Source organism: Mesoplodon mirus (genome assembly GCF_964341445.2).
Source record: "Mesoplodon mirus genome assembly, chromosome: 3".
In the NCBI taxonomy this organism is placed as follows: Eukaryota; Metazoa; Chordata; class Mammalia; order Artiodactyla; family Ziphiidae; genus Mesoplodon; species Mesoplodon mirus.
This window is the reverse complement of record NC_138978.1, coordinates 16,104,940-16,210,795: the sequence shown is the minus strand read 5'-3', so window position 1 is coordinate 16,210,795 and position 105,856 is coordinate 16,104,940. Positions and strand designations below refer to the sequence as shown.

The 105,856-nt window shown below is 51.5% G+C and overlaps 3 protein-coding genes across 4 annotated transcripts; 1 reads left to right on the top strand and 2 right to left on the bottom strand.

Moving 5' to 3' along the window:
• Positions 1–1,007: 1,007 nt before the first annotated feature.
• On the top strand, positions 1,008–27,123 carry RCC2 (regulator of chromosome condensation 2). 2 transcript variants are annotated; one of them, XM_082612321.1, is made up of 13 exons: positions 1,008–1,174; positions 2,200–2,485; positions 8,062–8,155; positions 11,173–11,316; positions 13,888–14,019; positions 14,388–14,476; positions 15,810–15,924; positions 18,015–18,181; positions 20,034–20,214; positions 20,511–20,616; positions 21,705–21,777; positions 23,810–23,887; positions 24,665–27,123. In XM_082612321.1, exons 2-13 carry the CDS (start codon positions 2,207–2,209, stop codon positions 24,767–24,769), a joined length of 1,563 nt encoding a protein of 520 aa, XP_082468447.1. In that variant the 5' UTR covers positions 1,008–1,174; positions 2,200–2,206; the 3' UTR covers positions 24,770–27,123. The 2 variants fall into 2 exon arrangements, with proteins under 2 accessions (XP_082468447.1, XP_082468448.1); XM_082612322.1 differs by lacking the exon at positions 1,008–1,174 and having other exon boundaries at positions 2,084–2,485.
• A 1,418-nt stretch (positions 27,124–28,541) lies between these two features.
• PADI6 (peptidyl arginine deiminase 6) lies at positions 28,542–50,756 on the bottom strand (the record flags this gene model as incomplete). The annotated part of the gene is made up of 16 exons (XM_082616288.1): positions 28,542–28,885; positions 30,037–30,198; positions 31,319–31,389; positions 32,485–32,608; positions 32,703–32,859; positions 33,563–33,717; positions 33,920–34,027; positions 35,466–35,577; positions 39,564–39,667; positions 39,922–40,100; positions 43,683–43,808; positions 44,623–44,734; positions 45,237–45,301; positions 47,971–48,043; positions 49,762–49,945; positions 50,665–50,756. The coding sequence occupies 16 exons, from the start codon at positions 50,754–50,756 to the stop codon at positions 28,652–28,654; spliced, it is 2,058 nt and encodes a 685-aa protein (XP_082472414.1). The 3' UTR covers positions 28,542–28,651.
• Positions 50,757–56,109: 5,353 nt separating this feature from the next.
• PADI4 (peptidyl arginine deiminase 4) lies at positions 56,110–104,910 on the bottom strand (the record flags this gene model as incomplete). Its single annotated transcript, XM_082612106.1, is given in 18 exon segments — positions 56,110–56,307; positions 58,393–58,533; positions 59,055–59,219; positions 59,334–59,376; positions 60,118–60,182; positions 60,184–60,273; positions 66,195–66,302; positions 67,974–68,085; positions 69,004–69,107; positions 69,242–69,420; positions 70,942–71,067; positions 72,521–72,635; positions 74,306–74,334; positions 74,337–74,372; positions 75,904–75,970; positions 77,489–77,560; positions 77,566–77,668; positions 104,903–104,910. Coding segments are annotated over 18 exon segments (1,761 nt in total).
• Between the last annotated feature and the right edge of the window lie 946 nt (positions 104,911–105,856).

Genomic DNA, 105,856 nt, shown 5'->3' with positions numbered 1-105,856 from the left:
GAACTAGGAGAGGTTAAGGAGCTCGAGACTAAATGTAGTAGACTGGGGGCAATTCAACAAGGCTTGTTTATCAGGATTCTTCTCGGTTTCCCTTTGTTTTCAGAGATAAGGATGTCCCTGTCCTCCTGGAACAGGGAGGGGACCTCACCTGAGAGTTTTATGACTGTTTTTTGGGAAGAAGGTCAGAATGACCTTCCTGCTTCTGCCGTTTTCTCAAAACTTCTTCAGTTTATTCAATATGCCAAGGTGGCATAATTTGGGGTAGCATGTCTTGAACCCCATCACTTACACTTGCAGTTACTTGTTGAATTATCTGTCTTACCGTTAGACTGTGCATTCCACTAGGGCACAAATCTTGTTCCCTAGCTTTGTTTCCCCAGCATCTAGCACTGTGTGTCTTGCATGTACTGGGGCCTCAGTAAATATTTGTAAAAAAATGAAAAATTTCCATCAGAACTAGCCTCCAGTGCCTCCTTGGCTTCCACATTAATTACTAATTAATTCGCTAATACAGCAAACCTTTATGTATGTAACTCTACCGTGTAACAGCACCTTGCTACATACTGGGGAACATCCATAAGCAAATAAAATAACAGCTTCTCTCTGCACAGGAGAAAATTATTCAAATTGTATTCATCTTTCATTCCACTCAATTAGGACACGTCCCTTGTTGGCGGATTCGTGAGCGAAGTAACTATTTTCCAGCGAGTGTCCTCAGGTGACCTGTCTAGACATGCCCAGGAAAAACAATCTAACACTCTCCTAACCCCCAAAGTAATCTCTGACGCGCTGGACGTGCTGCGCCGCCTGCGAAACGCGCAGGACCGGGGAGGGAAGGCTGGCGGCGTGGCGCCCAGCGCAGCCTTCGGTGGGCCGGGCTGCCCCGAGGGCGAGGGCGGGGGCCGGGCCGCCGCCGGGTCCGCCGGCCGGCAGGGGGCGCGGGCGCCCCGGGACCCGCGCCGCCGGCCCCGCCGCGCGTTCGCTTGCCGCCCGGCAGCACATGTGTTTCTGTTTTGTGTTGTAGCATTTGTTCTGGAAGCTTGTATTTACATTTTAAGTGTATCTGGTGAGTGGGCTGAAGCCCTCGTCTAGGCTGGGGGAAAAAAAGCCCTTCGGTTCGTCTTTTAGTCTCTCCTCTTCCTTTTTCTCTCCGGTTTCTCATCACTCCACGCAGGTAGGGGCTGAAAATGAAATCGACAATGATCAGTTTGCGGGGTCTGGGAAAGTTTTTTTTAAAAGAGGAGAAAAGGTAAAAAAAAAAAAAAAAACCTGGGGGAGGTTGGGGGAATTGAATGAATAAAAAGGGGAAGGAAGGCGGATCCACGTGGTTTAATCGGAGACAGACAGAGATCCCATTGTTCAAAATCAATTAAAAAAAAAAAAAAGGCAGACAGGGCGAAGGGGCAGGGACGCTGGGGGAAAGTAGCGGCGGAGCCGGGCACTTTGCAGCCGGGATCGGAAGGATCGGCTGAGCCGCACGCTCGGGGAGGGGCCGGGAGAGTGTCGGGCACCATTAAAGTTTTTATTTTTCGTGTCTGTGCGAGCAGGTGTTTGGGGCCGGGGGTCGGCTTTATTTGCGCCACCACCCTCCCACCCTTCCGTGGGGAGCAGCCAACCCTAAGGGATTCGGCTAATTAGAGCCCGAGGTCGGAACCCCCGGGCTGGAGCGGAATTGGGGACTCAGGCGGGGGGTGGAGAGAACTGCATTTGAGTGGGCTTGGGGAGGGGGGTGCGGAGACAAAAGCAGCAGGTGGGGCCGCCACGGAGGGGGGAGCTCCTTCACCGAGGTGCCAAAAGGGGGTCTTTGAAGTGTCCCAAAGCCTTCTCTAATTAAAACCTCGGGGATCAGAGACTTCCTTTTTCTTTCCCTTTACTTTTTGGGGACCTGGCTGCAATTATGATGCGATGTAGGCAAACCTAACTTGAGGATGGGCCCGGGGGGGGGTCTCCATTTTTTTCTTTCCCTGAGCGGATTGCAGTCGGGGACCTGGGCTCCCGTGCGGGATTCCCCGGAGGAGGCGCGCCGGGGCCCGGGAGGGGCGCGATTTCCTCCCGGCTCGCCCCCTCTCCGCCCACCCCGCGGCCGCCACTTTGGGGAGGGCAGGGGAGGAAGTGGAGGCCGGTGGCTCGGCTGGCTCCCCTCCCCCCGCGCAGTTTATAACCCGTCCATTGTGCGCCGCTGCCCCGTGTCTCCTCCAGCGCGACCATGCCCAGGAAGAAGGCGGCGGCGGCCTGGGAGGAGCCGAGCTCGGGCAACGGCACGGCCCGTGCCGGGCCCAGGAAGCGCGGTGGCCCGGCCGGCAGGAAGCGCGAGCGGCCCGAGCGCTGCAGCAGCAGCAGCGGCGCCGGTAGCAGCGGCGACGAGGACGGCCTGGAGCTCGACGGGGCCCCCGGCGGGGGCAAGCGCGCGGCGCGGCCGGCGGCAGCCAAGGCGGGCGGCGCGGCCGTGGTCATCACCGAGCCTGAGCACACCAAGGAGCGCGTCGTGAGTGCGGGGCCGGGGCAGGGGGCCGGGGGGCAAGGGCCGCGGCACGTCACCGCGCGCGTCCTGACCGGGGGCGGCGGGGCCGGCGCAGGCCGCGGGCTGAATCATCGCCGCCGCCACCGCATAACAAAAGGGCGCGGGGCGGGCGCGGGCCGGGGCCTACCCGACCCCGCCGCCGCCCACCCGCGCGGCCGTTGGGGCGCGCGCCCCGGGCCCCCCGCCGGGGGAGGGGCGCCCGGAGCCCGCGCCCGCCCGCGCGAGGGGGTCATGGCCCCGCCCCCGGCGCCGCTCGAGCCGACTCCCTCCGCCTCCCCTCCCCCTCCCGCCCCGGGAAGGGAGACTTTTCCAAGTTGTCTCCGGCCGGAGGAGGGGAGGCGCGCACCGGGCCCGGGGCGCGGCGCAGCGTGTCCTCGGTCGCCCCTGGTCCCCTGTGGTCGCCGGTCGGCCCCAGCACCGCGGGGGAGGGGGCCGCCGGCGCGCTGCGGGAGCGGCGGTTCACGCCGGGGCTTTGAGGTTCCCGCCGCCTCGGCTCCGGCGCTCCGGGGGGGCGGGGCTTGGCGGCAGCTGCGCATGCCCTGTGCGGCCCTGCGCCGTCTCGCGCCGCCGGGGAGGCGGGGGTGGCGGGCGCCAGGGCAGGGTGCGAGGGCGCATGCTCCGGAGAGCCCTCCCCCTGGAGGTCGGGAAGGGCCCCCACACCCCCAGAGGTGTTTGGGCTTTGTTCATCGCCTGTGGTCTGAGGGAACGGGCGCTTGGTGTGGGCTCTGTGCAGCACCCCCTCCACACCCCCGCAGTCTGAGTGGGCTTCAATTTGTTCATTAGAGTTGGGCCTTCAATCTTAATTAAGACTGTGACCAGTTCATATGCCTGCAAAACCCTGCGGAGCAAGAGATCTTACGTGGGTTCAGTGATGCTCAAACCCCACGGGTTTAGTGTGGGACGTGTGTTTAGGGAGAGGGTCAGAGCTTTCACCAGATGCTCAGGTAACTCCAAAAGAGTAAGAACTTGCACTTAGGGTCTAGAGTCTCACGGTCTGGAGGGATCCTTTTCTCAGTCCGTACCAGCGTGATTTCCCCCAGGGGAGTTCAGAGAGTATTTAAATGGTTAGAAATAATTGCACTTCTAGGTCCACTTTATAGGTGAGAAAACTGGGGCACAGAGTCTAAGGGACGAGCCCAAGATGACATGGAGCTAGATTTCCCCTGGGCTCAGGGGTTTTTTCTGATGTCATCCTTAACGCCTCTGCAAATTGTTCATGTGGAGATGGCTTTGCAACTGCCATCTCAGTGGAAAGGGTCAACGTGTTAGATGGTGGAGGAGGGTGATGTTTAGGAGAGCCTGGATCACTGAAACGTGTCACCTGGGGTTGGGGACCAGGCCAGGGCCATGGCCATGGCCACAGTATTGAGAAAAGGGAGCACAGGGACTGTTTTCTTTTAACAAATGTGATCTTCTGTGCGGGACGCCAGACATTTTCCCTCCAGTCCTGGTGTTAGGAGGGAACTGAAAAGAAAGGTCAGCTGGGCTCTGCCTCTGTTGCATTGTCTCTCGAGTGTTTCCAGGCAACCTTTTAGAGTAGTGAGTTTTGTTATCAGGAAGTAAAAGATTCTTACCGTGATGCTGAGATTCACCCAAGGAGGTAGTCACGGAGAGAGAGCATGTGCAGTGGACTGGCCAGCACACCATCAGGAGACTGAGGGTCCAACGACTGATGCTGTTCTGTGCTTCATGGAAAGTGCACACCTCAAGCTTTAAGTCACTTTCACTTTTAGCATCCGTTGGTCCAAGGTCAAGGCCAGGCCCAGGCTGTCCCATTGCGTTCCCAATGCCTTGCCCTAGGTGGGCATTGCCCCCAGTCCTGGGTGTATCCCTGGTGCCGGGTTCCTAGACTCCAGGGGAAGCACCTGGGAAGCAGTCCTGAGAATCCTGTCTGCTGCCACAGGCCAGCGGTCGTCCCCAGCTCTTTTCAGAAAGAGACTTTTTACTGAGAATTTCGCAAGCCTCGCTGCCGTTCAGGGCTGTTGGAAGGAGGTTTGTATGAGAGCAGCTGCCAGGAGTTGTCTGAAGCCGTGTTGCCTTCAGTTACCTCAAGCGGCAGATGTTGGGCTTGTGAAAGATGAACCCCAAGTACTTGTATGGTTGAGGGACAGAGTTGCCTTGAGGAAAAGCTGTGTATTTTTAGAAAACATTCTTAGGATTTCAGCCTCGGAAAATGCTCTCTCCAAGGACCTCAGGTTTCGGTGTAGTTGTATCAGATGAGCATTTTACGACCCTCTAGGTTTGATGCAGCCTGAATGCCCTGTGAACTTCATAACCCTGTAGGTAAAGCGAGCAGCCTTGGATGACTCCTAGAAGACAGGTGAGTGTCACAAGCTGTCCAGGTCTTTGTAGTTCTTCTAGTTGTGGGTTGCTCAGGTTTTGTGGGCCCTGAGACAACTCTGTTCTGTCTGAAAGGACCAAATAAATACAATTGAAAACTGAGCTTGAAGCCTGTCTTAGTCGATATTGGTAGCCCACCAGGGAATAGTCGTTGCAGCCCTTTCTCTGAGTGGTCTTCCCTCTGCCGAGAGCGGCAGCCTTCTAAATGGATGTATGTTAAAGATTGACTCTCAGCCTCGGAAACATGCTCCTTGCACTTGGGCAGTAATTCAGAAATCTCTTAGGACCAGAAACCCCATTTTGTTGATTGAAGAAGCTCGGTGCGTGTGTCCCGGCCAGCGAAGTTCACCCATCCTGTTGGGAGACTGTTCTCCCAGCTTTTCTGCCACATGATATTTAGACATGGGCAGTATGTCTGCTGATTTCATCCAGAAAACAATCTCTTGGCCCATCGGTGAAGCCCAGGTTACACCTGGGAGGGTCCTGTAACCTCTGGTGCTCACAGCCCTGGCAGCTGTCCCTGGGGTTCCTCTGGATGGAGCCCCCACATCCGGGGTCTTTCCTCTGTGGGCGGGTTCAGCTCTGTGACAAAGAGGGACATGGGCTGTGATTTTTTTTTTTTAATTTTTATTTACTTATTCATTTTTGGCCGCGTTGGGTCTTCGTTGCTGCGTGTGGGCTTTCTCTGGTTGCGTCTAGCTGGGGCTACTCTTTGTTGTGGTGCGCGGGCTTCTCATGGCGGCAGCTTCTCTTGTTGCGGAGCACGGGCTCTAGGCGCACGGGCTTCAGTAGTTGTGGCTCGCGGGCTCAGTAGTTGTGGCTTGCAGGCTCAGTAGTTGTGGCATGCGGGCTCTAGAGTGCAGACTCAGTAGTTGTGATGCACAGGCTTAGTTGCTCCGCGGCACGTGGGATCTTCCCGGACCAGGGCTCGAACCCATATCCCCTGCATTGGCAGGTGGATTCTTAACCACTGCACCACCAGGGAAGCCCATAGCTGTCATTTTTAAGTGCGTGTTAGAAGTTCTGGTCCTTACTTGAATTTTTTATTTCATATAAGGTGGAGGGAAGAATTCAATTATAAGCAGCCTACAGCAAAGAGTTATATAGATGATAACATCTAACGTGTGAGGAAATGAGGCCCATGACAAAAACACAGTTAAGGTACGGCTTACCACCCGCCATGGACCACTGTCACTGGAGGAAACACAGTTGACCAGTGTTGATCAAGGTTTCCCACAAACACCTTGTGTCAGAAGGCTTGGGGTTTTGTATAAATACTCAGCTGGCTCGATGGGCCAGTACACATAAACCCGTGTCCACTTGTGCAGGTGTTGGCATCTCCAGGTCACAGAGGAGACCCTGCTCGTGCCCAGGGTGATGGCAGCTAGTTCTGGCAGAGCTGCAGGTCCCGCAGCAGCCAGCAGCACTGCTGACCTGTTGCTGTGCTGAGCGCCCCTTGGTGTGGAGTGGTTTCGCCGTCTCTGCCCACCTAGGGGCCAGTGGGGGCAGCCTGGCCTGAGGTCACGGCTCTTCCGGAGTCCTCTCCCCACCGTCTGGCCTGGTAGCTCATCCCACGGTGCTTTGGTCCATTCTGAGTCTCTGCTGCCTCTCCACGCAGACGTGAGGAATAGTGGAGAGCAAGTCAGTATTGTGGGCAGAGCCCCAAGGCTGCGCCTTCCACTGGGAACTTGACAATCCCCTGATGCTATTTGTCTCCCGCAGTAGACCTGTAGAATGTTCCAGCCAGGCCCGCCAGTTAAACAAAGAAGGGGAGATAACCAGGGGAAACTCGGCTCCCATTCAAGTAATTGGAGTCTGGGTGCTGTGGAGTTGGACTACCCCGATTAAGGTCATTCTCTGAATAATTGAAATGTGACGAAGTCATCCTCCGGCCCTGGCTGCTTTGTCGCCCCTTTGCATGCCGACCGTGGGCGCGCCCCGTAGATGGACCGTCTGCCTCCAGCCCTGTACTCGTGGCCGAGCGGGCGAGCATGACAGGACCGGCGGGGGTGGGCGGGGGGTGCCCGTGACATCGGGTTTGGGTTGCCCAGAGTTCCCTAAGAAACGGAACCCCCCCCCCCCATGAGGATGTGTTCCTCTTCCACATGCATGTACTGGGCTGCCAGAACGTACCGCCAGGGCAGTCACTGTGTAGGGGTTAGAACGACTGGATTTGCGGCTGTGTGGCCTTTTTTTTCCTCAAAGCCTTCCAAGAATGCTTCTGTAAACCGAAGGAAAACTCCTTCTTTGCTTTTAACGGCCTGGGATGCTGATGATGTAAAGGATGAAAGCAGAACGGGAAGTTACTGCTTCCCTTGCCTGTGTGGAACTAAGTGCAGCCTTCAGAAGTGGATCTTTGACTAACAGTCGACTTTAAAGGGTGTACTGGGCATCTCAGAATCGAAGGGAGGGGCTGAGCACAGAGCGAGTGCCACCCGGACTCAGACAGTGGCCTTTTTAAGTGGCACATGCTCCCCCTGTGATGGTGAGAGTGTGTAGCCCTAGTGATGGAGGATGGGGACTGAGGTATACTGGCGGGGCCACTGGCCATCGGTCCCCTGGCTCTCGGCCAGCAGTGAGAATGAGCCCATTGGAGGCTGCCCCGTCAGATCCGCCAGCCCCACGTGGGTCTTCCTCCCTCCAGTGGAGGAATGAACACGGGGCTCTGCTGTTCTCCCCGCGGAAGGCTCCTGGCAGCGAGGGCAGTGCACAGGGAGGACAGGACAGTCGGCCGATGGGATCACTGTGCAGAGATGCCCTGGGGCCCCAAAGCCTTCAGGTCCATGTGTGGTATGCTGTGCTTGCAGCAGGAAGATGCAGCCTTGGCCCTGAGGACAGCGGTTTTAACACTCACTCCCTGTGTGACACAGCAGGCCTATTGCAAATACCTGTACAAGGCAGTCTGCAGAGCGGAGGGGAGGAATTGAATTTGGCTTCTTGTGTAGGGTTTTGCCAAAGATGTTTTAAAGAGCAATCAAAGGATAAAAACGACCCTGGGCTTAACCGATGAGCTGCCGGGGCAGGTTCGGGATTCCACATATGGAAGGGGCTGGCGAGGTGTCCCTCTGTCCGCTGTGTGAACCGCTGAGGGACAGCGTTAACAATGAATTATTTTGTTTCCTGCTGTCGTTGGACAGATTTGGGAAGCTAGAAGCAGCGTTACAAGCTAATTCTTTCTCCCTCTCTCTTTGTCTCTGTAGAAACTTGAAGGGTCTAAGTGCAAAGGGCAGCTTTTGATTTTTGGGGCAACCAACTGGGACTTGATTGGTCGAAAAGAAGTGCCTAAGCAACAAGGTATGAGAAACAATTTCTAAAGAATAGAAGACGCTACTATTGATTGAGTGCTTCCTGTGTGCTAGGTGTCCAGTGTGATTCTGGTGACTGTCGCCAGGTAGGTATTCTCTTTACAGAAGTGCTCAGAGAGGCCAAGCGATTTGCCCAGGGCCACACAGCCACTCTAGTGATGGGGCTGGATTTGAACCCAGGTCTTGGGCAAGTCTCTCACTTGGGTACAACTCTGCTTTTGAAAATTCCATTGAGATTAAACAGAAAAATATAAGTAGTAGCCTCAAATAAACCTCGACACTTTTTTCCCATCTTCTCATGTCACTTATTTTCATTAAAATGAAGAGGCTGGTGCTGTGGAATGTCAGAATGTCCTCGATATTTGTCACGTGTCAGATGGCAAACTTGTTAGACATTTCAAAAGAGTCCACGTTTCCTTGCAAACTGCCAAATGGTTGCGGGAACTGGTTTGACAGAGCAAGTAGCAGTCTGGAGTGGGGCAAGCAGGGAAGTCCTAAGAAGTATCTTAGTCCCCAAACGTTTTTAGAAAATTGGTGTCTTTTCTCAGAATACTGGCCCATCCAAGAGAAGTAAGGCTGGTACTTTGCCATATTTTATGGCTTCTTGATTTCATTTGGAAAGATTCCCGAAGTACTTTCCAGCATTGCCCGGTGAACAAATATTTGCACACTGACACTCCCTGGGGCCTCAGGATGGGCAGTGGAGATGATCTTATTCCATGAAAACAGCAGGCGGGGTTTCAGCGGCACTCAGGGTCCAGATGAGTTAGAAATGGGGTTGAGCCATTTTCTTCCTGTTGGGGAAAGTGCCCAGCCTTCAGGACCAAGCTCTCAGCCTGAGCCTGCCTGATGGCTGGTGTCACCTGGAACCTCTCCTGGGACGTGATAACATCAGTCTCCCTGCCAGCCCTGGCGCAGGTGTCGCATTGTTTCTCCAAGCTGTTCTTTAAATGAGTGGCCCACTTGCAATTAGAGACACTCAGGCCCCAAGCGGGAAGTAGATTCCAGAGGGGAACCCATGGAAGAGCAGGGCCGCCTCTAGTTGAAGGAATTTTGCCCCACTTGGGCTCATTTTAAGAGTGCCTTTTTGTCTTCTCCGAGGCCCACCTTTGCTTCCCAGATGTTTCTCCCTCTGAATGAAGTTTTATGTAATTAAACAAAAATTTTAAAGTCTTGCAGTGTCTTTCGGCTCTCCGTGAACTAGCCAGTAGACATAATGGGAAGGGGGGGAGAATTTGTTTTCCCACGGGTGCCAAACATGAAGGGAGGAAGGATTTCCCCTCCCGCCCTCACCTTTCCCAGTCCCTCCCATTCTCGAAGCTGCCTTCCTTCCAAGAGCCCATCGGCTCTTGGGTACGTACACGTCACTGGATCTCATAAAGTCAGCAGCCTCCTTCGTTTTCAAGATAACACAGTGATTTTGTGCTCCACCTCTGACTAGGACCAGGCCCTGGGCATTAACGACCTCCAGCCAGGCCGAGTGGCCCGGGACTGCTGCTCTGCATTTCGTATGACTAGGATCTCTCTGAAGAAGGTTCCTTGGGAGGCCCCGAGAATCCCTGCCTCTCATGAGCTGATGACATCTTGGGCACTGACATTCGTGGAGCTCATGCAGGGAAGATGCCTTGGCAGATCAGACCATCTACTCAGCTGTGAGGGGGTCCACTTAGCCACTCTGGGTCAGCCGTGGTGTCCCCTGGCGTCTCCTGGCACTGCGTGCTGTCCACAGGCATGGCACATGGCAGTCATACCACCATGATGAGCAGACGTTAGCATAGGTGTGAAGGCTGTCGTTTCTGGTTTGCTCTTTCCTAGGAAATTGCTGGGTCTTCTTTCACCTTTCAGTCGTAGAGGAGCGTCTTCAGGTGGAGAAGCTCAGGGGTGCCCTGAATCATGGTGGGGAACTTCCCTCTTTTGCCTGACCTGCCCCAGGTAGTTAAATGAGAGGCTGCGCCCGGCACCCTCTGCTGGTGGGGCGCAGGCAGGGTGGGGACAGACGGGAACAGTTCTGCAGACTTTCGCGTGGAGCCAGGTACTTGGTGGAGAAGTTGACCTCTCAATCCGTTCCTGCATCCAGGTCAGTCTGACACAGTTGATTTCGGCAGCAGCTCGCATTCCATAATAGTCACCACGGACCTAAAAATGGGCTCGCTTTTCTGTCCTTGAGAGCCCCAAGTTGAGGAAATTAAGCCCCAAATCGGCCACGCCCTGTCCACTAACAAGGTGAAGTGGGGGATGTGATGGAGGCGGCTGTCTCTCCCCGCCCCCCATGCCCTTGAACGGCTCCCAGTGCCCTGCCCCAGGCACGGGGAGGCCCTGGCCCTCGGGGCGGGAGGCACGTGAACTCAGTAGGATAAGTGCTGTGATTCACAGGGCGCTGGGGTCCAGAAAGCAACGAGTTGAAAGGGGGATGCGGGCAAGGAAGGCTTCCCAGAGCAGGGGGTGTTTGACCTGAGGTGCGAAGAACAGAGGCAGGGGGCAGGGAAGGGCCTTCTGGGGGAGCAAATGCACGGGCGGGGCTAGGGGTAATGACTCGGCCAGCATGATGGGACCCCTGAGAAAGATGGCACGAAGCGGTGCAGGCTCGGGCTTGGCCCCCAAGAGAGCCTCGTGGCTGCAGGCCCCCAGCCCCTCCCCACCCCCAGGTGGAGGGCCAGGAGGGAGCTGTTGGGAGGATGAGGGGTACTGGGGGTCTGCTACCTGCTCTTCGGGGTCGGCTCCCAGCCCGGCAGGGCTGCAGGGCAGAGGCGGTGGCACCTCCTTTTCGGCCACTGGCTTTTGGGCACATTCAGCAGGTGGGTTCAGGCCAGAGATGGAGGTGGGGCGGTGTCTGTGCAGATGGCCACTGACGGGTCCACACCGCTGGTGCGCTGCCCCGGGAGCCCCCGAGGGTGTGCTTTATGTGGAGAGTGGGGGGTCGGCCCTCTGGCTGGTGACACTGGGGCAGCTGTCAGCACCCACCAGGGCTCTGCGGCCGTTTGACGTGTGTTCCCTTTGCCTTCGCAGCCGCCTACCGCAACCTCGGTCAGAACTTATGGGGGCCCCACAGGTACGGGTGCCTTTCGGGGGTCCGGGTACGGACGGTGGTGTCAGGGTCATGCGCCGCCCACAGCCTCCTCATCACCACGGAAGGCAAGCTGTGGAGCTGGGGTAAGTACCACGGGGATGCGGCGAGACCTGTGGCGCGGCCCGCGGGTGGGCTCCCTTCCTCCATCCCCTGGACGGGAGACCCTCGTCCGCCCTCCGGGGCTGTGTTGCTTGCTGTGCGTTTCCTCTCTTCCTGATGCCCAACTAGTCTGTGCCCCGTGAAAACATCACTTCCTCCCCTCTTCTGCCTGGTTTTGGTCTGTACGTAACCCCCGATTTCTCTAAATCCTCTTCTTTAGGCAGCCTTTTCCCGAACGTTCTGACTGACTCTGGATCTGATATCGAGGTGTGCCTAGCATTGAATTCCTATTTTAGGTGTGCTGTCCCCCCAGCACACAGCACAGTGTGACGTAGACCTCTGTTCTTGCCACTTTAAATGCCACCAGCTTTTACGCCTGCCACGTGGTGACACCAGCCCGAGTCTATGCAGTCTTGCTCCTCTGTTTCCTGTTCCATTGCCCCAGAGAGTTGAGTTTGCTCTTTCCAAGGTGATGTGCTTGCCCTGCCGCTGGACTCCCTCGCCTGGGTGCTGGGGGGCGCTGTCCTTGTCTTGTAGCCTCCCTTCCCTTTCAGGGTCCCCTGCAGAGTGCTTCCACGCCGCCTGCCCTGTTTCCTTATCCAGAGCCTTCACACAGGTCCCGGCTGGGGCTCAGTTTCCCCCACGCCCTCTGCTGGCTCCTGGACTCTTCTTCCCGCAGGCAGTGTTGGCGTTTGTCCTCACCCTTTGTTTCTGGCCCTTTAGCTAGCTTTGGGTCCATAAGACTGCATTTTTATTTCGGGCTGTTTGAACTTTTTTTTTGCAATTTCATGAGCGGCTGTACCAAAGTCCAAATACATTAACATCTGTTGTCTTCCCTGCACTCTGCTAATTTTGTAATTCTGTTGAAAAAAAGCTAACAAGTGTGTCTGGCCCAAATTTAAACTTCATAGTTTCTTGGTGACACGCTGACATTGCCATGATTTTCGTTTGCTCCCAGTTGGCACAGGGTTGTGTCCCTCCCCCAAAACCCCCTCCTGCCCACTGCGCCAACCCTGAACGCAGCCTCCTCCGTCGGGGTTCCCAACTTCAGGCGTCCTCTTTCTGATCTCTCTACTGAATGTCACTTCCGTGTCGCTTCTAAAAACGTCCCCTCTGCTGACCCCCTGGGCAGGGAATGATTCTAAAAGCTGTGCGTCTGACCTGCCCCAGAACAAAGACGTGTTCCATGAGCAGACTCACCGCTGTAGGGGGGATGAGCCAGTGGGAGTGTCATGAGTCCACAGTGAGTCCCTGGAAGGCTCAGCACCCAGTCCAGCGCCCGAGAGCCTCAGTGCTGCGGCCCGGAATTCAGGGGGTCTGCACCTGCTGACCACCTGGGCCTCTCGAGCCGAGAAACCGCATCCAGTGCTCGTTCGTGCCTTTCACAGTGAACTTGGGCAGTTTCCACTGGAAGCTGGTGTCCGCCTCTCCTGCTGGCGCGCCATAATCAAAGCCTGAGAATGGTTTTTCTGTAGTAACGGCGGCTGGTCACCCCTTCTCGAGTCCAGGACAGTTGAGGCTCATCTTTGTGGCTCTGCGCCCCCTCTTTCATGACTGCAAGGTCAAAGTTCATTGTTGGGGAAGGATGTGGAAACCTCCCCCGCTTCCGAATTGCCTGGCTTTCTGGCCCCATAAAACCTCCCGAAATGTTCGGTTACAAGTGTGGTTCTCCTCTTAGAGGTACCTGGGAGAGGCCCACTGAGGTGCTGAGTTTGGAACCCTTGTAGCCTGTGTTGAAAACTAGGTACGGTTTAGCGGGGCCAGCCTGCCGGCCCCCCAGCTCTCCACACCTGCTTTGAGCTGCAGGGCTGTGTCAGGGCAGCACTGTGGTGCAGAGGGCCTGGCAGGTCTCGGCCTCTGGCACCCCCCGATTCCACACCAGCGCAGCCCCAGAGGTGGAGGTCAGCCCGTGGCCAGGGAGGGCCTGTGTTCAGAGCAGGCCTGGCCTTTGGCCGTCGCTGGGGTTCACATGGCTAAGGGTCCTGCGAAGGCTGGTCCGTGGGAGGTGGGCTTAGAGAGAAGGAGAGAAATACAGGGTCCACGGTAGACGCCTGGGGCGCTGAGGGAATCAGACTCCCGTGGGGCAGGTGTTACCGTCTTAAAATACCTCGGAGTGAAGCGAATGAAGGAATTGGCGTCTGGCAGGTGTGGTGAGAAGTGAGAGCTGTGAGCTTCCCTGAGCTCGTCCGTTCGTGTGTGCCATCCAGGCTGAACCTGGTTTTCTTCCATTTCCCTCGGGGGCAGAGAGCTGGCGAAGGTGCTCCGATCTGTCCCAGCCACTGCCCCAGAAAAGAGGGTCAGAGCAGGTGAGGTGGTGGCTGGCAGCTGCACGCCGAGGCGACTCTGGGGACAGCCCTGCGTATCTCATCTAGTCACCCGACCCCACCGGCAGCCTTGAAAGGCTGGCATTGCCTGCGGAGCTGGGCTTGCTGTCCCCCGGCGCTGGGCTTGTGGGTTTGGAGGGCACCTTCTGGGAGACCCAGCCTCGCCCGGCAGCTGCTCCGGCCTCCCTCTCCCCTCCTCCCCGCTTTATCTATCCTGCTCCTGACCCGCAGGGCGAAATGAGAAGGGCCAGCTGGGCCATGGCGACACCAAGAGAGTTGAAGCCCCCAGACTCATCGAGGGGCTCAGCCACGAGGTGATCGTGTCCGCGGCGTGTGGGCGGAACCACACCTTGGCCTTGACGGGTAAGGAAGGGCCGCTTCCCTCAAAATGGGGTCAGAGGCCAAATGGTCCACCTGGGGCGGGGGGTGGGGCTGCCCCTGTGACCCATGGTCATGATCAGAAAGATGCCCAGGGAGCCCGGTGGGCAGCTGCGTGAGGCATCGGGAGCCTTGCCCACGGGCACCAGTGGCCGGGGCAGCGGGAGGGTCTCTGCTGGGGAGTGGGTCTGCTCTGAGGTATCCGCCCCACCCCGTTTTGGAGAATTGTCTCACTAGCATTCTTCCTGGCAAGGGAGCTGTTTTTGTTATTTTAGAGCCTTTGATTCCAAGTCTAGTTCCAAATACTCAGCATTATTTTCCCTTTGGTGATGAATGTTGTTCTTTCCTTCCAGAAACGGGCTCCGTGTTTGCGTTTGGGGAGAACAAGATGGGGCAGCTAGGCCTCGGCAACCAGACAGACGCCGTGCCCAGCCCCGCACAGGTGCCCGCCCTCCTCCGCCTTTAGGGCCTTTGTTTCTCGTTGCTTTGGGGTTGGATTTTCTGGGGTGAGATCAGACATTCCTCTCCGTTGTTTGAGTTACTGGGTCCCTTGTAAAAGCAGGATCTCGATGCTTTGAGTGGGTCAGGTTTAGTAGATGGTCACAGGTGAAGAACATCCTAGAAGCAGTTTTTCATTCCGACTGAAATAATCTGTTCCAGAGGCCTGTTTGAAGCCTGTTCTATTCCAAAGTGAGAATTGTTACATGGATGTGATTGGTCTTTATCTGAGAATACTCTGAGTTTTGACTTTGTAACAAGTCACCGGCCAGGTACTTAGAACACAAATAGGAGGTCGGTCATCTCTTATTCCTGAGAAACTTTGGAGTCATTTGGAGGAGTGGGATTTATACCTAAAAAGTGAACTACTATCATAAGGCAGCAGGATGTTACAGTGAGTGTCTGACGAGGGAAGGGAGTTGGCTTTCTTGGTCTGAAAAGAGACCTTGACCTTGGCCAAACGTATCTGTAGTTTGGAGGATTTTCGAGGTGTTGCTGTTTTGTTAGCCATTTGCTCTGAAGTGGAATGTGACGGTTTCCAGAGTGAGCCGGGGCCAGGCCAGAGCCCGGGACTCAGCATCCCCTCCCCAGTCTCATCGCCTTTCCCCGCGATTTCCCGGGCTGTCGGTACTTCACGCCCTCCAGTTCCTCCAGTCTGGCTTTCCCAGGCTGATGAGTTTGCAATAGCGAGTCTTCTAAGCACTTTCTCAGATTTGTTTCCAAATCCCATGTTAAATTACTCAGGGCCTTTGCTGTCTTCCAAGTTCCTAATTTCGAGCCATTATATTTCTTCTTCACACCTTCAATTAAGGCTAATTAGCAAGCAGCTCTTACACTAGTAAAAGAGAGTGTAAAACAGTTCATTTTACTGGTTGGCAATAACGCTTATAAAAGCTTTTTAAAGTTGCGTGACATCAAAACTAGCGACTAGAGTGGGATTTGGGAACTACATGTGATTAGTTCTGTTTTCTGACACCTTCGTGCCCACGCCAGTCAGTTGAATTCAGCATTCACTGGGCACCAGGATGTGTGAGGCACAGCGTTGTGCATTTTGAGGGTTACAAAGACCCGGGGACATGATTTGCTTGTCTGAACTGACTCTGTACTGGGAGGTGTTTCTTTGCATACATTCTAAGCCTTTGCCTTCAGCGTTATTGGGTCCATTAGAAGTCCTTTGTAGCCTAGTAATTGTTTCACACCAACCTGTGGGGAGGTAGAGACTTTATCAATCTTTAAAAAAAAAAAAAGTCTAAAAGTCTGCTGTCTTTTCTTTTCAGATAATGTACAACGGGCAGCCAATTACCAAAATGGCCTGTGGGGCTGAATTCAGTATGATAATGGACTGCAAAGGAAACCTCTATTCCTTTGGGTGCCCTGAATATGGTCAGCTGGGTATGCAAAGTACATTTTTTAAAAGCTCTGTAATCTAACTGTATGTTTAGAACCAGAAGTCAGTGTGGGGCTTGCACACACATGGTAGAAATGTGGGTAATTGATCGCAGATAATAGCCTTGATCCATTAAGTGGATGTCCTGTTTAGTGGACCAGCATGTCGTAATTCATGGGGTTGTGGAGTCTGACAGTGACTTGCCTTAATGAAAGTCAGGGCTTGAGTCTGACGAACGTTTTTTTTCTGATTTGGGAATTCATTTTTGTATAAAAGGATTTCAAAGCTTTTTTTTTTTTTTCTTAATCAAACCACCTTCATTCATTTTCATATTTAAAGATTTGCCTTCATTGAAAGTGAGGAAATTATACAAGAATAAGTTTGTCTTGAAAACCTCGGCCTGGGCCATTGTTTCAGGTATACACAGGAAGAGCCCAGTATCATGAAAAAGTGGGATTGTCTTCCCGATTTTCATCCCTAAACAGGAGGGGTGAAATTTACTTATTATTCATTGAGTAGAAAAGTAAAACTCAGAAGGTAGTTCTCATCAGTTCTCAGTGAGTGGAAAATGACTCTCTCCATCCTGACTTTACAAGGTCTCCATTTTCTTTTCCCATCTGACACCGAAGTGTTTTTTTTTTTTCCCTTTCTGGCTTCTGGCGTCTTCCCACCTTCCAGCTCCTTCCAAGTGGGAGGTGAGGAGTGGGCGCCCTCTGCTGGCTCCTGAGTTTCACGCTGCTCCGGATCCTCTGCAGCCCCTGGATCTGGGTTGCCTGGGTCTCCACGTCATTAAAAGCAGGCAGATGGAAGATAGTATAAATAGAACGAGGAGCATCTCGCTGGCCTTTAGACTTTAGGGAACAGTGACTTTGTGAAACTAAATATACCTAAGTCAGAAGTGAATAAGAGAGAACAGCCCCAGGCCCCTTCAGCTTTGGTTGCCAGGGAGTTGCCAGAGACTGTTGGAGAGGCCGTTTCCATGCAAGTTTCTGGTCTACTTCCGGAAACGTGTGCAGCCCCCCTGCTGTCTGTGGCTGCCCCAGATCTGCAGACAGGCAGCTTGTCGCAGCAGGTAGATTTTCCTTCAGGGAGATGAAATGCCTTTGGCAACGATGACGACAGCTAACATTTAGTGAGCAGTTACCATGAACCAGTCCCCATTGCAGCACTTTATACCGAATCTCATTTGCTTGGTTTACACTTGTTTAAAGGTATTTTGAGAAGTTGGCTTGATTTATATCTACAGAGTCAGTTAATCTTCCCAGTTTATTTTAAAACCGGTTTTCAGTGTGATTGTCCAAACCCAGAGAGATCCCTTTTCAGAACTAGAACTTGACCTCGGAAGGTGCATCCCCAGCGTGCACTCACCCCCGTGCTCGCTCCCACGACGTGTTTACTGGGTCAGGCAAGGCAGAGGCGAGAACGTATGTTTAACTCTGCTTTAACGACCATGATGATGTATTAGTTTACTGGTAATTCATAAAAAAGCAAGCCTGGGGGGCTTCCCTGGTGGCGCAGTGGTTGAGAGTCCGCCTGCCGATGCAGGGGACACGGGTTCGTGCCCCGGTCTGGGAAGATCCCACATGCCGCGGAGCGGCTGGGCCCATGAGCCATGGCCACTGAGCCTGCGCATCCGGAGGCCACAGCAGTGAGAGGCCCGCGTACCGCCAAAAAAAAAAAAAAAAAAAAGCAAGCCTGGGAAAGTGGCTTGAACTTTTTTGTCCGTTCTCGGCCCATGCAGGGCTCCTTGAGGCCCCCAGGTGGGGCACAGAGAAGACCATTCCTTTGGATCTGGAGCTTCCCACTTTTTTGGCCACAGCCCAGCCCAAACGTAGACTTGCAAAGAATTTTCACAAAAGTCCTCGTTACAGATGGTGTCCTTGGGTGTTTCTTACTCTGTTCTATTCATTTTTCAAAAAAAGAAAAAACTTTTCAACCCACAGCACCGATTCTGTGCCCCACAAGTTGGGTCGTGCCTCAGGTTGGAGGACACTACCTTGGTTGACACGAGTCCCCACGAGGACCTGCCCAGTCTGGCTGGGCAGGTGCTCTGTTCTGTGGCCACTGCTGACGGCCGGCCCTGTGGTCGCTGCAGGACACAACTCGGACGGCAAGTTCATCGCCCGGGCGCAGCGGATAGAGTATGACTGCGAGCTGGTGCCCCGGCGAGTGGCGATCTTCATCGAGAAGACGAAAGACGGCCAGATCCTGCCGGTCCCGAACGTGGTGGTACGGGATGTGGCCTGCGGCGCTAACCACACGGTAAGGCTTGAGCGTTTCTGGCCTTTCTTCTGGCTTCCAGAGTGTCACGTCAGTGGAGACCCTTGGCTTTGCAAAGCCAGGAACTGACCCTGGCCCCCTCGACATCCTGCCCTCCTCAAGGGCTTCACACCCTCAGTTGTCCCAGGGCGTCATTCTCACCTGACAGCTTCTCCGTGGCATCCACAGATGTAGCTGAACGTGCAGACACTTTGGGTTGGGATCATACAATAAGAGTTTTTCTGCTTTTGTCTTTTGTCTAATAGAACATCACGGACGTTTTTCCAGGTTGATAGACAATATCTCAGATGGGGTGTTGAACAGATTCAGTCATTAAGGGTGTTTCCTTAAAGGTCAGTCTAGATAAAGGGCAATAAAATTTTGTATGTGCATCTTTTTTTTTTTTTCTTGGCCGCTCGGCATGTGGGATCTTAGTTCCCCGACCAGGGATTGAACCCGTGCCCGCTGCGTTGGAAGTCTTAACCACTGGACTGCCAGCGAAGTCCCTATATGTTCGTCTTTTTATCTTAGTTGCCTTCCTGTGGTTATTTTGCCTGAAAATGCCTGAGAGTCAGACTTGGTTCTCCTCTCGCTTGAAGGAGCAGGGCCGGGGCTGAGAGTTCAGAGGCAGGTCGGTCTCCTGTGTGCAGGCGACTGGCTGAGTGACCTCAGGACCGGGAGCTTTCAGTCCCTTCAGGTCCAACAACTGACTCTGCCTTGTCCAGCGTAGTCAGGAGAAATAGATCTTACTTAGGCCCCTGGTGTCAAATCATGTTAATAAGTTGTACATTCACATGATTCAAACATGAGACATCAGGGATGCTGTGAAGAAAAGAAGATGAATTTTTAAAATTTTTTATTTTTTTAATTGAAGTATAGTTGATTTACAATGTTGTGTTAGTTTCTGGTGTACAGCAAAAGTGATTCAGTTATACATACTCTCTTTCATATTCTTTTCCGTTATGATTTGTTACAGGATATTGAATATAGTTCCCTATGCTATACGCTAGGTCCTTGTTGGTTATCTATTTTCGGTATAGTAGTGTGTATCTGCTAATCTCAAACTCCTAATTTATCCCCTCCCTGCTTCCCCTTTGGTAACCATAAGTTTGTTCTCTATGTCTGTGAGTCTGTTTCTGTTCTGTAAGTAAGTTCATTTGTGTCACATTTTACATTCCACATATAAGCAATATCATATGGTCTTTCTCTTTCTGACTTATTTCACTGGGTCCATCCATGTTGCTGCAAATGGCATTATTTTGGTTTTTTTCATGGCTGAGTAGTATTCCATTGTGTATATGTGCCACATTTTCTTTATCCATTCATCTTTCCATGGACATTTAGGTTGTTTCCATGTCTTGCCTATTGTAAATAGTGCTGCAGTGAACATAGGGGTGCATGTAAGAAGATGGACTTTAAATTGTTGACATGTCACTGTGCATACTGCACCTGTGACCAGGTGGAGGTCACCTGTGTGAACCTGCCTGAAGGAGAATCCAAGGTGGGCGGGGCTTTTCCTCTGGGCTCTGTCTGCAGTTTAGTCAGGATTGAAATAGGAAGTGGAGTGCAGTGGCCTGCTCTGGAGACATCACCCTGTGCTTCTGATGAGGGAAAGGGGAAGACTTGTGGCTTTAATAATAATAATTTGTTAGGAACGGAAAATGGTGTCCCTGGCCAGGAAAACAGCAAACATCCTCACCATGTGGACCCGCTGCTGGCGCCTCCCCTGTCAGAGGCCGGTGTGGGTCATCTTGGGTGTTTCTGCCCTTTGCCCTTAGCCCTGGCCTCAGGCTCTCAGAACAGCAGCCACCCCGCTTGTCCCCTGTCCCAGCGCTGCATTTTCTCTCTCCTGCAGCTGGTCCTGGACTCCCAGAAGCGCGTCTTCTCCTGGGGCTTCGGTGGCTACGGCCGGCTGGGCCATGCCGAGCAGAAGGACGAGATGGTTCCCCGCCTGGTGAAGCTGTTCGACTTCCCTGGACGCGGGGCGTCCCAGATCTACGCTGGCTACACCTGCTCCTTTGCCGTCAGCGAAGTGGGTCAGTGCTTCCCCGTCTGGGCCTCGGGAGGAAGGCATCCAGGGCCAAGTCACGGGTTTCCCTCCCTGGCTGTGTGCTCTGGTGGGGAGTGCCGTGACCTTTGCCCTGTTCAAGACCAGGGACCTTGACTTCATCGACCTCCAGGATTCTTTGGACAGAGCGCCTTGTGGTCACCGGTGCCAAGCGCCGTACCTGGCAGGTCCCGATCCTCTTCCCTTTCTCCTTTGATGTTGCTGAGATGAGGATCCAGCTCTTGAGATGATGATGACAATGGAGACGTGTTTGTCTTTTCCCAGGTGGTCTGTTTTTCTGGGGGGCCACAAACACGTCCCGGGAGTCCACCATGTACCCGAAGGCCGTGCAGGACCTCTGCGGCTGGAGAATCCGGAGCCTGGCTTGTGGGTATGTGGCTGTGTCTCCTGGTGAGTGGGGACGTCTGTCCCCGTCCCGGGCATGTTGGACACACCCGGGAGGTGCCTTGTCCCTTGAGGGCTCCACTCTTCTCATGGGGCATTGGGCGCACCAAATTCTAGAGTCAGGAGGGGGAGGGACTGTGCTCGGGGCAAGAGGGGTTGGGAGGTCTTAGAACAGGTGACTCGCTTTGCTGCTTCTGAGGGTTTCGTTCTTCGAAGGCTTGATGTGCTCTGTTCGTATTGCAGGTTCAAATCATATTTAGTTAGGAAATTTTAGTTACTGTGACACAGTGGGAACAAGAAAGTATCCTCAAGTCAGTGATTTTCCGTTTATTTTGAGGACGCCTGTTGAGCTCTGTAGCACTTTTTTTTTTTTTTTTTTTTTTTGCGGTATGCGGGCCTCTCACTGATGTGGGCTCTTACGTTGCGGAGCACAGGCTCCGGACGCAGCCATGGCTCACGGGCCCAACCGCTCCGCGGCATGTGGGATCTTCCCAGTTCGTGCCCTGCATTGGCAGGCGGACTCTCAACCACTGCGCCACCAGGGAAGCCCTGTAGCACTTCTTGATGAGGAGTTTGATAATGTTCATCACCGGCCAGGTTTTGGGAAGATGACAGTGTAGTTGTTGAGGGTTTGGTGTGGTTTTAATCTGAAACCTCTAACCCCGCCCAAGTCGTCTGGCAAGTTCCACCCGCTTTGGAATAGACTCTCACTTCACCCTGATTTGTTCTCTTCTCCTTTTCCCAGTGTGTTTATTCATCTAAAAGTGACCCCCCACCCCAAGAGCCCTAGAGCCCGAGTGGGGTGGGGTGGGGAGATCTGGGGCCCCAAGGCTCCTGGCTCTAAGGGCTTCTGCAGTTTGGGCCTGCGCGGGACAGCATTTGGGCTTCAGAAGCAGCCCATTGGCACTGTGCTGTGCTGTTTGGAGTGGAGTTTTGAGTGGGACCAGCTGGATTTTAATGCTAGTAGGGTCACACCTTGCAGGGAGCCCACGGGAAGTGCCCTGGGCTGCCGGGTGGGTGAGGTGCAGCGCTGGGCTGCCGCCCTCGGCGGTGACAGCCTCTGCCCATTTGCAGGAAGAGCAGCATCATCGTGGCTGCGGACGAGAGCACGATCAGCTGGGGCCCATCGCCGACCTTTGGGGAACTGGTAAGCTGGTCCGCATGGCAGAGGCAGGGCCCTCTCTGGGTTCCGTGAACCGCCCCTGAAAACTCACAGGAGGAAAGTGTGTGCGTGTGTGCGTGCGTGTGCTCGCTTGCGTGTGTATGTGTTGCCTTGTTGCGTGAAGGTCTGCGGTATTCCCTAATGTTTAGGTCACTTGAGGTTTCATGAGTGTTACTTTGCTCGTCAAATAATTGTGAAAGTTCTTTCTGTCCACATTGTTGAGTTGAAATTGGGAAGCTTCAGATCCCATTTCCCCTCACGTTTTGTAAACTGTAATTGTGGGCTGATGTCAGTAGGAAAGAGGATGGTTTCTCTTCCCTCTGCCCAGGAGTTTCAATCGACAGGAACAGCTTGTTGTTTTAAATGGGTGGGGTCAGTTATGACCATGCATTGAATCTTTCTGGTTTCCAGCCCTTAGGTCTTTTGGGGACATTCTTCTCTTATTTTTCCCAAATAAGTTTGTCTGATTTCCTGCTTTTAATCTCAGTTACTTGAGTGACTAGAACCCATGGCCCTCGGATTCCCCCACACCTTTGGCCTCCTCAACCAAACGTCTGATTCTTAGCTTCTGGGGCGTGGTGAGTCCTTAACTTTTAACGTCTTCGTCAAGAACAGCCGGGCTATGGAGCTCATCCTGACGGTCTACCTGTTCTACCTGCAATTTGATCGTCAGCCTGGCTCTTTTATTTCCTGCTGGGAACTCGGCCTATTTTCCCTTCCCTCTGCTCTCATGGGTAGGAGCTGATGGGGTGATGGAAGGAGGCGGGTGCTTCTTCACTCCCTGCGCCATCTCCAGGGCTGGTGGCCTGAACATGCCTTTTCCTCGGAGCTGTGCACCTGCTTTCAGTCTGGTGGCTTCAGAGGGGGCCCCACGTGCCGCAGACACTGGGGGGCCCTTCAGAGGTGGCCCCATATGTGGAAGCTTGAAAGAGACTGAGAACCTGGCCCATTTTTTTTTTTTTAATTTGTTTATCTTATTTTTGGCTGCATTGGGTCTTTTGTTGCTGCACGCGGGCTTTCTTTAGTCGCGGCGAGCAGGGGCTACTCTTTGTTGTGGTGCAGGGGCTTCTCATTGCGGTGGCTTCTCTTATTGGCGGAGCACAGGCTCTAGGCGCGAGGTCTTCAGTAGTTGTGGCGCGTGAGCTCAGTAGTTGTCGCTCATAGGCTCTAGAGCACAGGCTCAGTAGTTGTGGCACACGGGCTTAGCTGCTCTGTGGCATGTGGGATCTTCCTGGACCAGGGCTCGAACCCGTGTCCCCTGCCTTGGCAGGCGGATTCTTAACCACTGCGCCACCGGGGAAGCCCCCTTGCCCAGTTTTTATGGGCTGCTCTTAGAGAAGGACAGGTGTTCCTAGGGCCTATATCACAAATAGGCTCTGAGTATCGATTTGGAGACTAGAGGGGAACGAGGGGGACTTTGGGGGCAGCCTCTCGGCTGAGGAGTTGGCGTGGCACTTGGCCAGTGGCAGATGCAGCTCATCTGCCATGTGGGCCCCTCTTTGAGCTGAGCTGAGGGACCTGTCCACCTTGAAATCGCCCATCTTCACACCACAGCATGTGACAGGACCCCCCCGACCACCACCACCACGACCAAGCAGTCCTTGACCGTTCCTTCCATCTCCGGTGTCCTGGAGTCATTGCTGATCATGGACACAGGTGGGGACGGGGACAGCCAGCACTCCTTGTGACCTGGTGGCCCTGAAGGGCCGCAGTTGCCATTTCTTCCTGCCCTCGCCATGGTGTCATCTGACCAGTGATTCTCCCTAAAAGGTGTCCTTATCACATAAACCCCTATAGCTTACGTCTTGGCGTCTCGGGCCTGGGGTTAGGAACCGGTCACCTGCTGGCACCTGTGGATTCTTTTGCTGCCCAGGCCTGGCTTGGGGTCTGAGACGGCGGGCCTCGGCCACAGAGGCTTCCAGGTCCGTGGGAGGTCCAGCCACATGATGAGATTCCCTCTTTCTGACTGGCCTTAGTGACCCGGGTTCTGTGAGCATCCCTCTGTTTGCCTCACCAGGGCTATGGGGATCACAAGCCCAAGTCTTCCACTGCAGCTCAGGAGGTGAAGACGCTGGACGGCATCTTCACGGAGCAGGTGAGTGAGGAGCCCTGGGCCCGGGAGGAGCGGGGGGCGCGGGAGCAGAGAGAAAAGAGGGGAGCCGAATCGCGCCTCTTCCTGCTTCTGCTCTTTGCAGCCCGCTTGAGCCTCATCTGACATCTCCTTGTGTAGCTTTCCTGTGCCCCGTGCCAGAGTTTTCTGCTGGGTGACGGGGAAGGCACAGAGGTGTGCTGGCTAGGCCCCGTGGCTGCTGTCGGCCTGAGGGACCCCGGCCAGAGTCCAGCCACAGCAGATTTGCTCCAGGCCGAGTGCATCACTCACGCCAGCTTGGTACCTTCACCCAAGACTCTATACACCATTAGGCTGTGGGCAGCTGGTGGGGCGAGGCCTCTGCTGTTGCCTCACCACGCTGCCAGCTCTTGTCACCGATACACACGTGGGGCTTGTGCCCTTGCACAAGGCAGGGCTGTGGTCCAGAGAGGCGGAGGGAACAGGGAGCGCAGTCCCGAGTCCGTGCAGCCTCTGCAGGCAGTCGGCATCCAAACACTGCTTGGGGGGCCTCCTTCCACCTTGTCTCCCGGGGCAGCCCAGAAGGCAGGCTAGCAGGGCACTGGTGGCAGGTCACGTTGGCACGGGTGGTCCTCAGCAAAGGGCTTTTTTGAGCTTTTCAGGATGCCTCTGTTTTGACCTCTATACTGACCCCCGTTGGCAAGCCCAGCTTCCCGGTGTCCCATCGTCTGCTTTGGGCTTGTCGGCCCCAAACTCTGCCTAGCCGAAGCACCCTTGCCCACCCAGCGCTGGTTTGTCCCCCAGGTTGCCATGGGTTACTCACACTCCTTGGTGATAGCGAGAGACGAAAGTGAGACGGAGAAGGAGAAGATCAAGAAACTGCCAGAGTACAACCCCCGGACCCTCTGATGCTCCCGGAGCCTCTCCAGCTCCACACCTCTCGCGGCAGCTGTCATTTCCACGTGCACTGGGACGGGAAGTCAAACAAGGAATTTTCAAAAGCAAAAGTTGACCGAAGGTGCATTTTTTGTTAAGACTCCCTGAGGTTCCGTTTTTATAAGTGATTCAACGTCAACTACCTTTTCTGTATGCTTTCCAAAGTGTTTTTTTTTTCCCCTCTTAATGATTAATTAAAATATTTGCTCATAGTTGACTTACCATTCCTACAAAAGAGGCAGAAACTTTGAGCAATCTAGGTTTGTTTTTTGTTTTTTTTAAGTTTTCCCTTTTTACCCCCCTCTCCTACATAACACTTGTCAAAAACACCCCTTCCCGGCTGTGAGTAGCATTGTGAGCCCAGTGGGTGCTACCTGGGAGAGGGGTCACCACACGCTCAGAAAAAAATGTCCCTTGTGGGAGCCGGCAGCATCTAGGCAAAGACCGTCCCTGGTGGTCAGTCTCTATCCAAAATGGCGCCCGTGTGCTCGGAAGTATCTGGGTCACTTCTCTCCTGCTTTTCCTTCTAGCCTGGCTCAGGCCGTGTGTGTTCTGCTTCTCCCCTTGGCTGCTTCTAAGCCCCCCGCCGCCTTTTGGCCGCGACATTAATAGAATCTGCCGTTTTCCCCCCTGGTGGGGGATCTGTGTTTAGCCATTTATATCTGCTTTAGCTGTAAAAGAAGTCCAAATGAAAATCAGGTGATTGTGGAACCAGTGGGGACTTGGGGGGGTGGGCAGATGTGGGGACAGTGTATCTGGTTCCACATCCGGCTTGAAGGCTCCTCTGAGCCGGGGCCGCCTCGCCAGCACTCGCCATTAGAGATTGACCAGCCAGCAGTAAAAAGTGCATTCCGGAGTCCTTGCAAAGAAGGATCAGCCCTTTGTGTACCAGCCTTTATCGCCTTTGTGCTTCTGTCTTTATTCCGACCCCCTTCCCCGCACTGGATCCTGCTGGAAGGGGCCCGGTGTGTTTCTGAGGCCCCCGGGTTCCTGTTCCGCTAACCCAGCTCTCTAGTCACGTTTGCTTGGCTGTGTAACCAAATAGTTGGGATCACGGAAGAAGTCCCCTTCCCCGCGTGTCAGCACAGAGGCTGTGACTGCCACCCCGGCTCCCCGCCAAGTGCCCTGTGCCCGAACCCGTCCCCGGCGTCGCGCTGCGCGAGTTATGAGGTGCCTTTCCCGGAACCCTCCTCTCGCTTGGACCCAAGAGAGGCGACAGCTCTGGCTGGGGCTCTTGGTTTCGAGAGGGTCTGGACTGGTTTGGGTGCTTTAAAATAGATTTTTTAGTTCAGTGGTGCTTATGGGGGAAACGGGGATAGAACTTCAGTGTGAGACTTGGGTGATGGGAAAGTTAAATATTGGTCTTTTTTATTATTATTTTTTGCTTTGCTATTGTTACCACTTTTGTCTCCATGTTAAAATGCCAAAAATGATCTAGTCGTTGTTGCTTTTTTCCCTACTCGTCCCCCCTGCCCTGTCGCTCGGGGCAGTGGCTTCTGCCTTCGCAGGGCGTATAACGGTATCTGTCCTGGCCAGTCCCAAGGCCTCGCGGGAGGAGGCCAGCCTGCCCCTTTCTAAGGTTTAGTCTGACTTCGTGCTCGTCTCAACTGTCCTGTGTTAATAGTCCAGGGGAGAAGCTTCTGCAACTTCAGAGCTTCTGCTAAACTAACCTGATTTGTCCAAGTCACCCCCGAGCTACCACTGCTGACTCAAGCTTCCCTGCATAGAACCCCTCGGTTTCCTGACAGACCTCTTTCCTGGAATGCGCTTCGGCGCACGTGCTCCTTGTACCCGTGCAGCCTCCCTTGGGTTGTGCAGTCACCGAGAGGGTCAAGGGAGCAGTAGCCTGGCTCCTGGCCTTTGCAGGAGCTGCCCTTGGCCAAGTGGGGCTTCAATCTTCAAGCGGACTCATCTGAAGCCCCCCGCCAGCCCGCTCTCGGGCCCCCTGCCGGGGACTGGAGCAGGAAAGGGATGTCCCTTCCACGTGGAGACTGCCCTGTTCTCTCCCATGATCCCTCCTTTGGGCTTAGAATTTTCAAATGAACTTCCTAAGGGGGAAAATCCTTTAGAACAGGGAGTGGGGGGAGACGGTCCTGCGCTCCTAGAGGAAGGGACACAGCAGCGGGGCCGGGGTTGCGCTGATCCTTCGGGCTCCAGACGTGTCTTCCAGCTCAGGAAGGAGACTGGACGGCTTAGCGTGAAGGGGGGAGTCCAAGGAGAGGTTGTGATTTGGTCGAAGGTGCCTGGTTTAATGCTGTAATTGTCTTTTTTATATATATATTTCTTGGAGTAAACATTTTAAATAAACGACATCATTGTTTACTCTGTTTTGGCTTCTGCACTTCTTTTTCAGCGGAACGAACGTAAGAAGACGGAACGGCTTTTTGCGTGACCCCTTCCTGCCCCGGCCCGGGTTCCCACTCTGGGCCCCAGGGAAGCGGGTCGTTTTAGCTTCTAGGCTTGACCCCTGCTGGGGTTGGGAGGTGAGTGGAGCTCCCAGCTCTGTTCCTGGAAATGTGTGACCCTCAGGGAGGCTTCAGCACCTTATTGGCCCAACTCAAAACATGGAGTTTTTCATATTCATCGCATTTCATATTCATGGGGCTTTGAGAGGAGGAGGCGCGGAAAGCACCTGAAGAGGGCTGTATAACGTGCCTTCCCCACCCTCCTGCACCCAATCCTCATAAGGGAGCCCTGTTGTCACTTCAACGCTGGTCACACATGTGCCCCTTTCAGGCCGTGCTGGCCCCTTACTGGCAGTGTGGCGAGCTGTCCACCGGGGGGCACCAAGCAGCCAGTCATGGGTGCAGAGGCCCCAGGCCTTCTCTGTTCTACCCAAGTGGACAGCCTTTGCTCCAGGCCACCAGCCACCAGCATGCCGACACCGGTCCAGTTTGTGGAGCCTCTGGGATGTCGGCTGCTTTATGTCATCAGATCAGCCCCTCCCATAGGCATTGCCCCATGCCACGTACCTGGACTGCTTGGAGCTTCCCATCGGCAGGAGGAGGGGCAGGGTGGGAGCAGCTGTGGTTAAACCTCAGGATCATTTGACTTAATAGCATTTTTGTGCCATAAACATAGGGGTGGGCAGAGACATGGCAACAGGCAGCTTTGGGTCCTAGAGTGGGTGTTCGTTTCCTCTGCCCTGGACACTTTGGGCTTAACAAGGGTCCATGCAGGCCTGCCTGTCGCAGCTTGCCCTTCAGAGTCTTATACCTGCTGACCAAGAAGACTAGAGCCTCTCCCTGCTGATGCCCGCTCTCCACAAGGCACGGGGGTCACTCTTCTTCGGGCCTGGCCTCCTGCAGCTCCTACCAGGCCGAGGGGGAGTCCTCTCCCTTCCCCAAGCCTAGAGTCTGTCACATTCAGCTCAAGCATCTACGTCCAGCTTATCAGATGCTTGAACTGGAGAAGAACTTGCTTGATCCAAGCCCAACCACTTCCCACTACACGCAAAGACCTTAAAGACGAGGGACAGCAACTCCATGGTAGCCTGGTCCCCTGCCCCTCCCAGTGGGACAGCCTGACCACAGGTGTCCCAGCTGCTCCGCTTTCCATCCTTAGCCATTACCCCTTGCCCTGAAATGAGGAGGCCACGGCCAAAATGCAGTGAGAAAGATTAGAGCTTTAATGGACATTGAGTAACTTCTCAGTGACCATTTTCCATCTTTTTCCAAGGGGCTCAAGCTGCCAGTATTTCCACCCCACTGAATGCTGAGGGATGGGGGTGAACAGAGTGAGTAAGGGGTGTAGTACCCTGAGTCCAGGCCCCTGAGCAGGGCAAGGGTCAGACACTGTTGAGTGGTGATAGAGGGCCATTCATGCTGGGGCAGGGCTGGCAGCGCTAAGATGGGTCTAGGGCACCATCCTCCACCATTTGAAGGCAAAGGGCACCCGGCGGATGTTGGCACAGGAGCAGAAGTCTCCGATTTCAGTCAGGTAGCAGTCAAAGTCGTTAATGAAGGTGCACTGGAATCCCAGGGGCTCTAGCAACTGGCGGATCTTTTCCTCCAGACAGCAGGTACCATTGATCTGGGGCCCAAAAGGCTTGGGGATGCCCAGGTTCTGGCCCATCACGATCATCTGCAGCTGTCAGAGAGGCAGTTAGGATGAACAGGGGTCAGAGCCCTGGAAGAAAGGCCCCTGTCCCTCTTCTAAGGGAGGAAGGCCACTGGGCTCATTGCAAGGGAAAACCCAGCTGCCTCTGTGGTTGGGCTAGACCAGGAAAGACAAGCACAGGGTACCCCTTCTCCAAGCCTGTGCTCAGACAGACATTGCCAATCCATCTGAGCAAACTCCACCCTGCTCTGCTTAACCCTCCAATGACTCCTGATATATTTCTCAATAGCAAAACCAAAGTCTTGCCCAGCTGAGGTCTGCCAACTTCCCTGTTCCGTCCTCTACTGCATTTCTCTTGTCCTGGCCTAGTCTTGTTTGTGCCATAATCTTGCCTACCTCTACTGGAATGCTCTCTACCCCCAGCTTTGCCAATGGACTTCTGTCCATTTTTCACGTCTTAATTCTAGCATCTCTTCCTCAAAAGCAGCTTCTCCCACCGTTACCCATACCTCCCTACTCCCAGGGCCTATGAAGCCTCCTACTGCATGCCCAGAGGGCCTCACTGGTCTTGTAAAAAGAACCCTGTGCGATTGAATGCAGGGCCTGTGTCCCTGGGGCTCAGAGAAGAGGCCTGCAAGTGTTTAAGGAATTGATGAGCCCAAGTGTCTCAATTCATTCTAAGCACCTACCTGATGGGTCACAGTGGTGAGAGAATGTCAGATGTAGGCCACAGTTGGGAGGCTTGGCCTAGTAGGGGTCTCTGATATACCCACACCCCCACATTCCCAATTCCTGTTCTAAATAGGAGGGTGCTGCCCGGATACATGGACAGGAAGACCTCATCAGGGAGCTTGCCCATGGTCTCACGGCCAGCAGACGGCTTTACCCCCTCAACTCTGGTGGAGCCCAGCGTCCCCGTCTGTGAGGTGGGCCCTTGAAGTTGGTCCCTGTTTGGCAAGTCGTCCAGCCTGAGCCCCCGCTCACCTGCTCCCTGGAGGGGTCTCCTCTAACTGGGGGAGAGAAGGGCTTTCGCCTCCCTTCCTCTCAGGCGCCACTGTCTGCTGGGCCCCGTCTCCGCAGTCTAGCACCGTGTCCATCAAGAGACTGGCCAGAGTCGGCCAGACTGCCCCCAGCCCCAGCCCCAGCCCGGGGACACGCAGCCCGCACCCTGCGCCCCTCACCAGGTCAGGGAAGTAGGGCCTCGCGTAGAGTTTCTCGGTCTGCTCGCTGGAGGGGATGTTGGCGATACGCTCCAGGCAGAAGAGCTGCGGGATGTCGATGATGTCCTGCTCCTCCAGGCCCAGCTCCCTTTTCAGGATGCTGCGGTTCAGGTCGATGCACTTCTGCGGGGCGGGAAAGGGCCGGGAGGGCAGCGAGTTTGTCGGGTACCGGCTACCAGCCCGAAGCAGCTGCATCTCCTCGGCACTGACTGCAGGCGGGGAGCCATGCGGGGCGGGGGGCCGGCGCTCTGAAGTTGGGGCTCAGAGCAAAGGCCTGGTCCTGAGAGGCCAGGATCCCTCAGCTCATCAGCGCCAGGGCAGCTCCTAGTCCTAATTCTGCAGTAGCATGGGGCCCCTTAGCCCTCAGTCCTGGCCAGAGTGGGGGACCTGGGCAAGGGCAAGAATAGGTCCTCAAACCCAGGCACTTGCTCCCATCCTTAGGAAGGGACACCAGCAGTGGAAGGAAAGTGGAAGTGGGCACTTCCCTGCCCAGACCAGCTAATACCCAATGCCTGAGCATCTCCTAGGTCTTGACATAGGGCTCATGACCTCACACCCACGGTGCGTGTCACCGGGGCTCAGAGATGCTGTTTGGTCCCCCACCTGGCTGCTGCCCACCCTGCCGTGCCCGAGGCCTCCCCTGTTTCAGCAAAGGTCAGGGCGCAGAGCTTGCCTTGGCCGGGAGCCATAAGGACTCAGAGGACCAAGCGATTTTGTGCTGACGGGTGACCTTGGGCCTGTCACCGTCCTTTCTCCAGGCCGTGGCTTCCCCGCTAGAAGTTGTTTAATTTCTGGAAAATCTGCTTCTCACAGCCTGTGATTCACATTTTAAGGGACCTGAGGTGCTGGGTGATTCTAACTCTGAGCTGAAGGGCCGCTTCATCCAGAAGTGTTGAGAAGGCCCTGGTGTGTTCTCTGGTGCCCAGAGCTTCCTAGAGAAGCCAGGGTCGGGGTGGTCTTCTGTCGGGAGGTTGAGCTACAGCACTGTCTTTGGGTCCAACACTAGATGACTTGGGGTTCAAACCTGGTTCCCCAGTTCATCGGCTCAGACTGGCGGCTTTCTTCTGAGCCTTGCTAGCCTCATAGACAAGGTGGGTTTACTTCATAGGGTTATTTTGAGGATTAGAGTAAGGTATCGTGTGTGATGCTCGGTCATAGTTATTGCTCAGTTAGGGACCCGTTGCCAAGGCGGTCACTGCCTCCCCCTGCCTTTTGGAGAAGGTCCCCAGTCCTTGGCCCCTACCTCCACATAGGCGTTCTCCTTCCTCATATTTTCATCAGCCAGAAGTTGATTGATGGTATTGGCCTCCCTCCCTGTAGGAAGGAGGAGAGGGCGGGCAGGCCTGTGGGCCAGGGGGAGGGCCATGTGGTCCAGGGCTGGGCAGACTCCAGTCCTGGGCACAGCTGACTGGGTATATTCTCTGGCCAGTGACGGCGGTGGGTGGCCTGACTGGCCTCCAGGGACCCATTCTAGGTCAAACGTCACATGTGGGGACTCAGCAGGGTCCATGAAAGCCCAGCAGGACTTCCACTGCCACAACCGGCCACTCGGTCCCGGGTCGGAGGGGAGGAGCCTGGGATCGGGTCTGAGGCAGGCAGCCTGGACCAGGTGAGCAAGTGCCATCGGCCCCCACTCACCTGGGCACCTCCATGCCTTCTGTGTACAGCCTGGCTACCTGCCACTTATGATCTTGCCTGGGTTATTTAACTTTGTTCTTCAGTTGCTCCACTTGGCCATCAGCTGAGATAACACAAGGTCTTTGGTGTGTGACAGGTAGCTCATACTCAAGGTCGCCTTCCATAAGCCCTCCTAGAACCATGAGATCCTGGGTCCCACCTCAAAATTTGATCTGAAATTCTGCATTTCTCACAAGCTCCCAGGTGATACTGAAGCTGCTGGTCCTCAGGCCACACGTCGAGAACTTCACCAACCCCCACTCCCTTTCTAGGTTTCTAGAAGGTTTAGAACAGAACTGCTGTGGCACCAGCCCCCACAATCTCTGCTTGTCCACTTATGTCTTCCTGCAGGGTGACCAGGAGACCCTGAAGTCCCAACACCCAGGTACTTAACCCAACCTTCCCCGAAGAGATCCAGACACCAGCGTTGGTAGCATCTGGTTTGTCCCCAACTACATGGAGCCATCCGTGTGTTAAGTTCCCCTTTGCACATATTTCAGCAGCCTCTCAGCCGTCCCAGAATTTCTGGCTGATCTGCCTGTCCTGTCCTAGTACCACCAGAATTACCCTGAAAGAGAACAAGATGTTCTAATATGGTACATTTCATGCTTTTATGCTTCCCTAGGATCCTTTTCTATCAGGAGGAACCAAGTAGAAATGGTTCTCTAGAAAGGACATCTGGGACTGAGGAGCTGCCCTCTATTGCGGGAGGGTGGGGGGTGGTCCCCTTACCATTAGAAAGGAGCTGATCTTTTCTAATCCCTTCAAACAGATGTGCGTCTCCATAGCCCTCCTTCTGTTTCTCCTTGAACAGTTTGTAGCAGGAGCTGGGGCTGGCCAGGAGCAGCCAGAAGTCCTGGGAATCAAAGAACTAGGGTCAGATTCTAGCTTCCCTTCCAGAAGTCTCTGAAAGAGAGTGGGAGACATCCTCTCCAGCCCCCAACACAGACCTTTTTGTCCTCCACCTTGTACTGTGCAGGGATGAAGCACATGAACTCATAGGCATGGCCGATCATCAGCCAGTCGGAGAAGAGTTCCACTGGGGCCTGGACTTGCTGGGCGTAGAGGAAGTCCCGGAGGGTCTTACTCAGGTTCCGACAGTCCTTGCTAAAGGGAAGATTGTTAGAACAGCCCGTGAGCTGGCACGGCCCGGGTTGGCTGCCAACTACTCGGTGAGTGCCAGGCTACCTTCGGGTAACTGGCTGCTCTACCCGTTGGCTGGTCCATAGGGGGGTGGGGTGGTTATTAAGAATCCCTTACCCACTGTAGAGCACGGGGAACTATATTCAATACCTTGTGAGAAATCATAATGGAAAAGACTATGATAAAGAATAGGTATACAAGTATAACTGAGTCACTTTGTACAGCAGAAATTAACACGACATTGTAAGTCAACTATACTTCCATAAAAATTTTAAAAAGAATCCTTTACTCTGGCTCAACTCAGGACTGAGCCAATGGATTCTAGATAAAGACTGAACCCTGGGACACAAGTTTTTCCTGGATTTAGGTGAGCGACCACCAAGAAATCTAGCCACACATCTTGTGGCAGTAACATCATGTTGGGCCAACCAAATTTAGCATGCTTCAATTTAAACCCTGGAATCACCACTCAATGAGTGGTTTTTCTGCTTTTTCTACCTCTAGTCTCCTACATGAATCAAAGATTCAGAGGTCCTGACTTGATGGTTTAAGGTCCAGAGCAGATGACCTGCTGAGTCCTCTGGGAATCAGGTGGGTCCAGGTGAACTACAAGAGTCCCTCCCTTTGGTTTTAAGGCATCTGGCCACTACCTGGCCTCTTGCCTCACCTGGGGTAAAAGCTGCTGCCAATGAGGATCCTGCCTAGAGGGTATTCTTTCCCTTGGGCCTTGACAGGTGGGGACACCATCAGGTTCCCAATGGAATCTATGCTGGCCACCGTATGGTCCTGGGTGCGTTGGGTCATGTAGCCAACCCCAGGGCTCTGGAAGGAGACCCAGCAGGGGCAGGGTGTTAGGAGGCACAGACGTTAAGCCTCAGTCTTACCCCATTCCAGACTCAGTAGATTCCCACACCCCCTTCCCCCAGAGGCCACCTGGGCCCCCTCCCCTGGCACCCATCACTTCCAGCAGGCACCAGGCCTGAGAGGTTGGACCAAGTTCAGATCAGTCAAACCGAGCCCCCACCAGTGAGTATTTCATTGGGAAATCGTCGAGCTTGGGGAGCCGAGGGGTGTCGAGGACCAAGGAAATAGTCTTCTGGGGAGCCTGGGTATAGCAGAAGGCCATCTCATCCTGGAGGACACAGGGAAACAAGCTGTGAGTTTCTCTCGCTCCATCAGCTGCTTTCCTGCATCCAGTTTTCCAGCCACAAGTGCTCCCTGTACACGGGCCACCTCCAGAGAGCAGGTACAGGGAGAACCCCCTTCTTCCCGCCACCTCCTGCTCAGCCCTCAAAACCCTGCGCAGGCATCCCGCCCTTCTTGGAGATTTTCCCTGGCCTGTCCTTCTGTTCATCAGGTTTAAAACCTGATGAGTCACCTAAGATTCTTCCTCCACTCGTCTCCTGCACCGAATCCATGAACAAGCCTTGTTGGCTTTATTTCCAAAATATGTTCCAAGGGGACTCCTCTCTGGTACTATTCACGGGAAGCCACCCGGGGAAGACCACCCCTTCCCCATGTGACTGTCAGGCCCTCCAATCAGCATCTCTTCTATTCCTGCCCCTTCCAAAGGCTGGCTCTCTATTTCTCAGCCAGAGGCTCTTTTTAAAACCTAAGTCAGAACGTTCAACTCCCCTGATTCATACCATTCAATGTCATCTTGTTTGGTTTCGTTTTTGCTGCACCGGCAGGGCTTGCGGGCTTTTAGTTCCGCAATCAGGGATCGAACCCGGGCCCTTGGTGGTGAGAGCACAGAGTCTTAACCACTGGACCGCCAGGGAATCCCCCTCATCTTGCTTGGGATTGGTTTCTTCTCTTCCTTACCTTTGTGTAAAAGGTCCCCGATAGATAATTTAGCTCTTACCTACCTCTGACGGTAGTTCACTCTGATCTGGCCACACCAGCTTTTCTGTTCCTCACATGGTGGATCTTCAGTCAGCTGTTTCTGTGCCTGAAGGGCTCCTACTTCTAACCCACCCCCAACCCCAATCTTTGCACGGCCAGTTCCTTGCTTCCCGCATTTGAAGACGTTCCTGACCACCCAAAGCGCCAAGGTTAATCTAGTAACTCACTAGATCATATCGTTTGCTTGCTTTCATGGTACTTAGAGTTCTATCATGGCAAGGTCAGGGGCAGAACTTGGCCCCTTTCTCCTTCATTGCTACTACTTAGACAGGTCCTCCATTTGTGACTACAGACCAGACCTCAAAAGACCGGGCTCAACACTTCCTGCTCAGCCAGGGTCGAGCTGGACCCTGGGGCAGTGCCCCAGTCCTGCCAGCCTGTAGCTGGAGGCATTAGCCCCTCAGACACCTGGGCCTTAGGCTTAGGTGTTCTATGGTCTCGAACACGTACGTTTTGGAATGGGAGGAGGTTGGACTCTAAGCGTTACCCCTTAGTGGCTAGGACTTGGGCAATCATTTCATCTCAGCCACCACTGACCTCCTAAGAACAAAGCCGCCCCTGGTTAGTCTTAGCTCTGCTGGAAGGCTGAACAGAAGCTGGTAAAGTTTGTTGTATGTGCCGCACATGGTGTCTCCCCCACCCCTCCCCCACAGGTGGGGGGTTACCTGGAGCCACCTGCCCAGGCGGTGGGGGTCCTCGTAGACAGATGCCACCTGGATGTTACTTCTCTCGCTTAGCTCCATCACTGTGTTCACGAAGCCCTGGACCTGCAGCTCTCTGCCACGGGAGATAAGCCGGCTCTAGGAAGGCCTCCAAGGCTCCCCGACTGGTCATGACCTCTCTGTCCCAGGGGAAGGGGGAACTTCCTTCTGGGCAGGAGAGATGATGCTGCTGCCCGTGAGGTAAGCAGAGCTGCTGTCCCCCCACTTCATGGAGCACCAGCTGGTAAGCTCAGGGCGTGCCTTGCCCGGAATCACTTGGTTTAGCTCATGGCAAAGTCAAGTCAAGAATTGCCAGTGTCTCATTAAAAAACTAAAAATGGAGCTACCATGTGACCCATGCTTATGGGTCATAATTATGATCATAATTCAAAAAGATACATACACCCCAATGTTCATTGCAGCACTATTTACAATAGCCAGGACATGGAAGAAACAACCTCTGTTGTTCCATCAACAGAGGAATGGATAAAGAAGATGTGATACGTATATGCAATGGAATATTACTCAGCCATAAAAAGAATGAAATAATGCCATTTGCAGCAACATGGATAGACCTAGAGATTGTCATACTGAGTGAAGTAAGTCAGACACAGAAAGACAAATATCATGTGGTATCGCTTATATGTAGACTCTAAAAAAAAAAAGGGTACAAATGAGCTTATTTACAAGACAGAAGTAGAGTCAACGGTTGTAGAAAACAAACTTATGGTTACCGGGGGGAAAGGGGAGGAGGGATAAGTTGGGATGGACATATACATGCTACTATAAATAAAATAGATAACCAATGAAGACCTACTGTATAGCACAGAGAACTCTACTCAACATTCTGTAATAACCTATATGGGAAAAGAATCTAGAAAAGAATCTAGAAAAGAATGGATATATGTATAACTGAATCACTTTGCTGTACACCTAAAACTAACAAAATTGTAGATCAACTATACTCCAATAAAAATTTTTAGAAAAATTGCTAGTGTCAGTCTCCGCTCTCGTGTCCTAAGACCCTGCTTGTCCCTACTCTGCAGTCACATTCCACCCCCTGCCCCAGTGATCTAGGAAATGCCCCAGGCTCTCCTGCCTTGATCTACCCAGAGGGCTGACTCTTCTCACCGCAAAGGGTCTGTACTTTTCTCCCGAGAAGCCAAGAAGCCTAGTGCCCCCTTGAGATGGCCCGCAAGGTTGTCATATTCATACGGTTGGCAGGGGTGGGTCTTGAGCCCTGAGGTCTTAGTGCTGTCATGTATAGCACCAGGCTTACAGGTCCACAGTGTACATCCATTCCTTGTTGGAGAGAAACAGTGATGTTTGGGGCTGACGTTGAGACCACCCCTTTTACCAACAGGTCCTCATGAGTTGAATGCCAGCAAGGTCACCATTGGGAAGTGTAAAAAATTTGGATTCTATTCCAGGTCCAAAGCTTGAATTGCTATTCCATGCTACTGTTCCAAAGAACCTATTTTTCGATTCTACACAGACAAGACAGCAGGGAACTGGCCAGCCTGACAAGGTCTGAAACCGTCTGAGATGTGTGCTGGGGGAGGAAGTATAGCCCCAGTCTTGTACACCATCTGTGGCAAAGCTGGATCAAGCCATGCCTGAATACCACCCTTATGGGAGAGTGTTAGAAGATCAGAGTCTCAGTAGATGCCTCCTGTGAGTGAACTTCTGTCTTCAGATACAAAAGACAAGGAAGATCTTATACCTGGATATCAGTTGTCAGCAAAATCCCTCGAGCTCTTCCCTTTTACCTTCTCATTCTGAAGCCTGGCATTCCTCTGTGGACCTTACTCCCTAGCAGCCCTCCCGTGGAAGAGCTATTTTTCTTCTTTCCTTCCACTGAGTCTGGAGGAGGGATGGACGTACTCCTTGCCATGAGGTGCTACGGCCAGGCCACCGTGACCTCTTCAGATCCTTGACTTGACAAGGTCTTATTTCTACCCTCCCATCCTAATGGTCTCACCACCTCCAAGATCAACTGTCCAGTTCCATCACCTCCATCTTCCCTGCTCACTTTGGTCCCTGGGCCAGCAGCTTGATATCACTGTGATGCCTGGCCCTCAACTGCTTTTATTCCCATCACCCCATGTCTTTGCTTTTCTCCTTATCCAGCTTTGAGTCTGTGATGCATCATAATAATATACCCTTATCCTTCCCCTTGGGCTTATCTGCCTGGCAAAACTACAACCCTGGTTAGATTCAGTTCTACATTTCTTCTTCCCTAGAGCTCGTTACCAAAAATAGTTGGAGAAAAACCACAGTGACGGTTCTCTAAGCTGGCAAATTCAGCAGGTCCTTAGCACCAGACAGCATCCTACCACTAACAGTTCCTCTGGTCAATTTGCTCCTAGAAAGTGGGTGAGCTGTCCTACCTATTAAGGCCAGTGTGACCTGTTTGCTTTTTCCCCACCAAGCTTTCCCCTTCTCTGCTGGATCACATCCATTAGCATTATTCTTTGCTTCCCTTAAAAAACAGCCTTCCCTTTCCCAAATCCCTTTCAGACCATTTCTCTGGCGTTTTGCAGAGTACTCTCCTCCCATTCTTCCTTGGAAGCAATTGTGACCCCAGCACACTTTCAAACCCACCACCCAGGATCACGCTCTGCACAGTGGCCTCCATCTTGCCAAACCCAATGGGCACTTTATTCTCCTCTTGAAATTTCCCATCGTTGGCCCCTTACCAGGTATCACCCTCCCCTAGCCTCTGGGTCTCCGCTCTCCTGGTTTTTATCTGAACTTCTTCTTCCTTCTCAGGCTCCTTTGCTAGGTTCTTGTCTGGAGCCAAGGGTTCGATGGCTCTAGAGCTCACTTCTCAGCCATCTTTCCCAATATATTCCCTCCTCCTCTGAGCTCAGCTAGGCCTGTGGCTCTGAATACCCACAACGTGCCAGGGCCCCCCCATCTCCAGCTGCCAGACTTTCCCTTGAGCTCCAGACACTTAGAAACTTAATGGGTGTCTCTAGCTTTATGTCTCCAGAGCCAAAGCACCAATTTACCCCACCCCAGGCAGGGGCACCACCATTCATCTCATTGTATACCCCAAACCCAGGGGACACTCCTGTTTCTTTGCATCCCATCCCTCAGCTAACTTGGGGGCGGGGGAGCCTACCTTCCAAGCAATCCTGAATCTAACCACTGCGCTCCCACCGCCCCGGCCCAAACCACGGCTGTGTCTTGCCCACGTGATCACAATGGCTGAACTGGTTCCTTTTATTTGTACCTCTGGTTTTCCACGTGGCTGGAGTGGTTGTGCAGAACCCTGGATGGTTTCCCACGGGTTTTACCTGCCAGAGTCTTTTCTCCCCTCCTCCAGGCGCATAGCTAGAGATCATTCCTGGCCTCCCTGCCGTTAGGTGTGGCCTGCGCCTCTTCAGGCCATTGGCATGTGAGCAGAGCAATTCAGGAGCCTCCCAGACTCCAGCAGCGACAAATGGGTGGCTTTGCCCGGACTTTGGCTCTTCCCCTTTCCTAGGGGCTGGGCCTCAGAAGTGCCTGTGCTCAGCCTCCATCATAAAGATGAAGCTGCCTCCCCAGGGGAAAGCATTATCACAGCCTGAAAGGAACCAGGGCCCCTGACTACCACTGTGGGCATCTAGGTGGGAGAAAGTTGACTTTAAACCACTGTCTGGGGGTCCGTTACAGTCCTGGAGGCTACGCCCTAATACGCTGAGGCCCTGCTCACCTTGCCCTGTCGTCCCTCCCTCTCCCCTTGCCTGCTCTCTCCTGGTTCTGCAGGCTTCCCTGCTGTCCCTATAACAATCTCATCCTTACCCCTCCATCCTTTTACCTGGCTTTATAGTCCTGGATCCTACCTGAAACCATGCTGTTTGTCTGTCTCCCCTTAAGACCAGAGGGGGACCGCCGTGGTCATGGCTCCAGCCCTAGCCTTGTAAGTATCCAAACAAGCATTGGATGACTACCTCAGGTGGAAGGATTTCACATTCCTGGTGAGAAGTCTAATCATCTTTACCCACCCCGCCGACAGACAGGAGAGCATGCCAGTTATAGAAACAACCCGGCCCAGGCAGCCTGAGGGTTTCTTACCTGCACAGGTATACCTCTAGAGGCATCTGGGTGCTGGGCACAAAGACGCAAGGAGCTACCCGGAACACCACCGTGTCTTTGTACACCAAGGTCTCTGGAATCGACTGCGATGTAAGACGAGGTGCTGCTGGTGACCTGGTTCCCCGTCCACCTTCTCCCCCTCCCCCCCCACCGGGCCTCCAGCTGCTCAGCCCAGCCCACCTCCGGGCCCTTACCTGTCCTCTACAGGGCTCTTGCCCGAAGGTGGCATGACACCCTAGCTCCACCCACCATGCTCCCATTTTCTGCCCAGCTGTGACAGGTCTCCCTTCCCCCACAGTCCCTGCTCTGAGGGCCACTTTTCTACCCGGGGATGTACCGGGTCTTGAGACTCTTCCACCAGGGAGGCTGAGTAGGAAATCAAGCCCGAGAAGCTGGCGGATGGGAACTCTAAGGCTTCAACGTAGAAGGTTTCCTCCAAGTCATCCTCGACGGGGGCCAAGTTGTAGGTGTGCTGGTCAGGCCCCAGCACCAACTCGAAGGTGCTAGAGCTGTCTTCTAGGAAGGAGAGAAGGATAGACTGGCTGCTGAAGGAGCCCGGTGCCCATCACCACACCCAATGGCACGTTCCTCAGGTCAGAAGTCAGGCTGGGAGTCCCAGGAGAGCGGGGGTCAAGAGGGCTTTTAGGCCCCTAGGTTCCTGGTGTTTAGGGCTTAGTGGACAGCCAGGTGTCTGTTCACAAACGGGGGCCAGTTACTCACTCTTCAAAGGGGTGTCGGGAGCCGGGACTCAGATGAAAACATCTGCCTTCAAGGGGTGAAGGCTCATGGTGGCTCTACGCTTTGGCCAACTTTGGGGAGAATATCATAAGTCTTCAAGATGAGGAACTGTACAGAGATAGGCTTGGAAGCCTCACCCAAAAAGCCCGACCCAAGCTGGGGCCATGGCCTGCTTCACCGGCCTCTTGCTCTGGGTTGCAACACAGTGACCACCCGAGTGGGGCTGTGGCTCGCCTCACAGACTGGCTCCAGGCGGTTCTGCAGAAGAACCTCGTCACAAGGGCTAGGGGTGCTGGCTGCAGGCTTGGCCTTAGTGTGTGGCAGGGCCAGCTGGACAGCCCCAGCGCTGGGGATGTACCTATGTGGCCTCCTGCTTCTAGTCTGCCTGGAGGCTTCCTCGCTTGCCCTGAGCCAGACCTTGAGGGGGCGAGACCAGATGACCACCCCTTGCATCCCCGCAGGGCCCCCGCCCAGGGCTCTCAGCAGGCATGCTTGGCGTGCTGCAGGGCTGGATAGTGACTGCCCACCATCTGGTCTCTCTCCAGCTGCTGGGGGCCTTGTCTCGTATCTAGTCGCTTGTTCTTAAGCACAGTTAACGTTTCTTGTGGACTTACTACATGCCGGCAACTGGGGTCGGGGCTCGGACTCATTTGCGTCCTCACCATCCTTTGGGGCAGGTGCTGTAACGATCACCTCCACTATACAGAAAAGGAGGCCAGAGGACCAGCCACAACACAGTTACCTTTACCTAGAAGGCCCTTTCTGCCTTCGCTCAGCTTGGCTTAACCTGAGCTCTCACCACCTCCACGCCCCAAGCCCCTGCTTGGTACTTAGCTGTCTGTCCATCTGCCCTAGGCTTTGAGGGCAGGTAATATCCTTATCCTTCTAGAGCAGGAGCCCCAGGGCACAGAGTAAACACTCCCTTGAACTGTGCTCCTTTTTTCTACCTTCTATGTACCCCCTGGGCTTAGAGGTAGGGCAGGTGCCCTTTGATCTTCGATGGCACTTCTAGACCATCTCTTCATTCCTCAAGAATCCTATCCCTTTGAAGGACATGCTATCAGATAATGCCACCTGCCCCCTTCCTCGCTGTACCTGACTACCACCCTTACCATCCTCCGTGGATTGTTCTAGAACTGGCTTGTCTCCACCACTAGGGTGCTGGGTACCATTTACACCATAGACCAGACCATCCAGTCCACTTCTGCGACCTTATTTCAATGAACTTGAGTTCTGCATCATCTTAGATGCCAATGTCAAGGCTCATGGCTCAGATACCACCTCCAAGACAGATCTGGCGTCTCTTCTTTCAGTCTTTCCAGCTCATCTACAGTCTCATCCCAGCCCCAAACCTTTCTACACGGCCACCCTCACTCTCCTTTGTGTCCTCCTCATGTTCCAAGACCCATTACCTGACCCACTACCCTGCACACGCCGTCAGCTCCCACACCAAGACCTCAACCCTGGCATTCAAGCAGCTGGAGAAAGCCACACTTTCTAGATCTTTTTAGATCTTTCCTAAAAGAAAGATCTTTTAGGATACGATCAAACCTCAGAGGGGGCCTCAGCTGTACTTGGAAACACTATTTTGTGGCCATTAACTCTCCCTCTTCCCATATTATGAGTACTGTGTATTCATTCCTATAATTTTCTCCTGAATCTATTTCACCACCTCTGTTGGATGGGTCCCATCTGCACATGGATATGCCGTGTTCTACCATTTTCAGATACTGTTCCCCACCCCCACCCCATGCCAGGCCTCACCCAGTTATTACCACCACATACTTCCCTTTATGGCAGACTCCTTCCATGGTCTATGTTCGCTGTGCCTGCCCATTTTACTCTTTTTTTTTTTTGGCTGTACTGCACAACTTGTGGGATCTTAGTTCCCCAGTCAGGGATTGAAGCTGGGCCACCGCAGTGAAAGTGCTGAGTCCTAGCCACTGGACCTCCAGGGGACTCTCTACTCTTTTTTATCCCCACTGTTCTTTTTATCTCCACTGTTCTTATCAAGGTCACTAATGACCAGCTTTGAAAATCAACTTTCCCACTGATCTGGGCATCTTAGTCACTCAGCAGCACTGGTCATAGTTGATCACTGCTTTCATGCAAGTGTTTTCCTTTTTGTCTCGAACCTTATGCTCTGGCTTTCAATTTCTCCGGAACTTTCTTAAATTCCTTTGCTCTGTCTTTTAGACTATGGCTCTCCAACTTCAGCTCAACTCAGCTTCACCTGGAGGGTATGTTAACACAGTGTGCTGTGTTGCCCTGCCCTAAATTTTTGAATACTTTAAAAGGCAGGTAGGTAGCTTGAAGTATGGCATCTTGGGCAGGTACACACACCCCTGGCCTCCTGAGCAGGCTCCAAGGCCCATCCAGCCCAGTCCACCTCAGAGTTGCCTGGACATAGTGGGCTTCATAGGACCAGAACAGCCCTCATGGCCTGAACCAGGCCTAGAGCCACAGTTTCTAAGGCTCATTTCTAGCCCACACGTCAAAGGACCACATACAACCTGGGCTGCCTTCTCTGCTAGTCCCAGGTCACTTCCAGTCCAGCTGTGACCTAGGTCTGCAGAAGAGATGGAACAGCCGCCTCGGAGCTGAGGCCCCCGAGCATGGGTAAGGAGGGAGCTGTGGCACGCTCTCCCACGCTGGACACAGAGATGGCCCACTGTAAACCACATGCTCCCCAGTTGCCCAGCTGAAGCTAGACTTGGCTTTTAAAGAAAGTAGCAAAGAGTTAAATCTTAATTGAGAGGCTCTGAATACTGAACCCGTTTAGGGAAATCCAAAGACTTGTTTGTTGAAGGGTATTTTGCTGGAGCTGGGCACATCCACTAAGCCAGCGGCCCTCCACGCTTTCATCTGTAGAATAGGGACATGCCACCCGCCTGCCACACGGTACCTGGGCTGTGTGGTACCTGGGCTGGATGTGCTAGCATAGCTGCCACTCCGGCTTCCCAGCCTCTGAATTCTCCAAACCTAAGACAGCCAAGTCTCGGTTAAGAAACAGATGGATTCGCCTGGCAGGAATACTCGGGAGAAGACATTAATCTATACAAGGCTATAGCCCCCATTTCATCTAATGCCCACCTCTCTTCATCCAGCTATGAAAGTCCTGTAGGGGAGGCACGATCACCGCCCCCCCCCCACCCGGGGAAAGTGGCTTGGAGGTACATGACTCACCCACGTGTATAGACTTACTCCATGGTGAAGGCGGCAGCCAGAGGATCCCAGGGACACAAGTCCGGCTGTAATAGACCCTGAGCTGCTGCTCTCGGTCCCCAACTGGCTTCTGACGGGGACCTGCCGGGAGCAGGTGTGGCCGCACCTGGCCCTGGCAGGTTGAGAAACCCTCACCTTGTGGCCGGTAGACTCTCGCCTTCTCCGACTCTTCCTTGGAGGTGTGGAGAACCACCCGGCATTTCCTTAAAATGCAGCTGGGTCCCTGAACTCTCAGTATCATCTGGGACAGACTCTTTGTTTCTGAGCAAAAGACAAGGCAAAGATTCAGGGGCTTCTGGAGGCCAGCGCTCTAGGGGTGGAGGGAGCAGTAGGGTCGGGGTGGAGGGGCTTGTATCCTGGAGCACCGAGGACCCTGTGCCTCCCGCTCTGGCCGAGGCCTGCATCATTGTCTCTGCTACTTGCTGCACGTATGGCTACAGGCAACTTGCCACAGCTGGGGCCCACCCTGAGTGAGGGTGGCATCTACCCCATCCGTTGTAAGGGGTAGATGGTCCCCACAAACACCTGGAACAGGGCCTGGCACGGTCAGTTCAGCGTGCGTTCCCCTCCAGCCTTGGTGTGAACCAGGAAATCCCATTCTACTGTTGGGACCTGGAATCTACGTCCAGACCACCAGTCAGGACCAGATCCAAGAGGGCTTTTGCTAGGACACTCAGGGTCCTGCCCCAGGCTACAAGAGGGTTTTTAGGAAGGGTCTCGCCTACCCCTTGTGTGTCTTCATTTAGTCTTCTCAACCACCTGTGATGTCCATTTTATCATCCCCATTTTACAGATGGCAAAACAAGACCAGAGAAGTTAACAGACTCAAGTTCATGGCCAGGAAGTCACTGTTTGTTACTTGACATCAGAGCCTGTGTTCTATGCCAAGGGGCCCCTTTCTGCCCAGTTACATGCTTCGAGCCATTAAGCCATTGAAAAGAGACGTGATGGGCCCAGAGCAGGGACATCAGCCTGGAATCTGGGTTTGCTGAAGGGTGGAGCAGTGAAGCCCCAGGGGAGGCAGACCCCAGGGAGGAAAGTGGGTGATGGTCCTTGGTCAGCGGCCAGTTCTCACCCTCTGTAGAGAACACCTTGCTCTTCCTGTCCACGGGCTGGTGTGCGTCCGCAGGGCTGCAGTTCACAAGAAGGATGGCACCCCAGCCCTTGGGGCCCCAGACCCAGTTTTTCTGTAAAGAAGACAAGAATGTTGGTTCAGGCAGAAGCCAGGTTAAATCCTTGGCTTTGCAGATGCTACTCCACCTCAGGGGCAGAGTCAAGCCTTTCTCCAGGGTGACAGGGACCTCTAGATCAGAGTTTGCCCACTCAAGTACCTACAGGGACAGGACAGTAACATCAGGTAAGCGGGCTGAGAGGAAGGCGGAGATCTAGATGTGGGTTACCAGTTTTTACCTTTGCTCAGTGTCAGGGGAGGAGGGGTCTGGGGCAAACTGGAGGAGACATGTCCCATCTGAAGCGGGCAGCTGACCCTCGGGCTTGTTGGTTACACGACCAGGCTAAGATGGGAGACTAGTGCCACCAGACATTCTAATATTTTGAAAGAGCTAGAAATTGACGTCATCAGTGCTGATTTGTATTGTAGCAATTTGACACTATGAAGGCCAAATTGAGTCTGTGGGCCAGATCTGGCTCCTGGGCCCCTGGGCTGCTTCCTGCCCCTGGCAGCCTCACCTTAGCCTGTTTGTCATTTGTCTCGAAGTGCCCACTGCGGTAGACATCCACATCCAGGGAGAGCTCTGCAACAGGAGGGAGAGGTCTCAACCATCTAGACCAGCTGGATGCAGCCTTGGAGCTGTAGGTAAGTCCCCAGGGCTGCCTAAGGGTGGTGTCAGGGTCTTCCAGCCTTTGGGGCATGCTGCCGGCTTGGAAGAAATTTCCTCAGAGGCAGACAGTGTCTCGTGAGCAAGCCTGGAGAGGCCCAGGTATTCATGTATCTCCCCCAACCTCCTGGGAGGCCACAAAACAAGTCCACTGTGGTCATGAGGCCATTTGTGCCTCTTGGTTTCTTCCAAGGTGATTCCTACTTGGAAGGCTCTCCTCCCCAGCCTTTGGGAAAGCTCTTGGCCCTCTAGGACACAGCCAGGGCTCAATACACGGCAATTCCAAGCCCCTTTAGAGCTTAAGGATCTAGGCTTCTGCCCAAGTATCACCACAGAGGCTCCTTCTGGGTCTTTCCATCCCACCTTCCACCACTCCCCACCCTGCTGACCACTGCGTGGCTTTACCCTGCTTGTATTTTTGTTCATAACTCTTGACATTCTTAACTGGAATGTCAGGGCCAAGGGCACAGACCTCGTTTACTGCTGTCCACTCAGCACCTGGCACGGATGCTCAAGGATGCCCGTCACCAACCAGGTACTGTTCTAGGTCCTAGGGATACAGCAGCGCACAGGACAGGCCCTATCTTCTTTGCTCTTAGGATGTATGTGTGCATACTCATGCACACATGCGGCAGTGGCAAGGGGTGAAGAAATAAGTAAAATATGTATTATGTCCAATGGTAAAATGCCGCAGGGAACAAGGGGATGGAGGGGGTGTCTCAGTTTTGGATCAGAAAAGTCTTCTAAGTGTGAACAGAGACCTGCAGGAGGCAAGAAAGTGACCCGTATTAGTACCTGGGGTAAAAGCAATTGGAATAGGAAGTGCCTGGTGGGAAGTTCAAGGGTCAGAGAGGCCAGTGTGCCCAGAACAGGATGAACAAAAGAAGAGAAAGAGGCCGTGGGTTAGAGGTAGCTTAGGGGCCAGCTGGTAGGGGCCAGCTCGGGTAGGTTGTGTAGGTAACGGTGATGCCAGCTTTAATCTGAGGGTGGGCAAGCGGTAGGAGGCTTTGATTGGAAGAGACGTTATCTGATAGCCTTTTAGAGAGTTGCCTCTCTGGGGGCCGAATTGAGACTGGACCTGTAGAAGATCAAGGATGGAGGAGGGAACCGCACTAGGGACCTGTCGGTGACCCAGGCAGAGGTGACCATGCCTCAGACCAGGCTGAGTTCTTTGGTAGTGGCTGGTGGCTGGATTCGAGCTAGACTTAAGGGAACACTGACAAGATTCATGATCAACACGGACTAACAGAAAAGTAAGGGCGACACCAAGGGCTTGGGCCTGACCAGCTGGAAGGATGGAGCGTCTAGCACGATGTGGGAGACTACTAGGAAAGAGGCACTTGGGGGTGGAGGGAATCAGTTCCATTTGGGGTGTATTAACTTTGGTTCAGACTCCAGACTCCACGCTTCCCATGCAGGGGCGCCGGTTTGATCCCTGGTCAGGGAACTAAGATCCCACATGCCAGCGGGGTAGGGCCAAAAAAATAGATAAATAAAATAAAAAGGAGAAATGTTGATCTGAAAATTGCATATCGCTTTCTCTGAAACACTCTCCTAGGGTAATTTGATCTGGTTTAACATATAGGAAAAATGCCTATCACTCTCAGTATTCAACAAATGTTACCTGCTATTATAAAAAAAGGTTTGAGACATTGGTCAGACACTCAGAAAGCTATGCTGGTGAGTAGACCCCCAAGTTTATGGGCGATGCTGGGCTAGAGAGTTTTGCGAGTCACCTGTGGGCTGTGCGTAGAGCCACGTGACCGGCTGCCTGAGCCCTGCATCACTGCACTGACAGGCGGCGCCGAGGGGTGTGGCCAAAGGATCCAGCACAGGGATCTGAGAAGGAAAGGCCAGATGCAGAGGGGCAAAGCCGAGTGCAGGGTCCCTAAATGGCTCAAGAAAGGACCACCAGTGTCGTGAACACTGAGGACAGGTCCAGGAAGAGGAAGAGAATAGACCACTGAACTGAGTGCAGTAGAAGGTGTTCAGGGGCTCAGTGAGGGCAGCATTGGTGGCAGGGGTCTGGTCTGAGCAGGTTCAAGGGAAAGGGAGGAAAAACTAAGGATGCAGAGCGGTGGGGGAGTGGAGTTTGAAGACAACATAGAATCAGGTCTAAGAACGGACATTATAGCTGGTTCCTTAAGAGGATAGGCATAATAACTTGTTCCTATTAAGGGAATAGATATAGTTTGTTCTGGAACAATCTAAAGAGGAGGGCAGGAGGGGTAGTGGCTTCCTACATCAGTAAGAACTGCTGAAGGAATGTTATTGAATGAGAGGGGAAAGAGTCTGGTATGGTTAAGATTAACTTGGGACCAGACACGTCATCCATTGCAACAGAGGAAGCGGAACGTAGGGCCCTGACACAGGTAGGTGGATGACGTGAACACATGGGGTCCCGATGGCCTCTGTTCTGGTCAGAGAATGAGGTCAGCAGTGAGCTTTGAGGGACCATGGGAACGGGTACTGTGTGAATCTATCTGTGACCCACGGGAGGCATCTCGTTGCAGGGAGAGCCGCCTTCAGCTCCTCTCGCCTCTGCAAAGCCCACCCCTCCTCTCCAGGACTGGGAGGACACTCACCAATGCTCATCAGGTAGAGCACAGCTGTGGCCGTGGGGACATCCTCATCGTGCTGGTAGTAGGAGACCGAAACCTGTGGAGACAGCACCCAGCACCCCTGGGAGCATTAGAGGGCAGGGGGGCCAGAGCAGGACCCTGAGCCATGTACCTGAGTCTGGCCTTTCGACCTTGGTCTTGAGTTACAGTTTCTGAGCTTCCGGTGCCTTGCCGTGAGCCAGTACAGAGTCACCGTACTGTAATAACCCCCGTGTATAACATGCTGTGACCCTCCAGGCCCTTCCACACCGAGGCCTCCCAACAACCCATCCAGGTGGGCTCTACCCACAAGGGCAGAGAGATCGAGGGACTAAATCATTCAGCCAGAAAAAGGGGTGGCATAGAATTTACGATCTTGGCTGTCCAGCTCTAGAGGTCAAGCTTTAAGTTACACTATACATCCTCCCCACTCTACCTGCCCCTCCTGGGACCCCACCTGTTGCCCCATGAGATGGGTCATGAGGATGTGGGGCCTCCAATGGGTTAAGCGGCCCAAAAGGAAGCAGGACACTGGAATGGGATAGTCTTTCCTGTGTCCCACACCGACCTCTGCTTCCAGAGGAGTCTTTAGACAAAGACCTGCCTTTCAGCCACTGGCCTTGACCACAGGCCTTCATCACGAACCACGGAACTAGCCATTAGCTGGGGCCAGGAGTAAGCATCTCACTGTGGATGGTGCTGAAGGCTGAGCCCTGGGCGGAGAACATGTCTCAGGTGCTCTAGGCTCAGCTGGGCCACATCACAGCCTCATCCCTTATCTGTGAGATGCCCAGTCTTACCTAAGTGTATGACCTGCCTGTTAGGGAGTTGCCTGCCCTGCACCCAGAGTGTAGAGGGGGGTGTACCGCCCTCAGTCAGCCCCGCTTAGTCCTCTGCTAAGTACCCTCCAGAAAGTTCTGCCAACACGAGTCCCCTGGTCCTGAATGTGCTTCCTCAGCTGTTCTCACCCTCGGCTTCACATTGGAGTCATCTGGGAGCTGTGAAGCCCCAGAGGTTGATTTCATTGGCAGGGGGTGTGGCCTGGGCATCAAGTAGTTCTAATCACTCAGAACCACTACTAATCATTCAGACTCTGATGAGCCTGTTCTATGAGGTGGAAGGGCACCTCTCCCTCACAGGGGCTCTGTTAGGGTGACAGCCTGCCCAGGGGAAAGGGCACGGACTTGGGCTCAGATCCTGGATCTGTCCCACGGTAGTTATGCTATTTAGGTTTACAGGGGTCCCTCTAGCTCTGTTTCCTTGTTATGTAAAAGGAGGTAATGCCAGCCTCTGGAAATTCAACTCATGATACCTAGTGCTCAGTGCTGAGCTCAGCGTAGCTCTTGAGGTTCATTAAGAGGTTCCACATCTGGGAGATCAGTCTTAGCCAAAAAGCCCATTTGAGTTCTGCTGCTGAAACCTTTTAAGCCAGACTTCAAAAGCAGCTAATTTGGAAGCTGGTGTCCTGGCCAGAAGCACATATGGAGGAGACAGACATGCCTGAGCTTGAATCCCTGTTCAGCTGATTACTGGCTTGGGCAGAGCACTTCCCTCACTCAGTGCCTCAGTTTCTTCATCTGTAAAATGGGGTCACGGAGTGCCCACCCCACAGGTTTGTTGCAAGCACTGAGTAAGGTCAGATGTGCAAAACATTTGGCACTGAATTTCTCATAGACTCAGAGCTCAGGAAACGTCAGCTGTTAGAAGGGAGACCCCAGGGGTTGTGTTAGCTCCATCTCCTGGGAAAGTCCCCCTCATCTTCCCCCCAAGACCTACCTTGCCCTTGTCGTTGGCAGAGCTGGGGGATGTCATCCCCACCAGCACGTTCGTGAGATGTGACAGGGGCCACCAGTTCATGGCAGCCTCCTCCCCAATCTTTACTGGGTCTGTGCCGTAGATTTGGACCACGACTCCCGGAGAGCTATCGACGGTGAAGGACTCGCACTGCTGCGGGGCACACCTAGGTAGCCCAGCAAGGAGATAGAAGTTGGGGCACAAAAGCCTCACCTTCTCGGCCTAGAGTGCAGCTGGCATGGAGGGGGATGGACCCCCAGCCTCTCAGGTGCTGAGACACCCTAACTTATGGTCAGGGCAGTTTGGGGGGTCCTAACACAACTTCAGCCTTACTCTTACCATGCCCTGCTCCAAGGACCCCCATGTCCCCCCTCTGACAAGATCCAGCCCAGACCCCATCCTCCCACCGACAGTCTAGAAGTTACCAAGCTATTGATACATCTTATTTATAAACTCCTGACTTCCAAGGTGGGGAGAACCACTTGTCTCAGCCACAAGGGATCCCTACAGGGGAAAAACACTGGGAGGTCTGTGCCGTGACCTGGGGAAGACATGGCCTTGTGAGTCACCTCCCCACCGAGGCTCCAGCTCACAGGAGCCTCCCTCACTCAATCCTCACGGGTGCCTTGAGAGCCAACCTCACCCCCATTTCACACGTAAGGGGACCAAGAAGGGGCAAGGCTCTTGCTTCTAAGGCCCCACAGCCCATGAGGGGGAGAAGCAGGACTGGGAGGCCCTTAAAGACCCAGACTAGGCTCCCTGAGACAAGGCAGGACAACAGGGTTATATAGGGAGAATGGAGGTAACCCCCAACTCCCGCATAACCCAAGGGCAGCCTCAGGAGGGGAACGAGGCACCAGCCCGGCCCCGCCCCCAACTCCTCACCCATTGACATCTAAGTAGATTTCCATGCCCTGCACACAAATGGCATGGGCAGGGCTGTCCAAGGACAGATGGACAATGCTCTGGAAGGACATAGCACGGCCCTCCAAGCTGACCGCCCCCAGACGTGCTCAGCAGCCCTCACAGAGCGGCCTCGGATGACCCCGGGGCTCCCCCATTGCCCTGCCCTCTTATGGGCTCAGGGCCCCTCCAGCCCGCCCCCTTGTTAAGCAGCTACCCAAGTGTAACTGATTTTCTCCATGGAGGTTTGCTGGGAAGAAGGGAGGCGCCGAGGAGCAGCTGGGGTCAGAGCCCGTGCATCACGAATTTATGAAGCACCTAGTGCCTGCAGACCCTCGGAGGCTGAGGCTGGCTCCCTAGGTTTCCAGCCTCCAGCTGGGAGCAAGAGGGGCTCTGGGAAGCTGGTGCCTGGGACTGGTCAACCTGGCCATGGCTCTGGGGGCTTAACTCAGCTGGAAGCTGTTAGGAGCACATATCTGTAGGGGGTGCATGGGGCAGTGGTCAGGAGAGGGGCACGTGGCAGCACCTTTAGGCTCTGGGGCCTGGATTCTAAGGTGTGTGTTTCTTGGAAATTGATGAGGTAAGGCACAAAGTGCTGGACCAGTTGTCCTCAGCACTCTGGTGGTTGCAAAAATGATCGGGGGATGGGGGCTTCTTAAAGTTGCAAATTCCTGGGGTGTGGTCCAGGAAGCTTCCCCCCCTCCCCAGGTGATTAGGGGGATCCTTGACCATAGCTGTGTCACCAGCTCCCAGCAGGGGCCCGGCAGGTATTGGTGGAATGAATGGATGAAAGAGCCCCGCTGAGCGCGGTCACCAGCTGCTCCCCATCTCTGCTGAGTCCACTGAGCAAAGAAATGAGAACACCTGTTCCAGCCCACGAGGTTTCCCAGCTAACTTTAAAACTGTTCATTTTATGTTTTAAGTGTGGGTTATAGTTATTCGTGAATAGCTATGACATTCACGGGTCCAAGTTCAAAAGGGGCTTAGCAACAGTTTCCCTCCTCCTGTCTCACCCACTCAGTTCCCTTACATGCAGGCAGCCAGAGGCATCAGGTTCTTCTAAGTCTTTCCAAATAAATGTTATGCGTCACCAAGCCAACGTGAACCTATATCCTCCCCTCTTTCTTACATTTACATAAATGGTAATATATATGCTGCATAGTATTCCATACCTTGCTTTGTTCACTTCATCGTATTTATAACAGAGAGAAGTTCTTCGGATCAGTAGGTACAAAAGCATCCTGAGCCTTTCTTATGGCTGTGTAGTATTCTGAGGAAGGCTGTACAATCATATATAAGCGTTTGTGTTCAGTCTTTTGCCCTGGCACACGATGCTGTGATGAGTAACCTGTGTGTAACTGCCTGGGGGACGTAAGTTGGGTACCGTGTGAAGGCTGCCGGTGAGTCAGGCTTGGTGAATTCGAGATTAAAAAGAAAACTAGCCCTCCTTGGAGGCTTTAAGCATGCAGCATAACTGCAGGAGTGGCTTTTTTGGGGGCTCTTGGAGGCAGGGGGTGGCCAGGAAGACCCTAAATGCCCCTCTGGTAGGAGGAGCCCATCATGTGTATGCTCTCACCCCAAATGGCTCACCCACACCCGTCCACCCATCTGCTCACACACAAGCCAGCCAGAGCCCGGCTGGAGGAAAGGGATGGTCTGACTTGGGAGGGGTCGAGAGGGCTGGGCTCAGGGTTCTGGAACAGAACAGCATGGGAGTTCTGTCTCTCCCACCTTTGGGCAGCCCTGCTTTGTGTGGGGCTCTGAGTATAGTGGGGCGGGGCCCCCTCGGCCTGGTGTGTGGAGAACCCTCAGGGCATGAGAGGGGCTTGGAGGGGTCTACAGCAGGTCCTGCACCCCCTCTAGGGGGATTCCTGTTCACCACTGACTCCCCAGCATCCACAAGAGTCCTGGACATAGTAGGTACTCAATAAGTTTTTGTGGCCCAAATGACTAAATGACCCCCAATCCCCGCAAAAGATAACCCAGTGGGCTTCCCCAGGTGTCTCCAATGAAGCGAGGGGTTTGTAACCATAAGGCAACTCTTACATGATTCTCAGGCTTCCTCACACGCTGATTCAGTGTACGAAGCCCTCCCTCAGCTCCTCAGGGACGTTTCCTGAGATAATCAACTCCCACGGTCACTTTGGGTCACTGGCGGACATTATGGTATGCCACCTGACCCCCTCTTCAGGGCGGAGGCATTAACTCCCCAGCTGCTATGAGTGTTCGCTTCCGGCTGCTCGCAGCAAGTCCCTTTCCTGGAATCATCTACTGCCAATTCCCGAGGTTACCGTCCCTCCTTGGGGGCAGCTACATCCAATGTGGGGAGACAAAGGGCAGGCTGCTTGTCTTAATTCAGGACAACTCTGAGGGCCCAGCCCCAGAGCATCCCAGGGGATTTCCCAAAACCTCTGTGGTCACTACCTCCCAGTTCATCGTCTCCCACTGCCCCCCAGACTCCCTCCCAGCTATGGTTCCTAAGAGCACCCTCCCACCATTCCCCCCACTCCGCCCCTGTGGGCAGAATCTGTTTCCGGGAACCAGACATAAAACAGTCACCAAACAATCTCAATTCAGAGGTTTGAAAGTTGAATCCCACACAAAAGAAAACCCCTTAATTTGCTTTTATGAAATTAAATCTATCCCCCCCACAAAAAGGTGATAATTATGTGATGGGATAGAGGTATCAGCTAACACTGCAGTGGTCATCGTATTGCAATATATAAATGTATCAAATCAACACGTTTGTACACCTTAAACTTACACAACGTATATGTCAATTATATCTCAATTTAAAAAAAGTTAAGTCTTTCCCGTTAGGATTTAATGCAGCTGCAAAACTTAGAACTCTGGAAAGGGGATGCTTGGCTTCTTTCTTCCCCTTCTATCGGTCCAGCTGGCAAATGGTGGTTCCTAACCTGTAGTAGATTGAATAATAGCCCCCGAAAGATATCAAGGCCCTAACCCCTGGAACCTGTGTTATCTCATAGAAAGAGTCCTGGCAGCTGTGACTAAGTTTGCAGATGTGACTAAGAGTTTTTGAGCTAAGATTATCCTGGATTATCTGGGTGGGCCCTAAAGGCCATCACAAGTGTCTTTATAAGAGAAGCAGAGGGAGTGGCATACACAGAAGGAGAAGGCAACGTGACCACACAGGCAGAGACTGGAGTGATGCAGCCGCCAGCCGAGGCATGCCAACAGCCACCAGAAGCTGGAAGAGGCAAAGAGCGGATTCTCCCCTAGGGCTCCGGAAGGGATCTGGCCTTGCAGACATCTTGATTTCAGTCCAGTGAAACTGGTTCTGGACTTCTGGCTTCTAGAACTGTGAGAGGATAAATTTCTGTTGTTTTAAGCCACCAAGTTTGTGGTAATTTGTTAGAGCAGCTGCAGAACACTAACATGTGAATGCAGGAGAAGGGAGGGGAGATGGGGGTTGGGGAGAAAGGCAGCAGGAAAGTTCTTGCTCCTGGGCGCCATCACAAGATGCTCTACGGGGCTGGTGGGACTTAAACTGGTGCTTTCTCTCACTCGGGCTCCCCTGGCTCCTTTACTGATGCCCCACATTCCCCATGAACGGTTGGAGGAGGCTCACTTGCATTTAGCTGATGCAAGGGCTGTTTTAGCCGTCAGCTCATCTCTCCAGCCTTCTGCAGCCCCAGGAATCTGACAAGGGCTTCAGCTTTTGTCTACTGAGCTCATTCAGTGCTCCAGCCTGCCCTATTGGTCAGGTTTGGGGACAACCTCACACCAGCTTCCCCTTGTGCACGGCCCCCTTCTGTCCACAAGAAACACTTGTGCATCTTCTGCCTCAGCAAATTCCAAGCGGGGTGGGGAGTGGGGGAGCTGATTCTCTTCAGAGAAAGAAGCACATGGTGACCGGGTTTATGGATCCCTTTCTCCTTAGTCTGTGTGAGGGCAGACACTCCGGATGACCATCTTTTTCCACCATCATGTTCTCCACGACCCACCTGAAAACAGCATCTCTGGGTGGTTTCTGAGCATCTCAGGCTCTATGGAGCCAAAATCTGGCCTCAATCATCAAGACCTCAAGTCATCAAGTTTTATTTTCTTCAGGGGAATCTTAAGTCCTGATGTCAGGGCCATAAAAGAAAACATATGAAAAGGACACAGGGGGGACTAACAACCTCCTTCCACGAAACCCATGGCTCCTATTCTGTGCCACGTCCAGCTAGGCAGAGTGTGGCACAGCAGAAAGCACGAGGGACAAGACACTGCTTTATGGGGCTTTCTAGCTGGTGGAACGGAAATGACAAGTGGGAGAGACAATGAGAATTTGCTGATGTCTGAAACGTTTGCGTGTTTGAAACGACAGTCAGTTCTCATGTCCCCCTTGGGTTCTTGCATTCCATGTCTGTTGGCTTTTTTTCAAAGGACAATGTGACCAGGAATCAGGCTGCACCTTTGCCCTCGAACTTGATAAATATCGCTCTGTGGTATCCGGAGAAGCCTGAGGCTGACATGACTTCATCTCCGCTGCTCTTTCCTGCTGAGTGTCCCTGTGATCCAGTCAACTTTTTATAACTTTATTTTTATTTTTTTTGCGGTACGCGGGCCTCTCACTGTTGTGACCTCTCCCGTTGCGAGCACAGGCTCCGGACGCGCAGGCTCAGCGGCCATGGCTCACGGGCCCAGCCGCTCTGAGGCATGTGGGATCTTCCCGGACCAGGGCATGAACCCGTGTCCCCCACATCGGCAGGCGGACTCTCAACCACTGCGCCACCAGGGAAGCCTATAACTTTATTTTTTTAATCATGAAATACAGAGGAGTGCATTTAACATACACACACATTAAAGCAAATAATCAAATGAGCAACAATACACCTCAGGCGGTTCACCTGGCTGGCTGGCTGTTTGGAAACTGACTTCAGTGCAGCTCTGGGGATGTGCTGCACCCCTGGGGGGCTCAGCCCTCCCCCTCCCCCCTCAGTCTCCCTCAGAGGCTCCTTGGGAAGATTAGAATCAACTAGGCTCAGATCATAGAAAATTTTATAGACCAAATGTATGCCCGGGAAAGAAAGACATAAGCAGGAATGTTGGCCTTCAATGTATCCCGGTAGAACCTTCAAGTTTGTAATATTCAATTCGACCATGACAGTAAGTGAATGAGTGAATGAATAAATGAATGAATGCCAGGAGCATTAGCTTGACCTCACATACAAAGTGACTGTAAAACGTCATTGCAGCTTCTTACAGCAGAAGTGAGTTTTCAATGCCACAACCATGTTGGGGTCCTCGGTGAGGATTTCAGGGGCTGGGGCACAGGGGAAGGAATCAAGCCACTGCCCAGAGGGTGATCCCCCACCCCTCCCTGGGAGCCAAAATGTCCCCAAGAGCTCTTGCTGTGCCTCACTGCAGGGGACCAGAGCCTCTGGCCAGGAGCTTCCAGGGGCGGGGGGGGTGGCGGGCTCAGGGCACCACGCACCACCACTTGAAGGAGAAGGGCTGCTGGCGCACGTTGGTGTAGAAGTCATCGATGAAGGTGCAGTGGAGGCCCAGCGGCTCCAGCAGGGACCACACCTTCTCCTCCAGGCAACAGCGGCCGTTGATGATGGGCCCGAAGGGCTTGGGGATGCCCAGGTGCTTCCCCAGCACCAGCATGTTCACCTGCAAAGAAGCGGGAGCCCAGGTCAGGGGCAGCAGCGTGCAGCCTGTGGCACCATCTGAGTGCCCCCTTCCTCTTCTGACCTTTGGAAATAACAGCCCCACTTCACAGATGAGCAAACTGAGGCCCAGGCCGGTAACGTGAGCTACTTAAGGCCACCCAGCGAGTCTAGGACTTATACTCAATTCTGTCGGACTCCGGGGTCCACATTCTTAACACTGTTCTCTCCTTCCCCACTGCCACCCTCTGGCAAACTCGATTACTCAAGGCCCAGCTCAAGTACCACCGCCTCCGTGAAGCTGCCTGTGAGTTAGTCATCCTCCTCTGTGTTTCCATAGCTCCCAGCACAGTGCCTGGCACAGAGTAGGCACTTAATAAATATCTGTTGATATGATCTGGTGAATAAGTGACTACCTATTTTGGGGCACTTTCCATATGTTATAACTTATGTAAATGACTATGTTTCCTCCATTATACTGGGAGGTGCCCTGGTCAGGTGAAAGGATGAGGATTTTGGCTCCAGACCAACATGGATTTGAATCCCAGCACTACTATTATATAGCTATGTGGCCTTAGGCAAGTCACTTCGCCTCTCTGAGCCCCATCAGCAAAAAGAGCCCAAACACATTTCCATTGCTATGACAATTGGATAAGAACCTGTATGCAGAGTCTGTGCCAGCTCATAGTAAGCACGGAGTCAGTCTCCAGGGCTTATGAGTCACTGAAGGGGCATCTCACCGCTCAGATGCAGCCCATGCTGAGTGCCTGGCACTCCTCATTTCTCCACCTGTTCCACGCCCAGGCCCACGCCCCCACCACCCATCACGGGGCTCCTGGGAGAGTCATGGCTCAGGCTCCAGCTCCCTCTGGGGCCTCGCACAGTGGAGGTACCAAGTCGGCCCTCAGCATAGCTGATTACTTCATCTGAGATGCCTCATCTCCCATCTGTCAGCATCAGCTTTCTTGCCTGGCTGGGCTAAACTGGAGAAAAAATGAAATGCTTGGGGCCAATTTTATTCCAGGGGTTAAGAGGAAGGTGCCCCCTCCTGTCTCGTTTTAGCCAAGGAAGCTTTATTCTAAACAAAATCTTCTGCAGCACTTCAATGCATGAAACAGAAAAAATCTGCATTTGAGGTACTACCTTGGAACCCCAGGGCCCTGGAGAATCCAGTTTTTTTCTTTTTTTGCGGTACGCGGGCCTCTCACTGTTGTGGCCTCTCCCGTTGCGGAGCACAGGCTCCGGACGCGCAGGCTCAGTGGCCATGGCTCACGGGCCCAGCCGCTCCACGGCATGTGGGATCTTCCCAGACCGGGGCACGAACCCGTATCCCCTGCATCGGCAGGCGGACTCTCAACCACTGCGCCACCAGGGAAGCCCAGAACCCAGTTTGAAGACCACTGTGCCAGGGACTACAGGCTCTTCCCTGAACTGTAATCCGCAGCTGCAGCAGGAGAGGGGTCTGAAGGACCCCAGTAGAACTGGGTGAGGTTTCTGCCTGGCCTTTGGGTGTTCTTGGAAGAGACACAGCAAGAGGGCGGAGGGATGGGAAATATATACTAGATGACTTCAAGATGGTGCTGGGGTCAGTTAAAAGTTCTCGACAAAAGTGGATCTCCCTCAAGTTCACCCTTCAGACAGGTGAATCCCACTTAGCCCAGGCAGTGCCAGCCTAACCTCCTCAGAGGGGCCTTCCTGGACCAGTCTGAAAAGGTGCCCCACCTTTATTCCCTTCATGGTACTTAATTCGACCTGAGAGCATCTTGCTTGTTGCTTGTCTCCCCCGCCAAAACCTGCCCCATTCCTACCTCACCCGCCACCGGAAGTCCACAGAGGGCAGTTCAGCCAGACCCCCAGGCTCTGAATCCCAGCTTTGAATCCCACCTCTTGCCAGGGACCTGGTCTCCCTGGGCATCGTCTGTAAAGTGGGGGCGATGATAGTCTTTGACCCCCAGGTGGTTGCCTAAAGCCTCTGTAAAGCGGATAGGGCCGTGCAAACCCCAGCGGGTGAGGGGACAATCAAGCCTCCTGGCCCCAGTACCCAGCTGGCCTCTCTGACTTAAGGCTACTCGGAAGGTCACTTCCTCACCATGTTTGGGAAAAAGGCTTCCGCCTTGAGGGTCCCTTTGAAGCCTTCCTGGAGCTTGAAGAGCTGGGGGATGTCCACGATGTCCCGCTCCTTCAGGCCCAGGTCCGGCTTCACCACCTCCCGGTTCCAGTCGATGCATTTCTTGGGGGGGCGGGAGGAGGGGGCGGCGGTGGGCGGGGCTGGGCTAGCACGGGGCGGGGCGAGGGCTGTCATGGGGGAGGGGCAGGTGGGGCCGAGGCCCGGGCAGGGGAAGGACCAGGGACAGGGGCAGGAAGGCGGTCAGGAAGGCCTCTGCTCAGTCCCTCTGCCACTCTTTTCTGCTTCTGTGTCCCTGCCGTTCCAGTCACTCCAACGCTTGGCCTCTCTCCTGCCTCTGTCCCTCTGTTTCTGAGAGTTTCCCCCATCTTTCTCCATCTCCAGCTTTGCCAATTCTCTCTCTTCCGTGCATCACCTTGTGTGTGTTCCTGTAGTGATGACCGAGGTGTCCTCTCTCTCTTTCTCTCTCTCACACACACATTGACCCAAATCCCAGGGCTGTTCATCACGGAGCCTGTGGAAGGCTCTGCCTTGGGCCTCTAACCTCAGGGAAGGGGGCTGGAGGTGGGGGTAGGAGTGTCAGGTCTGCCCGGGATATGGCATCTCCTGGGCAGCCAGGCTAGTACCTCCACATATGAGTTATGTTCTCTCAGTTTCTCGTTTGACAGAATGTCCTTTATTTTCTGCTGGGTTTTGTCTGTCATGGAGAAAAAGAAAATAAAAAAAGCAGATGAATTCAGAGGTCCATTTTGCTCTTCCCAGCAGGTCCAGTCGGGGCTCAGTTTTCCCATCTATAAAATGGGGGCAGCAATGATTCCTAACATATAGGTTTCTTAGAAGCATCTGGGAGGCAGATGACTTTAATAAAATAATCTATCAGGGTAAGTTCTCATTAAGAGTGTTACCTTCGCTCCCTTAAATTCTCTTATCTCCGAAAGGATCCCGTTTCTGGAGGGGCAAACAGGGGTCTGACCATGGCCTGATGCTACAGGACATATACAGATATATAGAGATGAAGCTTCGCTCGCTCGCCCGCCACTCACCTCCTGCTGTGCGGCCCAGTTCCTAATAGGCCTCGCACTGGTACCAGTCCGTGGCCCGAGCGTTGGGGACCCCTGCACTAAGCTATTCCTGCCACAGGGTCTTTGCCCATGCTCTTTCATCTGTCAGGAACCCTCCACCCCAGATCTCCATGCAGCCATGTTCTCCTTGTCATCAGACCTCGGCTCAAAAGCCCCCTCCCCAGAGAGGCGCTCCCCGGTCACCTTAACATAGTTCCCACTCTTTCTCTGCCCCTCTCTTTTGTGCTCTCTTTACTGTTTGAAATTATCTTATTTGTTTGCTTTTCTATTATGTGCCTCCCCCACTAGAATAGTGGCAGGGACTTATCTGTCATGTTCATGGCTGCATTCCTTCCTAGCTCCTAGCACAGTGCTGGGCACATAGTAGGTGCTCAGTAAATATTTACCTACCAAAAGTGTGTAAATGGTAGAGCTGGAATTTGAGCTTGGAACTGTTGGGCTCCTCAGCAGGTACTCCTTGCTGTGTAATTTGATTGCTCTCATACCACCTCAAGTTTGTTGAGCCTTCTTGGTCTGGGAGCAAGGAGGGAAGGCTTCTGCTCTGGCCTCTATTTTTCCCCAGCATCCCTGGGTCCTGGCCACCCCTCTCCCCCCATCTCCTCCTTACCTGGGGTAACCGCTGTCCCCAATGAGAATCCTGCCCAGCGGATATTCCTTCTCCCTGACTGTCACCAGGGGGGCTCACTTCCAGGTTCCCAAAGGAGTCGAGGTCAGTAACTCTCCCTGTTTGGGGCACTCGAGTCACATAGCCAAAATCTGGACCCTGAGATGGGAGAAGCAGTGCCAAGAGTTAAGAGAACTTAGTCCCTGGGTGAAGAGAGGGTGGGGTCCAGGTTTAAAGATTAGCCTGGTCTCAGGCAGTAACCTTTCAGCAGCTGGTTCAGAGCAGGTCTCATTATTATGTGTGGAATATTGAAGGAAAGCTGAGTCAGGGGGGCAAGAAAAGGGACCAGGATTTGTAAGAGTCCCTAATGGGCACCTGCTGCTTCATTAACCTTAACTCGGGTGTAATAATGAATCTGCAAGATCTTGGTTTTTTTTTTGTTTTGGTTTGTTTTTTTTGCGGTACACGGGCCTCTCACTGTTGTGGCCTCTCCCGTTGCAGAGCACAGGCTCCGGACGCGCAGGCTCAGCGGCCAGGGCTCACGGGCCCAGCCGCTCCGCGGCATGTGGGATCTTCCCGGACCAGGGCACAAACCCATGTCCCCTGCATCGGCAGGCGGATTCTCAACCACTGCGCCACCAGGGAAACCCAAGATCTCGTTTTTATCCTCATTTTCAGAGCAGAAACTAAGGTCAGAGTGGTGTGTGGCTCTTCAGGTTCCAGAGCCAGTTTGCAGAAGGACTGGGATTTGAACTGTCTCTACAACAGGCCCTCTTGGTCCACACATGGCTGCATCCTGACCTCGGGCTGGAATGAACCTCCCCAAATGGCTGTGACATCTCCATCTTCATGAGAAGACCGGGCAGGTGACACACCTCTCATCCCCGTATTTGTTTCCAGCTGCTGCTGTAACCCAATTCGTGGCTTCAAACAACACACATTTATCTCTTACGGTTCTGAGGTCAGAAGTCTGAAATCAGTTTCACTGGGCTAAAATCAAGGGGTGGCATGTTGGTTGCTTTTGGAGGCTCTGGCAGAGAATCCATTTTCTTTCCTTTTTCAGCTTCTAGTGGCCACGTTGGCTGGTCGCCTCTTCTTCCATCTCTTCAGTGCCCATCACTCCAACCTCTGTTGCTGTCATCACATGCCTTTTCCCACCACAACCCACCTTCCTCCCTCTCACAAGGAGCGTTTTGATTACATAGAGCCCACCCAGGTCCTGAGAATCCCCATCTCAAGATCCCTAACTTAATCACATCTGCAAAGCCCCTGTTGCCATGTAAGACAGCATCTGGTTCTGGGGATTAGGCCACATTTGAGGTGCCATGATTTGGTCTACTTACTGCACCTGTAACTCTGCTTCCTACCAGTTGATGGTCTGGACCCTGGGGCTTCATGGGGGCCACAGACTCCCTGAAAACAGATTCCAAATAGTGAGCTTGGGTGCGTTTTTCTGGGAAGATGACTAGTCTCAAGGAGGTCTGTGATACCATAACTCTAAAACCCATCACTTCCAAATCCTCCCTTTCTCTCTAAAGCCCACGCCAACCTGACTTCCTCCCCGGCTGGGCCATCAACACTGCTCCCTCGAGGTCGTAGTGGTCACACAGCTAAACCCAATGGGCAGTGCCCAGGCTTCCTTGTCCATTAGCAGCATCCGAGTCAGCTGGTCACTGCCATGTCCCTCCCACACTTTCTGCACTTGGCTTCGGCTATTGCTCCCTCTCAGCCTCCTGTGCACTGGGGGCCCCAGACCTGGTCCTTGATTCACTCCCTCCTTTGAGGATCTCACCCAGTCTCATGAAATACCATCCACGTGCTGACCATGCCCACGTTTATATCTCAGTCTGCATTTCCCTCCCAACTGCTGTACATGTGGTACAACGTCTGACGTGGATGTTGACTAAATATCTCACATTTGCCCCAAACAGAACTGCTGATCCCCGCTTCCCAGCCCCTTGTTCCCTGTTCCTCCCTCAGTCCTCCCATCTCAAGGGATGACACCTGCCACTCACAAGGGTCAAAACCTGAAGTCACCTAGGCTTGTCACTCCCTCACAGCATCAGGAAATCCTATTGGCTCTGTCCTCAAAACATATCCCAAATCTGGCCGTTTCTCACCCCCTCCCCTGCTCCCCTTGTCTGCAAGCCCATCACCTTTCCAGTTACAGCCCCAGCCTCATCCCCACTCTCCCTGCTCCCACCCTTGCCCCACTGCCGTCCATTCTCAGTGGGCAGCCAGAGGTTCTCTTTTAGTAACATCAATCAGATCATAATCATCCTCTGTTTAAGATTCTGCAATGATTCCCCAGTTTCTCAGACTCTAAACAAATGGCCTTACGATGGCCAAGAAGCTCACAGGATCCGTCTCCCCACTACACGTCATCCCCATCACCTCTCTGCCTCTCCTACCACTTTGCCTCTTGCTCACTCAGCTCCACCCCTTCAGGCCTCCTCGCTATTCTGTGAACATGCCAGGCATGCCCTGCCTCAGGGCCTTTGCACTGGCTGTTCCACCGCCCAGAACACTCTTCACCGAGATGTCTATAGAGTCAACTTCTTCACCTCTTTCCAGTTTTTGCTCCAGTGTCAACTTCTCAAAGAGCCCTCCCCTGACCATTTTATTTAAAATTGCAATCCAATCCCCCCACCACTCTGGCACCTGTGAGCCCCTTGATTCTGCTCTTTCTTTTTCTGTAGTACTTGATTTCACCTCGCAGCATATAATATAATGTATTTATTCATTAAACATACTGTTCCTTGTCTATCTCTCTGGGCTAGAATGTCAACTCCATGGGGACAGGGGCCTTGGCATTGCTCACCAATAGATTCCAAGTGCCTAGAACAGGGCTGGGCACAGAGTATGTGCTCAAAGAACGTTTGATAAATGAATAGCAAATTCATCCAAGTCACTGCCCTGGCTGTCGCCATGAGAAGAAAGCTACCTAGGCTGCAGGCTTGGATTTCTGCAGGCGAATGAAGGGGTATCCATGGTCTGGAGAAGGGCCCCCCCCACCCAGAGCAAGATGTGCAGGAGATGCTCACGTGTGCTACTTGCTACAGATTCCAGCACAGGCTTAGAATGTGTCCAAGTTCTCCTCCAGTCTTTCTGGTTCATCAAAGATGAAAGTCCCAGAGTGGGTGATGCAAATCCATCCTTAATACCCGCTAACCTCCCATCTTAACAAGCGGAGGGCAAAACCTGGTTTGGAGTTTTTGCAGTCATTTGTGTGCCGCTGGATTTAATAGCACTCTTTTGTTTTCATTCTGTTTAACTTCAAGGTTCAATGCTTCTACTTATGGCAAGTGCTACTGGTGTTCCACTGACTGGTTTAAAATGTACTGATGTTGTCTTGTGGGAGAACACCCACAACGTGTAAGCTGCGTGCTAAGTGCCTGGTGTACAGTGATGGGCACTACGGCCCAGGCCCTGCCCTTGTGGTGCTTCCAGTCTAGCAGGGAGACAGAGGATGGAAAGTAAACAGTCCGGCGATTTATAACAGAGACTCCAGAAGGAACCAGCACTGCTACAGTGGAGAATGCCAGGGGCGTGGATGTGTCCTTCAGTACCAGGATGGCCTCACTAAGGAGGGCATTGAAGCTGAGACCTAAAGGTGCAGAAGGAGCCAGACATGTGAACTGGGAAGCTAACCGGGAAGCAGGAACAGCATATGAAAAGGCCCTGGGGCAAGCACAAGTTGGGTACATTTGAAGAACAGGAAGGAGGCCAGTGAGGCTGGAGCCAGGTGAGGGACAGGGAAAGTGGCCCATGACGGGATTGGAGAAGCAGGGGCTGTTGCCTGGTGAGGAGTTTGACTTTTTTTTTTTAACACCTTTATTGGAGTGTAATTGCTTTACAATGGTGTGTTAGTTTCTGCTTTATAACAAAGTGAATCAGCTATACATATATATATATATCCCCATATCTCCTCCCTCTTGTGTCTCCCTCCCACTCTCCCTATCTCAACCCTCTAGGTGGTCACAAAGCACCGAGTTGATCTCCCCGTGCTATGCGGCTGCTTCCCACTAGCTATCTGTTTTACATTTGGTACTGTATGTATGTCCATGCCACTCTCTCACTTCGTCCCAGCTTACCCTTTTCCCTCCCCGTGTCCTCAAGTCCATTCTCTACGTCTGCGTCTTTATTCCTGTCCTGCCCCTAGGTTCTTCAGAACCTTTTTTTGTTTGTTTGTTTTTTAGATTCCATATATATGTGTTAGCATACGGTATTTGTTTTTTTCTTTCTGACTTACTTCACTCTGTGTGACAGACTGTAGGCCCATCCACCTCATTACAGATAACTCAATTTCGTTTCTCTTTATGGCTGAGTAATATTCCATTGTATATATGTGCCACATCTGCTTTATCCATTCATCTGTCGATGGACACTTAAGTTGCTTCCATGTCCTGGCTATTGTAAATAGAGCTGCAAGGAACATTGTGGTACATGACTCTTTTTGAATTATGGTTTTCTCAGGGTATAGGCCCAGTAGTGGGATTGCTGGGTCCTATGGTAGTTCTATTTTTAGTTTTTTAAGGAACCTCCATACTGTTCTCCATAGTGGCTGTACCAATTTACATTCCCACCAACAGTGCAAGAGGGTTCCCTTTTCGAGGAGGTTGACTTTGATCCCAATTCTTTTCCTGAGTGATTTGAATACCCCAGACGAGCGTGGCTAAGAGACCGTCGCAGCCCCCCTCTTCCGAGGCTGTCTGTGGGTTGGGTGAGGACACCTGTGCTGCTGTGTCTGTCTGTCTGCCTGGCAGCTGGCTTGTGACGTCAGAGAACCTAGCCTTCCTCACTCTTGGAGACATGGCCACTGAACACAATAGGACTGAAATCAGCAAGAAGGGCCAAAGTCTCAGCGCAGCTGGCAAATTCATCCTGTTGCTCCTGAAACAGGATTAACCTGATTCTGTGGCAGAGAGACACCAGTGACCCCAACTAAATCCGCTCATTGGCACCACTCAGCACAGGAGAACAAGCGAGTTAAACTCAAGTTTCTTTTCAAAGCCTTCTGCATGGGCAGGGCCGCTTCCTTTCCCCTTGGGGCACAGGGTGCTCCTTGGAAAGCCATTCCCACAGCAAACCTTGCACCCTGCACTCTTTCCTTTGTTTTCTCTGGTGCCTGAGGTTAGGGGGCTGTCCAGGCTCAGATCGCAGGCCTGGGGTCTTACTGGGAAAGCAGGGAGCAGGGTGCTCATGGCCCAGTTTGAATTCTAGCTTCACTCTGTTTTTGTGTGACCTCGGGAAAGCTGCTTCACCAGTCTGAGCCTCAGTTTCTTCATCTATAAAATGGGTCTAGTGATAGCATCTACCTTAGAGGTTGTTAGATTAAATGAGTCAGCTCATGTACGAATTTAGCCCTGTGACCGCCACAGAACGTGTGCTCAATAAATGTAACATTATTGCTATTATTATTATTATTCTTTGCTGAGTTTGCCCGAAACCGCCAGGTTAGTCAAGCATGACTCACTAATATGTCACCCTCGCCCCACCCCCCCAAACACATGTAGAGACCTTGGCTGATAAAGTCGCACTGAGGAAATGACCACTCTGATCCTGAACACCCCCATGTCCCAGAGGGAGCCTCCCAAAGACCAGACTCCCACCCAAAAGACAGAGCCTCCAGCTGGACATTGGGGAAGGTTCTGGTCCTGGCCCTACCCTCACCTTCCAGCAAGAGTATCTTTTTTTTGTGGGGGGGCCCGCATTGCACAGTATGTGGGATCTTAGCTCTCCGACCAGGGATCGAATCCATGCCCCCTGTGGTGGAAGCGTGGAGTCTTATCCACTGGACTGCCAGGGAAGTCCCAAGAGCATCTATGGAGAGGACTTATGTCCTCGGCAGTGTTTTCCTGAGGACAAAGTGAGCTCATGGCCAGAAGGGGCTTTGGGAAAGGAAGAGCCAGATCTCATCACATAACAAAAATGCCCCGGCCACCTGTGTGATGGCTGCTTGGGCAGGATGCACACCTGCAGGATGCTCAGCAGCAGGCAGGGGTGGGAGACAGAAAATGAGGAAGGAGGCCTCAAGGCAAAGGTTTCAGCACTGGCGCCCATCCCCGCCTAGTCTGTACCAGCATGCATTTGATGGGGAAATCCTTCAGGCCTCTGTTCCTTGGGGAGTCAAAGACCACGGGCAGCGTTTTGTGTGGGGCTTGGATGTAGCCGATCTCCATCTCATCCTGTGAAGAGCGAGTGGAGGGGAGGCTGTTACGTGCGCTGCCTGGGTCTCAACCCCCAGCGCAGGGATGGGGGTGTGGAACCATCCACACTCTCCCCCTTGCAGTCAAGGGCAAACTCATGTGGGACATTCAACTCCAGAGGAGGGGCTCCGGGAAAGCAGAGCTTACTGTCCTGTATTTGAACCAACGTGTAGTGGAATCAGTGGCGTGCCCTTCACTCTCGCTCCTGGTGAGTGCCGGGCCAGATGCCAGGGACCCATGGTGTATGAGCCTGTCCTCAAGGGGAGATCCAGGAGCTGGGCACTCACCACCCGGTGCTAGGAGGTGATGGGAGGGAGGTGAGGGGTCTTCGGGAACACGGAGGAGGGACTCCTGATTCAGTTGGGACGGGTCAGAGGAGAGTTCTTAAAAAGAACCTACTTTATAGCACAGGGAACTCTACTCAATGCTCTGTGGTGACCTAAAAGGGAAGGGAATCTAAGAAAGAGAAGATATATGTATATGTGTAACTGATTCACTTTGCTGTACAGCAGAAACTAACACAACATTGTAAAGCAACTATACTGCAATAAAAATTAATTTAAGAAAAAGAGAAAGAGCATTGCTGAGCTGAGGCTGGAGGGCAGAGGTAGCTCTGCCCCGAAGGAGGGCGGGTGAGGCCCCAGCCGAGCCCATGGGGCAGAGATGGGGAGGGTGCAGAAATGAATCGGGTACACATCCTGCCTGTATTTTAGCAGGCAGGCGTGATGTTGGACACATCACTATTAGCTGAACCATCCTAAATTGCCATTCTTGGAGGTAAAAAATGGTGGCATATCAGCCATTTCTTCTGGTTCAACCTGATTTAACACAGGTGGAAGGATGAGAAAGGAAGAGAGGGTATTATTTGGAGGTTTAGAAGAAAGAGGAATGAATTCCCGCTGGAGGGATTGAGGACATTTATGGAGGGGATTCGAGCTGGGATTGGACGGGACCGATTTGGACGTGGGGTTGGGAATGGGGAGGGCGGCTGGAGAGAAGGAGCAGGGCTATGGGATGGGGTGGGAGCCGGGCGGGCAGCGTGGAAGGAGAGGCACGGAGGCTCGGTCAGCCCGCCAGCTGCCCACTGGCACCACCCAATGCCAGGTTCTGGGTGCTGAGCTGAAGGAGACTCCCTCTCTGCCCTCAGGGGGCTCATGGCACGACGGGGTGGAGGGGGAGCCTGGCACAGAGACAGAATGGTGATCCAGTGTGGCCGGTGTGGGACAGCCAGATTGAGAGGCAAGCTGAGAAGGAGGAGATGGGAGCCATGGAAAGTGCTGGAGCAGGGGTGTGGCCTGGCCTGGTGGCCGAGCCTGGGAAGGCTGGCTTGGAGGGAGGCTGCTAGGGGGAATGTTTGAGCTCCAGCCCCCTGAGCTTTGCAGCATTTCCTCAATTTCCTGAAGTTGTCTGAGAGTTTTCAAGCAGGAAGGTAGTCATCTTGGTGACCATGGCGGGCATGACGTGGCCACAGCAGATGTCAGTGGAGTCACTTGCCTGAGCCCTCCATCTGCGAGGACCCTCAGAGGCTCCTAACTCCCTGCCTGTCTGAGGAAGGGTGGCCAGCCAGGTGCTCGGCTGAGCCCTAGGAGCCCAGGTCCCCGTGTCCCTTGACCCTCAGGGATGCGCCTCCTGTGTGCCCGGGCCACGCACCTGCATCCACCGGTCATTCATGCTCTCCTCCTTGGCACAGACCATCAGCCTGCACCTGGCTTTCTTGGCCAGAGCAGCCACTGACTTCAGGAAATCCTCATTTTCAAATAACCTAGAAAGAACAGAAAAAACAATCTCCTTAGTGCCCTTGATTCAGCAGCCAGTGGCCTTGGCTGGCCTCCGAGGGGGCAAGCTGGACCCCCTGGGGTGTCTCTAGGGATGGAGCAGGACCTCAGGGCTGGATGGAGTAGGGGAGGGGCACAGTGGGTGCTCCAAGGCACCTGGAGCCTGGACAGAGACCGCAGCTCACCCTGTCTCTCTGCTCTTAGCAAGCTTAGCTCACTGAACTCTGGTAACAACCCAGCCTTCCACAGAGGAGGAGACAGAATGAGGGGGTCAGAGCGCAAGGTCACGCCGTCTGGATTCGAACCCAGGCCTTGCTGGCTTCCAGCCTGCGTCCTGATCACGGGGTTACACTCTCACCCCTTCTGCCCCAAAGCAATGGGAAGAGGAGAGGGGAAGGTCCCCCTGTGAGCCCACATGGTTAGTGGGGGCTCTCAGACTGCGGGAGGGATGCCAAACCTCCCCCGGCAACGTGAAAACACAGCTGGGCCCCATCCGTCCCCAGAGTCGAGACCCAGCAGTTCAGAGGTTGGCCCGGAACGTGCATTTTAAATGAGTGCCCAGGGGTTTCTGGTGCAGAAGGCTCACAGGCTGCCCTCCGAGGAGCCCTGAAGGCCTCACCCAGGGACTCAGGGTTCTCATCTTCCAGGTCTGGCAAACTCTAGAGGCCCCCAGGAGCCAAAGCAGCCCTTGGCCTGCCTCAAGGCAGGATAGTGACATGAAAACACCACCAATAATGATTTTCCTGACCTTTTCATGGTTCTTAACAAGCCTCAGCCCTCAGCAAGTCATAGCACAGATATCACCTTTTCCTCATTTACACAGCAGGTGCACGATGGGCTCCTGGTCCAGGGCTCTCCCTGGGGGTGTGTCTGTGCCCCGCCCTCAGCCCTCCAGGGCCCCTCACCTGCACACATACACCTCCATCGGGGACTGAGTGTTGGGGGTCATGATCCAGGGGGCCACATGGAAGACCACGCTGTCTTGGAAAACCAGGGCCTTGGGGAGCTCCTGCAGGGGGAGGGGCAGGGGAGGAACTGTCACAGCAGCCAGGGCCCAACACCTACTGCTTCCCAGGGGCTGTTTGGAGCCCCCTCCACAGCTGGGCCAGTGCCTGGAAGCCCAGATCCCCCCTCTTGGCCTACCGGGTTGGACGTGTCCAGCAGGGAGACATGGAGGGAAATGAGCCCTGGGAAGCTGGTGTCTGGGAAAGCCAGGCCCTCCACATAGAAGTCTGTGCTGTGATGGCCACCCTGGAGCTCCAGGGCGTGAGAGGGATGCTGTGGCCCCAGGATCATGCCGTACCTGGAGGGCTGTTTGTCTGCTGGGAGAGAGCAGGGGAGGCTCAGGTCTGCGTCCCTACTTCTGAGACCTTGTCTTCTTGGTGTGTGATGCCTTCCCAAGGCCGTGGCATCTCACCCCTAAGGATTCCTCACAGCTGGATCTGGCAGGAGCCTCCCCTTAGGAGGAAGGGACTAAAGGCCCCACGCTTGCCCTCCCGATGGAGGTCCAGGAATGGAGTGATGAGGGTGCCTGAGTCATTCACAACTTTACAGAAAGTCCAATATACATTATAGTTCATTCATTCATTCATCCATCCATGCACTCCCTATCACCTGCTCTCAGCTGACACCTGGAAAGACCAGGGTGACAGTCACTGTCCTGGTCCCCAGGGAGTGCACAATCTCCTGGGTAAGTAGGGAGGAGCAAAGACAGTCAAAATTACAGATAGTAGTAAGTTCTGGATGGTCAGGGAAGGCTTCCTGGAGGAGGTGATACCTCCACAGAGGCAAGGAGTTGGTTTATGGCCAAACCAATGTCAGTCTAATCCCTGTGGTTTGAATGGAAGTCAGATCAAGTTGTGCGTCTGCACAGCCCTCAGATGGCCCCCCACCTCCCACAGACTAGAAGCCACAGTCATTTCCTGCCTCCCTGACCTAGCCCCTTCCCCTCTGGCCTTTCTTCTCCACCCTCATCACCCCCCGCCCCTGCTTAACCCTTGCATTATGCACTCCAGCCAAGCTGGCCTCCCTACATTCCTCAAGCCCATGGGCACATCCCACCTCAGGGCCTTTTGCACCCGTGATTCCCTCTGCCAGGAGTGCCCTTCCCCTGGGTGTTCCCACATCTCCGTCTGCTCAACAACACCTTCTGGGCGAAGCCTTCCACGACCCCCCTTCCCCACACCCCTCGTTCTCTTCCTCTTCGCTGTTGCATCCTTCTGTGTAGCATTTAATGCCATCTGAGGCACTAGACACTTTACTTAATGATTTTACATATCATTGCTCTCAACCCGCTGAGATGACATGAAAGTGACATGAGGGCAGAGACTTTGTTTTGTTCTTTGCTTCGTGCCCTGTGCCTAGAACCGAGCCCGGCACTCAGTGGCAGGTGCTCGCAAGCCGCTGAGAGGTCACTGATGTCTCTGATCACCAGGTTGTTGGAGAACAAATTATTACATACTAACAGTTAGTATGTGCAGTCAGCTTGGATTCAAAAGCCTCTGTAAACAACAGTCCTGTGTGTGTGTGTGTGTGTGTGTGTGTGTGTGTGACAGAGACAGACACACAAAGAACAATTTCAACAGTCCTTGGGAGGGAGGTCATTTCCTTCTCAGTGCTCATCCAGCACCAGACATCACCTTGTTTGCCTGCATTGTGTCTGTGCCCTTTCTACAAGGTAGTGGGCAGAGATGTCCATCTTGCTCACTGCCGCATCCTCGGTTCTTAGAACCTGGCACAGGGAAGGTGCTCGGGAATTATTCACTGAAGTGTGTGTGAAGGGGCTGAGTGCCACTGGCAGGGGTGGGAAGGGAACACCAAGGTGACGGCCAAGGGCGACTCACCATTAGCTCGAAACGCCCTGACTTTGTCCATCTCAGATTTGGCCACATGGAGCACCAGCTGGTGCTTGCTGAAGAAGTCCCTGGGGGTCTTCGTGCTCAGGGTCACCAAGGACATGTCCTTCAGGTCTGGAATGAGAAGGGCGTGGCCTGAGACACAGGCCCCTGAGACTACACCCCCCCCACCAAGACCACCCTTCATCACGTCACCTGGCTTTATTTTCCTTATGCTCTTTCCAGTATTTAAACAATATTTTTCATTTTAGAATGAAAGGAATTCAAGGTTTTGGTCCTCTCCCACTAGGAAGAACTTAGGATGTAAGCTCGCCAAAGCAGAAATCACATTTATCTTGTTTGTTGCTCTGTTCCCAGCTCCGAGAAGCATCTAGAACAATGCCTAGCACAAGGCAGGTGCTCAATCATTATCTGTGGGGTGAATGAGTGGAAAGGTTTCTCCCCGGGGCCTGCGTGGGAAGTGAGCCAACCTGAATAGTGGCTGGCAAAGGCTTGGGGAGATTGAAGCTGGACGAGAGTCAGAGGCTGGACAAGAGTCACGTGGTCAAGGGCACTGGAGTGGGCGGGGTTTGAACCCTGGATCTGTGTGGGCTTGGGGAGGTATTTCAGCTCTCCGTGCCTCTGCTTCTCATAAATACATAGGGCTAAGTGCAGAGCCCACACGGAGGGAAGGGTGCAGTCATATGTGTAAAGTGCATATTACAGCGCCTGGCGTCCTGGGAGGGTACATACGGGCTGTTTGATTATTACTGTGTGCCAGGCACCATGTAGAAGCTGCTCCCTGGCATCAGGCCAGGCCAACTCCACGCAACTTTAAAATGCATCCATTTCTAGGCCATTCTAGCAACTCCCCAGGAAGGTGGCAGCTGCTGCCCTGGCCAAATGATCCTGCCCCACTCAGCGCCCTCCTCCAGTGCAGGTCTTCCACCCTCGCCATGCCTCAGAGGTGTGCCAGCAGGGACCCTGCGCCCAACTTGTGCCCCTAAACCTGCCCTGGTGTTGGGATGCCTGGGTTCAAATCCTGAGCCTGTGACTTACTAGCTGTGTGACCCAGAGCAAATTGCTTAACTTCCCCATACCTCAGTTTTTCCATCTGTAAAGTGGGGGAGAGGACCATACGTACTTCTGAAACTTGAGCTGAAGGATCAAATGAGTTAAGAATTCTGAACTGGTCCGAGCAGTGCCCAGCCTATGGCAGGGGCTCAGGGCTGCTCTGACGTGAATTTGGGGCTCTAGTCAGGCTTTCATTTTGAATTATTTTGGGCCCCAGGTTTGACCCAAGCGCAGAAGTTTGGGTTGGTTAATGGGCTGGGGATGGAAATTGGGCCCTGGAGGAGGCATTGGGAGACTCAGCATTGCTCCCAGCTCTTCCCTGGCTGCTGTGTGACCTTGGGCAGGTTACTTGCCCTCTCAGGACCCCTGTCTATTCCTTCACCTACATAACAGGCATGCTAAAAAGAACACGCTTCCAATAACCCTGGTTTCTGAGGGTTGTTACAAGGCTCAGGACAACAGGCTTCACAAAAAGGCAAAGCTCTATTCCCATTGGTTCTTGGGGGGTCTTTACCTTTGCTGTCAAGCTGGTCATCCTTGCAGTCCACAGTGGAAGATCTGAGATTGTCTCTGTCACAGTTCACTAGCAGGATGGCGCCCTGCCCATGCGGGCCCCAGGTCCAGGTCTTCTGTGGACACCCAGCAGAGATGGGGCACACTTAGGAACCTGTGTCTGTCCCTCCAGCTCCTGGGAAAGCCCAGCCACCTTGCCCTAGCACCTCGATAGCCTTGTGTGATTTACACATTTTGTTCCCACATCAGGTAATTTTTTGGTCCCAAGAGTGGATTTTTGCCTGCCCCAAAAGTCATAAACAAATTCCATTCATCCACTTAAAAAAAGGAGCCCTAGGGCTTCCCTGGTGGCGCAGTGGTTGAGAGTCCGCCTGCCGATGCAGGGGACATGGGTTCGTGCCCTGGTCCGGGAGGATCCCACATGCCGCGGAGCGGCTGGGCCCGTGGGCCGTGGCCGCTGGGCCTGTGCGTCCGGAGCCTGTGATCTGCAACGGGAGAGGCCGCAACAGTGAGAGGCCCGCATACTGCAAAAAAAAAAAAAAAGGAACCCAAGAGAGTAAAATTGATTTCAACAGCTTTTAAAAACTGTTGGATTAGCAAACCAAACTGAGCTAAATATTTGTGTCTAGATTCAAATCTAAATAGCTCCTCTTCTGAGAACCCTTAATTACTCGTTCACCAAAGTGTGGGCACTATTCTTAGCAGCCGGGTACTGTCTGCCCAAAGATGAAAGCAAACTGAGCAGCCCCTCCCAGCAGGAATCTAATAGTGATGACATCTTCTGTTTGTAGGAGAGCATTCTCCCCCCCCCGGGGAATGACTGCGTTTTGGGAGGGACCCAAGGATGAATTCCACTCCGAGAGCTGTAATCCTTCCCCCAACTTTGACCCCACAAAGGGATCTTAATTTTTGACAGGTCATATCATCCTAAAGTGCACACCAGCATATGGGGAATTCCCTGGCGGTCCAGCTAGGACTTGGTGCTTTCAGTACCCGGCCAGGGAACTAAGATCTGGCAGGCCACGCAGTGTGGCCAAAATAATAAAAAAACAAACAAATAAACAAACAAACAAATAAATAAATAAAATAAAATAAAGTCCACACCAGAACAAAAATGTGCAGGCAGCATTGGGGTTTCAGGGACACCCTGAGGTTTATCCACGGACCCCAGTTAAGACGATTCATCACCTGTGTACCACAACACCCTATATTTCTGCAACATACATTCCCTTCCCCCACCTGGCTCCCTCCCTCCTCTACCCCCTGCCTCTTTTCTTTATTATTCACCCCATGTGAACCTCTCCCACCGGTAGCTAAAGTCTAGTATAGGGGATTTTTTTGGCCGTGCTTTGTGCTTGCGGGATTGTATTTCCCCGACCAGGGATCGAACCCGTGCCCCCTGCAGTGAAAGTGTGGAGTCCTAACCATTGGACCGCCAGGGAATTCCCCATAGTATAGGGGATTTTTGAGCCAGAGTTGAGACCTGCCTGCAAATTTTCTCTCTGCTGTGCATGAACTGGGTGAGTCTAGTTTCCAGTTTGTGGGAGAACCCATTCTCTGAACCCACAATCGTGAAAATCTAGTTTTGTAGAATAGATGGGACCTATGTAAACCAAAACGGTAATGGTATTCGTGATTTTAATTTTCTTTTTTTTCCTGTTCTTCTTAAATTTGTGTTTCTTTTACTATTAACATGGATACATGAGACAGATCGCTGTTCACCTCGTCACCACCAGGGGGCGCGCTAGGAGAACCCAGTGGAGTTACGGGAGCGGTCGAGCCATACCTGGTCCTTCCTGCCTCCGGTGGACTTCTTTTGCCAGTGCGAGTGAAGTCCGCGCTCAAGGAGATCTCTGAAATCCCGGGGAGTAAGAGGAGAGAGTTAGCGAGGGTGCAAGGTGGGAGTACTCAGTCTGGTCCCAGATGGACAGTCCTTTCCCCAGGAGACCTATCTGCACAAAGGCTTCTTTCTCACCGGTTCAGAGGAGACACAGGTTCTAAGACACCCCCATGCCTCCCAAGAAGAAGTCTGGCTGCAATTCTGACAGCAGAGCCGGGGCTTCTAACCACACACATTCTCCTCTCATGGAGGACCTGCCACAGCTGTGATGCCAACCAGACCCTGCATGTCTGGCCACCCCCAGGGGTCTCAGAAAGAGTTCCCGGCCACCCCAATGGATGTATGGTACGAAGCCCCTGCAAGGACACCTTGCCAGGCTCTCAAAGGCCTCTGGCCCCAACTCCAGCCCCCAGTGACTTTGGGGTAGCGGACACAGTGGTTATTCCAACCCAACCTGGCTCTCCATTCTGTGTACTGTGACTGCACTGGGGACAAACCACAGCCCCAAACATACCCTGCTCTGTCCAAATGGCATGGCTGAGAAAGCATATGTTCGCTTCTGAATCCTTCCCCTCTCATCAGAACGCATGACTATATGGTCATTCCAATGACATTGTGTAGCGACCTCGTGAGCTCACAGAATGAGATTGACCTAGATGACATTTTAAACATATCCATAACCATGTATCGATGTTGGGCCATAGAGCATAGCGCCTGGTAGCCAGAACTTCCTGGCTCCTTTGCTAACCAGCTGTGTAATCTTGAGCAAGTCCCTTTACCTCTTGTACCTCAGTTTCTTCATCTGTAAAATATGGTAATAATAGTGCCAGTTTCATTGGATTGTTGTAAGGTTTAAATGTAAAGTCTTGGCACCCTGCCTGGCATAGAGTAAGTGCTATATAATAATAACAACAACAATAATTATTATTATTATGAAAATGTGTATTAATGAAATAAATGAATGAAATTCATTAATGAAAAGAAACCTGAAGCTTTCACATGCTGTTCATATATTTAATGTATGTAATAATAATATTATGATATTATTGTCCCAGATGAGGTCAAGTTAAAAATGTACTTTATTTAAAGAAGAATACTAAATAAATATGAGCACAAGCAGATCACTGATGGGGCAAAAATGGTGAAGATGGGATGTAAATAATGGAATTTGGGGAACACTGGTCTATATTATTGTGTAAAACAGTCTCATCATCTACTTTTTCTCATAAATATTTGAGGTTTCAAAAATGTATAGAGACTCGTATGTTGAAAATCCACATACCACTTCCTAAGCTGAGAAATAAAATATTGAGATGTAATTGAAGCTTCCTGCAAATGCCCTCTCTCCCCAGCTGTATTCGGGGTTCACTGACTGGGGAAGGAATACTTATGAACTACCAGATGCATGACTGGCTAGAAATTATCCTTTTCTCTGCTCAGTCTAAAGTAAGCTTCAGGGTGTAGTTTCTCCTGGAGAGCTGCCTTGCATGGGTGTGTGTGTGGAGGGAGAGGGGTGGTGCTCCAAGATCCCTGGCGTCACTTACCGACCCCAGTGATGTAGAGCAGGGCTTCAGCTGGAGTGGTCTCGGGTCCATAGTATGAAATCTGAACCTATAGGACAGGAGCCAACCACTAATGATTTCCCTTAGTCATTCAACAAACACTAACTGGCCTGCTATGTGCCAGCTCAGAGCAGGGTGCTGAGGAGACAAGGATCAGGCTCCCAGCCTGTTAGGAACACGCCAGCTGGTGAGAGTGGAAGGGGAGCAAAACACTCCAGTGACAATGATGTGTAGAAGAGGGTCCTTTGGGAGACCAGGGAGGCAGCGGCTTCCTCTGCCTGCATGGTGTCAGGAGTTCAGCAGATGGGGGTGTGGTGGAAGAGGCATTGGAGGGAGAGTGGCAACACCAACTCCCACTGCCCAAGGTTAAAAATCCAGGAAGAACCCATCTGATTGGCCCAGCCTGGCCAGAGGAGGGCAGAGCGTTAGGAACCACACTTCTAAGCGAGATGACGGAGGGGAGTTCCCCAAAGCAAAACCAAAGAGCTGCCACCAGAAGAAGGGAGCTCCTGAGGGTCGCACTGAGGTGTCTCAACCTGTCCTGCAGGTAGTGGGAATCCAGGGAAGTGTCACAGCCACTGTCACCTTGCATCTGGTTGCCCTGCCCCCAGTCTGCTGCCTAGATCTAACTGACTCACTACACTGCAGCCAGTGGGTCTTTCTAACATACATATGTGGTCTTGTTACTCCTGGATGAAAGGTTTTCATTGGCTTCCTGTTGTCCTAAGAGAATGAGGTCTCTGATGCCAAACCGTCTAATACTGACTCCCTCTCTCCCTCACCTTCCCTTCTACCTTCCTTTCTTTCCATACAGCTCTTCCTCAGCTTCCCCAGCACACATCTCACCCTCTCTTATCCAGAGTGTGCACACAGGCCACATCCCCTGTGTAGAGCGCTCGCTTCTCTTTTCCTCTCTTAAGCAGGTCATTGATACCATCCATCAGCTTACCACTTCTTCCAGGAAGCTTTCTCTGATTGCACCCTTGCTGACCGGCTTTGATGCCCAAGGTCTGTATTCTTAGAGCAGGCAACCACTCTGCCCCAGGAGGTATCCTGCTTGGCCTGTCCTGCTGGGAACAAGTGGTTGTTGTCCCAGATCCCTTTGGGAATCCTGGAGGGTCCTGTTGAGTCCATCTATAGTCAAGGCGGCTACAGTGGGTTGAATGGTGATTCCCCAAAATATATGTCCACATCCTAATCCCTGGATCCTGTGAATATGACCCTATTTGGAAAAAAAGATCTTTGCAGATGTAATCAAGGATCTTGACATGAGATCATCCTGTATTATCCAGACAGGTCTTAAATCCAATGACAAGTGTCCTTATAAGAGTGAAGCAGAGGGAGATTTGACAGGTTGAGGAGGAGGTAACGGACCACGGAGGCAGAGATTGGAGCGATGTGGCCACAAGTCTAGGAATACCAGCAGCCACCAGAAGCTGGGAGAGACAAAGAACTGATTCACCCCAGAGCCTGCAGAGGGCTGGGGCTCTGGGTCGATTGAGTGGCTGACCTGTTATGACCTGCTGACCTCCTCCTACACATCCCAACCAACGGCTGCCACACTCACCTTCCGGTCACCTGTGCTATCGCTGGTAGCTCTCATCTTCAGGCTCACCTCCAGCCCAGGGTCCAGGGGCCACTGGAGGAAACTGTGAGATTCTTCTTGGCTGGAGGGCGGTGGGCAACATCTATGACCACTCCTGGGGAAGCACTGATGCTAAAGGATGTGCAGTCCTTGGGGGCAGAGCTGTGGAAGAGACAGATGGGTAGGACAGGGGGACACGGTGAGGCTGTGCCTGGCCCACTGCTGCTCTCCCCAGGGTTCTTCCTTTCCCCACCAGTGTGGACACCAGAAGGCAGCCAGACTGACCCTGACCATGTGAGTACGTACTGGTAGGTTGTCAGGAGGTAGTGAGAAACAGAAAGAAAATCCCCTGACCTGGAGAGGTTACGCTTGAACTAGGAAAAGACACACACACACAGATGTATGCATAGAGTGATGTGTGCACCCAGAGGTTTATATTACACAAACATGCACACACAGTGTTGTGCCTATATGAAGAATCACACGAGCAGTACAAACAGTACTCTGAAGGACCTTCCCCTCACGAAACGACTGGATCGTGGTTAGAATATACCTATTTATTGATTGATTGATTTATGGCTGTGTTGGCTCTTCGTTTCTGTGCGAGGGCTTTCTCTAGTTGCAGCGAGCGGGGGCCACTCTTCATCGTGGTGTGCGGGCCTCTCACTATCATGGCCTCTCGTTGCGGAGCACAGGCTCCAGACGCGCAGGCTCAGTAGGTGTGGCTCATGGGGCTAGTTGCTCCACGGCATGTGGGATCCTCCCAGACCAGGGCTCGAACCCGTGTCCCCTGCATTGGCAGGCAGATTCTCAACCACTGCGCCACCAGGGGAGCCCTAGAATATACTTTTCAAAGCATTGCTAAGATGTGAAAAGTAAGGGAAATAGCCAAGAATTCCCTTCTCTGCATACGCACACACAGACACACACACAGACACACACACACACAGACACACACACACACATACACACATACATCTCACTGTGGTTAAGAATACCAAAGACAAACAGATTTTAAAGGTATCCAGAAAGAAGAAAAGTCAGGTCACCTATAAAAAAATAATAATTATCAATAGATTGAAAGTAGACTTCACAACATCAGTAATGAAATCCAGAAGAGAGTTGAATAATATCTTCAAAGTATCTTGAAAAAATAACTATTAACTTAGAATTGTGTACATAAAAAATTATATTTTAATAAAAATATTTTCAGATGAAGAAAAACTGATATTTTAAAACCAACACACTTTCACTAAAGCAACTTCTAAAGACATACTTTAAGAAGAAGATACCTAATGTCAGAATCATCTGGATGCAAGAAAAAATGGTGAACAAATAACATGGTAAATATTTTGGTAAATCTAAAAAATATTGCCTGTATAAAAAAAAAGCTTATAAAAGTATCAAAATTGTGAGATTAAAAAAAAGAGCAGGGGCTTCCCTGGTGGCACAGTGGTTGAGAGTCCGTCTGCCGATGCAGGGGACATGGGTTCGTGCCCTGGTCCGGGAAGAACCCACATGCCGCGGAGCGGCTCGGCCCGTGAGCCATGGCCACTGAGCCTGCGCGTCCGGAGCCTGTGCTCGGCAACGGGAGAGGCCGCAACAGTGAGAGGCCCGCGTACCGCAAAAAAAAAAAAAAAAAAAGAGCAGAATGTAAACTGGGAGAGGTAATGACAGTTAAAGTGGTATGAGGTCTTCAATTGAAGAGAGAATTAAGATAGTGTTTAATTCTAGAAATGTAAAAGTATTCACCAAAAGAATAGAAATGGAGTTCATAAATTTCTATACATGGAGAAAATGCAATAATTTTTTAAAAGAATGGATAATTCCATTCAAAAAGGCAATTACAGAGAAAAAGGCAACATAGAAAAAAATAGACAACTAAAAACTAAAAAGCAAATGGTAAAAGCAGACTCAAATATATAAATGATCAAAATAAATATAAATAATGTTACTAGTTAAAAGAGAGTTTTGAACTAGATAAAGAAATAAAATCCAGCTCCATTCTATTTATAAGAGATGAACCTAAAATACAAGGATCCAGGAAAGATGAAGTTTTTTTAAAAAAAGGAAAAAAACTACATTAAGCTAATATTAGCCAGAAGAGAGCTGGGATGGATATATTAATATCAGACAAAATTAATTTTTAGACAAAAACCACACTATTAGCATATAATTTACATTAGGAAGAAATACTGTAAAGTACCTAGGATAAACCTAACAAAAGATGTGTAAGGCTTTTATGGAGAAAAATGTTCAAACCTTATTGAAATCAATTAGAGAAGACCCAAATTAGAAGAAAGAAATACCATGAACATGGTTAGGAAGGCTTAATATCATCATGGTATGAATTCTCTCCAAATAGATTCATATGGTCAGAGAAATTCCGGGGTTTTACCTGAACTTGACAAGTTGAGTCCAAGGTTTATTTGGAAAACCAAGGGGCTAAGATAGTCAAAGTACTTTGTAAGAAAAAGAAGCAAAAGGTGAGGGACTTGCTCTACCATGTATGACTTACTGTAAAGTCACGGATTGCATTGTAATGGCTTAGGTAAAGAAAATGACAGATGCAACTTAAGAGAGATTCTACTTGATCTATGACAGAGGTGGTCTTGCAAATAACTGGGGAAAGTGAAGATTGTGTAATAAATGGTGCTGGGACAATTGCTTATCCATATGGAAAATGAATACATTGAATAAATAATTAAATTGATCCCATTCTCACATCATATACTAAAGACTGAAGAAAGACAGAATTTTGCATCTTTTTTAAAAAAAATAGCTCATTTTCTAGAGAAGTTTTAGGTTCACAGCAAAATTGAGAGGAAGGTACAGAGATTTCCCATATATCTCCTGCCCCAACTCATGTATAGCCTCCCCTATTATCAACCTCTTCCCCCAGAGTGGTACATTCATTAGAACTGATGACCCTACATTGACACATAATTATCACCCAAAGTCCACAGTCTACATTAGGGTTCCCTCTTGGTGTTTTACATTCTGTGGATTTGGACAAATGTGTAATGACATATATCCACCATTATAGTACCATATCAAGTGGTTTCACTGCCATAAAAATCTTATGTGCCACATCTAAAGACGAGTTGGCTATATCTATGCATGACCATTTCTGGTCTCTATTCTATTCCATTGTTTCATTTGTCTATTCCTTTGCTAATACCACATTGTCTTGATTATTGTAGCTTTACAGTTAAGTCTTTTTCTAAAAATAATTTTTATTAGGGTATAGTTGATTTACTTTACAGTAAGTCTTGAAGTCAGGTAGTGTCAGTCCTCCAACTTTGTTCTTCTTCAACATTCTGTTGGCTATTCTGGGTTTTCTTTTGGTTGGTTTGTTTTGTTTTCTTTGTTTTGTGTCTCCATATAAACTTTAGAATCAGTTTGTTGATATCCACAAAATAACTTGATAGAATTTTGATTGGGATTGCACTGAATCTACAGATCAAGTTGGGAAGAACTGACAATATTGAGTTTTCCTACCCATGAATATGAAATATCTCTCCATTTTTTTACTTCTTCTTTAATATCTTTCATCAGAGTTTTGAAGTTTTTCTGTACAGACTTTATACATATTTTCTTAGATTTATACCTAAGTATCTAATTTGGGAGGGGTCAAATGTAAATGGCATTGTGTTTTTAATTTCAAATTCCATTTGTTCATTGTTGGTATACAGGAAAGCAATTGCCTTGTGTCCTGCAACATTGTTATAGTTGCTTATTAGTTCCAGAAGTTTTTTTTGTCAGTTCTTTGGGTTTTTCTACATAGATGATCATGTCATAGGTGAACAGAAAAAAGTTTATTTCTTCTCAGTAGGTATCCCTTTTATTTCCTTTTCTAGTCTTAACCATTAGCTAGGACTTTCCATATTGTGTTGAAAAACAGTGGGGAGAGGGAACACATTTGCCTTGTTCTTGACTTTAGTGGAAAACTTCAAGCTTCTCACCATTAAGTGTGATGTGAGCTGTAAGTCTTTTGTAGATATTCTTTATCAAGTTGAAGAAGATCTCCTCTATGCTTAGTTTACTGAGACTTTTTATCATGAATGAGCATTTGTATCTTTCAAAAGATGTTGGAGACATCTTGATGTCCATAATTAAATAAGACACAAAATCTATAAACAAGAAAGAAAAGATTGATAAATTCAACTAGATGAAAATAAATAACTTCTGTTCATCAAAAGACTCTATACAGTGAAAAAGCAAGCATAATCTGAGAAGAAGATATTCACAGCATAAAACCTACAAAGGCTTAGCATCCGTAGTATTTAAAGAACTTAGGCTACTCAACATGAAAAAGACAAACAACTCAATAGAAAAAAAAAAAAAAAGCCCAGGGCAAAAGATACAAACAGGCATTCACAGAAATTGAAACACAAGTGGATGATAAACATCTAAAGAGGTGCTCCACCTCACTAATAAGTAAGGAAATGAAATATTAAAGCCTTGAGACAGGGTTTTACACCTATTTGATTGGTAAAAAACAACATCATAGACTATATGGTTCAAAGGCAACTTTAACACACCGCTCATGGGAGTGTCAAGTTAAGCAGTTTGTAAAAGAACTTGCTGTTATCTTGTAAAGTCAAACATTAGCCCACCCCAAACCCAGCCATTCCACTCTTGGAGAATCTTTTGCACATGTACACCAGGAGACACGTTCAAGGATGTTCAGAGCAGCCCTTTCTGTGACAGTGAGTGACCCACAGACAGTGAAATCCTCACAGACAGAAGGGCTCATAAATTGGAGCAGATTGAAACCGTAGTGGAAGCAACTTAGAGAGGCAGCCCTCACTCCATAATGTCACAAGACATGGATTTTATGATTACACTTTTCATTTTTATTTTTGTAATAAAGTTCTTTGTCTCCATATCAAAAGCTGTAGGTATCCCTTATAGAGAATTAGGAAAATACGGGAAAAGTACGTGGCAGGCAGGCTTCTGAGATGTCACCAATAATCCCCACCTTTGGTGTTCATGCCCTTGTGTAACTCCCTCCCCTTGAGTGTAGGAAGTCTCCCCAGAGACTTCCTTTCAACCAACGGAAAATGGCAAAAGTGATGGACTGTTACAAAAGACCTCTTCCCCCGCCTCTTTTTCTTTCTCTCTCTCCTCTCTCTCTCTCACCTTCGCTCACCTTGATGAAGCCAGCTGCCATGCTGTGAGCTATGGAGAGGCCCACATGGCAGGGAACTGGGGGAGGCTTCCTGCCAGCCACGTGAAGGGAACTGAGGCCCTAAGGCCACAAGCCCACGAGGAGCACAATCCTGTAAGAGCCACATGACTGACTTGGACGCAGGGCTGCCCTGGTCAGGCCTCAACATGACTTTAGCCCTGCTGACACCTTGATTGCAGCCTTTGAGCCCCCAGGGCAGAGGGCCCAACTAAGCCACATTGGATCCTGACCCACAGAAACTGTGAGATCGTAAACGCTATTGTTTTGAGCCAGCACGTTTTGGGGCAATTTGTTACATGGTGATAGATAACTAATACAGGATCAGTCCTTGACAAAGACACCATTCCACTTCTGCTAAACTCTAACAGCAGGTGTCCCTGTGTGTCCCCTGGTGCAGGCACTGGCTTTCCTACCTGCCCCCAACTGCTCCCAGCACAATAGTGGCTGGGGAGCAGGATGGCTGGGTTGTCGTCCCTGGGAGGCACTGACTGTCTGAGTCAGGGAGATAGCCAGGGTCAACGTGGACGAAGTATACAAACTATGCCTGCCACCACATCGAATAGCCCAGGGGCCAGTCTGTCTACACCAGCTGGCTACGGCACATGCCTGTGGATGTGGTGTCTGCAGCCGACTGGAGCTCTTTGTGATCAGACACTTGCCTGCAGACTAGCAGGGACGCAGGGGCTCAGCTGCCCATGGGAAACCTCTCCCAGGCCAGCCCGGGAACAGCAGGCAGCCTCAAAGGGCTGGAGAGTGGCAGTGGGCTTGGGCCACTTCTGACAGGCTGTGTGACCTTGGCCTAGGCACTGACCCTCTCTGGTCTCAGTTTCTTCCTCTGTAAAATGGGAATAATGTTTACTATGATGATGCTTTCTACGATGTTGTGCAGATTGAAGGGCCCATGTGTGGTGCTCGCCCCTTTTCAGTAGCTAGGTAATAATATCAGAAATGAAGGGACATGAGGGTAACAGTAATAATAAGGAAAGCGTGGCCCTTGCTGGAGGAGAGTTCACGTCCAAGGGATGGTACAGCAGAACCAGTGCCCCTCTGCTCAAGTGCCTCAGTTGACCCTACACTTCCCTGGCCAAACCAAAACTTAAGAAAGGCCCTGGTTTCTCTGCCAAAGCCTGGAGGCTCCTTCTCTGCCCCATGCGCAGCTGTTTGCCTTTATGCTCACAAAGCCGAGGTGGGAAGCCAGGCGTCCCCAGCTGCCAGGTGCTGGAGCAGGAGGATGGGGATGGGAGAGGGACACGCCATGTGTCTGTTACAACAGGAGAACGAACCAGCGGCTCAAAGAACAAGGGGGAGACAGAGACTTGGAGACAGAGACAGTGGGGGACAAAGCGGGATGCAGGACCTGCCCGCGGGGCGGTGCCCCTCGGCTCGCTCTGCCTGGCATGGCTTCCTCTCCAGAACCAAGAAAAGGGCGTGGACAGATGGGTCTGCCCCCTGCTGGGGCTCTACAGCCATCCTCTCTGCCAGACAGGAAACCAAGGCTCAGAGACGTGAGGCCCTGCTGGGAAGTGGTACCACTGGAATCTGATTTAGGATGCGTGTTCTTTCCTTTGGCTGTTTTCCAGACCCTCTCAGGTCCTAAACAAGGGACTTTCATAAACACACAAGGGTTTTGACTGTGTTGGGGACTGGGGGACCCGTGTGTGCTATTATAAGATAACCCAGAGCTGAATCTTCTAGTAGCTTCCAATAGCCTCCATAGAGGCAGCACCAAGAACTTGAGCCCCAGACAAATGACATCATTCCTTCAGCTCCTGCGTCTAACATTTCCTTACAACGACCACCAGATGGGCAGCAGCGTCTGCAGCACTCTCACGTTCAACAACACATGCAGTCCTTCCGGAAAAGGGGGACCTCTCTGCCAGACTCTTGGCATGCATTGTATAATTTAATCCTCACGGCAACTCAGCAGGGTGGGTGTTCATTTCCCCATTTTACAGATGAGTAAACTGAGGCTCAGAGACACTAACAATCTTGCCCTGCTCCCCACTGTCACACTGAGTGGTTTCCTGCTGAGAAGGAGGCGCCAGAGGAAAAGGAGCACCCCAGTGATCGCAGCTCCAGAATGCCCACGGTTCTCCGTGGTTGCCACCTCCTGGAACCCCCCCCCCACACCCCTTCTGGATCTCTCAAGCCCTCTGGAAGCTCTGGAAGCTCTACCAGCCAGGCAGCAGTGCCTAGCAAGGCCAGACCCACAGCACTGGGAGGCAGTGTGTGCTGGGGAAGCAGGGGGAGTTTTGGGGGTTCAAATCTCCTGGCTTTGACACCTTTAATTTGGGTGACCTTGGGTAGGTGTTTTCACCTCTTGAGGCCTCAGTTTACTCCTCTCTAAAATGGGCATGCCGATAGTGTTTACCTTGCAGAATTTCTGTGAGGATTAGAAACCAGGAACAGAAGGGCCTGGCACACGGTAGCTGGAGTCATGATCCCTCCCTGACTCCAGCTGCAAGCATCACAGAAAGCCCTCGACAGGTTTCAATATTCATCTCAGGTCAGCGGAATTTTGTTTGAATATGATTAGTGTATTTCCCATTGCAGACAAAGTACTTTCCAAACTCAGAATGAAAATCATAAGCAGAGCTTGTCAGAGCAGCTCTGGAAAGGCACCCATAGCCTGTGGTCTGTTCCTCTACAACCTTGTCTTTCTAACCCCTGGGACCTCTGAGCCCAGCTGCAGGGATACAGCTTGAGCAAAGGTACGGAAGCTTGTGCTGGGAGGGGGTCAAGGAAGCAGTGCTGGGGAGGGGGGATTGCCAAGCCCATCTGTGTTTCTGGAAGGGAATTCAGGCCGAGTGAGGGTGGTGGCTGCATAGGACATGGGTGCTGGCAGGGAGCTGCTGTGAAGTGTGGGCAAGAAGTGACAGGAAGGGCTGGTCCAGGGATGGAGCGGGAGAGAGGAGGGTCCCAGAGCCAGGCTGCCTGGGTTTCAATCCTGGCTCCCTTACTAACTAGCTGTGTGGCTTCAGTGGGTTACTCAGCTTCTCAGAGCCTCAGCTTTCCCTTCTGCAAAATGGGAATTACATCACCACCTACCTCATAAGGGGGCTGAATGAGTTGTGTGTACCAAGTGTGATGTGAATATCAGCCATTATTGTGTGAGACATCACACATCACAAGGGCGCTTGAATACAGGGCTCAATGCCTCACTAATGGAAGGGCTCTCTCCTGGGAGTCGGGTGGCCTCAGATGACCGTCGGCCTCTTCCTCCTCTACTCACCCTCTCAGTCTCTGCTGTTCTCCTACTGCTGGATGGGGGCTGGAAGTGAGCGACACTTCCAAGGAAATGTGCCAGACACTCCTGTGGGCACCATTCTAGGATCACAGATGCTCAGCCTGGAACATCTGTGGAGCATCAGATGGAGGAAGCCAGGGACTGTCACTACTATTACTGACAACAGCAATGACCCCAACCATGCCCACCAAGAGCATTCCTAGACCATCTTGTTTAGCCAGAGCCTGGCACAGGGCTTGGACATAATAGGTATTCAATTGGTATTTGTTGAATGAATTAATTAATGGATGAATGAATGAACAACTACCAGGGGTAGGCCCAGCACTGTGCTAAGTACTTAAACATTTTTATGGTTTTCACATTTAATCCCTACAAGCACCCTATGAAGTGGGTATAATCCCCATTTCACAGATGAGGAAACTGAGGCTCAAAAACTGAGGAAAAATCCTGACCAGATTTTTTCACCTAACAAAAAGGTATTTATCATATTACCATAAAGAGCTTGCAAGTTTCATATAATCCATCAAATGGAGGTACCACAATTTTCCTACCCATTCCCAAATGCTTTTACATTTTGACCAAGCGTTATTCTCATTTTCTGTTATTATGAATTCCAAATAAACATTTGTCTCTGAATAAGGTTACTTCCTTGTTTATTTTCCTGGAGGTAGAATTCCTAATATGTGAAACTGCTCTCCAAAGGATTATATAAAATCGCATCTATATAAGCAATTCACGCAACTGCTCACTTCATCCTGGCCTTCCCAGCAACTTTTGTTTTTGTTTTCATTTCTGCTATTTTGATTGTGGTATTTTGTGTTTAGTTCTTAATGAGACTGAGAAATGTTCCAGATGTTTGCCATCCAATCTGCCACCCATGTTCTCGTTGTTTTAGAGCAATTTTGATCAGGAAGGATATTAGGAAGGGAAAGGACCAGAGCCAGGAGCCGGAGCCCTGCAGGCAATTCATCACGTCACAAATTCATCACTTTGTTTTTTCTGGTTAGACTATGATTGCATCTCTCCAGCAGCAACTAGAAGTTTGAACCTGGAGCTATGTTAAAATAACACTGCCATACAAACTTTTTTTTTAATATAAATTTATTTATTTTTATTTATGTATTCTTGACTAGGTCAAGGGTCTTCGTTGCTGCACGTGGGTTTTCTCTAGTTGTGGCAAGCGGGGGCTACTCTTCGTTGCAGTGCGCGGGCTTCTCATTGCGGTGGCTTCTCTTGTGGAGCATGGGCTCTAGGCACGCGGGTTTCAGCAGTTGCAGCACGGGGGCTCAGTAGTTGTGGCACGAGGGTCCTAGAGTGCAGGCTCAGTAATTGTGGAGCCCAGACTTAGTTGCTCTGTGGCATGTGAGATCTTCCCTGACCAGGGATCTGAACCCGTGTCCCCCTGCATTGGCAGGCAGACTCCTAACCACTGCGCCACCAGGGAAGCCCTGCCATAAAAACTTGAACCAAGCTCTGGTTTAAAATAACACTGACACCTCACATTCTTCTCAGCCAGGCTTGGGTGATGATCTTTTCCAGGATTTGTTTGCTCAGTGGATTTACACCCAGCCAGGAAGCTGACAGGCAGGGCTGGAGAATGGTGTTGCCGAGGTCTAGGTAGCGCATGCCTGTTTGGTGGCTGCCTTCTCTAGCACTCTTCTTCCTGGGTGCTCCAGACCTCACTGTGCATCCCTCTCACTAAGGAGGGCTGCCCAGACATCTTCAGCTGCCACTCAAGGGCCCTGTGAGTATAACATTAACATGCCTCTTTGTCCTATAAAGTCCAGGGCTCAGAAGCCATAATGGAGGAGGATGAGACCTGGGGCTGCCACTGCCCTCACATGTAGGGCTCTCGTCCTGTTTTTCACTGAGCAGGGCCTCCAGTGGGTGCATTATACTACCTGTGCACCATCCTTTCATGCAATTACTAGGCATTCACTATGTGCCAGGTCCTCTTCCCAAGTCTTAAGGAATCCAGGGAAAAAGCCTCAATTTTTTCTGGGATATCCTGCTTTCAAGTATGGTATCCCAATATACGTCTTCTTAACTGCCTTTGTGCAGAGAATGTTCCAGTCCTGTGCTTCCAGCCAATAGCATCAACTAGCAGGTCCTGAGCTCCAGGCAGGCGCCAGGTGAAGTCCTTGACACACACCAACTCACGTGATCCTCATATCAACCCCAGAAGGAAGGGGTTATCACCCTCGGTGTGTAGGCAAATAAACTGAGGCTCAGAGAGGTTGAAGGACTTGAACAAGATCACACACTAGTGGTAAAAGAAATCAGGACCTAAACCCAGATCGAGCAGTGGCAAAGCCTTAACCACAAGACTTCACTGGCCAATTAGGAGGGAAAATAAAAGACCCCAGACACACTGGTCTGCTGACTTAGATTCATTCACAGACATCTGCTGAGCACACCTCTGTGCCTGGTGCTGTGCCAGTTATTAGGGACACAGAAGATAGAAGGGTCCTTGCCTTCAAGGGACATGAAACAAAAGTCAAAGAAACAGAACCAACAGGAGATTCTCTCTCTCTCTCAAAAAAAAAAATATATACACTGTGTGCACATGAGAGAGAGAGACAGATTTTAAGGAATCAGCTCGCATGATTGTGGAGGCTGGGGAGCCTCAAATCTGCAGGGCAGGCAGGAGAGAACCCCAAGGAAGAGCTGATGCTGTGGGTTGAGTTTGAAGGCAGTCCGCTAGAAGAATTCCCCCTTCCTTGGAAGATGTCAGTCTTTTTTCTCTTAAGGCCTTCAACTGATTAGATGAGGCCCACCCACATTATGGAGGGTGATGTGCTTTACTTGAAAGTCCACTGATTTAAATGTTAATCTCATCTAAAAATACCTGCACAGCAACATCTGGACTGAAGTTTGACCAGATATCTGGGTGTCATGGCCTAGCCAAGTTGACATGTAAAATTAACCATCACAGCGACACATAGTTTAGGACAGCTGTTCCTTTTTTCTCCTTATCTTTCTTTCTTTCTTTTTTTTTTTTTTTGATACGCAGGCCTCTCACTGTTGTGGTCTCTCCCATTGCGGAGCACAGATTCCGGACGCGTAGACTCAGGGGCCATGGCTCATGGGCCTAGCCGCTCTGCGGCATGTGGGGGCCGGGGCACGAACCCGTGTCCCCTGCATTGGCAGGCGGACTCTCAACCACTGCGCCACCAGGGAAGTCCTCTCCTTATCTTTTAAAACAACTTTTTTGAGCAGTAATCGACAAATATAATTGCATACATTTAAAGTGCACAACATGATGATGTGATATGCATAGACATTGTAGAATGATTACCAAGATCAAGATAATTAACACATCCATCACCCGACACAGTTAACGTTTGTTAACTCTTGTGTGTGTGTATGTGGTAAGAACGCTTACAATCGACTCTCAGAAACTTTTAAGTATGCAATACTGTATTATTGACTATAGTCACCACGCTGTATATTAGATCCTCAGAACTTATTCTTCTTATAACTGAAAATTTGTACCTTTTGACCTAAATCATCCTATTTTCCACTCCCCCAATCTCTGGCAACCACCATTCTATTTTCCATTTCTATGCAATGGACTTTTTTTCTGTTTTTTAGATTCCACATGTATGTGATACCATCCAGTATTTAAGACAGGTGTTCTCCTTTTTTTTTTACTTTTTTTTTTTTTTTTTTTTTGCGGTACGTGGGCGTCTCACTGTTGTGGCCTCTCCCGTTGCGGAGCACAGACTCCGGACGTGCAGGCTTAGCGGCCATGGCTCATGGGCCCAGCCGCCGCGCGGCATGTGGGATCTTCCTGGACCAGGGCACGAACCTGCATCCCCTGCATCGGCAGGCGGACTCTCAACCACTGCGCCACCAGGGAAGCACCTATGTTTTACTTTTTTAAATTTTGAAATAGAAGATTCACAGGAAGTTGCAAAGATAGTACAGAGAAGCCCCATTCATTTACCCTTAAACAAGTTTGTCCCAATAGTCACATCTTGATAGTCACAATATCAAAACCAGGAAATTGACATGAGCACAATGTGTGTGTATTTAACGTCATTTTAGGACACGTGTAGATTACTCTAGCTATCACCACAATCAAGATACAGACTATTCCTTCACTGCAAAGATATCCCTTGGTGCTATCTCTTTACAGTCACACCCATCCATCTACCCCTCAACCTTTGCAAACCGCTGGCAACAACTATCTGTTCTCCATCATCATAATTTTGTCATTTTGAAAATAGGACGGGTGTTCTCAATGTATATGGGTCACTTACCCTTTTGAGCATTTAAAGGAAGCCATAAAGATGCCCTTAGCTTTCCTTCCCTTGCGGATGGGGAAAGTGAGGCTTGGGGAAGAGCTGTAACCAGCCTAGGGTCATGATCAAGTTGGTGCAGAACCAAGATGGGAGTCTCTCTTCCTGACTCCCTGTGAGCGTTCTTCATCTTCTTGGGGCTTCTTAGTTTGGGTTACCCCAGGGGAGATTCTAAGACAAGGATCTGAGTGTAAGTCGTTTATTTGGGAGGCGCCGGGTACACTGGGAGGGAGTGGGAAAGTGAGACAGGGAGGGAAGAATCAGTGAAGGCATATTAGTGAGCTGGTCACCACCTGCGGGCGACTGGAGCTTAACCCACCGGGGAGCCCTGGGAAATGGTGTGGAGCTCAGGCTCCAGAGCGAGCCCTCCCAGGAGAGGCTGAGCCAGGGCATTAATACACCCAATCCCATCAGTCGTTGGTTAAGGGCTGCTCCTGGGGGGGCGTTAGTTCCCTGCACCTTGATGGGCGGGCTCTGGTGGCCAGAGAAAACCTCAAGCAGAGTGCTGGCCCTCGTGGGCTGGACCTCCATGAACTGAAGAGGGAGGGGGTGGGGGGCACCAACAGCATCTGTTACAGGAGGTGGGCCGTGTCCTCAGCCCTTCAAGGAGCAGGGCACAGGTGGGGACACATTTCCCCTGAAAAATACATATGGAATATTTTGCCCACAGTTTGATGGGTTCACAGACCCCTGGGAATTCTGCTTGATGATCTCCATCTCCAGTGACTCTTTCTTCCTCTCCCCCCACCCCCACTCCCCACACCCGCCCCGACCCGGAGATGGTCAGGGCTTTACTGACACAGCTGTCCTCTATACACACACACGCGCTCAGGGACTCTTCCAGGGAAAGGGGGCTCAGGGATGACATTGTAGTCTGGTCACCCGTCTGTGGACGCCCTCCTATTCACTGAGCTTTGGAGCAGCTGGCCTGCTTGCAGCCCACCCCCAGAAGCCCTTCCCGAGGATTGGCAAATCCTCCGCCATCTGCCACTGGAGGCGGGGTCTGCTCTTGTTCCGGCCAGTGTGAGCCGTGTTGATGAACTTGAGTCACTCATGCACGCTTTCCGTGGTTGCCTTTATATCCATGTGCACTTCTTCAAACTGCACAATGTATCGTGCATTCGGAGGAGCCTGTAACATGCAATCATTTTAAGGAATAACAACAAAGTGAACATCGTGGAAACACCACCCGGGTTGAAGAATAGAAAGTCTTCAGCACCTTTGAAACTGTCTGAGGACACCTCCCTCCCTCCTTCCCCCCAGTTGCAGAGCAAACAATGACGCAAACCTTTGCCATCATCAGTCTGTTGCTTTTCTTTATGGTTTTTACTTTATTGTTTAGTTTTGCCTGCTTTTGGTCTTTACGTAAATGGAAGCACACTTTATTCCTTTGTGACTTGCTTCCTTCCCTTAACGTGGTGTTTGTGAGATGTGTCCATGTTGATGCGTGAGCCATACATGGTTCATCTTCATTGCCCTCTAATATTCCACCATATGAATATACAGCAATTGAGTTATCCATCCTACTGGAAATGGGCATTGTTTCCAGTTTGGGGATAATTTGACAAATGCTGCTATGAATAGTCATGTCTCTTCAGGTACCAGAGCAAGAGTTTCTCTAGGTATATACATAGGGAGTCAAGTTTCTGGCGTAGGGTGCGGGCATTTTTAACTTGCTGGGTAGTAACTATTTTTCAAAGTGGTTGTACCAGTTTTATCCCCATCAGCAATTTATATACGAGGGTTCTGTTGTTCCATATCCTCACTAACAGTTTTACTTTGTGTATTTATTTATTTTTGCCCATCTGGTGAGCATGTAGTATTCTACCACTATGGTTTTCCTTCATATTTTCCTGATTACTAATGAGGTTGAATATCTTTTTCATCTGTTTATTGGAAATCTGTGTTTTTTGTTTTGTGAAGGGCCTCTTCATAGTTTTATCCTGTTTTTCTAGCAGTTTGTTTCCCTTTTTCTTTTTCTGTTTTTTATTGAATGGTAGGAGTGGTTTATACATCCTAGATACTGGTCCACAAAGAACAAAATGATAAAGGAAAGGAAGGATAAACTTAGTTACACTAAAGTGAAGAACTGCTATTGGCTAAAAGACAGATTAAGAGAGTAAAAAGAAAAGCCACAACCTGGGAGAAAATATACCTGTAATACATGTAAGTGGTGACAGATCAGTATATAGGGTTTATAAACAACTTCTACCATGCAATAATAAAATGTCTGGCCCTCTGTTCTGTGTAAATGGTCTGTCTATCTCTGCATAAATTCTACATTGTTTGATTTACTATGGCTTTATAATAAGTCAACACCTGGTAGAGCAAGTTTTCACACCTTGTCACCTTCAGGAGTGACTTAGCTATTCTTGCCTCTTAATACTTCTTTTTTTTTTTTTTTTTTTTTTTTTGCGGTACGTGGGCCTCTCACTGTTGTGGCCTCTCCCGTCGCGGAGCACAGGCTCCAGATGCGCAGGCTCAGCGGCCATGGCTCACGGGCCCAGCCGCTCCGCGACATGTGGGACTCGCCCAGACTGGGGCACGAACCCATGTCCCCTGCATCGGCAGGCAGACTCTCAACCACTGCGCCACCAGGGAAGCCCCTCTTAATACTTCTATATACATTTTATAATCGGCTTATAAGTTCTACACACTCATACACTGTAGCTATTCTAATTGGGTTTGCATTACTTTACAGATCTTGGGGAGAATTGGCATTTTTTTCAATGTTAAGCTTTGAATTTATAAACATGGTAACTCTCTCCATGAATTTAGATCTTCTCTAATGTTTTTCAGTACAGTTGTATAGTATACTCCATAAAGGTTTTACACATCTTTTGTTAGATTTGCTCTTTGGTGTTTTATTTTGTTTTGCTTTTTTATTGCTATTATAAGTGATATATTTAAGTTTAAAATTTTTTTCTATTTGCTGTTGGTATATAGAAATACAATTGATTTTTGTATTGGTTTTATAATGATAGCCTTGCAAAACACTCTTATTTGTTCCTGTAGCTTGTAGATTCTTTTGGATTTCTACATATATAATCATTCTTTGCCGATCCTTAAAACTTTTATTTCTTTCTCTTGCCTTACCTACTACATGAACTTTCTTTGTTCAGTGCTGAATAAAAATGATGATAGCGGACACTCTTGTCTTATTCTGATCCTAGAAGGAATGGTTTCAATATTCCATCATTAAGTATAGTTTTTTTTTTTTTTTTTGCTGTACGCGGGCCTCTCACTGTCGTGGCCTCTCCCGTTGCGGAGCACAGGCTCCGGACGCGCAGGCTCAGCGGCCATGGCTCACGGGCCCAGCCGCTCCGCGGCATGTGGGATCCTCCCGGACCGGGGCACGAACCCGCGTCCCCTGCATCGGCAGGCGGACTCTCAACCACTGCGCCACCAGGGAGGCCCTTAAGTATAGTCTTTGATGTGGGTTTCTTGGTTGTCAAACTCTACCAGCACTAGAGTTACCTGGAGAGCGTATTGAAACGGACTACGCCCCCGCCCCAAACCCCAGAGTTTCGGACTCAGTAGGTCTTGGTGAGCCCTGAGGGTTTTCATTTTGGACAAGTTCCTTGGCACTGCTGATGCCCTTTGAGATCCACCGTGATAGATATTCTTTATCAGGTTAAAGAAGCTCCTTTCTATTCTTAGTTTTTTATTTTAAAATCATAAATGGAAGTTTTATCAACTGTTAGTTTCTGATTTATGGAGAAAATTGTGTAATTTTTTTTCTTTGACCTGTTAATCTATTGAACTGATTTCCTAAGTTGAAGCTTGCCTTCCTGGAATCCATTTAATTTGACCTGGTTTTGTATAATCTGATATTGTATCCTTTTTGAATGCAGTTTGCTAAGAGTTTTACTTAGAATATTTTTGTTTCTGGGTTCCCTGCTGTGTCTATAGGTTTCCTTTCTCATGCTGTTCTTGTCATGTATAGTACTTAGCTCAGATTAAGTGCTAAAAAATGGAAGCCATTATAGTTATTATTATTATATGCCGATTATTATTATTATGCCCTTATAATCCTACTTACCCTGACAGGTTGCCATTGTCTGTTTGCCTCGCTTCTCTGCTGATCTGTGAGCTCCCTAAAGGCAGGGTCCACATCTGCTCATTCGCTGCTATATCCCCAGAATCGACCACTGAGCTGGACACATAATAGGGATAATTGTGCCCATATAAAGTAGGCATGAGGATTACATAGCTAGATAATAAGGAACCAATAACTATAGGAAGGCACTAATCCTGTGGGGTGTGAGTGGGAATAGAAAGTAAATAAATGAATTTTGGTTGGGTGCTTACTGCCTGCCAGGGGCTGGCCTAGTCCTCAAAGAACCCAAAAAGCAAGCAGTGCTCACATTTTACAGATGAGTAAGCAGAGGCCCTGCCCCAGGCAGTCTCTCATCAGGTTTTTGCTGTTACAAGGTCGTCGAGGACACTGATTCCTCCACATCCTTTTACAAAGGTCTGTGTGTGGCAGGAATCATTTGGCATGTTACCTTCCTTCTAGTAATGAGAATCAGATGCCTAACTCTGGTTCCCTTCTTGCATGGGCTGCTGGGAAGCTCAGATCCTAACTCTGAGCTTAACCACAGGTGCTAGTTCGATCCTCATGGTCATAGATATGTTTGTCCTTTCCCACGGCCTTTATGTCCAAGATTTTTCCTGCTTTGATGTCTTTATGTTTCTCTACTTTTTAGTCACCCGCTTGTTGAATATTTCCTTATTATAAGTGGCCTGGAATCCCTTGAGAAATGTGTCAAGGAAATAAAAAATTAAAAATAGAGAATAATAAGTAATAATAATAATAATAAGTAAGTATAATAAGTAAGTAAGTATAATGACTGAGTTGTCCAGGAGCCTCTTGGGTCATGTTACTCACATGAAAACTCCTTTCTGGATGATTCCCTGCCCAGCCCTGCTCAGCTCCCTGCTCGCCCGAGCCCTGGAAACTGCCCAGGACAGCTATAATTTCTGCGATTAAGGTAATTAAGAGGTTCCAACTGATATAATTAACACTGAGATGCTGTTTCTCAAGATGCTGAGACTCATTTAAAGACCCAAGACAGGTTCAAAAAAGAAACTATGGAACTAACTTTACTGCTGGCCTTAAACCCTTCAAAGACAGCTCTGCTTCAGGGAGTTATCAATCGCGCTTCGTTTGCATCCACTGGCTCATGACACGCACGTCAGATGAGCACCCACACCAACAACGCTCACCCTCGGCTTTCCAAGCATGCGTTCCTTTCTAGGAACTCCAAGGGTGACTCCTGCGCCCTGACATCCTGTCAGCAACCATCCCAAATCCTTGCTACCCAACAAGGAGACCCAGGACAGGTGCCCAGAACTGATGGGGTGGACTTGGGGGAATAGAGTCCAGCCCCCTCCCACCCTGAGCCTCATGAAAACCTGCCCAATGTTTGTTTCAGCTTCAGATCGTAAGGGAGTGGCCACTGGCACATCGCAGTGGGCAAACGGAAGACACCACTGCCCACCCCCAGTGGGCAGCAAGTGCTTACACTTGTGGTCTTAATGAAGGCTTTGCTGTCACCTGACTTCTTATGTGTCCGGCTTCTCTTTTTTTTGGCTGCATGGGGTCTTAGTTGCCGCACTCAGGCTCTTCACTGGGGCACGCAGGATCTTTCACTGCAGCGCGCGGGCTTCTCTCTAGCTGTGGCGCACGGGTTTTCTCTCTCTGGTTGTGGTGCACAGGCTCCAGAGCACGTGGGCTCTGTAGTATGCGGCACGTGTGCTCTCTCATTGAGGAGCGCGATCTCAGTAGCTGCAACGCGCGGACTTAGTTGCCCTGCGGCGTGTGGGATCTTAGTTCCCTGACCAGGATCGAACCCGTGTCCCCTGCATTGGAAGGTGGATTCTTTACCACTGGACCACCGGGGAAGTCCTTGTCTGGCTTATCTTAAAAAAATATTTATCATCAGAAAAAAGCAGGCAAGATTGTCGGTGGGAATGTAAGTTTAGACAGCCACTATGGAGAATAGTATGGATGTTTATTAAAAAACTAAAAATAGAACTACCATATGGCCCAGCAATCCACTACAGGGCATATACCCTGAGAAAACCATAATTCAAAAAGACACATGTACCCCAATCTTCATTGCAGCACTATTTACAATAGCCAAGATGTGGAAACAATCCAAATGTCATCAATCAACATATGAATGGATAAAGAAGATGTGGTACGTACAATGGAATATTACTCAACCATAAAAAGGAACGAAATTGGATCATTTGTAGAGACGTGGATGGACCTAGAGACTGTCATACAGAGTGAAGTAAGTCAAAAAGAGAAAAACAAATATCGTATCTTAATGCATATATGTGGAATCTAGAAAAATGGTAGAAATGAACCTATTTTCAGGGCAGGAATAGAGACGCAGACGTAGGGAATGGACATGTGAACACGGTGGGGAGAAGGAGAGGGTAGGATTAACTGGGAGATTAGGATTGACATATATATACACTACCATGTGTAAAACAGATAGCTAGTGGGAATCTGTTGTATAGCACAAGGAACTCAGCTCAGTGCTTTGTAATGACCTAGATGGGTGGGATGGGTGGGGGAGTGGGAGGGAGGTCCAAGAGGGAAGCGATACATGTATACACAAAGCTGATTCACTTCGTTGTACAGCAGAAACTAAAACAGAACTTTGTAAAACAACTATACTCCAATAAAAAAAGAAAATTAAAAAAAAAGAAAAAAGCAGGCAAGAGACTCCTTAGGTGGCAGTGCAGAAAAAACGAGGCTTTGGAGCCAAACATACCTGTCTTTTTAGCTTACTCAGGTAAGTTACTTCAGGTTACTTTCTCCCTGTCACTAGGCTGCAGTTTGCTGAGTGCCAGGCCCTATGCCAATCACCTACCTGGATCTGTCACACTGCTCACAACATTGCCCTGAGATGGGTACTGTCACTATCCCCATTCTACCAATGAGCAAAGTAAAGTTCAGAGAGGTTAAGTAATCAGCCCGAGGTCACACAGCGGGCAGTGGTAAAGCTAGGAAGCACACCCTGGCAGCCTGACCCTGGAGCCCAGGCTCTGAACTATGCTACAGTCACTGTCACTTATTGCCTGGATACATAGTACGTGCTCAACAAATATCCACTGGATTAAATGAAAATATGTTTGAGAGTCCACTCCTGTTTCTTTCCCATCTACAGAGCTCTTCCGCATGAGCAGTGGCAGGGACAGTTTCGCAGATAAACCTCAACCTACTTCTGTGTTGGCACACCAATTGCTCCATGGCCACAAATAGGGAAGCAGAAAAGACAGAAAGAGACACTTCCCAACACGCTTTCCTCAGTCCCCAGGCCCTTCCTGAGGCCCTTTGTCAGCTTCCCTTGCAGAAACCCTTGACTCATTAATCTCTCTCCAGGAAACCCTGCTTACAGTGGCTGTTGCTCAGCGAGCGAGACCCAGAACCACAACACGAATGGGCCTGGGATGGGGTGAGGGATCAGAGAGGGACCTACAGGGGTGGGCCTGTGCTGTCTGGCCACCACTGTGAGAAGAAGGCTGGCTCTGCATCCCTAAGGGTAGGACACGAAGTGAATAAAACTGAGACTTGAGCCGAAAACTGAAGGATGAGCCCTGGCAAGCTTCTCGCCATGAACGAGGTTTTTCTCCTGGCCCAGTCTCCTTCTCCTCTGGGTTCGGGGTGGCTAGGGGTCAACAAGGAATTCCTTCCCCATCATCTGTAACGTGGACCCGACGCTGGAGGTGGCTGCCCAGACAAAGACCACATTTCCCAGAGTCCCCCGCATCTACACGTGGCCACTGAGTTCTCCCTGTTGGACTGTAAACGGAAGTGATGTGGGGCCCTTCCGGCCTGAGGTGGTTCAGATACTGGTGTGCTTTCTCCACCCTCTCTCTTCTCTTTTCTGGGGGCTCAAGGTCAATGCCCAGAGTGAAGCCAACAGAACCTCCATCAGCCTGGGTCCCTGAGGGACGGTGTGGGGCAGAGCTCCCCCACTCCACCCCAACACGTGGACTTACCATTCAGACCTGAACCACCTCAGACTGCTGGCCTGAGCAGGAAATAAACACATGCAGTGTCTGAGCCATTACACATTTTATAGTCTATGTGTTAGAGCAGCTGGCCTCCCTGGATGCTTACTTCCTCCCAAACTGCTCCTATCCCTTTTTCCTCCACAGCATCACCATTCTCCCAGTTAATAAAGCTAAACACCTTCTAGGAATGTATTCTAGAGAGACTCATGAATGTGTACACCAGGAAACGTCTCCAAGAATGGTGAGAGCCACATTGTTATAGCAAGTGTAGGAAGAACCCAAGACACTTTGACAGAAAGAGGTATAAATAAATCTCATTCACAAAATGGAATACTACACAGCAGTGAAAAGGAATGGATTATGGTGACCAGCAACATGAATGAATCTCACCAACACAGTGGTGAGTGAAAAAAGCAAGTCACAGAATAACACAACAAATATTGTTCTATGCATATAAATTCTAAAAACAGGCAAAATGCAAGAGTAGGTCGTTCAGAGATACTGAGATAGGTCGTAAAATTATACAGAGAAGCAAAGTCATGATAAACACAAAATTCAGATTAGCGAGACCCCTGGGTGTAGGAGAGGGGTGGGAAGGCTCACCCACAGGACTGCGGAGAGGTTTGGAATGTTCTCTTTCTTAAGGAAATCAGTGCTGAGTACACAGGCTTTTCACTTCCTAATTATCCTTTAAATCATTCAGAAACATCATAAAAACTTTTTTGTATCCTTGATCTACTTCATAAAAAATCAATAAGTAATAAGTCTGGAAACCTGGCAGCTGACCCTGCCTCTCCCCATTCCCACCTCCTGTCCATCAGCAAGCCTGCTGCTTCCTGTTTTCACACAAATGGAAAGTTGAACGGGGTCACTTCTCTGGCTGAACTAACGTGCAGCCCTCTGACCTGTGTCTTTGCTCCCATCCCATTCCTTACCCTCAAATCTCATGCTAAGCTGTTCCACATCTAGAACAATCTTTTAAAAAATGTAGACCAAATCACATCACACCTTGCTTAGAGGGGTCCCCACTGCATCGGAGTGACAGCCAAGCTCATCACTGTGGCCTACCAGACCCCGGAGACGGAGACCTGCCTTCTCTTCTACCATCACCCACGTCACTCTCCTCGTTCCCTACACTCCCCCATAGAGGCCTTTGGCCAGGCTTTAGAACACGTCAGGCCAGTCCCCACTCAGGGCTTTGGCACTGTCTCCTCTCTCCACCTAGCTCCTTCCCAGCCTTCCAGCCCAGTCTGAGATGCCACCTCCTCAGAAGGCCTCCCTGACCTCTTGTTGAAGGTAGATCCCCTGTGGCTCCCAGCCCCATGTCCCATTTATTTCCTTCCTGATCTGAGTATCACTTGGTGCTGGGTCACTCTGGGCTCCATAGAGGAAAGGGCTCCCTGTGGTCTGTACTGTGACAAGGGCTATCTTGTCCTTTATACTCCCTCCAGGACTTCGACCTAGACTTTGATTTCCAAGGGTTGTCACGGTCTTTGGCCCAAAACACAGCTCATTTTTATTTTTTTATAAAAAGCTTTTATACATATACACACCAATGTAATTAAAATAAGTAAATCACATGTGTGGCCAAAATACACCCTACTTTTAAGCTTTTTTTTTTTTTTTTTTTTTAAGCCATTGCCTGTCTGCTTGGTTTCTTCCTGCTCTGTGCCACACCCATGCTAACATCTAGGGTGGACTGGTCCATGTTTTTTTCCATGATCATATAATCATCAATCGATATACACACACATACACACAGGGGGGAGGCATGGCTCTGAGGTCACAGTGACCACGCTGACATCATAATGCACAAACTTTTTTTTTTTTTTTATGTGGTAAATGTGGGCCTCTCACTGTTGTGGCCTCTCCCGTTGCGGAGCACAGGCTCCGGACGCGCAGGCTCAGCGGCCATGGCTCACGGACCCAGCCGCTCCGCGGCATGTGGGATCTTCCCGGACCGGGGCACAAACCTGTGTCTCCTGCATCGGCAGGCGGACTTTCAACCACTGCGCCACCAGGGAAGCCCCACAAACTATTTTGTGTCTTGTCTTTCTTACTTGATACTTTGTGGAAATTTCCCCAAGTCAGTTGGGATACTTCCTACTCCTTCTTGTTAAATGACAGTGTAACAGTCCAAGGTATGAAATATACCAGAATGTGTTCAAAGACACACTCTTGATAAACATTCACTCTGTATCCAGGAGCTTTTGCCACGATGAATAGGAAAGAGTTGGGGTTTCAACCCAGGTGCGCATCAGAACCATCTGGGAAGCTTTACAATATACAGTTGCCCAGGCCCAGGGATTTGGCCTCGGGAGGCCTGGCTGGAGGGGTTGGGGGCCCAGGAATCTGTATTTTTAATGACTCTTCCAGGAAATCTTGTGTGCACTCTGTTTAAGAACCTCTGGCCCAGCAAGAAAATTTGACTGTAGCAGGAACTGTCTGGTTGTTGAAGGTGCCACCACAGCCTGAGTGGCTGCCACAAAAGGGGAACCACGGCCCCCTGAAACTGCTGATTCCAGACTGGGGGAGGGGTACCGGGGCAGGGGCGGGGCAGAGATGCTTGGGAGGACAATATGGCAGGGGTCGCTCACACTCCACGCTGGCCACAAGGCACAATCGCCGGGCAGCTTTTTACAACATCCCAACATCCAGACAGGATCTCCAAGGGGGAGGAGGACTCTGCTAGGTTTTCATTTTTTTTGAGGTGGGGTTTTTGTTTTGTTTTGTTTTGTATTTTGGCCACGCTTGTGGGATCTTAGTTCCCCAGGTAGGGATTGAACTCTGGGCCCTCGGCAGTGAAAGCGCAGATCCCGAACCACTGGATCGCCAGGGAATTCCCTTTTCTTTCTTTTTTTCCTGCTAGTTTCTTTTTTTCTTTTTTCTTTTTTCTTTTCAGTACATGGGCCTCTCACTGTTGTGGCCTCTCCCATTGTGGAACACAGGCTCCAGACACGCAGGCTCAGCGGCCATGGCTCATGGGCCCAGCCGCTCCGCGGCATGTGGGATCTTCCCGGACCAGGGCACGAACCCGTGTTCCCCGCATTGGCAGGCGGACTCCCAACCACTGCGCCACCAGGGAAGCCCTCCTGCTAGTTTTTAAGAGCCTTCCAGGTGATTCTAATTTGAGAACCACTGGAGTGGCTGGTTGAGAACCCAGGCTATGGAGGTCACCTGTCCAGGCTCAGACCTGTCTCCCCCACTTCATAGCTCTGTGACCCGGGCAGTTTCCTTCATTTCTCTGTGCCTCAGTTTCCTTGTCTATATAGTGAGGCTAATAATTGCAACTACCTGTTAGCCTGTCATGAAGAGCAAATGAGATGATGCGTGTAAGGCGTCTCTGGTACACGCCCAGCACACGGCTCCCACTCACCATCATTCCGCTGTAGGAGATGTGGATGACATTGACCCTACAGGAAATGACAGTTCCATTGACTCGGTCCAGTCGTCCAGAATTCCTTTCCGGCCACCCTACCCTGGAGCCCCAGCAATCCCACCTGACACTCCCGCCCTCCGGGACTGCCAGGGAAGAGGCAGGAGACCACAGGGTTGGGCAACCTCCTGCAGTTACTTATTCCTAATTCTAAATAAAGCATGAGTCAGGCGGGCCCAGTGCCGCTCAAGCTGTAAATCTCTACAAGAAAGACAGGCTCTCACTCTGGGCAGGAGCCTCCTCCTGGGTCAACCTCATGCAACTGAGCCCAGCAGGATATGACCTGAGAGTTGCCAGGACAGCCTTCCCTTCCTCCCAAATCTGACCTCTGGGTCTCAAAGGGTCTTTGTCCCCTATTTGAATGCAGAAATTAGGAGTATATATGCAGAGCCATCACTTGGGGATGGTCCAGGGGGTGTTATATAACAACAGTTATCTTTTGTCAAGCACTTACTACGTGCCAGGCACTGTGCTACTAGGCACGTCACTTAAACCCCACTCAAGCTCTGTGAGGCAGGCACCATTATCATGCCCATTTTACAGAGGAGGAAACTGAGACTCAGAGAGGTTACGTGCACAGCTGAGAAGTGTCAGTTCAGCGTCGCGTCATCTGACTCCGAGGCACGTGGCCTTTTCACTGTGCCATGTTGCTTTGTCCAGGAACTCTGTTGGGCGGGCAGAGTGCCTGGGCATGCTCTACCCTCTCCTGCCCACCCCTGAGTCAGACCCTGGAGAGGGGGAGCGGAGAGGGACAACATGCTTCAAGATGGGCGTAGTAGGGCTACAGGAAAACAGGCCTCCTCCTCGTCTACTCTCTCCACACCCACCCCCGTCCAGGGCTTTTGGTCCTGCCTATGCTGCCTGTGCTCCCCTACTTCCAGGCCTTTGCACAGCAGTTCCCAGTGCCCAGAAGCTTGCTCCCCTGCTTACCCACAGCTCGGTGTCATCTTCCAGTCTCAGCTCAAATGTCACCTCCGTTGAGAGGTGACAGTTATCCTGCTGAAGCAAGGCCCTATCCCCTTTATTCCCTGGCCCTCACTTCCTCCACTTAATGGCACTTAGTTATTTGTGTTTCTTTTCTTGCTACCTCCCTAGATGTAAACTCCTGAGGTTAGAGATTTTTGCCTGGCAAACAGTAGATGCTCATTGAATATTTTTTGAATGAGTGAGGAATTAACAGAGGGTATTGAACAAGCTTTTGCTGGGGTATAACAACAGCCCAGTCTAGCAGGCTTCAGGCTCTCTTAGGACCTCCATCCTGACCTCCCCAGGGTCAAGGCTAACCTCTGTGTTTAAGGAAACATAGTAAGGGGCAGGGGGCAGGGGTGGGAAAGGAGTCACTCCAAAAAAACTCAGGCCTCATCCTGGTCTCCCTGGGGGTTTCCAGGCCTGAGAACCAGGCCCTGGAAGAGACCAAATAGTGTAACACAGGCAGCCTTCTGAGAAGACAGTGGCCAGTGGATGGGACCCTTGCTCCCAGGCTTGATGAGACAGCCCCCAGTGCTTTTCGGAGCCACCCAGCCTGCACCCATGGGATCCCAGGTCTCAGCCCAGTGTCATCAAGGGTCCAGGACTGAGTGCCAGCCCTGGAGGGAGAGTTCATTGATGGCATCTTTCTCCCACTGACTCCGTGACACTTGTCAAGAGGCCAAGCTGGATTTTAGAGGTGGCAGGTGTGGTCCCGATCGTGGAGGCCAGAAAGCCCAGTCTGGGCCTAGTTGGACAGAATAATGGCCCCCCAAAATTGTCCACATCCTAGACCCCAGAACCTATGAATATGTTTCCTTACGTGGCAAAGGGGAATCAAGGTTGTAGATGGAATTAAAGTTGTGAATCAGCTGACCCAGAGATGGTGGAGAATCCTGGCTTATCCAGGTGGGCCCAGTGTAATCGCAACGGTCCTAATAAGTGGAAGAGGGGGCCAGAAGAGTCGGAGAAACACTTGGAAATACTACACTGCTGGCTTTGGAGAGGGGAGAAGGGACTGCAAGCCGAGGAATGCAGGCGGCCTCTAGAAGCTGGAAAATATAAGAGAACAGATTGTATTCTAGAGCTGCCAGAAGAAACACAGCCTTTCACACTTCTGACCCCCCAGAACTATAAGATAATAAATTTGCATTGTTTTAAGCCACTAAGTTCGTGGTCATTTGTTACAGCAGTAGAGGGGAAAAAATACACTGGCTATAGCCTTTGCAGTGTGGACAGGTGAATGGTGTCTTCAGTGGCCCAGATGAGGACTCATTTTGCTTCCTCTGCATTGGGGTTAGGTTCCTGGGCTGCCCATTTGTCTCACTCACATCAGCCTGGACCACAGGAGGCAAACTTGAGGTGTGAGAAGTTTCCAGGACTTTCTGCTGGGTCCACCCAGAGGCCGCTGGCCCGTCCGAGAGCATCCGGGGGTGAGAAAAGCCTGCTTGGAAACTCATCCCAGCCCTTCCACTTTTAGGCACTTGCCTTCTTGCCTTCTATGTACCCCAGCCCAAACCCTTTCAAAAAATATGATTTCGGGCTTCCCTGGTGGCGCAGTGGTTGGGAGTCTGCCTGCCGATGCAGGGGACACGGGTTTGTGCCCCGGTCCGGGAAGATCCCACATGCCGCGGAGCGGCTACGCCCGTGAGCCATGGCTGCTGAGCCTGCGCGTCCGGAGCCTGTGCTCCGCGACGGGAGAGGCCACAACAGTGAGAGGCCCGCATACCACACACACACACACACACACACAAAATATATATATATATATATGATTTCCTCAGCAACCTCATTTATCTCAGCTTCCCTTGGAGGTGAGCTTATTCTGTCAAAATCTGGTCACATGAGGGGCATTGGGAGTCTGTTCCAGAGATTCTAAGTAAACCTTGGCCGGGAGGGGAAGTTGGGGAAGGCTGTGGTATCTTCTCTGACGACCCAGAAGTAACCCAGCCCTAGGGCCAGCTTGAGTTTTTATGGGTTTTGCGTCTCCGGAGAGAATACGGGGCTTGGAAGGGACAAGCAAAGAGCGTGATTCCCTGGGGCTCTAGAGCAAGCCCGCCGGGGCCTTTATGAGGTGCTCATGGCCTCCCCATGGGCAGGAAGGAGGATGTCGCTGAGGGCACATGGCAGGCCTCTCCATGCTCCACATACACTGGCTTCCCTCACTGCCACACTCATGATGCAACCTTCCGGCCACAGCCCAGACCCTCACCCCGCCATGCTCACTTGGTCCTGGCAGCCTGACCTTTGACCCCTGGGCTTGCATTTATGCATCCATGTCATTGCAACTGTCCATGGTGGCCCTAACTCATCCTGTGACCAAGATGGAGCAACCTCACAGTCTTACCAAAATTTGGGCTTCTCACCTCATCTTCTTGGGGGCCAGGCAAGCAAATACTTCAGCTGCAAAAAGACTTCTCTGTTCTTGCTGTTGTGTTCTAAGCCCAAAGAAGGGCCCAAATTAGACTCAAACCATTTGTGTTTCTATAGCTTTATTAGCCAGGGATGGAAACACAGCTGGACCCACACAACACACATGTAACTGACACACATCTGGAGAAAACCACCCAACCCCTCCCCCCACTCCCCTGCGCTCAGAGCACTTCATTCCCAGAGTTGCCCCCTTGTGAGCCATCTCGGTGGGTCCGGCCCCACCAGGCCCCCCTCTCCTGAGGCGGAGCAGGATATGGAAATATTGACCAGGAGTCAACAGAAAGCCTAGGACTGATTTTACCAGGGCTCTCCCTTTCTGCAGAGAGGCCCCAGGGCCACTGATGCACCCCATGTATTATGAAGGACATTTTCCACCCTTGCATCCAGTCTTGCCAATCTCCAGGAATTCCCCAGATATTTTCATCTCCAAGAAATTCCAGGTCTTAGAACCAAGTCAGGTTTCTGAACATCAGATGATGAGCTGTTTCTAAGGCTAAGTAAGGGGTGACTACCATTGCTTCAACATGCATCTAGAAGCACCTACTATGTGAAAGCTCCTGCTGGGCACTGGGCAGGGGGTGGAGTTTAACATCTGGTCAGGAGCTTGGGAGTTGGAATGCTGGTCCCGCCTCTGCTTCTTTCCTGTGGGTGAGGCTATGGACTGAATCTCTGTCCTGTGACTTTAGGACGTTAGTTCCCCTGTAGCTCGAGAGGCAATCAGACCAAAGCAGGA

Excerpts from the sequence above, each read along its gene's own strand:
- RCC2 (XM_082612321.1), top strand. The coding sequence starts at position 2,207 with ATGCCCAGGAAGAAGGCGGCGGCGGCCTGGGAGGAGCCGAGCTCGGGC. Across the intron at positions 18,182-20,033 it reads CCTGCGGCGCTAACCACACG|CTGGTCCTGGACTCCCAGAA; the intron begins GTAAGGCTTGAG and ends TCTCTCCTGCAG. Across the intron at positions 20,215-20,510 it reads CTTTGCCGTCAGCGAAGTGG|GTGGTCTGTTTTTCTGGGGG; the intron begins GTCAGTGCTTCC and ends GTCTTTTCCCAG.